The sequence below is a fragment of the Bufo bufo genome, chromosome 4 (assembly GCF_905171765.1).
Source record: "Bufo bufo chromosome 4, aBufBuf1.1, whole genome shotgun sequence".
In the NCBI taxonomy this organism is placed as follows: domain Eukaryota; kingdom Metazoa; phylum Chordata; class Amphibia; order Anura; family Bufonidae; genus Bufo; species Bufo bufo.
In genome coordinates, this window is record NC_053392.1 from 124,878,607 (window position 1) to 125,022,785 (window position 144,179).

The 144,179-nt window shown below is 45.4% G+C and overlaps 1 protein-coding gene across 1 annotated transcript; it reads left to right on the forward strand.

Moving 5' to 3' along the window:
- Nucleotides 1-10,599: 10,599 nt before the first annotated feature.
- Nucleotides 10,600-111,745, forward strand: PER2 (period circadian regulator 2). The gene is given in 24 exon segments (XM_040427839.1): nt 10,600-10,712; nt 31,045-31,379; nt 31,413-31,704; nt 42,092-42,184; nt 42,300-42,454; nt 44,877-44,998; nt 48,651-48,852; nt 58,179-58,230; nt 71,163-71,305; nt 72,117-72,195; nt 72,532-72,638; nt 74,868-75,021; nt 76,738-76,846; nt 80,300-80,428; nt 88,537-88,627; nt 91,176-91,323; nt 96,118-96,212; nt 96,731-97,087; nt 99,488-99,700; nt 99,821-100,650; nt 100,755-100,938; nt 101,061-101,250; nt 102,782-102,932; nt 111,282-111,745. Coding segments are annotated over 23 exon segments (4,284 nt in total). The 5' UTR covers nt 10,600-10,712; nt 31,045-31,090; the 3' UTR covers nt 111,381-111,745.
- Nucleotides 111,746-144,179: the final 32,434 nt, after the last annotated feature.

Here is a 144,179-nt window from a genome sequence, read left to right on the forward strand (position 1 = left end):
AATGACGAATAATGTTCTTTTTGGGTCTAGTGGCCTCAGACGCTATGTCAGATGACCCCCGAGCACTGAATTTAAATATTTTGTGAAGACATTAAAGCATGGTGGTGAAAAAAATCTTGATCTGGGGATGTTTCTCATACCATGATGTTGGGCATATTTATTGCATACAAGGTATCATGAATATATCAAAATACTGGAGATCATATTGCCTAATGCCAAAGAAGAAATGACCCTGGAATGCCGTTTCAACACAATGACCCAAAACACACCAATAAGCAAACATCTTGGTTACAAGCAAGATTAAGGTAATGGGGTGTCCAGCCCAATCCCCGAACCTCAATCCCATAGATAACTTGTGGGAAGACGTAAAAAATGTGGTTTATGAGGCAAAACCTCAAAATACAAAATTATGGAATGTAGTCCAATCATCCTAGACTGGAATATCTGTTCAGAGGGGGCTAGAAGTGGCAGTACAGTGGCTTAGTGGTTAGCCTTGCAATGCTGGGGTCCTGAATTCGAATCTGATCAAGGTTAACATCTGTATGGAGTTTGTATGTTCTCCCCATGTTTGCGTGGGTTTCCACCCACACTCCTAAAATATACAAATAAGCAAATTGGCCCCCTATAAAATTGATCCTCGTGTGCATTGGGGTTGTGTGCTAATCTGGCAGCCACCGACTTCCCAGGGAGTTGCCCCAACCACACAACTATCCCTGTGCAGCACAGATGCCAGGCAGCTCTCAGAAACAATGGTTATGCCACCAAATACCAGTTCAAAATGAAGTGAAATCTCAATTTTTTTTTCCTTTTATACATTCGTTTTTTGAATTTTTACAGATAAATTCTTGCACTGCAATTTTTTAGGAACAGCTTAATATTCCTTTTTCTTTACGTTATGTAAAGGAGTAACACAAACTGGAGAAATGTTGCGATTTGGAATTGAATGTGTTATATTTCCAGTGCATTTACATTTATTGAAAAAAAGTTATTATAAAGATTTTATTTAACGCGCTACTATTTTATTTGAACACTACTGTACCGCCCAACTAAAAAAGCCTACGGGACAACAATTTTATTCTTTACACTAAGCCTCCAACTTATATATGCCCAATACTGCCCAGGCCACTATGTCCCCACATAGTAGTGAAGCCCCAAATACTTACCTAGCCCAGTTCCCATGATGAACAGAGAACATTGTACTCTTCTCAGAAGTGGTGATGCCTGCCGGATCATTCTGCAGCCTTTGCTCTCTCCCACTCAGCTCAGTAGGTGCAATGACATCACTGGATTAGCGTTCTCAGGATGCAGATACTCTTGAAATCAGGACATACCTCGGTTGTCCCAGGACAACCACCGAAATCTGTGACTGTCCCACTGGGTCTGGGATGGTTGGGAGGTATCCATTTGTAGCGAGCGAGCCCAAGTCGCTCGGTGCACCCCAACTCCTCTGCTCTCCTTTCATAAACAGTCCCCCTTCTACTTCATTGACAGGGCCAGGCGAGAGGATGATTCAGAAGTTTCACCATTTCAAATAAGTGGAAGGGGGTATTGCTATAAAAGGAGGGCGGGTGAGCTCGGGCCTGCCCTCAGTGCACTTAAGAACTAATTTGCATAACCTTTTCTCTGTGGCGAGCGAGTTAGGCAAATCATTTGAAAAGACTGCTCTGTTTGATAACACTTTCCCTGGTGACAGATGCCCTTTAACGATAGAGTCAGGAGCTTTCTCAGGTTATCTGATGTCTATAGACTGCACTTGTCATTGCAAGTGGACATCCCCCAGATGTCAACACACGTGGACATCCCCCCGTTACCCTCATACTCCCAGGAGCTTCCAGCTCCGACAGCCAGTCTCTACTAGTCATATGTGCTTCATTATCAAGCCAGGCCTGAAAGAATTTCTAAAGTTACCTTTCTTATGTTCATTCAAAGCTGAATTAATAATATTGAGATCAACCTGTAGTTCCTATGGTAACATTTTCCCTTGCAATGCCAAAAATATGCTCTCCATTATTTTTGACTGTCAAAGTCTGGGAGAAGCTCGTCACACCAGTTACGTGCGTACGCCCCATATGGTCCTTTTCGTACTTCCGGAGTGTTGATGATTGTCTCATTTACATTTTAGAATTGTTTTCTTCCCCGTGTTTTTAGTTATAATACAGCTAAAAAGAAATCTAATGTCTTTATCGCAAGCAGTTTAGTTATTAAAAGGGTTTTCAAGATTTTTGACTGGTTATGGGGGTCAGAATATGGTGATAAAAAGTATAGGGAATGCCATAAAAACAAAACTCTTAACCCCTTTTGCGACCTCTGCCGTATATGTCCGTCTTTAAACAAGGTACCCGCCAGGTTTCTGCTGTTTCAAGCAAAAGAGACCCGTGGCACACTTATGCAATCAGCCATAAGGTGGTCCCCAATGCACAGAACGTCCGACCAATGAGCCCTTAGACCGCACTCTCCTGCCCACCTGTCTAGTGCTTTTAATCACAGTATCTCAAAGCTGGATTCTACACTGCTCTGAGTTTTGTAGGCTAATAGTCCAGGAGAGAAATGTTTGTTAGGGCTCATGCACACAACCGTATTTTGTCAAAAAATATGGATGATGTCCGTGTTAGGGATCGACCGATTATCGGAAGTACCGATATTATCAGCCGATATTAAGGATTTTGCACATTATCGGTATCGGCATCAAACCTTGCCGATAATGCGTATAAAGCGAATACTAGTGAGCGCTTATGGAAGCGCTCACCAGTATGCATCGGGTGTCGAGAGCAGGGAAGAAGAGCAGCAAGCACTTCCGATCCTCACCCTCCCTGGTCTTCTTTGATGGGGCCCGCGCTGCACTGTCCTGACGCGCACTATGACCTGATGCTGCACTCTGCCAGGTGACAGTGCAGCGCGGGCCGGAGAACACAGGGGAGCGCGACACCGGACCCGGAGATGAAGAGGAGCCGCGGCGCAGGAGATGTGAGGAGTTGTTTTATTTTATTAATCTGAGGTCTGTTAGGGGTTAAAGTCTGATCTGAGGTCTGATAGGGGTTAATAAAATCAGTGAGAAGGGGGGGATGGTGTGGAAATTGGCACTAGTATATTATAAATGCAAATTATGAATTGACTACCAACTAAGGGCTTTATTAATTTATAATTTACCGTACATTTATAATATACTAGTGCCAAATGCAAATTTCCACCACCTCAAGATTTTGTACATTATCGGCATCTAACCTTGCCGATATACCTATAATGCATATAAAGCGAATACTAGTGAGCGCTTCCGATACTCACCCTCCCTGGTCTTCTTTTATGGGGCCCGCGCTGCACTGTCCTCATCCCGTACAGAGTCAGGACGTAGTGCGCGCACTATGACCTGACGCTGTTGGGTGACAGTGCAGCGCAGGAGAGGTGTGGAGTTTTTTATTTTATTAGGTCTGATAGGGGTTAATAATGGTCTGATCTGAGGTCTGATAGGGGTTAATAAAGTCAGTGGGGGGGGGGGGGGATGGTGTGGAGATTGGCATTTGGCACTAGTATATTATTTTTATAAATGTAAATTATAAATTGACCACCACCTAAGGGCTTTATTAATTTATAATTTACATTTATAATATACTAGTGCCAAATGCAAATTTCCACCACCTCAGTGACTACCAACTACGGTAATATAATATATATTATGAGATATAAAATATCAGTATAAATTATCAGCTATAGACCTGAAAGTTCACAGATTATCGGTATCTGCTCAAAAAAAAAATCAATATCGCTCGATCCGTAGTCCACGTACATTCCGTATTTTGCAGAACGGAACAGTACTATCCTTATCCGTAATACAGACAATAATAGGACATGTTCTATTTTTTTGTGGAACGGAAATGGAAAACACACGGAGTAACTTCGGTTTTTTTTTGCAGGCCCATTGAAATGAATGGTTTCGCATACGGTCCGCAAAAAATACGGAAAAGAAAATATGTTCGTGTGCATGAGCCCTTAGTGTACGTCCCATCTGTTAGAATCCAAATGGTTGCTGGTAGGTGGGCCCAACATATTTTTGAGCAAAAATGCGTGCAAAGAGTTTCTAATTTTCTTATAGCAAGTACAGCAATAATGCAGTTTACATTTATCAATGCTCTCAATATTTGCGTGTGTGTATAAAGCAGTGTGCTGCTACTTGTAGTCCTTGTTTGCCTGTTGCTGGTTCATCCTTTGTCCTTCCTTGGACCACTTTTGCTAGCTACTAATGATGTATAGCAAAAACAGCGGCGTACTGTGTTAACCTCTATCATGTAGAGAAAGTTAATATAAGCCACTTACTAATGTATTGTTATTATCCATATTTCTTTCTTTGCTGGCTGGATTCATTTTTCCATCACATTATCATTTCCATGGTTACGACCACCCTGCAATCCATAATGTGGTGGTCATGCTTGCACACTACCGGAAAAAGCACCAGCTTACGTGCAGTGCCATGGTCCTGGCCACCAGAGAGGGCAGCACTTTTTCTTATAGTGTGCAAGACCAACCACCACTACTGCTGGATTACAGGGTGGTCATAACCCCTGGATAAGAGCAGTGTATAATGTGATGAAAAAATGTATCCAGCCAGCAAAGGAGGCAGTATGGATAGTAACAATACATTAGTAAGTGCTTTCTATTAACTTCCTCTACATAATAAATGCTATTAGCTGAAGTGAGACAACCCCTTTAAGGGTACTTTCACACTAGCGTTATTCTTTTCCGGCAGAGAGTTCTGTCGGAGAGCAATCCGTTCAGGATGCATCAGGATGTCTTCAGTTCAGTCTTTATGACTGATCAGGACGGAGGTTAGGCTACTTTCACACTTGCGTTCAGAGCGGATCCGTCTGGTATCTGCACAGACGGATCCGCTCCTATAATGCAGACGTTGGGATCCGTTCAGAACGGATCCATCTGCATTATAGTTTAGAAAAAATTCTAAGTGTGAAAGTAGTTCAGACGGATCCGTCCAGACTTTACATTGAAAGTCAATGGGGACGGATCCGTTTGAAAATTGCACCATATGGTGTCAACTTCAAACGGATCCGTCCCCATTGACTTACATTGTAAGTCTGGACGGATCCGTTTGCCTCCGCACGGCCAGGCGGACACCCGAACGCTGCAAGCTGCGTTCAGGTGTCCACTTGCTGAGCGGAGCGGAGGCCAAACGGTGCCAGACTGAGGCATTCTGAGCGGATCCGCGTCCACTCAGAATGCATTAGGGTTGGACGGATGCGTTCAGGACCGCTTGTGAGAGCCTTCAAACGGAACCCTGAACGCAAGTGTGAAAGTAGCCTAATACCACAGCATGCTACGGTTTTATCTCCGGCCAAAAAAACTGAACACTTGCCGGATGCCGGATCCGTCCATGCGCAGACCGGTAAAAATGTGAAAAAAAGATACAAGACGGATCCGTCTGTCCGCATGACAAGCGGAGAGACAGATCTGTTCTTGCAATGCATTTGTGAAACGAATCCGCATCCAGATGCGTCTCACAAATTATTTCAGTCACATGCAAATCGGCGGGCAGTTCCGACGATGGAACTGATCGCCGGATCACACTGCCGCAAGTGTGAAAGTAGCCCAAGTACCAGGCCCACTTTTGCATTTTCATTTTTACCTCCCCACGTTCCAATAGCGATAACTTATTTTTTCGGGGCAAGATGCTTTTTTTTTTTAACGGCACCATTTAATTTACCATTCCGGTTATTGGAAAACAGGAAAAAATATTCTTTGAGGTTAAATTGAAAAAACACAATTTCACCAAGGTTTTTCGGATTTTGACATCACAACGTTCAAGGTACGCTAAAAATGACATGACGTTCTTATTCTGCAGCTTAAGGCCTCATGCCCACAAACGTTGTTTGTTTCAGTGTCTGTTCCTTTTTTTGCGGAGAGGATGCAGACCCATTCATTTAAATGGGTCAGCAAAAAACACGGATTTGCTGCAGTGTACGCGTCCCATGTGGACATACCCAGGATACACTAATGTAAAATAATTGGCAGCAGGGTCAGAGGGGGCGGGAAATCACAAAAAACAGATGCCTTTTCCAGTCTCCCCCTGCTGCTCCAGGACCCAGGCAGTGACAGAACGCTTTTAAACCTTTAGGCTCCCTGCACCGTACACCAGGAGGGTCTTTAAATATGGCACCCACACGCGAGCACATTAGGTGCCATAGCTGGCTTTTTTAAACAGCAGAGGCCCGTGGCTAACGTCTGCGAACGGCAACAATGCAGATCGCAGGCATTTAGAAGCAGTAATCAAGCGTAACCACAGCAATAAAACCAGAAACACAGGTTAAGACCGGCTCCCTCGTGTGGTGATCGGGGAAGCTGGTCTTTCGTTCAAATCTCTCTGAAGAGACCCAGTGTCTTCGAGCTGCAATTCCTTGCAGGATAAACACAAATTGAGCTTATAATGTAATTCTATGGAACCACAGTATAAGGTACAAGAAATCTAACTAGTGAATATTGTAGCCTCTTAGAGGTGCTAAAAAAGAAAAAAAAATGAAAATAAATATTTAATAGATTTTCTAGATTCTAGGATAAAAAAAAATACATAAACCGTAAAAAATAAAATGTTTAAAAATAATCATGGGCATTAAACATCTATACTATTAAAATATTAAAATATTTATCCCATATGGCAAATCGTGCAGTGAAAAAAAAAAAAAAAAAATCTCCCCAATTCCACCCCACTTGGAATGTTTTTCCCGCTTCTGACTACATTGTATGCCATGTTAAATGGTGGAATTAGAAAGGACAACTTGTGTCGCAGAAGACAAGCGCTCATAGGGCTATGTGACCAGAAAAATAAAAAAGTTGTGGCTCAGAGAAGACAGGCAACAAAAATTAAAAACACAAAAAACTCTGGTATCCAAGGGGTTAAGGCTCTGTCACAGAATGGAAACATTATTGTCTTGATCCAAAGACTGACCCCCCCCCCCCCAGATGTACAGCAATAGATAGGGTCGGCAGAGGTTTTAGCTTATTCTATTCTATTCGAGTCGGTTAAAGGAGCGTAAAACCCCCTTTAACCGACTCCAGACCGCCTAACGCAGGATTGCGTTCCGGAGTCGGTCGATTCATTCCTCTTCGACGCGCCGGCGCGTCATCTCGCGAGACCCAAGATTTTCTGTGAACGCGCGCACACAGGAGCGCGCTTTCACAGGGACGGCAGGTAAACGAGCTGATCTACAGCCTGCCAGCGGCGATCATTCGCTGGCCGGCTGTAGATGCGATTTTTTTAACCCCTGAAAAGTATATTAGACGCTGTTTTGTTAACAGCGTCTAATATACCTGCTACCTGGTGGTCCCTTTTGCTTGGATCGACCACCAGAGGACACAGGCAGCTCTGTAAAGTAGCACCAAACACCACTACACTACACCCCCCCGTCACTTATTAACCCCTGATCACCCCATATTAGACTCCCTGATAACCCCCCTGTCATTAATCACCCCCCTGTAAGGCTCCATTCAGACGTCCGTATGGGTTTTGCGGATCCGCAAAACACATACTGACGTCTGAATGGAGCCTTACAGGGGGGTGATCACCCCATATAGACTCCCTGATCACCCACCTGTCATTGATCAGCCCCCTGTAAGGCTCCATTCAGACGTCCATATGTGTTTTGCATATCCGTGGATCCGCAAAACACATAGACGTCTGAATGGAGCCTTACAGGGGGGTGATCAATGACAGGGGGGTGATCAGGGAGTCTATATGGGGTGATCACCCCCCTGTCATTGATCACCCCCCTGTAAGGCTCCATTCAGACGTCCGTATGGGATTTTTTATTTTTTTTTTGTCACAAGTTAGCGGAAATAAATTTTTTTGTTTTTTCTTACAAAGTCTCATAGTCCACTAACTTGTGACAAAAAATAAAATCTCACATGAACTCACCATACCCCTCACGGAATCCAAATGCGTAAAATTTTTTAGACATTTATATTCCAGACTTCTTCTCACGCTTTAGAATGCCAGGGCAGTATAAATACCCCACATGTGACCCCATTTTGGAAAGAAGACACCCCAAGATATTTCGTGAGGGGCATGGCGAGTTCATGTAAAATTTAATTTTTTGTCACAAGTTAGTGGAGTATGAGACTTTGTAAGAAAAAAAAAAAAAAAAAAAAAAAAAAAAACATTTTCCGCTAACTTGTGCCAAAAAAAAAATATTCTAGGAAGTCGCCATGCCCCTCACAGAATACCTTGGGGTGTCTTCTTTCCAATATTTATACTGCCCTGGCACTTTAGGGGACCTAAAGCGTGAGAAGTAGTTTGGAATCCAAATGCGTAAAAAATGCCCTGTGAAATCGTAAAGATTCTCATTGGAATTTGGGCCCCTTTGCGCACCTAGGCTGCAAAAAAGTGTCACACATGTGGTATCGCCGTACTCAGGAGAAGTTGGGGAATGTGTTTTGGGGTGTATTTTTACATATACCCATACTGTGTGTGAGAAATATCTCTGTAAATGACAACTTTTAAATTTTTTTTATACAAAGCTGTCAATTTACAGAGATATTCCTCTCACCCAGCATGGGTATATGTAAAAATACACCCCAAAACACATTCCCCAACTTCTCCTGAGTACGGCGATACCACATGTGTGACACTTCTTTGCAGCCTAGGTGCGTAAAGGGGCCGAAAGTCCAACGAGTACCTTTAGGCTTTACAGGGTTGCTCACAATTTAGCCCCGCCCAAAATGCCAGAACAGTAAAAACACCCCACAAATGACCCCATTTCAGAAAGTAGACACCCCAAGGTATTCGCTGAGGGGTATATTGAGTCCATGAAAGATTGAACTTTTTGTCACAAGTTAGCGGAAAGGGAGACTTTGTGAGAAAAAATAAAATAAAAAATCTATTTCCGCTAACTTGTGGCAAAAAAAAAAAAAAACTTCTAGGAACTCGCCATGCCCCTCACGGAATACCTTGGGGTGTCTTCTTTCCAAAATGGGGTCACTTGTGGGGTATTTATACTGCCCTGGCATTTTAGGGGCCCTAAAGCGTGAGAAGAAGTCTGGAATCCAAATGCCTAAAAATGCCCTCCTAAAAGGTACTCATTGGAATTTGGGCGCCTTTGCGCACCTAGGCTGCAAAAAAGTGTCACACATGTGGTATCGCCGTACTCAGGAGAAGTTGGGCAATGTGTTTTGGGGTGTATTTTTACATATACTCCTGCTGGGTGAGAGAAATATCTCTCTAAAATGACAACTTTGTATAAAAAAAATGGGAAAAGTTGACTTTTAGAGAGATATTTCTCTCACCCAGCATGGGTATATGTAAAAATACACCCCAAAACACATTGCCCTACTTCTCCTGAGTACGGCGATACCACATGTGTGACACTTTTTTGCAGCCAAGGTGCGCAAAGGGGCCCAAGTTCTAAAGAGCACCTTTAGGATTTCACAGGGCATTTTTTAAGCATTTGGATTCCAGACTTCTTCTCACGCTTTAGGGCCCCTAAAATGCCAGGGCAGTATAAATACCCTACAAGTGACCCCATTTTGGAAAGAAGACACCCCAAGGTATTTCGTGATGGGCATAGTGAGTTCATGGAAGTTTTTATTTTTTGTCACAAGTTAGTGGAATATGAGACTTTGTAAGAAAAAAAAAAACATTTTCCGCTAACTTGTGACAAAAAATAAAAACATCTATGAACTCACTATGCCCATCAGCGAATACCTTAGGGTGTCTACTTTCCGAAATGGGGTCATTTGTGGGGGTTTTCTACTGTCTGGCCATTGTAGAACCTCAGGAAACATGACAGGTGCTCAGAAAGTCAGAGCTGCTTCAAAATGCGGAAATTCACATTTTTGTACCATAGTTTGTAAACGCTATAACTTTTGCGCAAACCAATAAATATACACTTATTGCATTTTTTTTTATCAAAGACATGTAGAACAATACATTTAGAGAAAAATTTATATAGAAATGTAGTTTTATTTGAAAAATTTTACAACCGAAAGTGAAAAAATGTCATTTTTTGGCAAAAAAATTTCGGTAAATTTCGATTAATATAAAAAAAAGTAAAAATATCAGCAGCAATGAAATACCACCAAATGAAAGCTCTATTAGTGAGAAGAAAAGGAGGTAAAATTCATTTGGGTGGTAAGTTGTATGACCGAGCAATAAACGGTGAAAGTAGTGTAGTGCAGCTAGGGGAGCTGAGGTGGTTAATGCAGCAGGAACGTTTCAGAACACCAGAAGCTCCGGTAACAATGTGTCCATTCATGAGAGTGGCGGCACCGCCTCACGTTCCCATCATGTGAATACTAGCTTTAGGCTCGGCAAATATCACTCCATTATACAACCCAGCGCTCAGGAGTCTCCCGGTAACGACCACTGCGCCCACCATGGCTTTCCACGTGAATCTTATGCAATGAGCAAGGCCACGCCCTCAACCAATTAGCTAACGTGCCCTAATGATGGACGTCTGCCGGGCCCTATCAGAAGAAGAATCGGGTATGAGAAATCCCCTGGAGACGTCCATCTTCCTGCCAACCAATGACTAGGCAGATGGGGCGGGCCTCTGCGGTAGAAGACCAATGAAAGGGTAACGTGGGCGGAGCTCGGCGCTGCGCTCACGTTGATCTCTGTGTGAAGCGGAGAGTCAATACTGTAAAAGGAGAAGTGGGTCGTAGTGGGCTGTTAGCCGGGTCACAGCGGAAGTACCGGGACGGAGCCGGATAGACCGGAGGTGGGTCAGCATCGGGGACTGACTCACTGCCCCGGGGAATGCATTATTATACCTGATATTACTGCCATTCAGTATCCGACTGATCTATGCTGGTATTTATTACTGCTGGTATTATTATTATTACTGCTAATAGTCATTATTACAGTACCTGTTATTACTGTCATTCATTATCTTACTATTCATTGCTGCCATTTATTATTATAATTATTAACAGCCATCATTATTTAATATTGCCATTCCTTGCTATTATTTATTATTAGTATTAGTATTACTACTACAGTTACCAGTCATCATTATTACTACACTTATTGTTACCATTCATTACTCTTATTATTACAGAGACCATTTATTATTATTAACAGTCATTATTTAATATTGCCATTCCTTGCTATTACTGTTATTATTATTATTATTATTAGTAAGTTTTACTACTACGGTTACCAGTCATCATTATTACTACACTTATTGTTACCATTGATTACTCTTCTTATTACAGAGACCATTATTGCTACCAATCATCACTACACTTATTACAGCTCCATCTTTCTTAGTATTTTTCCAAGTACTGCTCATTACTATTAGTCTGGTCGGTGTCCTGTATTTGAGGAGGTTCTCTGGGAATGCTGACCTTTCAGCACTGGCGAGGCGCCTCACTGAGGATTCTTATACTTGTGTCCATGTTCCAGTCCACAGCTTGTTTACATCCACTGCAGCCAGTGACTGGCCTCAGTGTTCTCGCGCCCTATACCACTGAGGGCAGTGATTGGCTGCAGCGCTGACATGCTGGACACAGCCACATCACCGCTGCAGGAATAAGTGATGGATATATGTTTTATTACTTTATCACATTTAGAACGCAGACAAGGCCTTTAAAGGGGTTGTGTGGCCTAGGAGCCGACCCACCTCATCCCACAGTTGCCATGCAGTGGACCCAGAAGCTTCGGGTCCTCATCGGCCAGGAAGTGGCTCGGGCTAGTAATTGGATGCTTTGGTCACGTGTATCTGAAATATGAGACTGAGCCCCGTCCCATCCCATCATCTGTGTGGGCAGGAGTATCTCTAGTCTTTCCTGTGCCTCAATGTCAGTCTCCTAAGAATAATAATTTTTAGTACTAGAGACTGAAGCATTAGTAACTATTATTGAATTGTCATATGCTTTGTGCTGAGCTCTTGGAAGAATTTCCTTTCTAGTATAAATCTGTCCCCCGCCCTTTTTTACTTGAACTCTCCAAGATAAGGCTACTTTCACACCAGCGTTTTCCCTTTCGGGTATTGATATCCGTCATAGGATGACAATAGCGGAGGAAAACGCTTCCGTTTTGTCCCCATTCATTGTCAATAGGGGCAAAACTGAACTGAAGAGAACGGAGTCACCAGAATGCATTGCGTTCCGTTTCATTGTGTTCCCATGACGCACACAAAGCGCTGTAAGCAGCGTTTTTCCGTCCGCGATGTGGTGCGGAACAAGACGGATCCGTCATGACTCACAATGTAAGTAAATGGTGGCGGATCCATTTTCTCTGGGACAAAAGAAAACGGATCCGTCCCCCATTGACTTCCAATGGGTTTATAGACGGATCCGTCATGGCAATCTTAGAGATAATACAACCGGATCCGTTCAGAACAGATGTAGCCGGTTGTATTATTGTGACGGAAGCTTTTTTTGCTGATCCATAACGGATCCACGAAAAACGCTTGTGTGAAAGTAGCTTAAGAAAACAGTAAGAGTAGAGCTAGGTCACCAAGAGCACAATGTTACATGAAACGACAGAGTCCAGCCTTTTTATGGATGGGCCGTCACTAGCTGGCTGTGGGGTCCGGCACCCCGCGCCCCCGCCGATCAGCTGTTCTGTGTCAATCACAATGTTGATGGTGCAGGGTTGTTCCGGCACTGACTTTTGGCGATGGAGGTGTGTGACGCCCTGGACACCCACCCCAATCAGCTAGTGATAGCCTATCCTGAGGGTAGGCCATCACATTAAAGGGGTTGTCCAGCCTTTTTTAAGGGTTTGTCCAGCATTTTGGACATTTTTAACTTTTACTATCCGCTTGCTCTAGAAAACATATCTGTTCCGCACCGTTATGGCTCCCTGGCTCTGTTCAGTGGTCACGTGCACTTCTGCAGCCAGTGACGTGCTGCTTGGGGTCATTGGCTGCAGCGGCACACGTGGCAACATCCATCCGGAATACTTCTGCACGGACCTGGGGAGAAGAGGTGCATGGTTTATATATTTTTTTTTTTTCAAAAGGTGGAGTATGCTGCTAGCAAACGTTTAAAATGTCCAGAAAGCTGGACACCCCCTTTAAACTTTTTCGAATATAGCAGAATGACGAGGTATGTCCAGTGGCCATGCTTCCTAGAATACTCTTTGATAGAATTAAGGGTTTGTATTGGAGTATAAAAGCATAACTAGTTTAGACCAGAACAGCTCCACTCTTTTCCTCAGGCTGTGTTTGGTACTGCAGCTCCGTTCAGACATCTAGCCTTAGGAAAAGCTATCAGTGTTTGTTCAGTATGTCTGGCCCCCATGGACCACCGCTCATCAGCAGAGTGACTGGTCACTGTAAACGGTAAGGGTGCTGTAGCACTCCATTCTGCTGACTGGTGGGGGTCCTGTAGGTTGGACCGCCACTGGTCAGACATTGATAGTCTATCCTAAAACCCCTTCTCCTGCAGCGTGCTGTTATACAGCAGGATGTCAGGGTCCCAGGCCTGTCTATAGCAAACTCATCCTTCCTAAATGCAATTTATATTAACTTGGAGAAGAGTCCTGGCTCTTCTCCAGTGCCATCGGGCACAGCTTTCTGTGCCAACGAAGCCAAGAACGGTAAATGTCACGGTCATGCACTGCGCATGGAGTGTATACGCAGTAAAGAAAGATGCGCGGTGTCGTCTTCATCAGCTCGGTACAATTGTGTATATGGGATAATACCGTAATATGTGTTTCCCTAATAAGTGCGAGTCTTTTCTCTGACAAAAAGAAACTTGTCTGTGTTCTGGTGATTGAGCATGGACGAGTTCTTAAAGGGGCTGTCCAGTTTCTGATATTGATCATCAGTATCAGGGCTCAGTGCCCGTATTGCGGACCGTAAACGGTCCGCAATTTACGGGCACTGGCCGTGTGCTCTCCGTGATGTGGACCCATTGACTCGAATGGATCTGCAATCCGCAAGATACAACCAAAGATAAGACGTCACCTATCTTTTACAGAGTGGGGGAGCGGATTGGAAGCACTACGAAGCGTTTTCGTGGGCCTTTGGGTCCGTGCCTCCGCAACGCAAGAAGATGGAACGTGTCCTATGTTTGGCTGTAACTTGTGGATCGCGGACCCATTTAAGTCAATGGGTTTGCAAACTGAGTGCACACGGCCAGTGCCCGTGTATTGCGGAGAGCTATTTGTGGTCCACAGCACGGGCATGGGGACCTTATGCTCACGTGCACTAACCCCTCAGATAGGCAGGGCCGGACTCCCAGCACCACCGCCGGACAGCTGTTTGAAGACAATGCAGTGCTTGTATGAGCGCTGTGTTCTCTTCACTGTTTACCTGCGGTCAGCAGTGCAATTACATCTCCTCTGCTTCTATGACTTGAATAGGAAGGAGCAGTTGTAGTTACGCTCTGTCCCCTTCAAGTGAATGGGGCGAAGGATCTGTAACACTGCTCGCAGCTGCAAGCTGGATGGCGAGCAGTGTTGCATTCTCTTCAAACAGGTGATCGCGGGTGTGCCGGGAAGTCGGACCCCCGCGATCTGACATTAAGGATAGGTCATCAGTAAAGAAAACCGGACAACCCCTTTAAACGGACTTCATATGTGTGGTCTTTTCTCACAGACCCATTCACACGAGTGATGAGTCATGTGGGAATATCTGAGCAGAATGACTCGTGCCGGGATTCTCTGCAGAAGATCTCTCGTGTGCATATACCCGTTCAGTTGAGCGTTCCGTCTGGGAGCCGCCTGTTTGAAACTCGGATGGCACCCGTGGCGGTGTACTGTCGCCTGCTTTCCTCTATTCCTTTAATGGCTCCAGCTTGTCCGATACGCAGGCAGTAGGGTGACCACATTTCCTAACTGCCATTCAGGCACACTTACTTTCACAAGTGCATTTCGTCAAACTTATACTTGAGACTGGGCCGGTTCTAGGTGAAATGAGTCCCTGGGGCAAAAAACAATAAGCCCCCCCCCCCCCCCCCCCCCCATGACACTTGATGACTTTTACAGAAGAAACTGTATATTGTGGGGCATGGTGTAGGCTATATGTGTATAACAAACATATTTCATATGAAAACTTGCAACTACTTGGCTTGGCCCTTGGGGATCTCGGACACCACTTCAACACTTTGGCCGGGGGCTCGGCGGAGCTGATGTGTTTTATCCTAATGAGAAAAATTTCATAATAAGGATTTGGAGAAAGGTCAGAGGGATTGCAGAGCAGGGAGAGGCTGGTGCTGCTACTAGGGGCTCATACCATGGGGAGTAATAAAGCCCAGCATAATGCCCTCCCAGTAGAAATAATTCTCCTTATAATGTGCCCCCCATAATGTACCAGTATAAAATGCCCCATATATAGTGCCCCAGTAGATGCCCTCAGTGTCCCCCATAATTTGTAAGTATAAAATACCCCTTCTCAGTGCCCCCGTAGATGACCCCATAGTACTCCTTTACCACCTTCCCCATAGTACCCACCATAATGTGTCCCAGTATAAAATGCCCCTATACAGAGCCCCCATATAAAATAACCGTTCTTTGTGGCCTCAGTAGATGCCCCTATAGTGCCCACCAATAATGTGCCAGTAATAAGTGCCCCCAATGTGCCAGTAATAAGTGCCCCCATAGATGTCCCCCAATAATGTGCCAGTAGCCAGAGCCCACCCTATATCATGTGCCAGTAGCCAGAGCCCACCCTATATCATGTGCCAGTAGCCAGAGCCCACCCTATATCATGTGCCAGTAGCCAGAGCCCACCCTATATCATGTGCCAGTAGCCAGAGCCCACCCTGTATCATGTGCCAGTAGCCAGAGCCCACCCTATATCATGTGCCAGTAGCCAGAGCCCACCCTATATCATGTGCCAGTAGCCAGAGCCCACCCTATATCATGTGCCAGTAGCCAGAGCCCACCCTATATCATGTGCCAGTAGCCAGAGCCCACCCTATATCATGTGCCAGTAGCCAGAGCCCACCCTATATCATGTGCCAGTAGCCAGAGCTCACCCTATATCATGTGCCAGTAGCCAGAGCTCACCCTATATCATGTGCCAGTAGCCAGAGCCCCCTCTATATCATGTGCCAGTAGCCAGAGCCCCCTCTATATCATGTGCCAGTAGCCAGAGCCCCCTCTATATCATGTGCCAGTAGCCAGAGCCCCCTCTATATCATGTGCCAGTAGCCAGAGCCCCCTCTATATCATGTGCCAGTAGCCAGAGCCCCCTCTATATCATGTGCCAGTAGCCAGAGCCCCCTCTATATCATGTGCCAGTAGCCAGAGCCCCCTCTATATCATGTGCCAGTAGCCAGAGCCCCCTCTATATCATGTGCCAGTAGCCAGAGCCCCCTCTATATCATGTGCCAGTAGCCAGAGCCCCCTCTATATCATGTGCCAGTAGCCTGAGCACCCCCCCATCATGTACCAGTAGCCTGAGCACCCCCCCATCATGTACCAGTAGCCTGAGCACCCCCCCCCATCATGTTCCAGTAGCCTGAGCACCCCCCCCCCATCATGTTCCAGTAGCCCCCATCATCATGTGCCAGGCCCAGTAGCCACCAGTACAGTATTGACGACGACAACAACAACAAAAAACACTTATACTTACCTCCTTGGCACTGTGATGCAGCCAGCCTCTTCCGGCCTGTCATCTGTGTCCCGCGCTGTACGGCTTAGGGCTCAGGCGGCGCGATGACATCATCGCGCCGCCTGCAACGGCCTCTGATAGGTTGCAGGCACTAGGCTGGCAGCCTATCAGAGGAAGGGGAAGGGACACACCTCTCCCTCCCCTGCCCTGCTACACAAGTGCACAGCCATCTGTATCGCTGTCCTGAGGACGGCGATACAGATGATTGGAGATGAGCGCTTGCCGCTTCCAGACCGGGACACTGCATTGTCCCAGAATGAGGGTGACCGGGACCCGGGACAGACTCACCAAATGCGGGACTGTCCCGGGCGATCCGGGACACGTGGTCACCCTAGCAGGCAGTAGTACTTGCATCTCCCCTTCTCCCCAGGTAGCTTACAGTTGTATTGTCTTCCCTTAGGCCTCATGCACATGGCCGTTGTGTGGCCGTTCTGTGCATTGGGGACCGCAATTTGCGGTCCCCAATGCACGGGCAACATCTGTGCGGCAGCTGGGACGGATCGAGACCCATTCAACTTGATCTATTTTTTTTGTGGTGTGGAGGAACGGACAGAAACACCACGGAAGCACTCCGTAGTGCTTCGGTGGGGTTCCGTGCCTCCGTTCCACACCACAGCTCCGGATTGAGGACCCATTTAAGAGAATGGGTCCACATCCGTGATGTTAAATTCTGTGTTCCGGCCGAGAGACACGAACGAGTTTTTAAACAGACTGGCCTTGCATGGCGTCCGTGTGCTGTCCGTTTTTCTTGTAGAACCATTTTCTTCAGCTGGATGGTGTAGAAACACGCCCATAGACCTTGTCAGTGTTCAGTCCGGGTGCTCTATATTCTACACTCGCACTCCACCCAAATGTGAACATCGTTCATCTGAATGAGCCCCTGCTTTTTACTACAGAAGATGAGGGTGCAATATAGAGATGATTAAATCAATTAGTCTCATCAACAAGAGTTCTTCACCCTCAAGGGGCTGTACCCACTGCTAAAGAGGCTCCCCATACTTTTTGATTGACAGGGGCAGCGCCTCTTCCTGGAAGTGTAGCGGTGCACCCACAGTCACTGCTTGAGAAGCAGAGACACACTGTGCTTGTGCAGCAACTCGGAGCAGGTGTGCGATTGTAAGGGCTGGCTGAGATATCTGCTAGTCTCTAGCATTATATAAACAAATTAGATATTTTATGGCTGGCATAATTGACTAATCAGCTCTGAATTTACTCTATATTTTTTGGAGTATAAGATGCATTTTCCCCCCAAAATGGGAGAAAAGTGGCAGTGTGTCTTTTAGTCTGAATGCTAATGACCGCTTCCATTATGGAAGCAGCAACGTCCATTATGGATATGCCGCAACGTCCGGAGCAAGCGAGATAAGCATAATAATAATAATAATATTAATATTATAATTATTTTTTAAACATCTGATGGGGGGGCTGGAGGGTGCTTACTGAGGCTGATTGGGGCTGTAGGGGTCTGATCAGAGGCTGATATAGTCTGATGCGGGTTGATCTGAGGCTGAGTGGGGCTGTGGGGGGGGAAGTCTGATCCGAGCCTGATGGGTTTGATTGGGGGTCTGCTCTGTGTCTTATGGGGGCTGATTGGGGCTGTTGTTGAGTCCCGACTCCCATTTGAGGGTGATTGGGGCTCGGGGGTCCAATCTGAGGCTGATGGGTGGTCTGATCTGAGTCTGATGGGGGGCTGATCTAAGGCTAATGGAGGCTAGGGGGTTCTCATCTGAGGCTGATGGCTCATGGGGGTCTGCTCTGAGGTCCTCCAAATCCTAGGTGTGTGTGTTTTAGTCCAGTGCGTCTTGTAGTCTGAAAAAAAAATACGGTAATAATTTTCAATGTAATCCTCCTTGACTTCAGCACACATTCAATTTCACCTCCATGATTGGATGCCCTCAGAATTCTTACTGCTGAAGGAACCCCTTTACTACCTCTTTGACTGCATTATCTGGAAATCATTGCCCACAGAGAGATTTCTTCAGGTTCCGAAAGAGAAAGTAATAAATGGGAGCCAGGTCTAGACTGTAGGGTGGATGGTTAAAGCGGACCTTTCATGGGTCCTGACATTAAAAACTATGTATCAGGATATGTAGGGGATAGTGCGGGGATCTAACTGCACTTACTATTTTTCCTGGGCGCCGCTCCGTTCGCCCGCTGTGGCCCCCCGTTGTATTCTTCCGCCTGGTATGCTAATGAGGAGGAAACTGAGTCTTTCTCCGTGGGCATCTCCTTCTCCCCTGGCTGTAGCGCTCTCCGCTGCGATTGGACAGCGCTACAGCCAGGGGAGAAGGAGACGCCCACGGAGAAAGACTCAGTCTCCTCCTTATTGCTCCGATGCTATTAGCATACCAGGCGGAAGAATACAACGGGGGCCACAGCAGGCGAATAGAGCGGCGCCCAGGAAAAATAGTAAGTGCAGTTAGATCTCTGCACTATCCCCTACGTATCCTGATACTTAGTTTATAATGTCTGGACCCATGAAAGGTCCTCTTTAAAGGGAACCTGTCACCGGGATTTTGTGTATAGAGCTGAGGACATGGGTTGCTAGATGGCCGCTAGCACATCCGCAATATCCAGCCCCCATAGCTCTGTGTGCTTTTATTGTGTAAAAAAAAACTATTTGATACATATGCAAATTAACCTGAGATGAGTCCTGTCCCTGACTCATCTCACATACAGGACTCGTCTCACGGACAGGACTCCTCTCAGGTTAATTTGCATATGTATCAAATCGTTTTTTTTTTTTACACAATAAAAGCACACAGAGCTATGGGGACTGGGTATTGTGGATGTGCTAGCGGCCATCTAGCAACCCATGTCCTCAGCTCTATACACAAAATCCCGGTGACAGGTTCCCTTTAAGCTCCATAAAGCTGCATTCCCTGCAAGACTTGTGAGCTGGCAAATTGTCGTGTAGCAGCAACACACCTGCCGACAACTTCCCATGGCGTTTCTCTTTGATAGCTTCATGTGATGCCTTTATTGTTGAAGCCCTAGATGTCTCCAGTAATTGTTGTCTTGTGTGGCATAAATTCTAGTAATAAAACCCCTCTTGTATCCCCCAAAAATTATTGCCATGATCTTTCCAGCTGACTGCTGCACTGAAAATTTCTTAGAAGTTGGAAACCCATTTTGCTTCCATTTCATGGACTATTGTTTGGTCTCAGGATCATGGTGGTGGACCGATGTTTCATCACATTTTAATAATTTAGCAATAGAAGTCTCCTGGATTTTCTTTAAGCATTTCTAAATTGCTGGCAACAAATTATTTTATTTTTTTTGCTCATGCGTCAACATTCGTGGCACCCACCGGGAACTGACCTTGGACATCATCAAAACATCATGAATGATACTGGAAACTGTGCAAACTGAAATGCCGAATTCACGAGCTATAACACTGACTTTGACCCAATAGCAGGTCGCGATGGGGATGATCCTCCCTAGGATCACGGGTGACGCTATGGAGGCAAGTTCCTGTTATGGCCTACTATTGGCTGACCCCGGATATTTTCATCTGCGTGGCGGCCGTGCCGGTATGAGAAGCGACGTTGGTGCTGGGGAGAAAGGTAAGTACAAACTCTGCGAGGCGCCCGGGCATATGGGGGGGTTGGGATAGGTTAGAACTTGGATAACCCCTTCAAGATTACCTGCACTTAGGGATCGGCTGTCTCTGAAATTTCTGTGAATTTCTGAATGGAACGAAAAAAGCAAAGTGTACATGACATTTGTCTCATACACTATGCAGGTACTGTATTATGATGTGATGTTTCCGCCCATAATCCGCAACATGTGCAGGTCGCCGTAGGGTGCACCCACAAGAGCTTCAAACAAATCTCATCCGCCCTCTTTGTAAAAGATCTGTACAGAAATTGACAGGCTGTGCTGATTTCAAATTTGCACTTGCACGCTTGTAACACGTAGATTTTGCCATGAATACACAGCAAAACCTATGACAGATTTTTCCGCAGCAAATTACTCCCTGTGTAGATGCACCCTATGATTTAAATTTTTTATAATTAGCCCTTTTATAATGTTTTTTTCCCATCATTTGCTGTGCACAATTATCTGCTTAGATCACAAGAAGTATACAGTCAGGTCCATAAATATTGGGACATCGACACAATTCTAACATTTTTGTCTCTATACACCACCACAATGGATTTGAATTGACACGAACAAGATGTGCTTTACCTGCAGACTGTCAGATTTAATTTCAGGGTATTTACATCCAAATCAGGTGAACGGTGTAGGAATTACAACAGTTTGCATATGTGCCTCCCACTTGTTACGGGACCAAAAGTAATGGGACAGAATAATAATCCTAAATCAAACTTTCACTTTTTAATACTTGGTTGCAAATCCTTTCCAGTCAATTACAGCCTGAAGTCTGGAACGCATAGACATCACCAGACGCTGGGTTTCATCCCTGGTGATGCTCTGCCAGGCCTCTACTGCAACTGTCTTCAGTTCCTGCTTGTTCTTGGGGCATTTTCCCTTCAGTTTTGTCTTCAGCAAGTGAAATGCATGCTCAATCGGATTCAGGTCAGGAGATTGACTTGGCCATTGCATAACATTCCACTTCTTTCCCTTAAAAAACTCTTTGGTTGCTTTTGCAGTATGCTTTGGGTCATTGTCCATCTGCACTGTGAAGCACCGTCCAATGAGTTCTGAAGCATTTGGCTGAATAGGAGCAGATAATATTGCCCGAAACACTTCAGAATTCATCCTGCTGCTTTTGTCAGCAGTCACATCATCAATAAATACAAGAGAACCAGTTTCATTGGCAGCCATACATGTCCACGCCATGACACTACCACCACCATGCTTCACTGATGAGGTGGTATGCTTAGGATCATGAGCAGTTCCTTTCCTTCTCCATACTCTTCTCTTCCCATCACTCTGGTACAAGTTGATCTTTGTCTCATCTGTCCATAGGATGTTGTTCCAGAACTGTGAAGGCTTTTTTAGATGTCGTTTGGCAAACTCTAATCTGGCCTTCCTGTTTTTGAGGCTCACCAATGGTTTACATCTTGTGGTGAACCCTCTGTATTCACTCTGGTGAAGTCTTCTCTTGATTGTTGACTTTGACACACATACACCTACCTCCTGGAGAGTGTTCTTGATCTGGCCAACTGTTGTGAAGAGTGTTTTCAGTTGTTTTACGTGGTCTTCCGCATCTTTTGGTGTTGCTGAGCTCACCGGTGCTCACCGTGGCTTGCTTCACTGATAGTGACAGCTCTTTGGATCTCATCTTGAGAGTTGACAACAACAGAGTCCAAATGCAAATAGCACACTTGAAATGAACTCTGGACCTTTTATCTGCTCATTGTAATTGGGATAATGAGGGAATAACACACACCTGGCCATGGAACAGCTGAGAAGCCAATTGTCCCATTACTTTTGGTCCCTTACCAAGTGGGAGGCACATATGCAAACTGTTGTAATTCCTACACCGTTCACCTGATTCGGATGTAAATACCCTCAAATTAAAGCTGACAGTCTGCAGTTAAAACACATCTTGTTTGTTTAATTTCAAATCCACTGTGGTGGTGTAGAGACAAAAATGTTAGAATTGTGTCGATGTCCCAATATTTATGGGCCTGATTGTATATGTAGGTGAATTTTCCTGGGTTGTATGCTGGGGGATGGGCTTCTTGGGAATCATCTGCTATAAGTTGGGGTTGTTGCTCCTGATGTCTTTGTATTTATCCCTCTTGTACTCTTCTCTCCTTTTAATTAGTCTGGGGGGAAAACACAGGAAGATATTGCATTCTTGAATGGGGGTAGGAAGCGGAGTGCTCCTTTACACTTTCTTGACGACCTGACCTATTTTAGTTTGCAGGTAATACACGTGGCTTCAGGTTTCTGAGACTCTGTGTGCTAAGCAGGGCATCAGAGAAGACCTTTCACCACTTGTCTGCGTGTTACAAGCAGGAGTTCTCAGGGTGTTTTGATCCCTGACGTCACTCTGCCCAGGGACCCCCACTCTTCTTCTACGGGTTTGACAGTAGACTGATAGTTTTCTGTCTTTTTGTGGTCCAACTGTCACATCCACAAAGGGCTAAAGAACAGAGCATATCTTGTTTTCTCCCTGAATCTTACCTATTTTACCAGAAACTAGGCATGGTGTAATAAAATGCACAAAAATATCGTAAGATACCCATAAACGGTTAAACTAGGAGGAAAGGCCAGTCTTTCAGCTCCTCAATGCCAACCATTATTGAACCGTCGCTGACATTGGGACCGAGAGTGACTCATAACAATCACTTCTCCCAAATGTCCCTTTCAGCTGAATGCCGAGCACAGTATGCAAGCCGATCCGAGCTCTGGAGGCAGCCCCTCCATATTAGGCGTCTGACGGCAAACTTGTTTTTCTGTTTTAGTCATACAGAAACCTTCAAGGGCAATTTCACAGGTTGCAGGTTTTGTGCGGATTTGAGGTGCGGAATCTGCACAAAATTACAGCACAGTTCTGGTCACACTGTACATTCTGTGGATTTTTTGTTGTTAAAGGAGTTGTCTCACTTCCCCAAGTGGCATTTATCATGTAGAGAAAGTTAATTCAAGGCACTTGCATTTTGCGGACAAGAATAGGCTGTTATATCAATGGCTGTCCGTGCCGTTCCGCAAATTGCGGAACGCACACAGACGCTGCCCGTGTTTTGCGGATCCGCAATTTGCGGACCGCAAAACACACAACGGTCGTGTGCATGAGGCCTAAGTGTGAATGCGGCTTGCCTGTGTAAAGCCTCATGCAGATGTCCGTGGAACACGGTCCGTGAGATACCGGATTGGCATTGCAGGAGCGCACGGCGTCATTGGTTGCTATGACGCCGTACGCTCCTGCAATACCAGTCCGGTATCTCACGGACGGTGTTCCACGGACGTCTTCATGAGGCTTAATAAAGGCTTTATAGTTTTCTTAAAGGGAACCTGTCACCAGTTTTATGGTGTCCTAACTAAGGGCAACATAAATAAGTGACCGATTCTCTTAGCACAATGCTGGGTCACTTTCTTTAATTGACCCAGTCAATCTGCCAACATCTTGTATTGAAAAGCTCCAGCTGATAATGATGAGTCCTGAATATTCATGAGCTCCTGACTCTCCCCGCCTACCTGCTGCTGATTGACAGTTATTTTCCATATGAATCAGCAGCAGGTGTGCAGGGGAGTGGCTATAGCTCTGAATTAAATAAACGCTGGACTCAAATCAGCTCATTAGTATGCGGCATCTTTGTGTGTATATTATGAGGTAGCCATCTGTCACACCAGTAAGTGAATACATCTAAGGCACTTTTTAGTAGTTAATGATTGTATATAATTAGTTTGATTATAATCAAATATCCACATGACAGGTTCCCTTTAAGTGACTGTGAGCCAAAACCTGGAGTGGAGCCTCCACAGAGATAAGGTATAATGGAGAGATTTGGACATGTCCTGGGTTTTTGACCAGCACCTGGTATTGCCTCACAATGACTGATGGAAATCACTGACCGAACACTCTGAAAGCAGCCTAATGCCTTATTCACACAGTCAATTGTTTGATCAGTGATTTTCAGCCAAAACCAGGCTTTAAACAGAGAACAGGTCCAAATCTTTTCATTATACCTTATGTCTGTGGAGGCTCCATTCCTGGTTTTGGCTCACAATCACTGATGGAAATTCAAATAACTGATTAAACACTGACGTGTGAATACATTGTCTGATGGGTCACCCATAAATCACATGTACACTGATCAGGCATGACTTTCCAGCCACGTTTATAATATTGTGCATGTTGTCCATTGTAGGCACTTTCGGTGATGAACAGGGTCTGCATGGACTGGTCTGTGGCTACACAACCCCATACACAGCAAGCTGTGATGTCCTGTGTGCTCTGACACATTTCTAGCATAACTTTAGGAAATTTGTGCTACAGTAGCTCCTCTAAGCACATTAAAGGGGTTTTCCCATTTCCGACAATGATATGCCCCCATTGTCTGGGATATGCCCCCATTGTCTGATAGGTGCAGGTCCCGCACCTACAATGAGAACAGAGCCAGGAAACTAACGGAGGGCGCACTGTGCATGCGCAGCCGTCCTCCATTCATTTCTATGGGGCCGCCAAAAATAGCCGAGCGCTGGCTCGGCTATTGCTGTCTGCCCCATAGAAATTAATGGGAGCATGGGCCGCACATGCGCGGTGCGCTCCCATTCACTTCTATGGGAGCAGCGCTTGGTGGTGGACGGACCCTGGGAAATCTGGGGTTCTCCAGCCACAGCACTCCCTGCTTCGTTCTCGTTGTAGGTGCGGGTCCCGGCAGTGGGACCCGCACCTATCAGACAATGGGGCATATCCTAACGATATGCCCCCATTGTCTGAGATGGGAATACACCTTTAAGGAACCTTGGGTGCTGGTCTTCTGGTTGTCCTTCCTTGGACCACATCTGGTAGGTACTAACCACTACATACTGGGAGCACCCAACAAGACCTGCCATTTAGATGTAAATCGGCACAAGAACTGATCTTTTGCTGCCTGATATTTCCTACCCCATTGACGGGCGCCATTGCCACAATAATCAATGTTAGCCTCTTTCCCTTGCCAGTGGTTTTAATGTTATGGCTGATCAGTGTAAATCTATTTTATGACCAGAAATGTAGTCTCCCGTATGACACGGACATCTAGTGGAACTATTTGACAGCAATTTTATTATCTGAGACGAGCCCTGAAATTCCTGACTGTACACGGGCCCGGTGCTGTAGGGGTTAATGGGAACATTGGTTGCTGAGAATTTGGCTTGCTGCTTCCCTGCGGAGAGATAATTTATGTGATTATAAGGCATCTGGCGTTGGTGTGCTTCAGTCACATGGGTGCATAGCCTAGATACGAGCGGGTTTATATAACATGTTTGTGAGGGAGGTGGCGGGTGAGGTGACTTCTGTGCTTCTCCTTAGCGCTAAGCGATGGCAGGACCGAGATGTAGGTTGTTGCTCCTGCTTACACAACAGCTGTTAGATTCAGGGTCATCTGCAGCCACGAGCTTGGAGACAGGGTGTTCGATGGTTCTCATTTTCTGGAATTCAGCAGTGTAAGAAGCTGGCTTTTATCGCAGACACTGGGGGTATTTGTGGGATTCTGACATTGTGGAAATCCACTTTACTTCTTAGAACCTGGGCTTTGTGCACACAAGCGTATTTTTTTCATCTGTGTGCTATGCACGCTTTTCTGCAGATGGTACCCTGACCCATTCGATTGTTTACAGACCTGCATATCCTTATCGATGCGGCCATTCCGCAAATTATATAGCGGGTCCTACTGTGGTCTGTATTGGGGATGAAAATAGCAATTTCTCTTGATGCGAGTGAGAAAAATGCGGAATGCACATGGAAGGTATATTTTGCGGATCCGTTGTTTGCCAACCAAAATGGACATGAAGGTGTGCATGAAACCTTATTGCCGGATGTACGATATAGAACATTGCAGTGGTCGGGAAAGATTGTTTCAGGCATGTTATAGTATTATTATTAAAGCGCTGTACATATGAAAAGGGGTGGACATATATATTACAGACAGTTACACTAAGCATGAACAAGACGAGTTACAAACTGGTACAGAAGGAGAGAGGGCCCTGCCCGTGAGGGCTTACAATCCACATGTACAAACCGGATTCCAAAAAAGTTGGGACACTATACAAATCGTGAATAATAACTGAATGCAATGATGTGGAGGTGCCAACTTCTAATATTTTATTCAGAATAGAACATAAATCACGGAACAAAAGTTTAAACTGAGAAAATGTACCATTTTAAGGGAAAAATATGTTGAATCAGAATTTCATGGTGTCAACAAATCCCAAAAAAGTTGGGACAAGGCCATTTTCACCACTGTGTGGCATCTCCCCTTCTTCTTACAACACTCAACAGACGTCTGGGGACCGAGGAGACCAGTTTCTCAAGTTTAGAAATAGGAATGCTCTCCCATTCTTGTCTAATACAGGCCTCTAACTAATCAATCGTCTTGGGCCTTCTTTGCTGCACCTTCCTCTTTATGATGCGCCAAATGTTCTCTATAGGTGAAAGATCTGGACTGCAGACTGGCCATTTCAGTACCCGGATCCTTCTCCTACACAGCCATGATGTTGTGATTGATGCAGAATGTGGTCTCGCATTATCTTGTTGAAAAATGCAGGGTCTTCCCTGAAAAAGAGATGACGTCTGGATGGGAGCATATGTTGTTCTAGATAGGGATCGACCGATATAGATTTTTTAGGGCCGATACCGATACCGATAATTTGTGAACTTTCAGGCCGATATTCTGGGAGAAAAAATAAATTCCTACACAAATCTGCTGAAAATTTATGTTTATTGTTAACGTGTATTTATTTTTATTTTTTTGTAAATCTTTCTTTTTCATTTATACTTAATATTTTTTTTTTTTTTTTGTTTTGTTTTTTACTAAGGCTACTTTCACACTAGCGTTCGGGTGTCCGCTCGTGCGCACCGTTTGAAGGGGCTCACGAGCGGCCCCGAACGCATCCGTCTGGCCCCAATGCATTCTCAGTGGAGGCAGATCCGCTCAGAATGCATCCGCCTGCCAGCGTTCAGCCTCCGCTCCGCTCAGTGAGCGGACACCTGAACGCTGCTTGCAGCGTTCGGGTGTCCACCTGGCCGTGCGGAGGCGAGCGGATCCGTCCACACTTACAATGTAAGTCAATGGGGACGGATCCGCTTGAAGATGACACAATATGGCTCAATCTTCAAGCGGATCCGTTCCCCATTGACTTTCAATGTAAAGTCTGAACGGATCCGCTCAGACAACTTTCACACTTAGAAAATTTTCTAAGTTTTAATGCAGACGCATCCGTTCTGAACGGATGCGAACGTCTGCATTATCGGAGCGGATCCGTCTGATGAAACATCAGACGGATCCGCTCCGAACGCTAGTGTGAAAGTAGCCTTACTTTTAGCCCCCTTAGGGACTAGAACCCTTGTCCTATTCACCCTGATAGATCTCTATCAGGGTGAATAGGATCTCACACTGTCCCTGCTGCTCTGTGCTTTGTGCACACAGCAGCATGGAGCTGAACATGGCAGCCAGGGCTTCAGTAGCGTCCTGGCTGCCATGGTAACTGATCACAGCCCCAGGATTACACTGCTGGGGCTCCGATCGGAGGAGCAGGGGAGAGGGGATCCTGTGGCCACTGCCACCAATGATTAATACTGGGGGGGGGGGGCTTGGGTGGGGGGGGGCGCACTGCGCCACCAATGTTTTTACTATTGGGATTGGGGTGGGGGGCGCACTGCGCCACCAATGATTAATACTGGGGGGCTTGGGGGGGGGGCGCACTGCGCCACCAATGAAGTTAAGTCTCTCAATCATTCATATACAGGAGGCGGGAGCTGGCTGCAGAATCACATAGCCGGCTCCCGACCTCTATGAGCGGTAGCTGCGATCCGCGGCACCTAAGGGGTTAACTACCGCGGACCGCAGCTACCGCTGATAGAGGTCGGGAGCCGGCTATGTGATTCTGCAGCCAGCTCCCGCCTCCTGTATATGAATTAATGAAAGACTTATCTTCATTGGTGGAGCGGTGGCCACAGCCCCTCCCCTTCTTTTGTCCTCTCTCCTCTAATTGGCGGCAGCGGCAGCAGCACAGGGGGAGGGAGACACTGCTTCCTTCTCCCCTGTGCTGCTGAGGGAACGCGGAGAGCGCTGAGAGCAGCGCGTTCTGTGTTCCCAATACGTTATCGGTATATCGGCAAAATAGATGCCGATACCAATAACGTTCAAAATCCTGAATATCGGCCGATAATATCGGTAAAACCGATAATCGGTCGATCCCTAGTTCTAGAACCTGAATATATTTTTCTGCATTGATGGTGCCTTTCCAGACATGCAAGCTGCCCATGCCACACGCACTCATGCAACCCCATACCATCAGAGATGCAGGCTTCTGAACTGAGCGTTGATAACAACTTGGGTTGTCCTTGTCCTCTTTGGTCCGGATGACATGGCGTCCCAGATTTCCAAAAAGAACTTCGAATCGTGACTCGTCTGACCACAGAACAGTCTTCCATTTTGCCACACTCCATTTTAAATGATCCCTGGCCCGGTGAAAATACCTGAGCTTGTGGATCTTGCTTAGAAATGGCTTCTTCTTTGCACTGTAGAGTTTCAGCTGGCAACGACGGATGGCACGGTGGATTGTGTTCACTGACAATGGTTTCTGGAAGTATTCCTGAGCCCATTCTGTGATTTCCTTGACAGTAGCATTCCTGTTTGTGGTGCAGTGTCGTTTAAGGGCCCGGAGATCACGGGCATCCAGTATGGTTTTACGGCCTTGACCCTTACGCACAGAGATTGTTCCAGATTCTCTGAATCTTCGGATGATGTTATGCACAGTTGATGATGATAGATGCAAAGTCTTTGCAATTTTTCGCTGGGTAACACCTTTCTGATATTGCTCCACTATCTTTCTGCGCAACATTGTGGGAATTGGTGATCCTCTACCCATCTTGGCTTCTGAGAGACACTGCCACTCTGAGAAGCTCTTTTTATACCCAATCATGTTGCCAATTGACCTAATTAGTGTTAGGCTACTTTCACACTTGCGCTTGATCGGATCCGTTCTGAACGGATCCGATCATATTAATGCAGACGGAGGCTCCGTTCAGTACGGATCCGTCTGCATTAATAACTTAGAAAAATTTCTAAGTGCGAAAGTTGTCTGAGCGGATCCGTTCAGACTTTCAATGTAAAGTCAATGGGGGACGGATCCGCTTGAAGATTGAGCCATATGGTGTCATCTTCAAGCGGATCCGTTCCCATTGACTTACATTGTAAGTCTGGACGGATCCGCACGCCTCCGCACGGCCAGGCGGACACCCGAACGCTGCAAGCAGCGTTCAGCTGTCCGCCTGGCCGTGCGGAGGCGAGCGGAGCGGAGGCTGAACGCCGCCAGACTGATGCAGTCTGAGCGGATCCGCATCCATTCAGACTGCATCAGGGCTGGACGGAAGCGTTCTGCTCCGCTCGTGAGCCCCTTCAAACGGAGCTCACGAGCGGACAGCAGAACGCTAGTGTGAAAGTAGCCTAAATTGGTCTTCCAGCTCTTCGTTATGCTCAAATTTACTTTTTCCAGCCTCTTATTGCTACTTGTCCCAACTTTTTGGGGATTTGTTGACACCGTGAAAATTGGAATCAACGTATTTTTCCTTTAAAATGATACATTTACTCGGATTAAGGCTCCATTCACACGTCCGCAATGTGTTTTGCGGATACACGGAGACACGGATCCGCAAAACACGGAAAGAGGCAATGTGTGTTCCGCATTTTGCGGACCGCACATTGCCGACATAATAGAATATGCCTGTTCTTGTCCGCAATTGCGGACAAGAATAGGACATGTTCTATTTTTTTGCGGAAACGGAAGCACGGATGCGGAAGTGCGGATCCGCAAATGTGGATGCGGACAGCACATTCCGTCCCCATAGAGAATGAATGGGTCCACACCCTTTCCGCAAAATTGCGGAAAGGATGCGGACACATTTTGTGGACGTGTGAATGGAGCCTAAACGTTTGATCTGTCATCTACGTTCTATTACAAATAAAATATTGACATTTGCCATCTCCACATCATTGCATTCAGTTTTTATTCACAATTTGTTTAGTGTCCCAACTTATTTGGAATCCGGTTTGTAGTATGTATATTGGTTTGATAGGTGATGTGGGTTTTAATGTTTTATAGTGCTGCAAGACTATGTTCGCATGTGGTGGTTTTAAGACCCCTTTTTAAATTTCTTCAAAATTTTTTACACTTAAAAATCAGAAAAAATTCAAACACTGGAGTGGTGGACGGACAAGGAAGGACACATCAGAAAAGAGATGGGTGATGAGGTGGAGGAGAGAGATGCATTGTCTTTGCAGATAGCACGCTGACCTATTCATTTTTATGCAGACAAGGTGGAGGGGTTGATCTTGGGCGACGAGGTGGAGGGGGCGTGATGGTTGCGACTAGGTGGAGGGGGCGTGATGGTGGGCTTCTAGGTGGAGGGGGCGTGATGGTGGGCTTCTAGGTGGAGGGGGCGTGATGGTGGGCTTCTAGGTGGAGGGGGCGTGATGGTGGGCTTCTAGGTGGAGGGGGCGTGATGGTGGGCGACTAGGTGGAGGGGGCGTGATGGTGGAGGAGTGAAGGCAGGCGCCGTGGTAGTGATGTAAGAGATTATAGAGTCCTGCAAGATCCAGTCAGCAGCTTTTAGTACAATGGTTTCCAAGAAGATCAGAGGTCATCTGCTGGTTACCAACTGATGAAGTTTTCATAGATCCAAGAAAACATTTCACTATGGTTTAAAGCAATAAATTGATCAATTTTTGTAAGCTAAAGTAGATTAATAATGTTAAAATAATTGTATGACAGTCACTAATCAGCACATTTACTAGGCTTTGTATTGTCTGTGTAGCATGGACCCAATAATCACCTTTTTTTTTATTTTTCTTATTAGGCATTTCCCCATTGTCTAAACCTGATGAGGCCTTTCGTTTAATGCAATGCCCAGCCAGAGCAAAGGTTTTCAACAGCAAGATCTCCCACTCCAAGGTCAACCTGTTCTCCTTGGGGTGGTGACACGTGTACTAGAAAACGTACACCCTCAGCCAGAATTTTTATCTAGCCATCAACATGTGTGTACAGGAATGGATAATACCAGCCTTTCCTATACACAGGGAGACCCCTTTCCACAGGATTACAAGAATAATCGGTTGCCAGTTTCACAAAATGTAATGTCTAGCATGCAAGGGGCTAAAGACTTTGCGAGACCACCTCTAATGGATTCTGTAAATGCATTACCATCGGAGGCTGAAGGTCCATTAAATGAAGGAGGCTTTCAAGTCAAAGAGACTTCAGGTAGAAGTTGTAGCTCATGTCACATTATAGACCCAGTAATACAAGAAGACTATAACACATATGAGACAACTCTGCCAGTTAGCAACTCAAGGTCCCACCAGACGGAAGATCTGCAGATGCATAATTCCATGGAAGTTTTTGTAAATCCTGCCATACCTTACCAAGAGGACATGGAAACGTGCAATGACTCAAGCAATAATGAACTTAGGAATGAACCTATGGATTCGGATGAAAATGGAAAGGAGCATACACTGGACAGGTAGGAGATGGATGTGGAGCTAGCTTAGAAGTGTGTGTGGTCACCCAGTTGGATTTCCTTTGGTCAACGTTTCTATGTGCAAAACTGATGCTTTACAAAAGGATTTATTCTGCTCCTGAAGGTTGCCCATTATGTACCGCAGAGCATACGTTACCCCACAAATGTAAAATCCATTTCTTGATTCCACAAAAACAGTCATTTTTTCCTTAGATGTCTTGACCATTTGAGGTTTGGTATTGTAGCTCAGTCCATATTTAATGAATAAAGCTGAGCTACAAGACCAAAGCTAGCCTGTGGACAGAAGTGGTGCCGTCTTTGGAACAAAAAAGTAGATCCTTTTTTTTCCCTCTGATTCTGGACAAACCCAGATTTTGACCAGATTCAAAAAGGCATGTTGACCTGTTTTGGTTGACTTACTCAACCACTGCCAAATAGGAGAGGATCTTCCGACTTCAATCTCTCCTTGACCCGCCCAGGTATCACCGACCATTATGGCGATATGGTGCCTCCATTCAGAGAGAACATAATTACGAATCACTGCTATACTGGACAGTGCAGGGGAAGCAAATTCTGCATTACTGATATAAATAAGGGGTAAATGTGGATTACTGCTAACGATGCACTACTGACCACAGAAGGGGGACAACTGGGTTGTTACATTTTCGTGTCCTGCTATGATACCATGGGGTATTGAAGCAAGGAAGTTCCCTCTGCTGACCAAAACAGCTCCTGTTTTGGAGGACTTGGTGTAGTTATCTGCTACAGCTTTGACCGTTCTTTAATAAAGACACCACCAAACATGGCAGCTGCAGATAAAGGTGTGCCTGCCCCCCCGGCGATCAGCTGGTGAGTTAAGACAACTTTTAAAAGTTTTCGTGTTTGCATGGCCACATTGGGCCAGATTTACTAATCCTATAGATGGCATAAACTTACACAGGCAGTCTAGACCTGCACCAGATTTATTACAGGGGCTCAAGACTGGATTGTAAATGGGGTGCAGAGGTAGATTCTTCTGTTAAACTCTACATTTAGTGGTTGGCAGAGTTGTGCCGCAATTTTGGGGCAAAATAGTGCATATTAGTCCATGCCCCCTTTCTAGCAAAACCACATCCTTTCCCAATAAGCCATGCCTCTGATGGGCCTGGTGCAGATTATTTCTCTAAACCTAGGTGTGCCAAATGCTAAAGAGAGAGTATAGGCGTGCTCAAACCCTGTCACACCAAGCACGGACCACGCCAAGAACCACAGCGTTACTTGAGTAAAAAGAGAAGAAGGTCCAGCTCGGTTAAAAGGTTACCTTTATTTTTCAGTGCAGATAAAAGCCAGTTACAGTCCAGTCTACATGTTTCGGATCAAAGACAGTAGCGATCCTTCCTCATGACATACACATACTGAGGAGGGGGTTGGATATATAGCGCCTCCACTTGAAAGCAGGTGGACACACTAACTACAAGCCCCTCCTTCAAATGAAATTGACAACATGTGCTAAAAAGCATGGTTGATTAAAACAAAAAAACACGCAGAAGTCATGGATCAAAAATTCAATAGTGTAATATCAGGTCATGTTTCCGATTGAGTCCACTTGGTGTAGTGGACCCCATTTTAAAGATCCAAAAGGACTCTTCTTCTTGTAATTACCACCCCTAGGTGGTGGAGTAACCCTTTCCAGGCCTTGCACTGTTAAACCCTCTGTGTTGCCACCATGCACCACTGAAAAATGCAGGCTAACTGCAGACACATTCCTGGCATGTGAATGAGGAATGTCAGAGATGTGCCTGCACAGTCTACCCTTAAGGCCATTGGTGGTGCAACCAATATACTGGAGGGAAGAGAGAGTACATGAAATACAATACACCACATGAGTGCTGTTACAGTTCATGTATTGTTTGATGAAAAAACTTTGATTCATGGCATAGGAAAAAACTTCCTTGCCAGGTCGCATATAAGAGCAACACGTACAGATTTTATGCCCACATTTGTAGCTTCCGAGAAACCGCAACCACACTGGAGAAGCTCGTGCCCCCTCAGAATACAAAGAGGGGCAGAGTCTGTTGCCCAGTGTGGGCGCTCTACGGGCTGAGCACAAGATGCCACCCTTCAAGACACTGCGCCATTGGTCATCTGTTGACAGTACAGGTAAGTGTTTTCTTACTATATTACAGATCTGAGAGTATTGTGCACTATAAGTAGTGACAAAAACAGGCAGGCGGGAATGCCGTGACTGATCTGAGTTCTCAGAGCGACGTGTGCGATTGTGGTGGGTGAATAATAATGATTGTCTGGGTCTAGACAGGGCTTCCTTCTGGGCGCATACTACACTGTGCTGGGAATATTGTCTCATGGAGAGGCGAAAGGCAGCAGATCGCATCTCCATGCGGCATGTTGCATCCTGAGTGCAGTTTCGTCTGATGCGAATAAACTCACCCTTAGGGATATTTTTGGCAACATGGGGAGGATGACAAGATGCCGCATGGAGAGTTGTATTACCCGCGGTTTGTTTGCGAAAAGTGCTGGTGTTAATTGAACCAGTGCACTCGTCGCCCTCCAGAGACAAGTCCAAAAAAGAAATATAAGTAGCATGAGAGTGCAGAGTGAATTTCAAATTGCACACATTGCAATTCAAAAACTCCTCAAAGAGTGGTATGGTCGCCACATCGCCCGACCATATGAACAGCAGGTCGTCGATGTAACGACGATACCACTCCAGTGAGGATGCCCAGGTATTGGTCGGGGAGAATAAAAATGCATGTTCCCACCAGGCCATGTACACATTGGCCAGGGAGGGGGAGAATTTGGCTCCCATGGAAACTCCCGACAATTGCAGGAAAAACCTGTCATTGAACATGAAAAAGTTGTGTTTTAATAGGAAAAGAACCACATCGCACACGTAGCCCTGGAAGGGGGTTGAAAAATCTGAATATACAGCAAGAAACCAGCGTAATGCCTGTACGGCCAAGTCATGTGGAATGACGGTGTAGAGGGAAGTCACGTCTGCAGTGATCCATGCAAAACGTGGCTCCCACTTCTGGCTATGAGAAGCCTCTAGAACACTCCTAGTGTCTTGTAGGAAACCAGGTATTTCCTGCACCAGTGGCTGCAGCAGAGAGTCAACCCAACTGAGAGATGTTCCGAGAGAGAACGAGCCAATGCCCGACACAATAGGTCGCATGGAAGGAGGAAAACCTCCCTTGTGTATCCTGGGAAGGGAGTGGAAAATGGGGATCACTGGAAATTGAACAAAAATAAAATCGCTTTGACGTTGATCCAAATAACCATTTTCCAATACCTTCTCCAAGAGGCATTGTATTTGTTGCTGAAAGAGGGGAGTGGGATCCCCTGGAAGCTCCTCATAAACAGAGGTGTCTTCTAACATTAATACATTTTGTAATTTATATATGGCTTTATCCAGGATAACCACTGCCGATTTAATAGAAATGTCGGGCATTGACTCGAGTTCGGACAGGGCTTGTCGCTCTTTATATGACAGGTTGTTAAAGAAAGTTGCCCTAGGCGATTGCATATCCCCTTGTAAAGCAAATAAATCCTGTATAACTAATTCCTGATAATGATCCAGAGCAGGAGTGCGTGAATGAATGGGATAAAACCCAGGGTTAGGAGTAGTGAACTTGTGTGCAAAATCACTGCCCGGATTAAAATCAGGAATAGTGCGGGATTGCTGTAAAAAAGATAAATTAGACAATTCTTGAAAAGAAAAAGAGGACACAGGTGAATGACATGACTCATCAAAACAGACTACATCAGCATTACACATAGGCAAGGTTGGCTCGTTGGAGAGGGCTGGGGTGGAATCCTGACAGTCCGCAAAATGTTTTGTCACAGTCAAGCCCCGTGCAAATCTATTTAGATCTATAATAGTGCGGTAAATGTCCGCCTGACAAGACTGGGAGAATGAAAGGCCCCTGGATAGGACATCTAGTTGTGACTGTGAAAAAACCTTTGCGGAAAGATTAAAGACCTGGATATTCATCTCATTCTCCTGTTGCGTGAGGGATATCGACCTCCCTTTGGAATGTTTACGTCCTGCACGCTGTTTTTTGCTTTCTTGATAGGAAAAATATTACCAGCAGCACCGGACGTATCATCTGATTCAAAATCTGGGGCTCCAGATGGTATGGGCTCCGAAACTGAGTCGGAAGATTCCGGGTCGGTGGAGCTGAAAACCACGCTCCTAGATTGATTTCTCCCTCTTTGGGAGCGGTGATGTTTTTTCATAATGGAGCGTGGAGTGCGAAATTTTTGGTCAGACCATATATAGACTGACTGCGTTTTATAGTCCTGGAGATCCCGGTTAAATTTTGCTTGTTTCACGGAGATGAGACTGTCCTCGAGTTTGCTTCGATTTTGTTGCAATTTAGAGTCCAAGTCCGTGAACATAGATGGAGAGAGGAACGATAATTTCCTGTGTGGCTTTAAAGGGAACCTGTCACCGGGATTTTGGGTATAGAGCTGAGGACATGGGTTGCTAGATGGACACTAGCACATCCGCAATACCCAGTTAATTTGCATATGTATCAAATCGGGTTTTTTTTACACAATAAAAGCACACAGAGCTATGGGGACTCGGTATTGCGGATGTGCTAGCAGCCATCTAGCAACCCATGTCCTCAGCTCTATACCCAAAATCATGGTGACAGGTTCCCTTTAATTTCCTCACGGAGTGTTGTGAGTGTATCCTCTTCATGTGAGGTGATCAGGCTCATCAATTTTAGGGAACAGTCGGATAGAATATCCTGCCATTTGGTGACGAAGGCATCCGAGTACACTGTGGTGGGTTTTTTCCTTAGGTGTGCCAAATTACTCCACAGAATCTAGGGTCCCTCACATTAGTAAATATGGGATCAATCTTTCATGTCCCTCTTCCTGGGGAGGACTAGGAGGCAGGACACAATTGGGACCAGCTAACTCCGGTTCAGTCCATACCAGGTTTATTGGGTGCAGGTTTTGGCTTCTAAGCAGCTGCACATCTCACTCCTGAAGTCCTTCAATGGTTCACCAGTGCCCAGGTATGTTTTCATCAGGTAGTATGATGAGCACTCTGATTCTCCAGCCCTGATTATAGTCTGTCCCTGACATTGGAGTTGTTTTTCTGCTGACGTTCGGATGCCGCTTTACTATTGTGCTTGCTTTGATGAAGGGCTCATGCACACGAACCTATTTTCTTTCCGTGTCCGTTCCGTTTTTTTGCGGACCGTATACGGAACCATTAATTTCAATGGGTCCGCAAACAAAACGGAAGGTACTCCGTGTGCATTCCATTTCCATATTTCCGTTCCTCAAAAAAATATAATATGTCCTATTATTGTCCGCATTACGGACAAGGATAGTACTGTTCTATTAGGGGCCAGCTGTTCCGTAAAATATGGAATGCACACAGACGTCATATGGTCGTGTGCAAGAGGCCGAAGCCTGATGCTCTTGCACAGAAACTTTAACATTTCTGACACCATGCTAACAGGAGAATGTGGCATTATTCACACTAAAATACTCCAGCTCCAGGGATCACAGGTTAATGCAGTGTTATAAGATTTTGCCAGGTTCTATAAATAAGACATAAATGACAGTAATACAAGTTTACATCTATTTGTGATGGCCTTGACTCCATGTCCATTATGAAAGCAGATCTCCCCCCTCCCTTTCTCCCCCCTTTATTCTGTCTAAATATCATGGCATCCACAGTCACGGTAGTTTTGTGACTTTCTCCTTACTGAAATGTTTGCTGACTTTGGTGACTCCCAGCTCTGGAACATATATATGCCTGTCCAGAAAATACCCTATTCCAGGATAGGTCGTCACTTTCTGATCAGTGGGTGGTCCGACACACCTCGCCCCCCATTAATCAGCTGATCTGCAGTAGTTCTGCCGCTGAAAATGCACAGTTCTGTCGACTATACAATACACAGAAATGTGTAGTTCGGGCACTTGAGCTGCTGCTGAACAGTGTTGGATCTCCGCCAGTCAGATAGTGATGGCCTATCCTGAGTCGACCCCTTTAGGCTAGGCCTACACGGTGACTCGTCACATGACAGCAAGTCTCAGCAGAGTTGCGCTACAAAATATTGTTCAACTTCAAGCTATTTAAGAGCTGTTATTTGGCTAAAAGAGCACAGCTAAGCCACAGAAAAGTCCCTCGTAAGTCGCAGTTGCACGTGACTTGCATTGTGGTCTACGAGAGCAAAGTCTTGTGCGACTTGCAACCTATGACCAAGAATCAGAAGTGTTGGAATTTCTGCACTTGAAAAAGTTGTAAAATAGAGCTTTTGTGATTTTTGGGCTTTCACTATAGTTTTGAAAGTCGCAAAATTTGTAATTGTCACAATCTTAACTCTGTTAATCAAGGCTTTGGAGTTGTAGAAATGTACAGTCCTAGTCCAGCTTAAATATATGATCTCTTATTAATATAGTGTTATTAATTTATTAACTTTCATAAACTTAGGAAACTTAATAAATGTTAATCATAAATATATTTTACGTTCTATCAAGCTTAAGGCCCTTATTTATCAAAAGCATTAAAGGGCAGGGTGTTTTAGTGGCAATAGAAATTAAATTCTCTCCTGTCCCTTATACTAGTAATAAGCAGGGTGTTCTAGTGGTGACAGAAAATCATTTCTCGCCTCTCGTGTTCTTCCCTGTCTTGTATACTAGTAGTAAGCAGGGTATACTAGTGGTGATAGATAATCAGTTCTCACCTCTTCTGTGTTTTCTACTGTCCTTATAGTATACACAGTAATAAGCAGGATGTTCGAGTGGTGATAGATAATCAGTTCTCATCTCTCTTGTGTTCTCTACTGCCCTTATAGTATATACAGTAATAAGCAGGGTGTTCTAGTGGTGATAAATAATCAGTTCTCACTTCTCTTCTCCCCTGTGCTTTATACGTACTGGTAATGCGCAGATTGTATTAATCGTGATAGAAAATCAGTTCTCACCTCTCCTGTTTTTATACTATAAACAGTGATAAGCAGGGTGTACTAGTGGTGATAGATAATCAGTTCTCACCTCTCCTGTGTTCTCCCCTGTCCTTATAGTATACACAGCGATAAGCAGGATGTTCTAGTGGTGATAAAATAATCAGCTCTTGCCTCTCTTGATTTCTCCCCTATACTAGTAATAAGCAGAGTGTATTAATGTTGATAGAGAATCAGTCCTTAACTCTCCTGTGTCCTCTCCCATCCTTATAATATAAACAGTAATAAGCAGGGTGTACTAGTGGTGATAATCAGTTCTCACCTCTCCTGCTCCTTATACTAAGTATCTTCATGCTGCTCCATGACCCTTGGTAAAATGCCTGAACCTGTGCTGCGCATGCTCAGTAGTGAAGACCAGAGGAGGAAGTTCATTACTGGGCATGCCTACAGTCATCTCAGACAGAACAGGAAGACAACATTGAAGGTATTGTCCAGGAATAAGTAACTTTTCACAGTAGCTCGCAGCCTGCCTCTGAAAAAACACTTACCTTACCCCCGCTGCTTTGGTCCTGCGTGGCGGCTCTCTTGTGTCCATCTTCCAGTCCGCAACTTCTTTAATTTGTCCCTGGCACAAAAATTATTATCTGCTCTGCTGCAGCCAATAACTGGCTTCACGGGTGATGTGTCCCTTGTAGACCCATCACTGCTGAATCCAGTCATTGGGTGCAGCAGAGCAGATGATCATTTCTACACTGGAGAGAAAGTAAACTAGATGGACACACGGGAGCCCACGGGCGTAAACTAGATGGACACACGGGAGCCCACGGGCGTAAACTAGATGGACACACGGGAGCCCACGGGCGTAAACTAGATGGACACACGGGAGCCCACGGGCGTAAACTAGATGGACACACGGGAGCCCACGGGCGTAAACTAGATGGACACACGGGAGCCCACGGGCGTAAACTAGATGGACACACGGGAGCCCACGGGCGTAAACTAGATGGACACACGGGAGCCCACGGGCGTAAACTAGATGGACACACGGGAGCCCACGGGCGTAAACTAGATGGACACACGGGAGCCCACGGGCGTAAACTAGATGGACACACTGGAGCCCACGGGCGTAAACTAGATGGACACACTGGAGCCCACGGGCGTAAACTAGATGGACACACTGGAGCCCACGGGCGTAAACTAGATGGACACACGGGAGCCACTGCACAGGACGGGAGCTGCAGTTAGAACATGGGTATGAATCTTCCCATAGTGGAGGCAGTAATACAATGTATGTTGGGAGCAGACGGCTCCATCCACAGTGTAGTGGCAGCATCACCTCCCATTCACTAAAACTTCTTCTCTCAAACTGAGAAGTGCTCTGCCCACATGCTACACATATTTGTAATGACCCCGAAGGCTATTATGCAGATAGATGAAAATGGGAGCACATTGTGGTTATGTTGTAGATGTAGCTCCACATCTTTAATTCTTTGCTGCTATTTGTGAATGATGGCGTTTTCCTCTCTGCTGTCGCCCCCTCCCCCCCCTCAAGATTGGAATGGTGAAAAAATATGTTTTACTAAGTTATTGAGCAAATTAGATAAAAAAAAACAAAAAAATCTAAACATCCTTACTTTGTCACTTCTTGAAACCAGAATTCTGGAGTGCAGGGCATGATAAATTCCCCCTTTTAACCCTGGTCCATAAGATGCAAGTTTATAAGGTGGTCCTCACACCATAGGTCCTTTAAAGGGATTTTCTGGGAATATTAACCATCACTGCTAGGCTCATTTTGTCCATCTTCTGGTGGCCAGCTTGTTTCTTCCTGTCAGTGCATGGACATGGCCACGTGCACGACTACATCCAGTGACTGGCTTCAGCTGTGATGTGCCCTTAAAGGGGTTGTGCAAGAATGGGTGTGACACACACACACACACACACACACACACTTGGCCGGACCTGTAAAGGAAAGACTCCTTACCTGCTTCCCAGCGCTAGCTCCGCTGGCCTTTCTTGTTGTAAACATCCGGTTTAACATTGCCTGCAGCCAATCACTGGCTGTTGACCTTCTCCCCTTACTGCAAAGAAAAAAAGGGGTCAGTCAGCACATCCCAGTGCGCAGGTGCACATTGCTATGGCTGAAAACATAACCTAGAACACAACATACAATGCAACAGCACTCTGCAAACCAAATAAAGTACAAAAATGCATTATATTGCTTATGCTATGCTTATAAATTAGAAAAGCTTGGGAAATCATTTTGTACAAAATTATGAGCCCGTCTGCCGCACGTCAAGGCGATCTCTGTAAGACGGAACCTAACACTAAGTTCAACCTGTTAAGTGCCATGACAGCGACCATGAAGTTCAGGGGGTGTAGGTTCCGCATGCATGCTGGGCCCACTATGGCTTTTATCATTTTCGGTGCCAAAATCGCTTACATTGAATCCAGGGACTACAAGTACCAACATGCATGCAGAGCAAACTAAGCTTTATGCTCATGCTAATTTAAAATCAGACCAGTAGGTAAACGGGCTAATCAGGAGTGCACGACCAAATAGGAGAGTCAGCCACACCTCCAGCACATGCGCGTTGGTACTTGTAGTCCCTGGATTCAATGGAGGCGATTTTGGCACCGAAAATGCTAAAAGCCATAGTGGGCCCAGCATGCAGGCGGACCTACACCCCCTGAACTTCATGGTCGCTGTCATGGCACTTAACAGGTTGAACTTAGTGTTAGGTTTCGTCTTACAGAGATCGCCTTGACGTGCGCCAGACGGGCTAAAATAATTTTGTACAAAATGATTTGCCAAGCATGTCTAATTTATAAGCATAGCATTAGCAATATAATTCATGTTTGTACTTTATTTGGTTTACAGAGTGCTGTTGCATTGTATGTTGTGACCTTCTCCCCTTACGTCATGACAAATGGTCACATGATGCAAGGGGATCTGGTCACCCCTGTGGCCAGTGATTGGCTGCAGGAAATGTCAGACCAGGCCTGGAGGAGAAGGAGCGGGAAGCCAGCGCAGGTAAGCTTCCCTTTACAGATCCAGGCAACTTCACCGCTGATGCTAGCCCTTGGCTGCAGCAGCATATATGGCCATGTCCGTGATCCTGAATACCCCTTAATACCACAGGAATTAAGTGCTGCTGCATGTACAGCAGAACTTGCTCTTTTGACGTCATATTCAAGTTTTATCATTTTTGCAGTGTAAGCTCTGGAAGTAAATGATGGATGCATTCACAGTTCATTACTTCTGTCATGTTTTATATAAGAGAGCATTTTAAAGTCTTTTATTTTTTTTCTCAAAGTAAAATTTTTCTCCTCTTGCACAAATGACATTGACAAGCAAATATATTGTATCAGATTCCTTTGCCAATTTTCATGACTGTAACAGACCTATAATGAGGCATTTCAAGTTCTGTTTCTGTATTAATATTTCTATTGTTTTTTTTTAGCTGTTCTAGCTGCCGGCCGCCTCCTTGTAGCACCGATGCCTTTCCTTTGATGATGGCTGACTCTGAACACAACCCCTCTACTAGTGGCTATAGGTAAGCCCCCATTAGTCATGATTCTTTCTATAAACCCTAAAGAGGTTGTCCAACCGTTAATATTGATGACCTATCATCAGGATGATTATGTCCTCGACATTTATTGTGTTTGTAGCAGCGAGCAGCCAGCAAAAGCCAAAACTCAGAAGGAACTGATGAAGATACTCAAAGACCTGCGCTCTTATCTCCCACCGGAAAAGCGACTGAGGGGCAAGTCGAGCACTACTTCTTCATTGCGTCATGCACTGCACTGCATCCAACAAGTGAAAGGTAATGCAGCTGAGTATGAACCTCCACATATGTATGGCCCAGTGCATGCACTGCATGGTGCTATTCTTTTTGAAATAGCGCTAAGCCTAATATTTTAGGGTCTCTTATGCTTTCCTATCTGAAGGCAGCAAACAGAGGCATGACTACATGGGCCCCAGTGCAAAAGTTTAGCTTTGGGAACCCTTGTTACCAATGACAAAGTCAAAATGTCCTGTATATAAGTGTGTATACATCAGACAAGTAAGGAATCGTACAAAGTGGTGTAATAGACATAATACTGCAGCCATTTACCAAGTTATCTACTTGTACCAGGACCAAATATTACCACGGTGCAATGATTAAATATTACTGTGCAAAGCACAGTGTACAAAGGCCTGTACTCTCAGTGATACCACTATACAAGTCCTAAATAATACTGCCTCACCATGAATACTACCACAGCATTGTGACTGAATACTACAAATAATAATGCCCCATTTGTCTCCCCTACAAAGTAATAATGCCCCATTTCAGCTTTAAAACACCAATAATTATTCACATTGTGTCCTCCACACAATACAATTGCCCAACTTCGTGCCCCCTAACAGTTTACAGAGCCCCCAGAACATATATATTATACCTAAGCCTAAATCTACTAATCTACAGGAGGCCTAAAGATGCAAATTAGGCATCCAGTGGTCTGGCACAGGTGGCACATTGTAGTGCTGTCATTTGTGGTACTGGCATCCTTTAGGCCACGGGCCTAAAGTGGCCTGTGACCTGTCAGAGATAAAACTGAGAGATCTACAGGCCCATCTGCAGCCTGTATGCCTTTCTCCAATAAACTTATCATTTCACCCTAATATTGTAATTAGGGCGGCAGCTATCAACCATTTTTGTAATCGAGTATTCTCCTGATTAATCCAACGATTAATCAAGTACTCTAATAACAAAAAAACTAATTAAAATAACGTTTTTACTTTAAAAAAACCCCATCAGCCCTCGTGCCATCAGCTCCCCCCCCCCATCAGCTGTCCCCCAGTGCCACCATCTCTCCCTCCTAGCCATCACCCCAGCGCCAGTGAAATAAAATACTTACCTTTCCCGTAGGGGCGCCGCTCCACAGCTCCTCCATCTTCTCCACACGCTGCACTGTTGTCCTGACGTCACACGCCGTCAGGTCATAGTTCACGCTTATGTGCACTGGATATGTGTCCGGATATAGTGCACGCGGGCGGGCTGGCAGGTGACCACGGAGCGTGAGGAATAGCAAGCGCCTCACTCCGGCTCTGTGGTCACATGACACAAACGAATCCTTGATGCAAAAAATTTGCATTGAGGATTTTTTTATGTTGAGTTACTCGATTCAGTCGAGTAATCGTTTCATCCCTAATTGTAATCACTTACATATATCATCACTGCATTCAAACATAGTTTCATTTAAAGGGAACCTGTCACCTGGATTTTGTGTATAGAGCTGAGGACATGGGCTGCTAGATGGCCGCTAGCACATCCGCAATACCCAGTCCCCATAGCTCTGTGTGCTTTTATTGTGTCAAAAAAACTATTTTATAGATATGCAAATTACGCAAAGATGAGTTCTGTCTCCTTCATGCTTGAGAGATGAGTCCAGCGTTCTCTGACTCTGAGCCCAGCCACGCCCACTGTGAAGGAGCCCAGCACCGCCCCGCATCCTCCGAATCTCCTCCTTGCTCCCCGACATCACAAAACTAGAGCGCCGTAAACTCGCCATGCGCGAGCTAGCGCATTCGTAGTTTGTTCCCTGAGGCTGATGCCAGCACACTACGCATGCGCTAGCTCACACATTGCGAGATTACGGCGCTCTAGCTTTGTGACGTCGGGGAGCAAGGAGGAGATTCGGAGGATGCGGGGCGGTGCTGGGCTCCTTCACAGTGGGCGTGGCTGGGCTCCGGAAACGTTAGTAACAGCTTCTTGGGCTTCTTACTTGCCTCATTTACATATATATAAAATCGTTTTTTTGACACAATAAAAGCACAGAGAGCTATGAGGACTGGGTATTGCGGATGTGCTAGCGGCCATCTAGCAGCCCATGACCTCAGCTGTTTACCCAAAATCCAGGTGACAGGTTCCCTTTAATTTCAACAACTCCTTGGTGCGTTGTGTTTTTTTTTTTTTTTTTTTTTTCCCAGTGAGTGTAGCTCCAAATCCATTAAAATGAGGCTCCACTTTGCAATACACACAATTAGACCAAAATTGTGTATCTCCACAGTCTACAAGATCAGTATCTAAGTATTGTCTTAGTTTGACCTTAGGATCTTGTCTTCACTGTAATGCAGTTTATTAAATGTAGCTCTATTATATACTATGTATATATTTTACATTTTTTTTATCCTATGGATTAGAGCGTCCGCACGTACAATTCCTTTTAGTATTAAGCTGATGTGCATGGTGTGTTCTGCAGCAAATGAAGAATACTATCAGCTGCTGATGGTTAATAATGAGCACTCGTCCGGCCAGGATCTGTCGTGCTACACAGTGCAGGAGATCGCTAACATCACCTCAGAGTTCACAAAGAATAATATGGTGAGTAGGGCTTCTGTAAACTATTATTTTTGTAATCGAGTATTCTATCGATTTTATTTTTTTTAATTAATCGAGTAATCTAATAAGAAAAAATGAATTAATAGACTGTTTTCCTTAAAAAACTCATAAGACCCTGCCATTAGTCCCCAACACCCTTAGGTCCATACTTTGCGATCAGCCCAAGTGCATCAGCTCCGTTCCCCCCCAGTGCCATCAGCTCCGTTCCCCCCCAGTGCCATCAGCTCCGTTCCCCCCCAGTGCCATCAGCTCCGTTCCCCCCCAGTGCCATCAGCTCCGTTCCCCCCCAGTGCCATCAGCTCCGTTCCCCCCCAGTGCCATCAGCTCCGTTCCCCCCCAGTGCCATCAGCTCCGTTCCCCCCCAGTGCCATCAGCTCCGTTCCCCCCCAGTGCCATCAGCTCCGTTCCCCCCCAGTGCCATCAGCTCCGTTCCCCCCCAGTGCCATCAGCTCCGTTCCCCCCCAGTGCCATCAGCTCCGTTCCCCCCCAGTGCCATCAGCTCCGTTCCCCCCCAGTGCCATCAGCTCCGTTCCCCCCCCAGTGCCATCAGCTCCGTTCCCCCCCAGTGCCATCAGCTCCGTTCCCCCCCCAGTGCCATCAGCTCCGTTCCCCCACCAGTGCCATCAGCTCCGTTCCCCCCCCAGTGCCATCAGCTCCGTTCCCCCCCCAGTGCCATCAGCTCCGTTCCCCCCCCAGTGCCATCAGCTCCGTTCCCCCCCCCAGTGCCATCAGCTCCGTTCCCCCCCCCAGTGCCATCAGCTCCGTTCCCCCCCCCAGTGCCATCAGCTCCGTTCCCCCCCCCAGTGCCATCAGCTCCGTTCCCCCCCCCAGTGCCATCAGCTCCGTTCCCCCCCCCAGTGCCATCAGCTCCGTTCCCCCCCCCAGTGCCATCAGCTCCGTTCCCCCCCCCCGTGCCATCAGCTCCGTTCCCCCCCCCAGTGCCATCAGCTCCGTTCCCCCCCCCAGTGCCATCAGCTCCGTTCCCCCCCCAGTGCCATCAGCTCCGTTTCCCCCCCCCCCAGTGCCATCAGCTCCGTTCCCCCCCCCCCCCAGATGACAGAAACCCTTTGATCGAGTAATCGTTTCAGCCCTAATGGTGAGAAAAGCATTAGAAAGTTCAAGGCTTGATAAACTTGTAGTGCTGCTGATTTAACCACTTGTATACAGTGTACAGGTGAAACTCGAAAAATTAGAATTTCGTGCAAAAGTTCATTTATTTCAGTAATGAAACTTAAAATTTGAATTCTGTGAAAAGGTTTAATATTCTCGGCTCAAAGTGTCACACTCTAGTCAGCTAATTAATCCATACCCCCTGAGCAAAGGGTACCTGAGATTGTGACTTTGGGGTTTCATAAGCTGTAAGCCATAATCATCCAAATTATAACAAAGGCTTGAAATATCTCGCTTTGCATGTAATGAGTCTATCTCATATATTTGTTTCACCTTTTAAGTTGCATTACTGAAATAAATGAACTTTGCCTGATATTCAAATTTTTCAAGTTTCACCTGTATGTGGTCTTGATCTCTAGCTACCATATGTGTTTGCCCCCTATAAACACCATTTAAAGGGGTTGTCCAGCCTTGGCCTATTCTCAACACAAGCCATCAATAGCTGATAGTTGTGGGTCAGACAACCCCCCCACCCGATCATCTGTTTGGGTGTACCTCCGTCGCCAGAAGTGGCAGGTGTTGTTCTGGTTCCGGTGACAGAAGCTACACCCGAACAGTGCGGGGTGTCTGACCTCTGCCAGTCAGCTAGTGATGTCCTAGGTTGAGAATTGAGGCTGGACAAACAGTTTTATAGACAATCAAAATAGAGTAACTAAATGTGTAAGCCTATGATAATCCCTTTTTGTTAGACAGGTCTTCTGATGGTAAGCTTCTTCTTTTACTACCCGCGATCATCTGTAACCTTGGGCAAAGGTGGTGGTGGGGGGGTCGCAGGGTCTGCAGGAAACTCCTTTTCCATTACATTGTAATTGAAGTGATACCCCTTTCCTATTGAAATCAGTGGGCTGTCCATCTAATAATGCATGAATGTGTTACTTCTTCCAGACCTACTCTGTACAACTGCTGTCCATTCTGGCTAATAATTGGGCCCTAATGGAGGGCAATCTACTCCCTGCAGTGACGTCCTGTTCATCGATCACATAGTGTAGGCACAGCTTGGCTCATTAAAGTGAACAGGGCTAAGCCGCGATCCCTATACAATGTACGGCACTGTGCTTGGTGAGCATGGAGAAGGTGCCTTCTCAAACAGCTGATTGACAGGGGTCCCGGTGTCAGACCCCCACTGATGAGACATTGATGTCCTGTCCAGAGGATAGGTTATCAGTAAAAAGATCTTGGAAAAACCTTTTAACTCAGAATTCCCTAATAAATACAGTATTTAGTGATGGATTTTATATACCAGACAATTCAGTATGCGAGTTGTAACCTACCGTATATGAGTATGACTGCATGGGGCGTGATTTACCTGTAGAAAATGTGTTGTGGATTTGCTGCCGAAAGAAATCTGCAGCAGAAATCCACAACATAAATCAGCATGCTGCGGGTTTAAAACCTGCACCACAGGTCAATGCATGCTGCACATTTTATTTTTTTTATTTTTTTCAGTGAGTGAATGAGGTTCTTAAAATCGAGTCCACAGAACACACATTTGTCTCATGCAAATCCTCAGTGGATACGCAGTGTATATGTTCAGTGTTGTGTGTGTGTGTGTGTGTGTATATATATATTTAATTCTAAAAAATAAAATCGGACATGGTATAGTAGATGACAATCTCTTTCTAACAAAGCTAGAACCAGCCCTGTACCTCACATGGATCCAGAGATCTCCCCATTCATTGCTTTAATAACTCTGCTAGATTTATTTCAAGCTGGCAGCTTCGGAGGTGTGTCCTTTCTGCTGCAGCTCTCTCTCCATAACTGTCACTGGAACAAGAGTAGATATAGCTATTGGCATTTGAAGGGTGGAACTGAGCATGTGTGACCACCTCAGCGATATTAGTAAAGTGGACGAAAAATAAAGAAAGGAATAAACAGCAGGTGCTGCTATTTAAATACATCTTATTAAATAACTTGGTGGCTGTACAAAATGTTTAATTAGTTGCAATTACAAAAGTATTCAGATCCACTAAACTAATCCCCATTTTTGCGTGGGGCAACCCCTTTATGGCGAGCTTGTGCTTTATATATGAATGACCGAAGCTGGCGCTTGGGTATGCTCACACATGCCTCGTTTTTGTTTGGCTGCTGCAGTCAATTACTTTGTGCCTTTGTAGAGAACAGGATTTTAAAAATCGCATTGACCAACGTGGCTAAAAAGCACGCTCTGCCTGTCTTGGTGTTATGTTGTAGATTTGCCCATTGATTTCATGGGGAAAGCTGCAGTGTAAAAAATTAAAAAAATTAAAAAAAGGGCAGCCGATATAAATGTCGCATCTAAATTTGTGTAAATGTCTTTTTTGTTTATAGATCTGGAAATTAATGAGTTAAAGGGGACATAGCATTTGAGTAGAGAAGACTGGAATGTGGAGAAAGTGATGAGTGTCTGCAGTCTTCAAGGATGTTTTGGCTGAGACGGCTGCTGCCGGACGACGGCTCCTAATGTTCTGCATTTCTTTACACACAGGATGTATTTGCTGTGGCAGTTTCCTTAGTAACTGGGCGGATACTGTACATTTCGGAGCAAGCGGCAATCGTGTTGCGCTGCAGTGCAGACCTGTTCTCCCAGGTTCGCTTTGTGGAGCTCCTTGCGCCACAGGATGTTAGTGTGTTCTACAGCTCAACTACTCCCTACAGGCTGCCATCATGGAGCATGTGCAATGGAACTGGTAAGAAAAAACGGAACGTTGGATGCGTTCTCAAGTTAAAGAAAAATATCTCACTTGCAGTTCAGTTCTGTATGGAGTGGCACTACAGACGTGTTTGGTTCTTTAGCCTCTTTCTATGATCCCTATATACGTTTTTGCCTGTATTACTAAAACCAGTTGGTTACTACAGAGACAGATATTCCTCCCTCAAAATACTTGTACCTCACAAATGATGCCTCCTTCCATAATTATTGCCACACTGTGCCCTCCAAAATATTGCACTCAGTAAATAGTCCCCTGACATTAAGTGCTGTAAACGGTGTCCCCCGAAAATAATTGTGAACTGATACTGTGCCAGGGTGCCCAGAAAAGTTCCATAAAAAGTAGTAATTTTCTCCCTTAGTAGTAATAATGTCCCCTGTTGTGCCCCAGAAATAATAATTAATGCCCACTAGTAGTTATAATTCCCCTTATAGCCCCCCAGTATTAGTAGGGCCCCTCATAATGCCCCCATAAGTAACACCCGCCTATAGTGCCCCCAGTATTATTAATGGCCGGGTTTGTTCTGCTTTGGATGAACCTGATTAGTTTAGATCAATTTCTGAGATTCCGATCGCATACATGTAGTAGTTTGTATGAGCTCCGTTGAGAGTATACTTAAGATGGCTGCCATTTTAGTCTGTATTTCATAACGAATCCAAACCTGGATTTGTCGCGTGCACAGATTCATTAACGAATTCCTGCATGCGCCGCTACTTACATTGAAGGGGTGTGCGTGGGACTAGTAAAGTCTTGTGAAAATGGCAGCCATCTTAGCGTGGTCTCGGTGGATCCCATACACTATAATGTACACATTGTACAGCAATCGGGAACTCTGTTATCGGGTTAGTCCAAAACAGGACGAACCCAATTCGCTCATCACTACCTTCTAAAATGGAGCAGTAGTAATAAAGTCCATCATAGTTCCCCAATAGTAGTAGTAGTAGTAGGGCCCACCCTAATGCCCCCAGTAATATTAAAAGCACCACGGCGAGATGGAATTAAGTGCCGGACTTGTGGAAACAGCCGAGCAGGCCGATGTAGCAGAAAAAGCTATGTTGCTTCGTTACATTCAGTGACATTGCAGCCCCTTGGTGCAAGAACCTATGATATTTACTAAAGTTTTTCAGTTTTTTACTTGATATTCTACATCATAGTCCATTTCTCACATGGCCTTTGAAACTAGCAGCAAACTGTGTGTACCTATGGGTGACTATGTACCAGTGCTTCTTGTAGACTGTGCTGTAACACATCGAGAGCTGCTAGGGATGCACATCAGATAACTGTTAGCTGAATGCTGATTTGGCCTACATCTATTCCTTCTGACCTCCCCTCCCCCCAAACACGTGCTTGCCCTGCTGTATGCGTTCAGAATGGGAAGAGGGGACTATGCCACTGCCAGACACCTTTGGCAGCTTACCAATTCTGTGAACAAAAAGCATCCCTATGAACTCAAACAGCCCATTGCTTCTCTCCGTCGCCATAAGTTTAGAGAGTAGGTCACAAAGTGCGGAGGTCCATAGTGCGTAAAAGTCACCACCCTCTGCTGGCTCAGTAACTGCAGAGCTTCGGACCTTAACACTAGCACAACAACTCTACAGGGATGCTCCAGAAGGCCACCTGAGCCCTCCTCACTGCCACTGGCTAGGTACATAGTATTGGGGGCACTGCTGAAGGTAGGGCTGACTTGGTGCTGTGGACCACATCTCACCTCCTAAGCCTCCTGCTCCATGTCTTAATTAGAGACCGAGGAAAAAGAGGACAGAACGTGGCAACTATCGATGACCACTACAGAGGGACAGCTTCTGGGGAGTTTTTTTGTGCTACATTCTGCTATTTGGTTCTTTAGGATGGGATTCTGTGGTGCGCTATGGTATTGCTGACCCTGCCAACTTGTATTGGCCCCATCTGCTTGTGTTGGCCTGCCTTCTATCAATTTGGACCAACCTACAACATTGGGGATGCCTTTAGGTTATTCCAGGGCCACTTTAAGTTCCCAATCCGCCTCTGTGACATGGGTTTCCCTTGCCAAGCAGCTGCATGCAAGCCTGACATCACTAAGCCCAATGCCAAGAGTGTTGTAAAGCATACCGACACTGTCCTCTGGAACAGTGGAAATGTCTTCTGTGGAGTGATGAATCGCACTTCTCTATTTGGCAGGCTGATGGATGAGTCTGTGTTAAGTAAATGTCAGGAGAACGTTACCTGACTGCATTGTGCCAACTGTAAAGTTTGGTGGATAATACTATAGGCCTGTTTTTCAGGGTTCGACCCCTTAGTTCCAGTGAAGGGAAATCTTAACACTTCAGCATACCAAGACATTTTAGACAATTGTACACTTCCATCTTCATGGGAAGTAGTTTGGGGAAGGTCCTTTTCTGTTCCAGCATGACTGTGTCCGAGTGCACAAAGCAAGGATGATAAACGCATGGTTGGGTGAGTGTGGTGTGGGAGAACTTGACTGGCCACGCAGAACCCTGATCTCAACCCTATCAAAGATCTTTGCATGAATTAGAACGGAGGCTGTGAACCAGGCCCTCTTGTTCAACATCAGTTCTGACCACACAAATGCTCTTGCATGGTAAAATCCCCACACACACTCAACATTCTAGTAGAAATCCTTCTCAGAAGAGTGGAAACTGTTTTAGCTGTAAAGAGGTGACCAATGTCTGTTGACATTTTAATGTCTGTGGATTTAGAATGTTATAAAAGATCCTGCAGATGTAATCATGCCTTCAGAAGGATAATGCTCGCCCCCACACACAGCAAGGGGGCCTGTTCCCTAACCATATTTATCATGAATGGAGTATTTATGGGACGATCTGTGGATAAATGTGCTGCAGAATACCGTGCACAACCTGTATGCCTCCATGACCAACCGTATCTCATCTTGTATCCAGGCTAGAGGCGCCCAACAGGATACTAGAGCCTCTTCTCAATTGTACAGTTTCAGCCAATCAATGTATCCTTTAACTCTAATATATAACTTACATATATTAAAACAACATTGACATATAGAAAGTTTCATTCAATTCCAGCAACTCCTTGATTTTTTCTTTTCTTGTGTGTGTGTGTGTGTGTGTGTGTGTGTGTACTGCTCAAAAAAATAAAGGAACACTAAAATACCACATCCTAGATCTCAAAGAATGAAATATTCCAGTTGCAAATCTTTATTCATCACATAGTAGAATGCATTAAGAACAATAAAACATAAAAATGATCAATGTAAATCAAAATTAATATCCTGTGGAGGTCTGGATTTGGAATAATACTCAAAATCAAAGTGGAAAATCAAATTTCAGGCTGATCCATCTTCAGTGGAAATGCCTCAAGACACGGAAATGAGGCCCAGTAGTGTGTGTGGCCTCCTCGTGCCTGTATGACCTCCCTACAATGCCTAGGCGTGCTCCTGATGAGGCGGCAAATGTTCTCCTGGGGGATTTTCTCCCAGACCTGGATTAAAGCATCAGTCAACTTTTGGACAGTCTGTGGTGCAACGTGGCGTTGTGGATGTCCCAAATGTGCTCGATTGGATTCAGGTCTGGGGAACGGACAAGCCAATCCATAGCTTCAATGCCTTCATCATGCAGGCACTGCTGACACACTTCAGTCACATGAGGCCTAGCATTGTCATGCATCAGAAGGAACCCAGGGCCCACTGCACCTGCATATGGTCTCACAATGGGTCTGAGGATCTCATGGCAGTCTGGCTTGCACATGCCACACACCATTACTGACCCACTGCCAAACCGGTTATGCTGGAGGATGTTGCAGGCAGCAGAATGTTCTCCACAGCATCTCCAGACTCTGTCACGTCTGTCACATGTGCTCAGTGAGAACTTGCTCTCATTCGTGAAGAGCACAGGGCGCCAATGTCGAATCTGCCAATCTTTGTGTTCTCTGGCAAATGCCAATTGCCTTGGACAGTGTTGGGCTGTAAGTACAACACCGACTTGTGGACGTCGGGCCCTCATACCACCCTCATGGAGTCTGTTTCGGACAGTTTGAGCATGCACATAGATATTAGTGGCCTGTTGGTGGTCATTTTGCAGGGCTCTGGCACTGCTCCTCCTTGCACAAAGGAGAAGGTAGAGGTCCTGCTGCTGGGTCGTTGCCCTCCTATGGCGCCTTCCACTTCTCTTGGAGTACTGGCCTGTCTCCTGGTATCTGATCCATGCTCTGGACACTGTGCTGACAGACACAGTTAAGCTGTTTGCCACAGCTCACATTGAGGTGTCATCCTGGATGAGCTGCACTACCTTAGCAACTTCTGTGGGTTGTAGGCACCGCCTCATGCTACCTCTAGGGGTAAGAGCAGTGACAAAATCCAAAAGTGACCAAAACGGATGAGAACAGAGAAATGGTCTGTGGGGGTTGTCTTTCTAATTGCCTATCATTTCTACCTGTTGTCTGTTCAATTTGCACAACAGCAGGAGAAATTGATTCACAATCATTGTTGCGTCATAACTGGACAGGTTGATTTCAGAGAAGTGTTATAAGATCTGGGATAGGCTGTCTGCACACATATACCTCTGCAGTCATGGGTTAAAGGGGGCAAATTATCAGAGTAGCTAAAAGGGAGAATTATTGGCTTTTGGGCCAAGGGTGGAAGTATTTCTGAAACTGCGCAGATTGTGAACTGTTCTCGTGCTGCTTTTGTGAAAGTCTCTATGGCGAGTGGACAAATGGCACCATTGTGAATAAGCCACGTAGAAACTGTGGAGCACCAGGTGCCATTGATCTGAGAGGTGAATGCCAGTTATGAAGGTGCACAAGGGTGGACCTACGTGCTGCGTAGAGCAGCTCACCACTAAAATGAACCAGAGGCTACAAACATGTGTCTAAAACAGTTTATTGAACCCTACTGAGCATGGGGCTCCAAAGCAGACAGATTGTCACGGCACCTCTGCTAACTAAGTTGCATTAGCAGAAAAGGCTTTTATTTTTGCGACCGTATGAGAATTGAACCTCCACTGGTTGGCAAAAAGTGACCTTCTCAGATGAGTCACATATTCTGTTTCATCAAACGGATGGACGTTGGTGTGTCAGGCGAGAAACATCAGAGAACAGACACCTTGCAGCCATTGCTGGAAGAACACAAGCTGGTGGCAGCGTTATGGTCTAGGCTAGGGGATGTTTTTGGAGCATTCTCTGGGCCCAGTGACCCACATGGATGGCACTCTCAAATGATTTGAGTATGAATTCATCCTTGCAGATCACGTTCGAATGGAATCTTCCAGAAACACGTCTAGAAATGTCCACGTATGACCAAGTCTTCCAAGTACTATCCTGGACCTCTAATTCCCCAGAGTTAAATCCAATTGAGCATCTGTGGGACAACCTCGATAGTTTTGTTTGCTTTATGGATCCTTCTCCATACAACCTCTAGTAGATGTGGGATGCACTGCAGTCATCATGACTCCTGATTAAAAGTGTACAAGCTTTGGAATTTCTCACCTATCTTGTTTCTTGTTGGAATATTAGTGTCGGCCTCTCTTACAAAATTCCTTAAATATGATAAAAAAAGTAGAAAAAGAATAACAGAGGCTTGGAAATAAAATGGTCTTTGGGTGTAGCCACAGTTGCCGGGGCAATTTCTTCTCCTTTTAGCTCCCACTAAAGATACTTCTGTGAAGGTAAAGCTTTTAATGAGGTGCACAAGCAGGATTTTATGTGTATGTTATATAACTCAAAGAAATAATGTGGGGGATTCAGTCAGCACAACCCTGTATGCAGGTGCACATCATCGCTATGGCGAAATACACATACAAACGCAAAAACGCAAATGCAATAGCACTCTGCAACCAGCACTCTGCCCTGCCTTTATGCTGGATGTTGAATGAGGCATTGGTGTACATTTTGGCCAAAGCGTAACAAGCCACTCACCACGTCAAGGTCACCTCCATGAGTGGTCCCTAACACTAGTTCCTACCTGTTTATGGGCCATGATAGCCACACAAAGTCCAGGGAGCACAGGCACAGCATGCACGCCAGGCACACTCTGCTTTTAACCCCGTCCGGAGGCTGGTTTTAAAGTCAGTATAAAACTGAGTCTACTTTTACAGTGCCTACCAGTAGCCATTTGGCTCCAGGAGAAGTATATAGTGGGCTCAGAATGCATGTTGGTACTTGCATCCCTGGATCTGATGAAAGCTGTCACGGCACCGGACGGGGTTAAAAGCAGAGTGTGCCTGGCGTGCATGCTGTACCTGGGCTCCCTGGACTTTGTGTGGCTATCATGGCCCATAAACAGGTAGGAACTAGTGTTAGGGACCACTCATGGAGGGGACCTTGACGTGGTGAGTGGCTTGTTACGCTTTGGCCAAAATGTACACCAATGCCTCATTCAACATCCAGCATAGAGGCAGGGCAGAGTGCTGGTTGCAGAGTGCTATTGCATTTGTGTTTTTGCATTTGTATGTTATATAACTCGATGTGTATTTTTTATAATTCGATAAAGATTGGAAGCATAAAATAAAAAACTTTGTAACCACCACTTACAAAAGCTAGAGAAATATAGGGAGATAGGCCAGTAAGTCCAACTAGAAAAACCCGGAAGGTAGAAGAGGCAAGAAGGAAAGGAGTAGAAAAGAGTGGAGTCGATTCTAAGGATCCATTCAATGTTGTGGAACGGATCCGGACCCATTCATTTTTAATGGGGCCAGAAAAGATGTGAACAGCACACGCTGTCCGCATCCACACTTCTGTTCCGCAAAAAAATAGAATATGTCCTATTCTTGTCTGCAGACACGGACAAGAAAAGGCATTTCTATTTGAAGTGCTGGCGATGTGCGATCCGCAAAATGCGGAATGCACATGGCTCGTTGCCCATGTTTTGCGGACCGCAAAACACTTAGACGCTGGAATGGACCCAAATGGAGTAATATTAGTATGTTACAAGAACATTGTATAGTAAGTGACACTAGTGGAAGAAAACACGTTCTGTACTCCAACTGGGTGAAATTTTCTTATTTATTTTCTCCTTTTTATACACGTTTAAATTTGTCGCACGCAGTGTCCTCTCCTCTACTAGTTTGTGATTAAAGGGGTTTTCCGAGATATATTTTTATTGATGACCTATCCTCAGAAATGTTATCGCTGCAGCCAGCCAGCAACAGATATGACCTGTTCCCCTTGTGTGAAATGACCATTTGTCTTCTCCCTGGGCAGAGACACGTCAGCAGAAGTGACAGATCCTCTCTGAACTCTAAGTTTGCTGTTGGTGCGCATGTGAGCCTGGTTAGAGCATTCAGAGGGTTTGTACCAGGAAATGTTTCTAAGCACCTGATCGGCGGGGGTCTCAAGTTCCTCGAATGAATAGAGCGGCATTCAAGCATCCCTGCTGCTGCTCCATTTTTTCTTTATGGGACTGCTGGAGATCACGGTGTAGAGCGAGCGCTCAGTTACCTCCAACAGTTCCATAGATAATAAATGGAGCAACAACGAGCATGTTTGCTTGATTTACGGTACATTCACTCTAGCGTTAGTGTGATCCGGCAGGCAGTTCTGTCGTCGGATCTGCCTGCCGGATCCGCCGATCAGTGTGACAACTGACAGCATTTGTAGACGGATGCGGATCCGTCTACAAATGCATTGCAAGAACGGATCCGTCTCTCCGCTTGTCATGAGGATGGACAAATCCGTCTTGCAGTCTTTTTCACGGATCCGTCCTTCAGTTGTTTAGCAATGCTGGATCCGGCACTAATGCAAGTCAATAGGAATTAATGCCGGATCCGTCATTCCGGCAACTGATCAGGCATTTTGGACGGACATAATACCGCAGCATGCTGCGGTATTATGTCCGGCCAATAGGCCTGACAGTGACTTAACGGAAGGCATACCGATGCAAACTGAACGGATTTCTATCCATTCAGAATGCATTGGGATATGCCTGATCAGTTCTTTTCCGGCATAGAGCCCTTTTGACGGAACTCTATGACCGAAAAGAATAACGCTAGTGTGAAATTACCCTTATTGGAGGTGCTCAGGACCTCCATATTTGTGATTGGTGGGAGCCCCATCAGTCTGACCCCCATCGATAAATACCACATTTAGTGGAAAATTGTTCTAGCAGTGGCCGGGTTAAGTAATACTTTGCTCACTGGTCAAAACTCTTCAGTCTGCTATACAGGTCATCCATAGTGAGTAGATTCCAGGAGGCGGGTTATAAGATATTATCCAGATGGTACTATGTTCCAACCAGATTGCAGAAAATGTTCCCATCCGCGTCTCCTATTTGCTGGCGCTGTGACTCCGGTATGGGCTCCATGATGCACATATTCTGGGATTGCCCAAAAATTAGTCCTTTTTGGCAGTTGGTCCATAAGACCTTATCCTCAATTTTCCGATTTACGATACCACACACCCCTGGTTTCTTCTTATTGTTTCTCTCGGATCTGCCAATGAGTGTGCTCCGGAAGTCATGTTTGTGCTCCCTGGTGATAGCGGCTAGATCATGTATCCCTGCGAGATGGAAGCTCTCTGCGCCTCCGACTATCAGTTGTTGGATCCAAAAGGTGGAGGAGATCCGGAGAATGGAGGAACTCCCCTCGCAGCTGAGAGCCAAGCATAAAGCCTTCCTTGATTCATGGGCCCCCTGGTTTTCTTTTCAGGAGTCTCAGGAGTTTCAGGACCTTTTGGCCTAAGCTGCGGATCTTACTCTGTACTCTGTGGGTTTATCTACTATTCAGTACCCACCCCCCCCTTTAGTGTCTATTGTTTGTATGTATTGTTTCCCTCCTTCTGTTGTTTATTGTCTAAGATTGCTCTTTCTAGTCTGTGTGCATTTATGCGCTTTACTCTTCCTGGTAACTTTGTTTTTATGCCAGGATTATGTTATTATTTTTTTTTAGCCTGATGTGGTTATGGATCAGTCGAAAGGGTTCCTGCTCAGGCGAGGTTCCTATCATTATACCACAAGTGCCACTAGATATTGCTATGTTAGTTGACGTATAAGGTGATATCGTTGACGTGCTATATCTCTGATACAATGGTTGTACTGTATGACTTTGCTAATGCACAATTGGACTTCCGTATTCATTTAAATAAGGAATAAAAAAAAATAAAAAAAGTAATACTTTGCTGTTTGACTAGTTGATTGCATTGTGGTAGAACAAACATGCTTGAGTGTAAAGCTCATCTGAGGATGAGTGCATATCTTGTCTGTACATACTGTCATGTCTTGGCAAACCTGATTATTAGGCCTTTAAGGTGTTGACCTCATTTCTTAGTACTAACTTTTCTTTTTCACATAGTTAGGCTTGGCAAAGAAACTTGCCGCCCTAAAATATGTTCTATTCTTTCCTCAGATTCCGGGTATTTGGATGGTTTGGAAGAAAAGTCATTTTACTGCCGTATCGGGTAAGCCGAAGTTAAAGTGAATCTCTGATTCGGAGCTACTTTCAAGGGCTTGTGGAAGAATGCGGGTGGGGATTTGGCAAACATCCCCACTTGGCCAGACCTGTAAAGGGAAGCTTACTTAGGCTACTTTCACACTAGCGTTCGGGGCTCCGCTTGTGAGCTCCATTTTAAGGCTCTCACAAGCGGCCCCGAACGCATCCGTACTGCCCTAATGCATTCTCAGTGGATGCGGATCCGCTCAGAATGCATCAGTCTGGCAGCGTTCAGCCTCCGCTCCGCTCAGCAAGCGGACACCTGAACGCTGCTTGCAGCGTTCGCGTGTCCGCCTGGCAGTGCGGAGGCAAGCGGATCCGTCCAGACTTACAATGTAAGTCAATGGGGACGGATCCGTTTGAAGATGACACAATATGGCAAAATTTTCAAACGGATCCGTCCCCATTGACTTTCAGTGTAAAGTCTGGACGGATCCATCTGAACTACTTTCACACTTAGAATTTTTTCTAAACTATAATGCAGACGGATCCGTTCTGAACGGATCCCATCGTTTGCATTATAGGAGCGGATCCGTCTGTGCAGACACCAGACAGATCCGCTCTGAACGCAAGTGTGAAAGTAGCCTAACCTGCTTCTCGGCTGTGGCTCCCCGTTCCTTTATCATGACGTTAGAGGAGCCGGTCACCGCCATGACAACTCTGATTGGAGACTCTCGCTATTGTGAGGATAGGCTGTCAATTTTGTCGCCACAGAGAACCCTCTTAAATGCTAGGTGACTGCTGAAGAGTATACGATCAGGCCCAGACTTTCTGTCTAGAGAATTTAGCGTTGCCTGCTTTTCCTATAGGTGTTTGCTCCTGTCTCAGTAGGTTTGGGCATTGCAGGGATGTGTTTTACTAGCTTGCATCTGTCGCACTGACTGCCTGTAAAGAAATTCTGCTCATTACGGCTCCTGCTAAAAAGGAGTTGTGAGAAAAAGATTTGTAATCTGCAGGCACCACTTCTTATTCTGGTAGGATTGCTTGTGAGGTTCATGCTGTGTATGACAGCGATTTTTCCATGCTGTTCTACCTTTAATCCAGTGTTCCTCAACTCCAGTCCTCAGGGCCCACCTGCCGGTCATGATCTGAGGCTATCCCACAGAATGAATACCTGTGGTGAGTCCTGATGCACTGACACTAATTATATCACCTGCTCAATACTAAGGAAATCCTGAAAACATGACCAGTAGGTGGGCCCCGAGGACTGGAGTTGAGGGACACTGCCTTAATCCACTTGTAATTCCCTCCCTATGGATTTACTGTAGCGTTCCGCTCTGGCGGCCGGATATGTGTCTCATCATAGAATTATAATTTCTTCAAAATTGACTTGGACAGAGCCTATTATAAAACCACATCCCCGCTGTGGGGTGTACTTTGGGAAGTCCGTTTTTTTTTGTATTGTATGCGTGCCCAATATCATCAGGGTATTTCACAGCTAGTCAAATGGGTAAGAAGCTACAGATGACAATCTATTGTGCATGGCCTGTAGTAGGGGACTAAAGGAAAGGACATGACTGCAGGATAGGTCTATATAGGGGCTGAAGGCACAGATTTTAATTAAGTAATTACTGCTGAGGACAGTGATTGGCTGCAGCAGTCACGTTCTCTTAACTGCAGAAGATGGAAGCGAGATGGACTTTCTTGGAAAGCCCTTTTTAATGTAAAGTAGAGCATTGCTTGTCATTTCTAGGTCAAATGCTTACGAAATACATGTATTGTAGTTCTGGGAACATTTCCAGGAACAACTTCTTGGAAAAAAAAAAAAAAGTGTCAGAACTGCATGCATCTTAAAGCTGTTTTTTCTGCGGCTTTTGCAGCATCGGTCACTCAGTTTATAGCCTAAAGGGATGCATTGTAAGACGCTCCTTAAACAGTCAGCTGGCCATAAAGTTATATATAATTTTACATTTTTTTCCCCTGCCTCATCAGTGCAGTCTAATGACTTAATTTGCTTAACTGAGTTCCCAGAAGAAGGCTTTGTGAATTCAGTCAACACCATAATTATGGACTCCTTGACTACCACTCCTAGGTCTTTTTACTGCACCTGTTGAAGTGCTTTGTTCTGCACATAGACGGCAGAGCCCCTATTCGAGGCGGCAGAAACTGCATTTCTTACTGTTCGAGACCGCTCGATCTTTGTATACAGTAGTCTTTTATGGCAGTTTTTGGTGTAAATATCTCCAGCCCACCTTTACCACGGCTGATGGGATCACCTAGTTGGCATATGATCTGGAAATGTATTAGTGCCACACTTCTGTTAGGGTACTTTCACACTAGCGTTATTCTTTTCCGGTATTGAAATCCGGTAAAGGGTCTCAATACCGGAAAAAAAAACGCATCAGTTTTGTCCTAATGCATTCTGAATAGAACGCAATCCGTTCAGTATGCATCAGGATGTCTTCCGCTCCGTCCCTTGTACGGTATTTGACTTGCTGCGGTATTTTTTTCCAGCCAGGATCCCAGAACAATATTGCACTTGCTGGATCCGGCATTAATTTCCATAGAGATGTATTAATGCCGGATCCAGTACCAAGTGTTCCGGAAACTGTCACATCGCCGGATTCGGTTTTCCTGTCTGCGCATGCGCTGGCATATAGAGGAGCTACTTTCTCTTTTGATCTTTGAAAAAATTTAAATACCGGATCCGTTATTCTAGATGATACCGGATGAGACGTCTAACAGATCCAGAAAAAAAAGCTATCCGTTTGTATACGGCCTGCCAGATTCTAATAACGTTAGTGTGAAAGTACCCTTAGAAAACGTGGCTTATTAAGCTCACAAGAAGCCAAAGTGGGTCATGCTGACGCCTGGCGTGCTGCAGATTTTATCGATGGGCCTTTAGAATTCTGTCTAATAAACCATCGGTTTGATCCATGGCCGTATTTGGGTACTGCCAGACTTTCAAGTTTTTTTATGCAGTTTTTGAAGCCAAAACCAGGAGTGGATTGAAAAAAGTGGAGAAGTTATGTCTGCCCTTAATACTTTCTCTCCTGTTATGATCCACACTTGATTTATTTATTTTTTCTTCAAAAACTGCATGAAAAAGCCTGAACGTGTAGCAGCGGCTTTATTCTGTTCCAGACCTCAACCAGGTGGTCTCTGCATCAGGTGTAAAGATGGAGTGGACAAACAGCTCAACATTAAGGCGTCTTCCTGTACAGTACGTTGTCTGGGTAAATGACTGGTCCCAGAGCATCCTGCTATACAGCCTATTGTTTCACGTTACGACAGCATGTCCTTCACATGCTGAATTCAGCCGAGTGTGCATGTGCTGTGATTGGGGAAAGGGGAGTAAGATGCCTGCCAGGAACCTGTGGTGGCAATATAAAATGAAAATCCTCCAATACGTTGCCTGGATAATTTGCCGCAGCAGGTCCCAATGGTGATGTGGGCTTGATTCACACTTAGTTCAATGCGTCTTATAGGACCGTGAGCACAAGGCTGCTGTGTTTTATATTTTTTTATGTGCCTGTACCACCACTGACGTTTGTGAGCATAATAAAAAACCTGTTTACATACACTTTGGCGACCGTGCTTCACTATCAGAGCAAATTTTCTGTAGAATTGCCTATCGGTGAAAAAAGAACAAGAGGAGCTCGTAATGATGGTATTCGTCTGATGTGCTTGTATATCCACGTGCGCTTGTCAGTGCATGGGATTAATGATAACAATACTTCACTATCGATATGATTTTTGACATTCCACAGGTTCGAGTGGAGGAGGAGGTCATCTGTGGAGACTAATATTTTACCTATATGTGTAGAAGTGGATGGTTTTGATTTGTAGTGGCTATCTTGTAAATTGCTAACAATCGTGAGGTCCTATAAGACGCATTGAACCTGTGGTGGCAGCTCATTATCCTTCAGAAGAAAGGAAGGGACATGTCAAAATAATTTTTTCCTTCAACATTGGCAGAATGAAGGTCAACCCATCATCCAATGCAAATTGGATGGTCTTCCAGTCCTGCTGAATTGATGGGTTTGGCTGACCATCGTCTAATACGTGTGGCCTTCTTTAGTCTCAATACAGTCCTTCAACTAACAAAAGTAATAGCGGACACCTAATTTAGGGTTTCTCTTTACGATGAAAATATATATATATTGTAGTTTAAAAAAAATTGAAACGGCAAGAAAAAAAAAACTGTGTTTAGCTAGTTTTATGCCTGACTCAGACGTAGCGGATGACAATTTTGTCCACTTTGTCCATAGCTGGATATACAGTGGCGGAAATAATTATTTGACCCCTCACTGATTTTGTAAGTTTGTCCAATGACAAAGAAATGAAAAGTCTCAGAACAGTATCATTTCAATGGTAGGTTTATTGTAACAGTGGCAGATAGCACATCAAAAGGAAAATCGAAAAAATAACTTTAAATAAAAGATAGCAACTGATTTGCATTTCATTGAGTGAAATAAGTATTTGAACCCTCTAACAAAAAAAGACTTAATACTTGGTGGAAAAACCCTTGTTTGCAAGCACAGAGGTCAAACGTTTCTTGTAATTGATGACCAAGTTTGCGCACATTTTAGGAGGAATGTTGGTCCACTCCTCTTTGCAGATCATCTCTAAATCCCTAAGGTTTCGAGGCTGTCTCTGTGCAACTCTGAGCTTGAGCTCCCTCCATAGGTTTTCGATTGGATTAAGGTCCAGAGACTGACTAGGCCACTCCATGACCTTAATGTGCTTCTTCTTGAGCCACTCCTTTGTTGCCTTTGCTGTATGTTTTGGGTCATTGTCGTGCTGGAACACCCATCCACGACCCATTTTCAGTTTCCTGGCAGAGGGAAGGAGGTTGTCGCTCAGGATTTCACGATACATGGCTCCGTCCATTTTCCCGTTTATGCGAATAAGTTGTCCTGTGCCCTTAGCAGAAAAACACCCCCAAAGCAAAATGTTTCCACCCCCATGCTTGACGGTGGGGACGGTGTTTTGGGGGTCATAGGCAGCATTTTTCTTCCTCCAAACACAGCGAGTTGAGTTAATGCCAAAGAGCTCTATTTTGGTCTCATCAGACCACCTTCTCCCAGTCACTCTCTGAATCATTCAGGTGTTCATTGGCAAACTTCAGACGGGCCTGCACATGTGCCTTCCTGAGCAGGGGGACCTTGCGAGCCCTGCAGGATTTTAATCCATTGCGGTGTAATGTGTTTCCAATGGTTTTCTTGGTGACTGTGGTCCCTGCTAATTTGAGGTCATTAACTAACTCCTCCCGTGTAGTTCTAGGATGCTTTTTCACCTTTCTCAGAACCATTGACACCCCACGAGGTGAGATCTTGCGTGGAGCCCCAGAGCGAGGTCGATTGATGGTCATTTTGTGCTCCTTCCATTTTCGAACAATCGCACCAACAGTTGTCACCTTCTCTCCCAGCTTCTTGCTAATGGTTTTGTAGCCCATTCCAGCCTTGTGCAGGTCTACAATTTTGTCTCTGACATCCTTGGACAGCTCTTTGGTCTTTCCCATGTTGGAGAGTTTGGAGTCTGCTTGATTGATTGATTCTGTGGACAGGTGTCTTTTATACAGGTGACTAGTTAAGACAGGTGTCCTTAATGAGGGTGACTAATTGAGTAGAAGTGTCTAACCACTCTGTGGGAGCCAGAACTCTTAATGGTTGGTAGGGGTTCAAATACTTATTTCACTCAATGAAATGCAAATCAGTTGCTATCTTTTATTTAAAGTTATTTTTTCGATTTTCCTTTTGATGTGCTATCTGCCACTGTTACAATAAACCTACCATTGAAATGATACTGTTCTGAGACTTTTCATTTCTTTGTCATTGGACAAACTTACAAAATCAGTGAGGGGTCAAATAATTATTTCCGCCACTGTAGATGGAGAGATGGAGAGTCTATTGTAGGGCGCCATAACTATGTCCTAAAACACCACGGCACTCAAATTGTAGTTGAAATGTAAAGTAGAGTTTTATTGTTCCATCCAGTTACATAAATTAGACATTGCCAAATTTCGGGTCTCTCCCAGGACCTTGTTCACGGCCAATGAGTCAGGAGATGTGGGCGCAGTGTTGATGGATGGGGGCTGCGTCCAAGTGTCCTGACTCAACTATGATCCGAGTGCTGTGGTCTTTTAGGACATTATAAGCGGGAAATTTCTCTACCATTGAGCACCAGAGCGACATTGATATGTCATGGTGCCATCCATTTCCTTTTCTTCATTGGATGTCAGAACTTGTTCTAGAAAAAACCATGGGATCAGTTCTGGCCTTGATTTCTCTCCGATGTTTCTGCACCACCCTGGAATTAAACTACAACAGATGGCTGGATATACGGCCTGAAAAATGGAAATTCTAGAATAATAAATGCTGTATTTGTAAAATTTATATAGAAAATGATGCACTATTTGTTATGAAAGACACAAAAATCATGTTAACCATTATAAAAGCTGTGCCCGTTGTATCTGCTCAAGCAGAAGTTGCTAAAAATTGTGCAGTCGTGGTGACCCAGAATGCCTGCAGTACTCAAGGGTTAATCCTTTTGTGCGCTGTTTATATGGACTGCGGAGTAATCATCAAGAATGGTCCAGAACTGTCATGAATGAGTTTCTGACTCATGAATGACTCGGCCGCCTGTGAGAACAATGGATGCTCGCAGGCAGCCGATCGATGTGCTGTAGACAGGGCGCCTGCCATCAGACGAGCTCCTCATTGAGAATCCAGGAGTTGTCGCTGAGGTTTTAATACATGCAGACGAAGCGCTTTGATTCTGTCTGTTTTACATAATAAATGACTGCGCAGAAAATGTTCTAGCACTTAGTCATCTTTGGGTGCAAAATGAAGGAATAAGGTTACCAGGGCGTGATCCAACAGAAGCTCGGAAACCATACATTGTCCCCTGTGCAGCAGGTCCCGATATAAGAAGAAATGGGAAAGCGCTTCCCTGCCTCCATACCTGCAAGGAATGATTGCTATAGTAGCATTAAAGATTTATTTATTTTAATTTTGACCAATAAAAAAAACGCTACACCTGTGGCCAACCTAAAGCTGGTGTCCTGTTCCTAGCACATATTATTAGGCCGGGTCCACTGGGCAATTATATCAAATGACATATAAAAATATTGTGCCCTCTGTATAATGGCAGCTTATTGTGTCATAATCTTTTCATTTAGCCATTAAAAGGTATCAACCACTGAGTAATCTCTTCTAATAGCAGCTAAAAGAAAGAATAGAGCGGACACATGCAGATTCATTAGCAGCCACTGATGGCGGGGGGTTGTTTGTTACATAATTGGCACAACGTTTTTTCCTTGTGTTTGCTTTTTAATAGTCCTTTGATGACGATATTCTGCCCTATTTTCATGATAGTTGTGATTTAGCCTGTAAATGCGGGACTTAGGCTACTTTCACACCAGCGTTTTTGCTGGATCCGTCATGGATCAGTAAAAAAAACGCTTCAATCCTGATAATACAACCGTCTGCATCTGTTATGAACGGATCCGTTTGTATTATCTCTAAAATGACCAAGACGGATCCATCTCTAAAACCATTGTAAGTCAATGGGGGACGGATCAGTTTTCTTTTGTCAGAGAAAATGGATCCGCCACCATTTACTTACATTGTGAGTCATGACGGATCTGTCTTGTTCCGTACCATATCGTGGACAGAAATTCTGTCCGCGATCGTGAAGCCGCTAAACTGAACGGAATGCAATCTAGTGCACTCCGTTTCGTTCAGTTTTGTCCCCATTGACAATGAATAGGGACAAAACTGAAGCGTTTTGCTCCGCTATTGTCATCCTATGACGGATCTCAATAGCGGAAAGGGAAAGCGCAGATGTGAAAGTAGCCTTAGGTTAAAACTCCGGCAGTTTAGCCGACGCAGGTTGGGTGCCTGGTTATCAGACCACCAGTAACCCTGAGAAGACAGAAGCGGTGTACAATCACTTCTGTCTCTCTCCGGCAGAATACAGGCAGGAGCACGACAACGGTGATGGACCATGTGATTGGACCATGTGATGTGACGTCACCACAGGTCCTTTAGCCGGCATCTCATGATTAAAGAAGTAAGGAGATCGGCAACTACGTGATCAATAGGAGAAGGTGAGTTAATTATTATTTTTTTTTTAACCCTCAATTGACCTTCTACTAAGCATTCTGTATTAAAGAATGCTATTATTTTCCCTTATAACCATGTTATAAGAGAAAATAATTACATCTACACAACACCTAACCCAAACCTGAACTTCAGTGAAGAGGTTCGGGTCTGGGTACCACAGTCAGTTTTTTATCACGCGCGTGCAAAATGCATTGCACCCGCGCGATAAAAACTGAACAACGGAACACAATCGCAGTCAAAACTGACTGCAATTGGGTACCTACTCGCGCGGGTTTGCCGCAATACACCCGGGACGCATCCTGAACAAATCCGTCACGCCCGTGTGAACCCAGCCTAAGAAAAATAATAGCGGACACCTAATTTAGGGTTCCTCTTTACGATGAAAATATATAAATATCGCAGTTTAAAAAAAAATTAAACGGCAAGAAAAAACCCACTGTGTTTGGCTAGTTTTATGCCTGACTCAGACGTAGCGGATGACAATTTTGTCTACTTTGTCCATAGCTCGATATAGATGGAGAGATGGAGAGTCCATTGTAGGGCACCATAACTATGTCCTAAAACACCACGGCACTCAAATTGTAGTTGAAATGTAAAGTAGAGTTTTATTGTTCCATCCAGTTACATAAATTAGACATTGCCAAATTTCGGGTCTCTCCCAGGACCTTGTTCACGGCCAATGAGTCAGGAGATGTGGGCGCAGTGTTGATGGATGGGGGCTGCGTCCAAGTGTCCTGACTCAACTATGATCCGAGTGCTGTGGTCTTTTAGGACATTATAAGCGGGAAATTTCTCTACCATTGAGCACCAGAGCGACATTGATATGTCATGGTGCCATCCATTTCCTTTTCTTCATTGGATGGCAGAACTTGTTCTAGAGAAAACCATGGGATCAGTTCTGGCCTTGATTTCTCTCCGATGTTTCTGCACCACCCTGGAATTAAACTACAACAGATGGCTGGATATACGGCCTGAAAAATGGAAATTCTAGAATAATAAATGCCGTATTTGTAAAATTTTGATAGAAAATGAAGCACTATTTGTTATGAAAGACACAAAAATTATGTTAACCATTATAAAAGCTGTGCCCGTTGTATCTGCTCAAGCAGAAGTTGCAAAAAATTGTGCAGTCCTGGTGACCCACAATGCCGGCAGTACTTAAGGGTTAATCCTTTTGTGCGCTGTTTATATGGACTGCGGGGTAATCATCAAGAATGGTCCAGAACTGTCATGAATGAGTTTCTGACTCATGAATGACTCGGCCGCCTGTGAGAACAATGGATGCTCGCAGGCAGCCGATCGATGTGCTGTAGACAGGGCGCCTGCCATCAGACGAGCTCCTCATTGATAATCCAGGAGTTGTCGCTGAGGTTTTAATACATGCAGATGAAGCGCTTTGATTCTGTCTGTTTTACATAATAAATATCAAATTTATCAAGAGGCCTGTGCCTAAGGCGCTTGACTATTTTTGGACATGCTGTTGAAGTGAACAGAGGGAGCCGCACATGCACGACCACCCCTCTATACCTGGCCGAGTGTGGCGGGGAGCAGGTCCTAGAGGTGTCAGACACGTATGTCATATCCTGTAGATATGCCATACCCCAAATGGCAATACCCTTTTAAAGGGGTTGTGCCATTAACATTGTCTACATTTTTCCAACCAGTACTTTTGTAATTGCACAAAATAATTTTTTTTGTATAGCCACTAAATTTAAATAAAATGTATCTGTATAGCGTCTACTACTGGGTGTTCTTTTCCTTATTATTTTTGTCCCCCTCACTGAGGTGGTCGCACATGCTCAGTTTATATATCTTCTGTCAGAAGCTGTGACAGTTGCAGGGAAAGAAATACAGCAGAAAAGACACTCCCCCTGAGCTGTGATAGGGAGAGCTGAGACACGCCCCCTGAGCTGTGATAGAGAGAGCTGAGACACGCCCCCTGAGCTGTGATAGAGAGAGCTGAGACACGCCCCCTGAGCTGTGATAGGGAGAGCTGAGACACGTCCCCTTATCTGCAGCAGAAAAGACACTCCCCTGAGCTGTGATAGGGAGAGCTGAGACACGCCCCCTGAGCTGTCAGCTTGATATAAATCTAGTAGAGCAATGAATGGGGAGATCTCTGGATCCATGTGAGGTACAGGGCTGGTTCTAGCTTTATTAGAAACAGGTTGTCTGTAGGTACTATATGATGTCTGATTTTCATGTTTTACATTACTCATGGGATAACCCCTTTAATGACTGTTTTATACTGACTTGTGAAGGTCAGTCTGACCATTGTCTTTATTTCTCGGGTATACCTCACCATGTAAATTGCTTTATGTTGGGCCAGAACATTGTTGTTTTTTCATTTTCTTCATTCTGCGTACAGATTTGTAGCTCTTTTTATTACCATCATCGGTCTTTCACATGTATTTATCGAATGTACACTTCACTTGGGCCTCATTTGGACCAGTGATGTGTCCAGTCTGCACAGGTTTATGTGCAGAAACCATGTTGCAAATGTGAACAAAGTCTTACAGCTATAGCGAACTTATCATAGTTAATATGGTTGAAAAAAGACATAAGTCCATCAACTTCAACCAAGGGAGCTCCAGCAGAGCTCCGTCTTACAATGCAGGTGTCAGCAACCTCTGGCACTAAAGCCGTTGTGAAACCATAACTCCCAGCATGCTCTATTCACTTCTATGAGAGTTCCGAGAACAGCTAAGCAATACTGCATGTTGGGAGTCGTAGTTTTACCACCACTGGTGTGCTAGAGGCTGATGATCCCTGGTATAATAATGAGTCAAGCACTGGAGTGACAAACTCTTAACCAGGAAAGATCTTCATGTGAATGATGTGCCCTTCAGTAAAATCATATGATGCAGCCGGGTTCCCCATGACGGCAATGATAACTGGCTATATAAAATATTCAGAGCCATCCATAAGTGCCTGCTCTTGAATGAGAGCTGGGCTGCACTATGTCGGCGGGGCCACTACACAGTAGATGGAGCCTTCTTTCCTCCCAGCGCAGGCGCGCCCCGCTCCTCCTCTTCCAGCCCTGCGATGCTCCGCTGGGCTTTCTCACTGTAAACATCTGGTTTGAAGGCATCTGCAGCCAATCACTGGCCCCAGCGGCGACCCACTCATGACAAATGGTCACTTGACACAAGGGGTTCCAGTCTCCGCCATGTCCAGTGATTGGCTGCAGGTCGTGTCAAACTGGATGTTTACAGCAAGGGAGTCCAGCGGAGCAGCCCAGGCTGGGGGAGAAGGAGGTAAGTAAGCTCCCCTTTACAGATGGCTCGGCTATTTCCGTCTGCCCCGTAGATATGGATGGGAGCAGGGGCTGCGCGTGCATGGTGCGCTCCCATTCACATCTATGGGAGCAGCGCTTGGTGGTCCTCCAGCCACAGCTCTCCCCGCTCCGTTCTCGTTGTATGTGCGGGTCCTAGCGATATGCCCCCATTGTCTGAGATGGGAATACCCCTTTAAACCCCTGAAGCAGACCCGCTGTGTCCTGATGGGTTTCTCAGCAGGGTGACATGAAAGCTATTCCTCATGGGACTTCTGGGAAATCTATAAGGCTAGCATAGTTAAACCCCTGAAGACCATGATGAAACACCCTATTCTGGGTGATTGCACTTGGAACATCTCTTATCCATGAGGTGCAAAGAAAAGGAGTCCATAGCAGAACTGGTTGCTTTGGCCAACATTCACATTCAGGCTATGTTGACATCTGTGCTGGAGGGTCCCCCAGGATACAGCGCCATTCTTCATGTCACTGTGATTTACATCGCCGCCATTGGTGTCCATCGCGTGACTTGTGGTTCTGTCCATTTTCATTTATTTTTTTTCTCCTATGACAGACTAGAAAACCAGAAATTATTACACAAATGAATTCAGCCTAACGTGTATTGCTTCCTCACAGTTTTCAAAATGTCTGCTAACGTTCAGTGAATGGAAACATTGCCCTTGGTGACATAGTCCTGGTGACGTAGCTTGTGACCGTGTATGAACAGAGGCTTCTGTTTCTGCTGGGTTGAAAGGGGTTGGCCAGGATTTTACTACTGATGGCTTATCCTCAGGATAGGCCATCAAGATTTCATGGCGGGCGTCCAACACCTCGCACCCCTACCAATCAGCTATTGCAGAGTAGCTTTGGTAGTAGACGTTCGAGCTGGAATTAAACAGTTCTGTCCATTGAAGTGATTGCAAGCAGTGCTGCAGTAACCCGGTTCATCCACTACACGATGGATGGCGCTGTGTAGTTCTGGTGCTGACTTTCGATGCCAGAGCCAGCCTGAAATAACTGATTGACGGGGTGTCAGATCCCACCAGTCACATATTGTCGGCCTATACTGAGGGTATGTCCTTATGCCCCCCTGGATTAGTTATTTAAATTTATTTAACTAAATTTCTTGATAAAATATAAAACAAGCAATAAATGATGTACATCAATCATAAACTATCACCGAAGATATTGGCAGATGTTAAGACTTTTTAGTGAAATAAACTAAAATAAATAATGCAGGGGGCACGTTCTGCACTATTTAGAGCTTGATGTGTGATATGGCTATGCTAATTATGACATGTAGTATGAGACGAGAATAAAATATTTTTCTGTTATGGAACTGAGCTGTAATGACAGACACATCCCACAGATGAGAGTGGCGCTGTTCCTCAAATAAAACTTTTTTTTTTTTTCTTTTGTAATTTTTTAATTATATTTGGAAATATTTTATGATTGTTTTTTGCTTTTGCCGTGTTATTGTAAGGCAGTTGTTTTATCTTTTGACTATAGACTGCTTTTGTTCACGTATATTTTCTACACCTTTTCGTGTCTCTTCAGTTGTGGGCGTGAGTCTCGAAAATAAATTTCTTACCAGCCATTCCGCTTCACACCGTATCTGATCCGTGTTCAGACTGAGGAGAGCACCGTGGAGCAGCTGTGCTGCGTACTGTTTGCGGAGCGAGTGCACTCCGGTTATGAAGGTATGTATAGCGGCCAGTTACTGGTCTGTGTTGGGGCTCCTTAGGAGCACGGTGACTCTCACATTAGTAGTTTTGCGGTAGAACCTGCCATATGTTCTATGATTTATTTTCTGGAAACAGTCCTGGTAATGGCACTTCGCCTCTGCCGTCCCTTGTCATTAGTGCAGGAGTAGTTCCCATTTATCATTGTCAGGTGTCTTTATTTTCCATCTGGTTGCTCCTCTCTGCTAAGGCTACTTTCACACTTGCGGCAGGACGGATCCGACAGGCTGTTCACCCTGTCGGATCCGTCCTTCCGCTATTTTGCCGTGCTGCCGGACCGCCGCTCCGTCCCCATTGACTATAATGGGGACGGGGGCAGAGCTCCGGCGCAGTACAGCAGTTCGCGGTGAGAGGCCGCCGGACTAAAAAGTCGGACATGCAGGACATTTAGTCCGGCGGCCTTTCGCCGTGCACTACCGTGCTGCGCCAGAGCTCCGCCCCCGTCCCCATTATAGTCAATGGGGACGGAGCGGCGGCACGGCGAAATAGCGGAAGGACGGATCCGACGGGGTGAACAGCCTGTCGGATCCGTCCTGCTGCAAGTGTGAAAGTACCCTAATACTGGAGCAGCAGGGCCTCCGCGTCACAATGTTTCCAATTTGATCCTGGAGATATTTTGGCAGATATCCCCCAGCAAAAAACATCACATGGCGGTATTATTCCCCCATGAGGGGGCACCTCTCTGATATTTTTAGTAAGTTGCACTGGTTATGTGTTATATTAAAACTGCGTTGTGCAAAATGAGTAAATTGTGTTGTGTTTTTTTTAGCTCCTCGGATTCCGGCAGATAAACGCATCTTCACCACCACTCACACCCCAAGCTGTTTGTTCCAGGATGTCGATGAAAGGTGAGCGGACTGCAGAAACCTATGTCCCGACTTGGAATGCGTTCATCCCTTTAAGGGAACATTCACACGACCGCATGTATTTTCCAGTCCGTAAAGCGCAGATCTGAAAAATACGGATACTGCATCTTCTGCGTGCTTTCCACATCCGCATGTCTGTTCCGCAGGAGATAGACCATGCCCTTTTCTTGGCCGCAAATCCGGACCACGGACCCATTGAAATCAATAGGTGCTCAAAAAATGTGAATGGCACACAGATAGTATCCGCATTTTGCAGACCACAAAATACAGTCATGTGAATGTACCCTTACCCTCATCTTTGTGCTTTGCTCCCCACAGAGCCGTGCCCTTGTTGGGCTACCTGCCTCAAGACCTCATTGGCACTCCCATTATTCTGCATTTGCATCCAAGTGATCGCCACCTCATGCTAGCTGTGCACAAAAAGAGTATGTATATATTACCGTATATCCATTCCAGGTTATGCACTGCTGCAGAAGAGTCATTAAATGTCTTACCTGGCATTCGTATAGCACAGAGCTTTGCCCACCCCATCAATGCCTGTCTCCAAGCACACATATACTAGCGTCAGTCCATAGAAGCAGTCAGGAAGTCGTACAGGTGTGCCTGAACATCTTAAAGGGGTTGTCTAACTTCAGCAAATATCGTGTAGAGCACTTACTAATGTATTGTGATTCTCCTTATTGCTTCATTTGATGGCTTGATTCATTTTTTTCCCCTCATATTATACACTGCTGGTATCCAGGGGTTATGATAACCCTGCAATCTATCAGCGGTGGACCTGCTTGCCTACTGTAGGAAAAAAACGCCAGCCTCTCTGGTGGCCAGGACCATGGGAGTGCACATACAGTAAGCCGGAGCTTTTTCTCATAGTGTGCAAGCACGTCACAATACATTAGTACGTGCCTTGTATTAACTTTCTCTACATGAAAAATGCCATTTGAAGTAAGACATCCCTTTTAACACAAATTCTTTGGTCACGTGGTTGTAATATCGCATTGCGGTTGTGAACGTGGTTATGTTACTACATGCAACCGAGACATGACAGTTGCTAAAAATCCAAACCTGATGGATTTTTGATTGCAAATCACCGGAGACTTTTTAATGTATGTTGTGAGTGTTCACCAAGTAACCAGGCTTATACCGTGACACAGCGGTATTTCTTCCAATTTGACACAGCCTTTTAAGGGTTTTTCTAGGTCATCTCTACTGATGACCTTTTTTTATGGATAGGTCAGTCTGAGTCCCGGCATGCCCTATGATTGCTTGAAGAGGCTGCGGTGTTCTGGTGAGCGCTGCGGCCTCTTCCTAGCCCAGGGGCGTCATGTTTATCGGTTACATGACCCATGTTCAGCTTAGTCTACTTTCACACTCGCGTTTGGTGCGGACCCGTCATAGATCTGCACAGACGGATCCGTTCAGATAATACAACCGCATGCATCTGTTTGTATTATCTTTAACATGGCCAAGATGGATCTGTCTTGAACACCATTGAAAGTCAATGGAGGACGGATCCGTTTTCTATTGTGCCAGATTGTGTCATAGAAACGGATCCATCCCCATTGACTTACGGATCCGTTTGGCTCCGTTTCGTCAGACGGACACCAAAACGCTGCAAGCAGCGTTTTGGTGTCCGCCTCCAAAGCGGAATGGAGACGGAACGGAGGCAAACTGATGCATTCTGAGCGGATCCTTATCGATTCAGAATGCATTAGGGCAAAACTGATCCATTTTGGACCGCTTGTGAGAGCCCCGAACGGATCTCACAAACGGAAAACCAAAACGCCAGTGTGAAAGTAGCCTTAATCCCATTCAAGTCAATGAGCATGAGCTGCAATACCAAAAACGGCCACTATACAATATACAGTGCTGTGCCAGAGCACAGGGGCGGACTGGGAACAAAAAGTGGCCCTGAAAAAAAACCTGGTAAAAGTGGCCCCATGTTGCTGGTAGATCCAAATTGACTGAAGACGGGGCAACATAGATAGGTAGGGTCAACATATGTAGGCAGGGACAGCAATACCATAGTGCAGGGCAATATACCTCCAGAGATGAACCAAATATTAGAGTGCAGCCCAAAATACTGCTACCTATGCAACAGTATTCAACTGTATCGCTGTCCTGAAGATGTCAATACAGTTGAATTCAGGGGGGCACTTGCGGCTGCTGGTCAGGTGCGTAAGAGAGAATCATTTCATTATGAACCCAGCTGTCGGCTATGAGGAGGGCTTAGGTGGCCCTCCTAGGCATTGGCCCACTGGGAAATTCCCTTGTACGGTCTATTGCCAATCCGCCGCTGCCGGAGCACCACAGCCTCTTCAAACAGCTGCTCGGCGCCCGGAGTTGGACCCTCGAGTTGATGACCTTTCCTAAGGATAGGTCATCAGTATTGTACTCCCGGACAGACCCTTCTGCAGGCATCTAGGTTCACTTAGCAGAAGATCTACAATATTGTCATGATCACTAGAAGTGATTAAAGGGGTTTTCCCATCACAATAATTTCTAACTTTGGAATACCCACCCAGTGTGTTGTCCAGAGGTGACCAGGGTTACCAGTATAGCCGAGTGGACTGTCCTACGCTGTTTGTGTAACTATTACATCTAACAGGAAGGGAAAGGAGTAAAACTCACTTCCACATGATTGTGTTCTTCTCTAGTTCTGCAGTATGGAGGACAGCCGTTTGACTTTTCTCCAATACGATTTTGTGCGAGAAATGGAGAGTACATCACCGTAGACTCCAGCTGGTCCAGCTTCGTCAACCCCTGGAGTCGAAAAGTGTCTTTCATCATTGGAAGACACAAAGTGCGGATGTGAGTGTGGCATGTGTATAATATGTGCTTAGAATGTGTGTATCTACAGGTTCTTCTCAAAAAATTTGCATATTGTGATAAAGTTCATTATTTTCTGTAATGTACTGATAAACATTAGACTTTCATATATTTTAGATTCATTACACACAACTGAAGTAGTTCAAGCCTTTTCTTGTTTTAATATTGATGATTTTGGCATACAGCTCATGAAAACCCAAAATTCCTATCTCAAAAAATTAGCATATCATGAAAAGGTTCTCTAAACGAGCTATTAACCTAATCATCTGAATCAACTAATTAACTCTAAACACCTGCAAACGATTCCTGAGGCTTTTAAAAACTCCCAGCCTGGTTCATTACTCAAAACCGCAAACATGGGTAAGACTGCCGACCTGACTGCTGTCCAGAAGGCCATCATTGACACCCTGAAGCAAGAGGGTAAGACACAGAAAGAAATTTCTGAACGAATAGGCTGTTCCCAGAGTGCTGTATCAAGGCACCTCAGTGGGAAGTCTATGGGAAGGAAAAAGTGTGGCATAAAACGCTGCACAACGAGAAGAGGTGACCGGACCCTGAGGAAGATTGTGGAGAAGGACCGATTCCAGACCTTGGGGGACCTGCGGAAGCAGTGGACTGAGTCTGGAGTAGAAACATCCAGAGCCACCGTGTACAGGCGTGTGCAGGAAATGGGCTACAGGTGCCGCATTCCCCAGGTCAAGCCACTTTTGAACCAGAAACAGCGGCAGAAGCGCCTGACCTGGGCTACAGAGAAGCAGCACTGGACTGTTGCTCAGTGGTCCAAAGTACTTTTTTCGGATGAAAGCAAATTTTGCATGTCATCCGGAAATCAAGGTGCCAGAGTCTGGAGGAAGACTGGGGAGAGGGAAATGCCAAAATGCCTGAAGTCCAGGGTCAAGTACCCACAGTCAGTGATGGTCTGGGGTGCCATGTCAGCTGCTGGTGTTGGTCCACTGTGTTTTATCAAGGGCAGGGTCAATGCAGCTAGCTATCAGGAGATTTTGGAGCACTTCATGCTTCCATCTGCTGAAAAGCTTTATGGAGATGAAGATTTCATTTTTCAGCACGACCTGGCACCTGCTCACAGTGCCAAAACCACTGGTAAATGGTTTACTGACCATGGTATTACTGTGCTCAATTGGCCTGCCAACTCTCCTGACCTGAACCCCATAGAGAATCTGTGGGATATTGGGAAGAGAAAGTTGAGAGACGCAAGACCCAACACTCTGGATGAGCTTAAGGCCGCTATCGAAGCATCCTGGGCCTCCATAACACCTCAGCAGTGCCACAGGCTGATTGCCTCCATGCCACGCCGCATTGAAGCAGTCATTTCTGCAAAAGGATTCCTGACCAAGTATTGAGTGCATAACTGAACTTAATTATTTGAAGGTTGACTTTTTTTGTATTAAAAACACTTTTCTTTTATTGGTCGGATGAAATATGCTAATTTTTTTATATAGGAATTTGGGGTTTTCATGAGCTGTATGCCAAAATCATCAATATTAAAACAAGAAAAGGCTTGAACTACTTCAGTTGTGTGTAATGAATCTAAATTATATGAAAGTCTAATGTTTATCAGTACATTACAGAAAATAATGGACTTTATCACAATATGCTATTTTTTTTTAGAAGAACCTGTAGATTGGATCTTCAGACTTGCTGATTAGTACACTTTTCCCCTCCCCCCCCTCACAATAGGGGTCCTGTTAATGAAGACATTTTTACGGCACCCAAGCGCTCGGGGGATCGCTCACTTCAGCCTGATGTTCAGGAACTCACAGAACAAATTCATCAGCTTCTCATGCAGGTGATTTTTTTAATTTATTTTTTACTGTAAAAATCAAGCATCTGATCCTAGTTAGTGACTAGCAGATTTACAGAGAGCCCAATTTTTCCGTAGATTTTTTCTTTCCCCCTCGGGGGAAAGGAAAATGGCAGCCATTGGGTCACTTATCCACATTATGACCTATACAAATGTTAAGGCCCATTTACACTGACCAATGCACAGGCAGTTATGAATGAACTACAAGTTCCCGATAACTGCCTGGTTGTGAGCGGAGGTGAGAGCTGCATTTATGTGGGGATGAGTGATTTCTACCGCAACCTATCATTCCCATATAGATTCATTGTTTACCAGCAACAAATCCTTGTGTGGCCGGCAAACAGTGATTTTAGGTGCTGCATAAAAGAGCAACTGTTTTATACGAGGCAGTTATCAGGAACGAGTGTTTTTATGAATGCTCCTCCTGATAATTGCCCGTATCCTTGGCTTGTGTTTAAAGAGGACCTCTCACTGCTCCTGACATGCCTGTTTTAATAGCTTCATGCATTCACTGTGTAATAACAGTTCTGGAGCACCTATTCTTATGTCTGTATGTTGTGCCATTCCTTTATTATTTCTACTAGAAGTTATGAATTAACTGCCAGCAGTCTGCAGTAAGGGTACAGAGGGGAGGTAACCAGTTGGGGGGTGTGTACCTGCACAGACTGAAAATGGCAGCACTGATTGGGTAGAGTGAGACTGTACAGGTACACCCCCCCCCCCCCCCCACTGGTTAACACCCCTTTATACCATTTCTGCAGACTGCTAGCAATTCAGTTATAACTTTTAGTAGAAATAGTAAAGGAATGGCACAACATAGAGCCATAAGAATAGATGCTCCAGAATTTGTATTTACATGGGGAATGATGAAGCTATTAAAACTGGAATGTCAGGAGAGGCGGCAGGTCCTCTTTAAGGGTCTTTAGAAGCAGAGTACAGCTCACATCTGGTTTACTGCGGTCCAGGCTGGGCAGGCAGGAACTGAGCTGCCACCACCACGAGTGAGCACCAATCCTGGCTGTTTAACCCCTACATTCCTTACGATCACAGCATCTAAGGGGTTTACAGGAGGAGGGAGCTCCCTCATCCGGTATCCGCCATGCGATTGCAAGGCCTCCAGGCTTGCCATGTATGGAAGCCTGCCAGGAGCAGAATTGTTCAGGCCGAATGTCAGTGTAAGACCAAGTTCACACTTCAGTTATCTGATCAGTTATTTCTACCAGTTATTGTCAGCCAAAAACCAGGTGCGGGTCAAAACCACAGAACAGGTGCAGATCTTTCCATTATACCTTCTCTCTGAGTAAGCTTCACTACTGGTTTTGGCTCACAATAACTGATGTAAATGACTGACCAAATAACTGAAGTGTGAACTCGGCTTAAGGCCTCATGCACACGACCGTTGTTTTGGTCCGCATCAGAGCCGCAGTTTTTGCGGCTTGGATGCGGACCCATTCACTTCAATGGGGCCGCAAAAGATGCGGACAGCACTCCATTGCTCCATTCCGTGGTCCGCCCCAAAAAATATAACCTGTCCTATTCTTGTCCGTTTTGCGGACAAGAATAGGCAGTTATATCAATGGCAAATTGCGGAACGCACATGGACGCCTTCCGTGTTTTGCGGATCGCAACACACACAACGGTCGTGTGCATGAGGCCTAAGGGTCCGCAAATTGCACATCCACAAAACACGGATGCTACTGTGTGCATTTCACAACTTGCAGAATGGAACGGGCGGCCCATTATAGAAATGCCTATTTTGCGATTGCGGACAAGAATAGTACATGCTCTATATTTTTTGCGGAGTCACGGAACAGAGCAATTGAAATAATTGGCAGAACGGATGCTGACTAGTTCATATGGTCGTTTGAATGAGCCTTAAATCTATACAATACACTGCAATGGGTAAATATTGCATTGAATTGTACCAGCAATCGGATTGTATGTTTAAGTCCCCAAAAAAAAGAAATAAAAAACTATTTGAAGTAAAAAAAAAAAAATCGCCCTTTTTCCCATAGAAGAAAAATCAGCCGGCACTCCGTGTATATGGTGAGCGGTGCGCGCGTCCAGGGTCGGCGTCCCATCAATCCAAGAACAAAGAAGACCGGCACGTGCTATATTAGATACAAACTTTATCCTTTTAATTTGCACATGGAGGTCCTCCATGTGCGAATTAAAAGGATAAAGTTTGCATCTAATATAGCGAGTGCCGGTCTTCTTTGTCCTTTTTCCCATAGTCATTTATTTATGATTGGTTAAAAAAATGTATATACGGGCACTGAATATAGCGTTCTGGTAAGCTAGATGAATGGCTGCCGGATGGGCTGGGGTGGGGTCTAGATTACTTTCCTCTGTGCCTTTGCTTGTGGAGAATGCATCAAAATCCCTCGCAAAAATCGACGTCACCATTATCTGTGTTCATGTCCATCAGATCCGTTTTATGCCTCATGTACATAACCATATTTTTGGTCTACATACGATCCGCATTTTTTTTGCAGATCGCACACAAACCCATTCATTTCTATTTGTCCACAAAAAAAACGGTCAGCACATTATAGAACCTGTCCATTTTGGGGACAAGAATAGGATTTTTTACGATGGGTCCTGCAAAAATTGTGGGATGCACATGGACCACATCCGTATTTTGCGGACGGCAAAACGTATACGGTCGCATGCAGGAGGCTTTATAGGTGTTTTCTCACTTGTATGATTTAGTAGTAGTTTCCGGTCAGTTAATGTGAACACATGTACAGAGGCTTAAAGGGGGTTTTCCCACGTTATTTTTTTTATGTACAGAAACAGCCTGTTCCCTGATAAAATTATAAAACCGCGTACAGTGACTGCTCTTTCCTCTTGCCAGACTCCAGGCAATCCCTAGGTGGTCATGTGCTGTACACTGCTGAGGCCACTGTATAGGACGTCACTGCTGCAGCCACAACAATACGCTACTGGCTGCAGCCCAGGGAGGGGACCGAGCAGCGGCACTGGATCAGGGGGGGGCCTAGACTGAAGCCCTGTACAGACCTAGTCCTGCTCTCAGTGGATACATTGATATGTCGTCTAGCCAGTTCGGCCCCTCACACGTCTGACTGTTTGCTACAATGCATCAGTCTGAAATTCAGCTCACAGGGTTTCAGCATGTACATAAGCCTTTATCCTTCTAATAGTAATAAGGAATACATACTTTTATTATTATAGGTCGGGTATCCGGCATGCATTTCAGTAGTGAACAACTCTAGGGCTGTAGGAATGCAAAATGTTCATGACTGCCCTTGTCCCCTTAATGCACATGCTGCTGTTTTATGTCAGTCTGTAGTTCACTGGCCAACGCAGGCCGATTGTTCGTCATTTCTGGAAATGTAAACCGTTTGAGGGAAATCTTCAGGTTGCTTCCTACCTGAATGTAAGACTGCCTAATGCGTGTTCTTTGTCTCCACTCAGCCTGTCCATAATAGCGGCTCCAGTGGATATGGGAGTTTGGGCAGCAATGGATCCCATGAAAACCCAATGAGTGGCGCCTCATCCAGCGACAGTAATGGGAACCTCAATGAGGACATTAAAGAGAAATGTGTAAGTGGAATGAGTGGTGGGATTGAAGTTGTCTGTTTTAATCCCCCCTTTACTTGTCTTCATGCATGAGCATTGTCGCCCCCCTCGTCTGGTCCATAATCCCTTTTCTCGCTCATATTCATTGGGGGACACAGGAACCGTGTGTATAGCTATGTCCTCTAGGAGGCGCTGCCACTAGTAAAAGCTGTTAGCTCCTCCCCTGGCAGCTATACCCCCTCCAGCCTGGAGAGAGAGCTTCAGTTTTTTCTAGTGTCAATAGGAGGCAAGACCTCCCTGCTCTGCAGGGATCTCCTGAAGATTTTTTATTTTAGTTTATTTATTTTTTCTCATCTTTTAGGTGGGAGACAGTGGTCGCCTCGCCTTCCTGTTCTCCCGGGGAGAGCACGCCAGCGTTGATCCGCCACGCTTCCTCCTCCCCCCACAAGAAGACAAGGTGGACCAGGGCAGCCTCGCTCCCCTGCTCCCGCCAGCCAAAGGGTCACCTAGGTCCGCCAAAGAGAAGACCCTCCCGACATACCAGACTCCTGCCACTCCGGTGCCAGCTGCTGAGGAGGTGACCCTGCTGGAGAAGGTGACCTTATAGGCCCACTTGGGGAGGGTGAAGAGAAGAGTTGGAAGATGAGATGAGTACACGGGACTAGGTGAGTATGTTAACCCTCTCCTCCCCCCTCCCTCCCTCTTGGTGTTAAAAGAGGAAGCTCCACTCAACAGTCATGTGGATAAGCCTAATTCGGTATTAGTCTGTGGGACATGCTATCAGAAGATCGGAGGTTCTGGTCCCCTAAGGGTGGCTAGAAGTTTTTCTAGGGTTAACAGAGTAATGCGCTTTGAATATAGTTCAAGTCCCAGGAGACAATTGTTTTATCACAGGGCTTTATTTATTGTAGCCCAAGACCCACTCTCACTCCCCCTCTACAGCGGAGTTGCTGTCAGCTACGGGCAGTTAAGGGGTTAATAACCAGACAGAACGGGAGGCCGCGCGCGCCGCTGCGGACCGGGACCATGCACCGGTCGGACAGGCAGGGAAGGAGCGGAGGAAGCTCCACTATATGTAATGCGCAGGTGAGGGAGTGAGCTGCCCTCTCGAGCACCGTTGTCCCCGGCCAGTCCCGCAGCTACCTCTGCCGCTCCAGAAGGGTTAACGCCCGGACGATTGGCCGGGCACTGCAAGAGATCCGGCCCCCGTTCTTCCCAGCTTGTGGGGTGAACACCCCCGGCCGGTGAGTACAAGCGGCCGCTTCTGTCTGACTATTCAGGTCCCTCTGCGCCCCGGCCGACCGACAGGCTCCCGGTCGGCCGTGCGCATAAACTTAGGCCCAGCTTTACTGCTTACTAGGCCGCAGCTATATCCACAGGTATGGGGGTGGGGTGCAATCCGGCGCAAATTTTTCCCGCCTCACTCACTCCCCCCAGAAGCCGCTGGGCCCCGCCCCCGGTCCTATAAAAGGCAGCTTAACCCTTTCTGGCCAGCCACCTCTCTAGGTCGGCAACCGACATTCTGGGGGTTCTATCTCCAGTGCAATGTGCCTTAGTTGAAGCAGTTAACCCCTTCCTGTCTCTCTGCCCATTTTTCAATAAAAATAAAAAATAAATGCGCGTTATACGGGCTCCCCTCCTCAGCCCTCATGACCGCAGGACCACCCTGTCTATGTGGTACCAGGCTGGGCCCGTGTCCTACACCGGACTAGGGAGGACCTCTCATAGTTCCCAATCCGCCTTCAGGATCGTTGTTGATTATCCTCCACCTGCGCAGATTCAGGGAGAACAGCTGAAGTATTCCAATCCTCCCTCCGGGTCGTGTGGTTGATAGTTCTCTAGCGCACTTCACAAGGACCTCTAGTACCCAATCCGTCGTCCGGGGCCGTTTGGTTGACAATTATCCACCTGCGCGATCCAGTGCAGAACCTCTGGAAGTTCCCAATCCATCCTCTGGGGTCGTTTGTTTGACATAGCTCCATCTACGCAATCCGGTGGATGGACCTCTAGTACCCAATCCGTCCTCCGGGGCCGTTTGGTTGACAATTATCCACCTGCGCGATCCAGTGCAGAACCTCTGGAAGTTCCCAATCCATCCTCTGGGGTCGTTTGTTTGACATAGCTCCGTCTACGCAATCCGGTGGATGGACCTCTAGTTCCCACTCCACCCTCTGGGTAGTTTGATTGATAATTCTCCACCTGCGCGATTCAGTGGAGAACCTCTGGAAGTTCCCAATCCACCCTCCGGAGTCGTTTGGTTGACATAGCTCCATCTACGCAATCCAGTGGATGGACCTCTAGTTCCCACGCCACCCTCTGGGTAGTTTGGTTGATATATCCCCACCGGCGTAGCCTGCAACTGCCATGGGCAAGTTTCATAGAGGTAGAACTGCGCACAAGCGGGCCAGAGCAGAACATATTTCTCCTCGGTCACTCCGCACCCCCACCTTTCCTTCCTAGGGTCTCGCTCAGACGCACCCTCCCATCCCTGGAGAGGTTCGGTCCGAGGGGGGAATCGGGGATTCGGGCTCTGACTCGAATCCGTTGCAATTTTCCATGATGGCGTCCATGGTAGCCAGCAGTTCTTGTCGTCTGCATTACCCCCTTTCCTCAGGCGGAGTATTGCTCCACTACTGCATCCTTCCATAGGTGAACTATCTGCTAGAGCGCTGTTTCCATAGGGGACGGAATCGCATTCCCACTGGGTACAGTACGTACCGTATGCATTAGCCTCTTCCATAGGTGGCTTATGGCATTATCACCGGTTACAGTGTTTACCGTAGGCATTACCCCTTCCTTAGGCGGAGTAATTGCACCCTCACGGTGTACTGGATTCGCCATATGCATTACTCCCTTCCATAGATGGCGTATCTCTCTACCATTGCATTCAGTTCCTGCTGTATGCATTGCCACTTCCGCTAGCAGTACTTGTTGTATGAATTACTGCTTCCATAGACTGAGTAATTACACTACTACGGGATACAGTCCTTGCCTTAAATATTGTCCCTTGTGTAGGTGGACTAAGTACAGTTACACTGGTTTTCAGTGCTGGACGTATGCATTCCCCCTTTGGTAGGTGACGGTATTGCATCTCCACTGGGTTCTGTACCTGCCGTATTCATTAGCCTTCTCCATCACCGTGTTTCCTGTTGCATTCCCACTTTCACAAGTTATCCGCTACAGGGGAATACCTAAGCATCTTGGGTTGCTGCAGTTCACCTAGGCCACGGCTCTAGATGCCTTAGCTTCTTTCACACTGGGGCGTGGCGTCGATATCACGGGTGCCGGTGCTCTGCATCTAGTGGCGTATCGGTGCCGCCAGTGGATACGGTAGCTGTTTCCACATTGTATCCTTCTTATCGTTCGGTGCTGGTTTAGAGCATGGTTGTGACATCCTCTGTCCTCCCAGAGGGGTTGCCTGCAACACTTATGTGTCCTAGACACCACCCATCTCCATGGGCCCCCTCATTTCCAGTCGGTCATGATATTGTTCTCATCAATACGCCAGTGCGCATATGATGGGGAGTACGTTCCAGCGAGTTGAGTGTTCACTGACTCTGTATTTCCACTCAGCCGGGGGTTTTACCCTGACGCTAGCTTGCTGTTGCTCCTGTTCAGAGCCCTTCCAAGGTACAGTGTTGAGGCTAGCTCTACTTAAATGGGGCAGTATGGTGCCATGGCTTAGCGATACTGTTGTGGCTCACAGCCACTAAATCCTTGGTTGCATCTGAATTTGCATGGGGTATTCTTTTTGTGGACTTCTATTTCCAGAGTGCCGGACCCGGCTGGTGGGCGGTGGCGCACTCCACATCTCTCCTTGTACAGGTGAATTGTTCCCATTGGTGGGTGTGCTACCTGTATCTACATTCCCTCTCAAGACATGACTAATGTCTCTGGTCACGTCAGCCCTCTGGTGATCTTCCTTTCCAATGGCCATTCCGGGGGTAGACTACGAGACTCCCCACGCCACACACAGCAGGGGTGCTGTCACGTCTTGTCACGCTGATAGACGTTCCATTCATGGAACGGAACACCCTTCTATTCTTCCTCCTCGAACAGAACGGACCGGCCTCCCCCTTCTGTATTCCCGGACTGCGGAAGGTGTTTGAGACGGCCTGTCTGTGTTGGAGTCGCCCGGGTGGACTTGAGGGCCTCGAGACTCACTCAGAAGCTTCCACCTTTCTCTCCCGAGCAGGAGATCCGGAAGCTTGCGGCGTGGACGCCCTGATATCCCCTTGGCAGGGGTTCTCCCACCTTTACGTTTTCCCCCCTTCCCCCTCCTACCCAAAGTTCTACGGAAATTCAGGATGGAGGGTATTCCGACTATCCAAGTCGCCCCCGGGGATTGGCCGTCGCACGTGGTACGTGGACCTCGTGCCCCTTCTGGGAGACGTCCTTAGTCTGCCACTCAGAGATGACCTTCTTTCAGTCCGGTCGTCCTTCAGTTCGGCGGATGTCATCAGCATGCCTACCTCGTTCGGAATCTCTCACGGGACCTGGAGGTCCTTCCAGGTTTTCTGTGAAAGCTGAAATTTTCCGCCACTTCGTTTTTTCTCTCTCCACGGTCCTGTTCCTCTCTACAATCAGGGTTGGACCTTGGTCTGGCCCTTAGCTCTTTCAAGGGTCAGGTTTCGGCGCTTCTATCCTTTCCATCGCCCTCTGGCCCCCTGGGGCTTGTAAGGTCTTTTCTTCAGGGAGGGGCACATACGGTTCTTCCGTATCGTCCTCCTTACCGCCTTGGGATCTGAATTTAGTCCTCTCTGCTGCTCCAGGCTCCCCCTTGGAGCCCTTGTGGGAGATTTCTCTCCGACTCCTGTCCTGGAAAGTAGTTTTTCTGGTCGCCATCACTTCCATCAGGCGGGTGTCTGAGTTGGCGGCGCTCTCTTGCAGAGAACTCTTCCTGGTTATTTATAGGGACAAGGTGGTTCCCTGGCCTGTCCATTCTTTCCTTCTTTTTTTCCGAAGGTGGTTTCTGACTTCCATATTAATGAGGAAATTGCCTTCCCTCACTGTGTCCTTCTCCTTCACACCCTACAGGAGAGGAGTTACACCATTTGGATGTTGTCAGAGCTCTGAAGATCTATTTAGCAGCCTCCGGTCCCTTCCGCCGTACGGGCCCCTTTTTGTCATTCTGAAGGTTCCTTGAAGGGATTGGCGGCTTCCATGGTTGCGGTCGCCGCTAGATCCGGTCTGCAATTGCTGAAGCATACCGCGCCCAAAGCAGAGTTCCGCCCTTAGGTGTCACGGCTCACTCCACAGAGCGGTGGGCGCTTCTTGGGCTCGGAGGAATCGCACTTCGGCTGCACAGTTGTGTACGGCGCTACTGGTCCTCCTTACACACATTCACGAACATTTACCAGATGCATACTTTTGCATCGGCGGACGCGGCCTTAGGCCACATGGTCTTGCAGGCGGCAGTTTCTTAGATGACTGCAGGGACGCGTGCTTCCATGGGTCTGTGGTTTTTCCCTCCCTGTGGACTGCTTTTGAATGTCCCACGGTTCCTGTGTCCCCCAATGAATATGAGCGAGAAAAGGAGATTTTGTATAACTTACCAGTAAAATCTCTTTCTCGCTCTTCATTGGGGGACACAGCACCCACCCAGTATTGTTGTCCTTCCACAGTTGTAGCTGTTGCTGGTTAGAACCCCGTTGGGTCCTTTTGGCATGATTGGTTTTCCATGTTTTTTCTTGGTTGGCTTGCTTCTCCTACTGCTTGTACACAAACGGAAGCTCTCTCTCCAGGCTGGAGGGGGTATAGCTGCCAAGGGAGGAGCTAACAGCTTTTACTAGTGTCAACGCCTCCTAGAGGACATAGCTATACCACAGTTCCTTTGTCCCCCAATAAAGAGCGAGAAATAGATTATACTGGCAAGTTATACAAAATCTCCTTTACTCACCACAGATCACTATAATGAACCTGCCTAGAGGACTTCCCCAGTCTTGCTGCTGCATGCCCCCTCTTTATGCTCCCCCCTTACATGCTGTGTGTGAGCAGCCCACGGAGTGTTAGCATGAATGTGCGTCAAGCCTGAAGCCTGCAAAGGCTGTGTGCGTCACCACCAGTGGGGCGTGCTATTTTGAAGTGATGAGTGGGTGTTCGGAGCGCAGTAGTTTGTTTGATACGTGTGTGATGTGTGACTGCAGCATGCAGTGTGTGTGTGTCCGGTGTGTACAGACAGGCTGACTCATTACTGCTGTAGTAATGCGTATGATATTGTGCAGCCATCATGGAGAATTCTTCTGTATAAGGGTCCATTCACACGTCCACATGAATGGGTCCGCTTCCGTTCTGCAATTTTGCGGAACAGGTGCGGACCCATTCATTTCAAAGATGCGGACAGCACACGGACAACACTTCCGTTCCATGGCCCTGCAAAAAAGATAGAGCATGTCTTATTCTTGTCCGCAGCCACGGACAAGAATAGGCATTTCTATCATAGTGCCGGCCATGTGCGGTCCGCAAAATGTTGAACGCACATGGCCGGTGTCCTTGTTTTGCGGATGTGTGAATGGACCCTAAAGTGCAGTGTTAGATGCACTGCTGCCTGTATATTATTAGTAAGAACAGTCTTCTGCTTGCACAAACTCCTCGTAGAGTAATCGCTTCTGACGTATCTGTTTTAATAACTTTTTGTATTCCCCATGTAATAACAGTTCAGGAGAATATATTCTTATGTCTCTATGTTGTGCCATTCCTTTATTTCTACTAGAAGTTATGAATGAATTACTAGCAGTTTGCAATGAAGGTCCAGATGGGTGTTACCAGTTGGGGTGTATCCATGCACATGTCTGACACTATCCAATCGGTGCTGACAGTGGTGACTGGTGACCCATCTGGACCTCCATTGCAACCTACTAGTAATTCATTCATAATTGCTAGCATGAATAATATAATAGTGGCACGTCATAGAGTCATAAGAAAAGAGGCTCCAGAATTATTACATGAAGAATACAAGGCGTTACTAAAACACAAGGTTAAAGAGGACCTTTCATCTGTTTTACTTATAGGAGCTAAATACCTTTACCTGTACTTGCGCCGTACCCCCCGCTGATGCTGCCACCTGTTTTTTTTTTTCAAACATCGCTCCTACGCCCCGCTGCGCCCTCCTGAAGTTTTCGCGCTCAGTATGTAAATACTGAGCATCGGAACAGGGAGGAGGAGATGCCAGGGTTTCCCAATGGACGTCTCCTTCTCCCTGGCTGTGGCGCGATCCAATCACATCAGAGAGCACTACAGCCAGGGAGGTTTTTCCTGGGTGGCAGCATTAGCGGGGGGGTACCCCGCAAGTACAGGTATTTAGCTCTTATAGGTAAAACAGATGAAAGCTCCTCTTTGATGGACTTTTCCAAAACTTTTGGATTGTTGACTAGGGTTGAGCGAACTTCCTTTTTCAAGTTCGGCGAACTACGTTCGGGTTATCTAAGAATTCTGTTATGGATTCCGCTACCATGGACCATAAAACTTATAGGTCATCCGTGTATGATCGGTAAAGGTCCTCACTGATCAGCTGGTTAAGGAGACTGGCACTCGCAGTAGCTTTCTCTCTGCCAACCAAGCATTGCGCCGTACATTATGTACCGGCTGTACTTGGTATTTACTTCCATGGGGCTGAGCTGCGCGTAGGCCATGTGACCAATGAATGTGAGGTCACATGGCCTAAGAAAAGCTGCAAGAAGGTTGTGATGCTACTGTGAGCGCTGCTACCTTCTTGAAAATCTGATCAGCAGGGGTCCACAACCACCAATCTGGTACTGATGACCTATTCCGAGGATATTGTAATCAGAAGAAAAGTCCCTTTAAATAGAAACTAGCTCAGGAGGTCATGTAAGAAAAGTAGCGCAAGCAAGAACCACGCTGTTTTAAATAGATATGTGGGAATTGATCATCCAATTTGCTACCTCCTAGAATATAGCAGAGGAATCAATTTGCCAGCAGATAGTGAATCAATGAGTGTGTTGGCGAAACTTTGAATATGACGTTATCAGTTTGCTGCCGTAGGGAACAGCACGGTTTTCTCTATTCGCCTATTTTTACACGTCTCCTAGTGTAAGTTGACTACTTTGATCTATTACTGATGCAATGGCTGCATATTGTAGTGATTATATAAAATCCTTTCTATATTCTTGCAGGGTACAGATCCAGGTCGTGGATCAAAAGATCTGGGCTCCAGCAGTATGAAGGTTAAAGGTCGCCAGAGCGGTGAGGGCAGCCCTGCAGCAGGTATGAAATGACATGGCATGTGACCTAGAGGTTTTCCACCTACTATTACCACATGGAGAATGAGGTTACTTGACCACTTCCAAACTGCTTTTTCAATTCAATGCAAGTAGAGCAGAGAGGAGGATGAGACAGTGCTTTAGGTCAGTGTTGTGAAGTAACTTGTCCTACTGTGTGATTAGGACAGGTTTCTGGTGTACTAATAGGACAGCGGCCATTTTGTTTCTCCTAATCATTACTCCCCAGACAAAACGAGCCATTATAACTAATGAAAGGTATTTGGGAATATATTTATCATAAAGTAATATTTAAGTATTTTCATTTTCTTAATTCCCGGAGAACCGATTTAACCGCCTAATTATTTTTTGCCCGAGTCCAGCTCGGGCAGTGGGAAAAGTAGCTAACTGGAGCGGGAGGGCTGCTTTAGATGCTACATCTCCTGAAAGATGCAACTCCTAGAAAGATGCAACTGATCTTTTTTGAAAGCTGACTTTCCAGGCTTTCATACAATACCAAAATGACAGCTAAAGTCCAAGTAACAGAGGAGAAATTACTGTTAGAAATCGGGTCGGGAATACTCGCGTGTGAAACCTGATGTTACTTTCACTTTCAGCTGCATTCACAGCATCCCGGTTTTCTATCAGTGATATCTTCCCCTGTCCTGTACATATTGCTGTCATCCTGGTATTGTCTGAAAGCTTGGGATGTCATGAGCTTGGGATTTCAAACAAGACCAGTTGCATGTTTCTAGCTGCTACCATTCAGGTAGTTCCTTAGTCCACTGCTGGAGCTGGGCTTCGGCAAAACAGTTAGGTGGTAAATCTTCACACAAATAGTGGTCGTACAGGAGGGGCAGTCAGAGCCTCCCTGATATACTGCTCAAATAATACAATAGGAAAACTAAAGGGGCAGTAAACTGAGTAAAACTTCGCTTTTAATAAATTAAGGAGATAAAATAGCCCCTACTAGACTAACAACAAATAAGACGTGCCCATAAGAGGCACAATACACAGACATATAAATCACTCGGGAAAAAAAAAAAAGGGGGGACAAGGTGGAAGGTCAATATGGGCGATAGGGGTGACGGTGTATATTGCCCTCTGGCCCTAGTACCTCCCTACTTGTCCTGTAAACCCTATAAGGTATCCAAAGGACGGGGTCCAAAAAACCCCGCAAGGGGTGGCCCAGACAGGAACACTGATCCTGATAAATAACCCTAGTTAGGCCCTAGTCATAGACAAAAGGGGAACAGGGTGCTGCTTTGGAATACAGTGATGATATATGTAATGAACACAGAAAAAGAAGGGGGGGGGTATATCACCACCCAGACGTCCAGAAGGAGTCAGGGCGGGGGCATACTTAAGTGTCCCGACGCGTTTCTTCAATTGGAGCCCAGGATTCTTCAGGGGACACGGGGCTATGTGTTCGCTTTGATCAGTCTGTGACTAAGCTTGGTATTGGCTGCGGTCGAGGGTGGCTGTAAGCACACTGTGTAGCAAGACCCAGTGTGGTGGTGTCTGCTAGGATGATGACCTTCCACCTTGTCCCCCCTTTTTTTTTTTTTCCCGAGTGATTTATATGTCTGTGTATTGTGCCTCTTATGGGCACGTCTTATTTGTTGTTAGTCTAGTAGGGGCTATTTTATCTCCTTAATTTATTAAAAGCGAAGTTTTACTCAGTTTACTGCCCCTTTAGTTTTCCTGTGGTAAATCTTCAATTGCCAACAGCCATATGTTCTGTTAGAAGCTGTGGTGGTTATAGGGAGAGAGCTGCAGCAGAAAGGACACATCCGCAGAGCTGCCAGGCTGAAGATAATGTAGCAGAACAATTGGAGCAGTGAATGTGGAGATCTCTGGACCTATGAGGTACAGGGCTGGTTCTAGCATAGTTAGAAAGAGATTGCCATGTACTATATGATGACTGATTTTCATTTTTTTACATCAATCTTGGCATAACCCCTTTAAGTCGTAATCCTAAAGCCGGAGCGAAGCTAATTAACATAGTTAACCATGCCCTCTTTTCAAAACTGGAATCAGTGGTGTAAAAATGCAAAACAAAGTTGACATTTGTAGCACAAAAAGGCCGACAAAGTTGCAAAAGCCTTGTTTTATGACTTAATAGCCAGAATTCTAGAGTGCAGAGTGTGATGAATTCTCCCCATATATCTAACAGTGGTTGGTAACAACTGGGACCAGCATGACGTTTCCATTTGGTTCAGAGTATGCATGTCTTCAGGTCTAGGTTACATTGTCGGAGCTGGGGGCAATTTCATAGTGACATACTGTATCAAAGGCTTTAATCAGTGGGGGTCGTAGTACTGAGATCCCCACCAATTATCTAACCAAAGTCATTCAGCTATCTAGATTTATAATCTGTGAACCATGAAATAACATCGGCTCGGCTACATGAAGTGACACGGCTCATACGTGTACCGTTAGAACATGGTACCTCGGATGGACGGGCTACTTCCTGCTAGAACATGTTGTAACACTTTCAGCCGTAAAGATCATGATTTAGTCTGTTTTACACATGTTACTTTCTTTCCTCTCAGGTGCCAGCCATAGTGGGAATGGCTGCAGCAAAGACATTAATAGTGAAGGTTCAGGAGTTGCTGCCTGCCCCCCACAGAGTCAGCCGGTGCCAGCAAAGCAGCCCCCCTACTCTTACCAACAAATAAACTGCCTGGACAGCGTTATCAGGTGAGAGCATGTTTTATGGAATCAATGAATATAGATTAAAGGGGTTGTCTCACTTCAGCAAATGGCATTTATCATGTAGAGAAAGTTAATACAAGGCACTTACTAATGTATTGTGATTGTCCATATTGCTTCCTTTGTTGGCTTGATTTATTTTCCCCATCACATTATACTCTGCTTGTTTCCATGGTTACGACCACCGTGCAATCCAGCAGCAGTGGCCATGCTTGCACACTGTAGGGAAAACACCAGCTTACGTGCGCTCCCATGGTCCCGGCCACCAGAGAGGTCTGCACTTATTCCTATAGTGTGCAAGCACGACCACCACTGATGGATCACAGGATGCTCGTAACCATGGGAACGAGCAGCGTTCAATGTAATGGAAAAATGAATCTAGCCAGCAAAGGAGGCAATACGGATAATAACAGTACATTAGTAAGTGCCTTGTATTAACTTTCTCTACATGACAAATGCCACTTACTGAAGTTAGACAACCCCTTTAATATTTAAAGTACAGTTAAAATGAGTCAGCATGTGTAGGCCATCAATGTCAGATAGCTGGCACCCCCGCCGATCAACTGCTTGACTGGACTGCAGTGCACTGTGGGGTCTTCCTTGTTTATATGGGGACCTGCGCGATATCTGTTTAGCAGCACATGAGCTCCATGGCCTCTTCAAACAGCCCAGGTCAAAAATTACTGACGACTTGTCTTGAGGCTAGGCCACCAGTATCCTGAACCTGGAAAATCCCTTTAATGACCAGAATTACAGCCCTTTATGGATTTATTGATTTGTATACAGTACAGACCAAAAGTTTGGACACACCTTCTCATTCAAAGAGTTTTTTCTTTATTTTCATGAAAATTGTAGATTCACACTGAAGGCATCAAAACTATGAATTCACACATGTGGAATTATATACATAACAAACAAGTGTGAAACAACTGAAAATATGTCATATTCTAGGTTCTTCAAAGTAGCCACCTTTTGCTTTGATTACTGCTTTGCACACTCTTGGCATTCTCTTGATGAGCTTCAAGAGGTAGTCCCCTGAAATGGTTTTCACTTCACAGGTGTGCCCTGTCAGGTTTAATAAGTGGGATTTCTTGCCTTATAAATGGGGTTGGGACCATCAGTGGCGTTGAGGAGAAGTCAGGTGGATACACAGCTGATAGTCCTACTGAATAGACTGTTAGCTGCTTTTTTCTTGCCATAATACCAATTCTAACAGTCTATTCAGTAGGACTATCAGCTGTGTATCCACCTGACTTCTCCTCAACGCAACTGATGGTCCCAACCCCATTTATAAGGCAAGAAATCCCACTTATTAAACGTGACAGGGCACACCTGTGAAGTGAAAACCATTTCAGGGGACTACCTCTTGAAGCTCATCAAGAGAATACCAAGAGTGTGCAAAGCAGTAATCAAAGCAAAAGGTGGCTACTTTGAAGAACCTAGAATATGACATATTTTCAGTTGTTTCACACTTGTTTGTTATGTATATAATTCCACATGTGTTAATTCATAGTTTTGATGCCTTCATAGTCATGAAAATAAAGAAAACTCTTTGAATGAGAAGGTGTGTCCAAACTTTTGGTCTGTACTGTATATGGAGTACTGAATGTGATTCTCCCCACCCCTATTTCAGTTGTAAACTGCAAGTAAGCTCATTCTTTTTAAAGGGAACCTGTCCCCTCTACTATGCTGCCCTCGCTGTCACTTATGGGCTAGAATTCAGTGCTTTTACAGTTCTGACAGTGCGAATCTCGCAGTGCTGGGAGATGAGTCTGATGAGACTTGCTACTCCGCCTTTCCCTGCCTCATGCCCATGACTGGCAGGTTTCTTTCCTGTTACGCATAGGATAGAAACCTGCCAGTCGTGGGGAGGATGGGGCCACAAGTCTCATCTGATTCATCTCCCTCGCACCACTGCAAGATGAACCCTGTCAGTAAAAGCATTGAATTCTAGCCCAGAACTGACAGCCCATGGAAATCAGGTGGTCTGTTACCATACGTTGCTGTCCTCAAGGCAAGGCAGCAGAATATATGCAAGGCAGGATAGTAGAGGTGACCGTTTCCTGTAGGAATTTTCCTGAGAAAATGATCACTTTAGATCACAGTTTGATGATCCCAGAATTTACTCAATTACTAAATAGGACCAGGGAGACAGATGTGATGTCTTTCCTGCACCTTGCTTAACTGACCCAGTCAATGCTGGTGATATTCATGATATATTGGGGCGATTTGGCCCTAAAAATGTAAATTCTGTGACTTCTATATGATCCAGTTTGAGGGTTTTTTATTTTTTCAAATGAGTAGTGCAGAGATGTCATTGAGGCAGGTATTTGGTATATCTAGTCATATATGGAATGAATACAAAGCATGGCAAGTTAGATAAGCAACTTCATTGGTGGCGGTTCGTCCAATGCCAACTAATCCAGAGAATGGGCATCCTGTTACCCCATCCTGCTGGGGTGGCAGGTCAGTCATGCACCCCATTCACTCTCTATGGCACTGCTGGGGATAGCGGAGTTCAGCTACCTCCAGCAGTAGAGAATGAATAGGACAGCAGGTCGTATGCTCCACCTGCCTCTCAATCAGGACAGGGGAACCGGCCCCCCATTCTTAGCATAGATGAGGGTCCTAGTGGTCAGACCCCTATTGACCAGTCAGCTATCCTCTTTTCTGTGGATAGCTGTCTGGCAATGGCTTATCTCCTTCCTGAACAAATTATTGCGTATGTTGAAATACATTGCGCCTAATCATTCTTTTACCCCATGGCAGATCATGGTGGTCAGTCAGGAGGACCACATACACATTAGATGGTTGGTCAGTCACTCTTCTCAGAGTTCAGTGATGAACAGCTCATCTAATAGTATTTATATCAACTTCTGGCTTAATGCAAAATAAGGGTAAAGCGTTTCTAAATCGTCTCAAGGTAATCGGAAAATGACTTATTGTTTATTGAATGTCTTTATCCTAAATATATTATTATATATATTATTATTATTATTATAGTTTTCACAATGGGCCACTACTGTCACTACTTTTTTTTTGTACTGATTTTTGTTCCAGCTTGTGCTGGGTACGCTGGGGGTGGTTTGAGCAGTCATCTCATCATCCGAGGACAGGATTACAATGTTAGGCCAGGTACACACTTGCACCTAGATTTCAGTATTCAATTCTGGAATAGGAACAGAATAGCGGAATCGGCGGATCTGGCATATGCCGTACACTGCCAGTGCCTACCAGATCCTATTCAATATAATGGGGTCTGTCTGGTTCCAATGTGAGTACCGGCCCTTTGCCAGACTAAATACTTCTCTGTATGGCATTTTGTCCTTTATTTTTGCTGGGATCTATGATGCAGATGTACCCCTGCCGCAGATGTACATGTAGCCTTAGGTGACATTTCTACTACTGACCATAGGTGATGGGGGCAGCTCCTCTCCTCTCTCCCAGCACAGCAACCCCTCTAACCACAGTGACCTCCCATGGAACTCAGTGGATCATTTTTTATGGCCAGGTGCCTGTTCAGCAAATTATATATCTTTATAGACGTTTGCCACCAAACAGGATAGGGCATGGTATGGATTAACTGCTGGTAAGGTGCCTTACAGCTACGCATGGGATTGCAAAGCAGCAGGTCTCTATGCTGTTCTTGCGTTACTTAGGGGTACTCCGGTTACATTGTTATCCACAGGATAGGGGATAACTATTAGATCGGTGGGATCGTAGAACACCGATAGCTGGGACCCCCACTGATCACAAGTACGCTTGCCCTGTACCCTCTGTAGCCCCCTGAAATGAATGGAGTGGCTGGTTAGGCTGCTCCATTCATTTCTATGGGAGATTGCCTAGTACAGCGCTCGGCTATCTCTGGAATTATCATATAAATGTATGGCCAACTGGCAACTCGTTCATTTCAGGGGGTACGGGGCCCCAGTTCTGGTGATCGGTGGGGTGCCCAGCAGTAGGACCCCTCATATCCAATAGTTCTCCCCTATCCTATGTAACTAATGTAACTGGAATACCTCTTTAAACCAGGTGCACTGCCGTGTAGGGTTGATCCTGCTGATTAAAATGATGTCTTGGGAAAATTTGTCGTAGTGTTCCAGAGAAAAAAAAATTTCTATCCAAATGAGGGCCTCGCCAGCACTGGAAAGCTGAGTGGGAAAGGGTCTGCCGTCAGTGCACTGAAGCTCTCTCAAAAAATAAGTCTCTTTTCTCACAGCCAATTTCACAAGGTAGGTTTCAGTCTTGGGCCTCTTTCACACGAGCGAATTTTCCGCGCAGGTGCGATGCGTGAAGTGAACGCATAGCACCCGCACTGAATCCTGACCTATTCATTTCAAGAGGTCTGTGTTTTTTTCACACCTCAGTTGTGCTTTGCTTGAAAAACGCAGCCTGTTCTATATTCTGCATTTTTCACGCAGCCCTGGCCCCATAGAAGTGAATGGGGCTTCAGTGAAAAACGCATTGCATTCATAGGCAAGGTTTTTTATCACCGTGAAGAACACATTGCATCCGCGCGGAAAAAACAACGCAATCGCAGACAAAACTGACTGAACTTGCTTGCAAAATGGTGCGAGTTTTACTGAACGCACCTTGAGCCAATCCGTCACGCTCGTGTGAAAGAGGCCTTACCAGGCAGTATACATGGGTTAATATGGTTGATCCTGCTGACCTCTGCTCTTAAAACCAGTTCCATGTCACTTAGTCTCATATCGATCACTTTTATACACAAGTAATGTATCTGGAGAACCTCCATAATGTATATTTCCCTATTATATTTAGATACCTTGAGAGCTGTAGTGTTTTGGTGTCTGATAAACCCGAAGTTGTGTCATTTGAGAACCTTGCATCCGATGACCCGATCCCAATGCAAGAAGGTGCGTTTGGCCAATAGAAGCTCTTATCTCTCATTTTTCCCAGTAAATACCAGTTTATGCCTTGATTGCATCAAATTCCAGGCTAGTTGCAGAAGTGCCTAAGGCTACATGCACACGAACGTTGTTTGTTTCCGTGTCCATTCCGTTTGTTTTGTTTTTTGCGGATAGGATGTGGACACATTCATTTCAATGGGTCCGCAAAAAATGCGGACAGCACACAGTGTGCTGTCTGCATCAGTATGTCCGTTCCGTAGCCCCGCAAAAAAAAAAATAGAACATGTCCTATTCTTGTCCGTTTTAGGCATTGTTACAATGGATCCGCCAAAAAAAAAAAACGGATGGCATATGGATGTCATCCATTATTTTTTTGCGGCCCGCAAAACACATACGGTCGTGTGCATGTAGCCTAAACCTGAGAATAGGGGTAGTGGTGGGGGAGCTTTAGTTACCTTTGCTATGCACTCTTTGTTTGTGTTTCAAAAATCCTATTCATTTTATCTGTATGTTTCATCATCCAGATGACCGGCGTCTGTCAGTCATGACACACAAGTTGCCACCCTTTCCCCAGAACCACTTTCAGAACCCTCTGACTGTTCCAAGTTCTACAATTAATCCCATTTCCGGGGTGCCAAGCGCTAGTCCTGGCCTACAGCCAATAGGACACTCTGCTACCATTCCTGGAACTGCTTCCACATCCCGGTCTGTGCCAGGTTCTCTGCCGCATCCATCCCTTGCGTCCCTGCCTGTTCCCAGAACCAGGATCACACAGCTTTCTATGGCTGCCAAGGCTGAGAGTGTGGTTTCCCTTACCAGCCACTGCAGCTACAGCAGCACAATCGTACATGTGGGAGACAAAAAACTGCAACCAGAAGCAGGTATATATTACCAGGATTTGTTACTTCATGCATGTTGCCAAATATGTGATCATTACCAAAGATGTTCTATCCTTGTAAAGCTCTGTGACAGGGACTTGCCAGAAAACCTATACTTTATGGCAGGGGCAAACTGGGAACTTAAAAAACCTAAACAAATTGAAAGAAGGCGGGGGGGGGTACAAGTAGGCAAAGACAACAGAAGTAGGTAGAGCCTGCAAAATACCGCCCCAGCAGAACCAAAGAGTCCTAAAGTGCTGCCAGTATTCAACTACGTCGCAGTCTGCGATACAGCTGAGTTTAGGTGGGACGGGCAAGTGTGCAAGTACCTGATGTTCCTAGCATTAATTACTACTGAGTGCATAAGATCATTATGTATCCAGCTGGAGGCCATGAAGAGGACTCAGGCAGCCCCTTGGGTATCGGCCCGCTGAGTCTATGGCCAGTCCGCCCCTGCCGCTGTTAAAAATGGGGATTGTCTTTAGCACATACAGTTTTGGAACAGTCCTCTAAGTCTAGCAACATGCATGGGCTCTGTTCAAGACCGCTATGCCAGATCTGTTTTCAAATAGATATCGGCAAGGCCTGCCAGCTTTCAGTTATTTTTGATAAGAATAAGCTCAGTGGAAACCCATAAAAAAAAAACTGAACACAAGTGTGAATGGAGTCTAATGTGTTCATTAGTCTAATAGAAGATTAACTTTGCAGTAGAAATGCTACACAATGGGGGTCATTTACTAAGCTGAAATATATTTCAGGCGCAGATGGCGGCGCAACGGCTAGGAAGCAGTCTTACATTTAGAACTGGTGCTGGATGCGCTGAAGTTATGAAGAGGCCAGCGCCTCTTCATAACTTTTGGCGGATCCACCGCCAGCACAAGACCTTTATTAAAACCGGCGTCTAAAACGGCAGTCTTAATAAATGTGCCCCAATGTTTGTTTTTTTGCTTAATGTTTGAACATATCCCTTGTCTGAATTTTTAGTTTTCTTTTTAGTTATAACGAATTTGGACTTCTTCTTTTTAAAGCCTCATGCACACGCCCGTATGTATTTGCGGTCTTCAAATTGAGGATCTGCAAAATACGGATAACGACTTTGTTGCATCCGCATTTTGTGCAGACCCATTGACTTCAGTGGGTCCCTGGTCCGCATTTTGCGGCTAGGCATAGGATATGTTCTATCTTTTTGTGCAGAACGGACATGCGGATGCAGAAAGAACACGAATTATCCGTGTGCTTTCCACATCCGTATGTCCATTCCACAAAAAACGCACCACAAACCCATTGAAGTCACCCGGTCCGCAAAAAATAAAAATTCAGTCAACACACACACCGCATCTGTATTCTGCAGATCCATGATTTGCAGACTGCTAAACGAATACGGTTGTGTGCGTGGAGCCTAATTCATTGCTTGTTTGAGATCAGCAGTGGCCCATCTGGTGGGGGTTGTGCAGTAATGAAAGAAACCCAATTACAGGTCCTGCATTCATTAATTTGGTTTAATTTTACCTCCAATTATGAATAATGAATCATCGGCTGCTCTGCTTACTGTAAGCTTCATGTTTTCAAAGTAGTCCATTTAGCAGTGACCTGAGCTCCAGCAGCAGACACCTGACCATCCAAAGCCTTGAGGCGCCATCCTTTTCCATCAGGAAGCCTCACTGTGCTACTCCAGTAGTAATCTGCAGACGTTTGGAGCAGAGAGTCCTGATGGATACATACGTGTAGGAGACTGCATGGGGCTGTCTTCTGATGGAGGGTGCAACATGAGTGACTTAGGTTTTATTTAGAATGTATTGGGGTTTTCCTGCAAAGAACATTTATATCTACAGGATACTGATCGCTGACATCTGACCACTGGGATAGAGCTTGGCTTTCTTTCCAGTAGTCCTATAGACCTGAATGGAGTGGTGGTCACACATGTGCTATGCTGCTTCATTCACATGGGGACTTGGAGTCCGCCATTCTTGTGATAGCTGGGGGACATCCAGCCGTCAGACACATCCTCTAACATGTTGTAAACCCCTTTAAGTCACACTTTGATCTATAGGAATAAAAATGCCACTGTAACAAAGGATATTGGTACCTGAGATATTCCAATGTGTTGCTTGTGCACCATTATTGATCACCTGAAGAGGACCTGGACAAGCAGAAGTGTGCTGGGTGCATATGTTAACATTATTTATTGGGAAAGTAAGCCAAGGAAAATGGTGTTTACATTTACCATATTCTCAGTATTCTACTACTGGGGGTCGGGAGGGTTTGAAGACAGTGATGTTGGACACCACAGGCTAAGCGGAAATGAGACGAAATTTATATAAAATTGTCAGACTTCAGCAGCTTTTAATCCAGACTGAATCTGTTACATACCCTGGCTTATTGTCTGCTCTTCTATCTGGATAGAATTGGAGGACGGGCAGTCACATTCGGATGTCCCACCAATTCCACTAGGCAGCACAGAAAAGGAGCCTTATAAACCGCTTGGGTTAACCAAAGAAGTTCTTGTCGCGCATACCCAGAAGGAGGAGAATGATTTTCTCAGTGGTTTCATGGATGTGAAGAGGTTAAGTGCCTTCCAGACTAGGTGCAACACCTACATGCATGAGAAACCAGGAGGTGAGTCTTTTGGGCGAGATAAAGGTTCCTGGATACATGTTTGGTAACTTGATTTTTGCGAGAATGTTTTGCCATGTGAAATTGAAGGATATTTCCTAAAAGGCTTTCTTTCCTTTAAAGCCCTGCGACCTTCTGCTCCACAAGTTACAGATGCTGCGGGAAAGAGAACTGGGAAGACTCGAAAGCCTAAAGTGAAACGTGTGCGGCCAGAATCATGGGATAGTAGCAGTTCTGGTGTACCCCAGGCCCATCGCTGCCCTCTGCCAGGACTAAATACTACAGCGTGGTCTCAGTCTGACACCTCCCATGCTAGCTGTCCTCCCCTACCCTATCCAGTATTGCCAGCTTATCCTTTGCCAGTTTTTCCTTCTCCTCAAATCCCAGTGCCAAATGATAATGGTGTCCCAATGCCTAATGGAACTCCATCCAATATGCAGCCTTTCCATGCCCCTTTGCTTTCACCCATGGTGGCCTTTGTGCTGCCTAATTATATGTACCCACCTAACCTGCCATCCAGTGTTTATCCTGGGGCAGCACCCTCACATCCATTTCCAGTTCCTCAACCGTTTTACACTCCGCAGGCAACATTTCCATCAGCAACTCCCACTTTCCCCGTTCCCCAACCTGTATTCACTCCTGCCCAGCATAACTTCCCTGTTCCTCAACCCTGCTGTGTTCCTGAGACCGTGCAGAGCCCTAGCCCCATACAGCCCTTCTCATATCAAGCCCCTCGTAGTGAACCAAAGATGAAGGAAGGAGTTTCTCGCTCATCCACGCTACGGGATCCTCAGTCCCCCCCTCTATTCCAGTCTCGCTGCAGCTCGCCCCTTCAGCTTAATTTGTTGCAATTGGAAGAGTCCCAAAAGGCTGATCGGTCAGAGGGAGGCACTGGTGTCGGAGGTGCTGTGAACAGTATTTTCATACCTCAGCCCTGTGAAGACCCTGATATGGTAGTTATAATATTGCAGTGTATTACTGTATACATATCCATATTTGGCTTTGCATTTCTAGTTCTTGGAATTATAACCTGCATTTTCTTTTTCCAATGCTTCAGCCGATTCCCCAGGCAGATTTCCCCTCCGATGAGCACACTAATGATGCTGTGTCTACTGGCAGTGACTTGATGGATATCCTTCTCCAAGAAAACGCTTGCTCTGGAACATGCTCGGGTTCATCTGCAGTTTCAGAATCGCTGACCTCAGGATCCAATGGAAATGGCACATCTGGGAGTCAAACAGGTAGGTTGGTTACAGTAGCCTGGAAATCGTTTGCCTTAGGGACGCCATTTTCAAGCACTAATGCAGTATTTATTTTTAGTTTGTTCATTATGATGATCTAATTAGCCTTTTTTTATTTGCAGGGAGCAGCAAGACCAGTCACAGCAGCAAGTATTTTGGAAGTGTTGACTCCTTGGAGAACAATCAAAAAGCAAAGGGGTCAACATCTGAAAGTGGTGCATCTGCTATGAAGTATGTCCTGCAAGATCCCATGTGGCTTCTCATGGCCAATACAGATGAAGACATTATGATGACATACCAAATCCCTTTGCGGTAAGATTGGGTAAATTTCCAGAAATGTATAAGAATAGAGTTATACAAGTTCCAGTGTGCAGCCAGCTCCTCTAACCAGGACCACCATCCCTTCATTCTCTCCCCTTTTAGTCTCTGTAGCAGTGTGGGGTCATACAGTATGGTAAGTAGGTATTGGGTTGGAGTTGGTCAGCAGACTACGCCTTATAGCATTTTAGAATAATATGCTGACCACAGATGTGCAATAATGGTCATTGAAGGTTCATTCATTTAACCCTTATTAGTATTGTGTGCACTAATAACGTCATGTAATATACAGTGTCTGTTTCCTTGGCCTTAAAGTATCAGGTGAAGGTCTGGCAGTTCCCTATGAGAAACTTCTTAGGGTTTTTTTCTATTAAGAAATGCAAAGTATGAACTTCCTAGACCTCCGCGAAGAATCAATACAAAGGTCCCATATGAATCATAGTGACGGTACAATGAAGTTGCAGACTGTGAAAACATGATCTGGCTGTGAAAAGTGAGGGCATTTAGGGCGTTGCTACTATTTTCATGGAACAAGAATCAATTTGAGACTGATATACCTTAAAGTGGATCTGTTAGAAGTATTGTCCCCTCAAAACTGCTGACAACACTATATAGGTGAAAAGGGGAGCAGTAGGATCATACCTTAGGTGATGGTTTTGCAGGTTGCCTGACAGAGAAATCAAGTTTTAATCCCCGTGGCTCCATGATCACAGGTGGCCAGGAGGTGGTCCTATCATGTGCAGTTCCCTGGCTCTCTGTCCTGAACGCTTCCTAGCCCATTCCTTTTACATGGAGTGACAACTCTAGCAGTCTCCAGATTGGACAGCTCTCCCCATCACCTGTATAGTGCCTTCATCAATTTTGATGCCTTAAAGGGGTTCTCTGTGAATGATTTAAAATGGCTGCCAGCAACTTGTCCTAGAGTGTGAGCTGGACTGGTTGCTTCCACTTGCAGAACTGGTAAGAGTTCGGGGCCTTACTTACTGCTCTACAATAGATGTTAATGATGAGGTCCTGCCTATGATATGCATTTATGGCTGAGCAGCCTGCCATGAAAGCTCGCCAATATGTAGTATAGGCAAGTGCCCACAGGTGGAGGCAACCAGTCCTACTCCCATTCTAGGACAGGTTGTTGGCAGCCATTTTAAATAATTCCCGGATGACCCCTTTAAATGGTACTGAACATGAGTGATAAGTTACCTATATCATTCACAGGATGATCTGTTAGGCCTAGTTCACATGTCATTGTTTTGGTCAGAGACCGTGGAACAAAACCATGAGTGGAGTCTACACAGATATAAGGTATAATGGAAAGATTTGCACTGGTTCTTTGTTTGACAGACATCTGGGTTTGGCTCACAATCACTGATGGAAAACGTTGACCAAACACTGACTTGTGAACTAGACCATAATTGCTAGAACTAGGTTGTTAGAAAAGTGACATATATCCCGTTGGAATACTTGAGGGTACACTTCTATATGTGTCCAGGTGTTTCTATTAATACAGATGGTTTCTCGATAATAGAGACATCGATGCAGTTCTGAAAGAGGATCGTGACAGACTGAAATCTATGCAGAAGCTTCAGCCTCGTTTTACAAATGACCAAAAGAAGGAGCTGGGAGAGATTCATCCATGGATACAAAAAGGAGGCCTTCCATGGGCAATAGAGACCACAGTGAGTTACACAGTTGGTAAATGGGTTATCCAGTTCAGATATCCTGTTAGAAAATTCTTAGGGAAATGGTGGTGGTGGGGCTGGTCTAGTGTGGAGCATTTCTTGCGGTGGAGGACCTGTCCTGTATTACACAGACAGAACATTGATATGAGCGAGAACTGTGTAATGCTTAAAGCGGTTGTGTCGCTTCAGCAAGTGGCATTTATCATGTAGAATAAGTTAAAGGGATTATGCCATGAGTAATGTAAAAAATGAAAATCAGACATCATATAGTAAATGGCAACCTCTTTCTAACAAAGCCAGAACCAGCCCTGGACCTCACATGGATCTAGAGATCTCCCCATTCATTGCTCTGCTAGATTTATATCAAGTTGAAGGGGAGTCTCCGTTCTCCCCATCACAGCTCAGGAGGCAGTTGAAGGATGAAACTGAGCATGTGCGGCCTTCTCAGTAAGCAGGTCAAAGAGATAAGGAAAGTGAGACAACCCCTTTAATTTCTCCTGTTCTGGTGCTGCAGGGAAACTGACCACCAGACTTCCTCCACAAATAACAGCTGGTTGCTGCAGGTGGACACCTAGTGATCAGCTTGTTGTTCAGAATGGCTTCTAAAATACAGGAATTGTCCAGATTGTAGAAACCCTTTAAGCCGTGCACACACTGACCCATATTTTTTTCTGCTTTGATGATTTCTCGGGCGGGGGGAAATATGAAGTTGTAGTCCGCAAGATTCTACTCCTGCAAGTACCGTGGAGGTGGAGCTTCACAATGAAGTGCTGTCTGCACAGCCCCTCCCCTCTGCTCCGAGTGACAGCTGTAGTGGTCTCTTGGACGCTACAGCTGTCACTCAGAGCAGAGGGATAACCAGATCTGGCTGGCTGTTCCAGCACCAGATCCACCATTGCCAGGGAGTCCGACTGTTTTGGCAGAACAAAAACAGTTGCAGGTATCCTTTTAAGAAACCAGTGCCCGGAACTGAACCAAACATTCTAGCTACGGGTGTACTAATCCTATGCAAAGCATCAAAATTCTGTTTTTTTTTGTTTTGTTTTTTGTTTTATAATATACAGTCCTGATGAAAAGTTTAAGACCACTTAAAAAATGGCAAAAAATCATATTTAGCATGGCTGGATCTTAACAAGGTTCCAAGTAGAGCTTCAACATGCAACAAGAAGAAATGGGAGTGAGACAAAACATTTTTTGAGCATTCAATTTAATGAAAACAACGAATAAACTGAAACAGGCTGTTTTTCAGCTGATCAAAAGTTTAGGACCACACCTCCAAAAAAAAACTATCCCTCCCCCCCCCCCCCCCCCCAAAACATAAATCCAACTTCCAAACATGAACTCAGTAATGAGTAGCTCCGCCGTTATTGTTTATCACTTCAAAAATTCATTTCGGCATGCTTGATGCAAGCGTTTTTATGAGGTAAGTGGGAACATTTCTCCAAGTGGTGAAGACGGCCGCACGAAGGCCATCTACTGTCTGGAACTGTTGTCCATTTTTGTAAACTTCCCTTGCCATCCATCCCCAAAGGTTCTCAATTGGATTTAGATCAGGGGAACACGCAGGATGGGCCAAAAGAGTGATGTTATTCTCCTGGAAGAAGTCCCTTGTCCTGCGGGCATTGTGTACTGTAGCGTTGTCCTGTTGAAAAACCCAGTCGTTTCCACACAGACGAGGGCCCTCAGTCATGAGGAATGCTCTCTGCAACATCTGGACATAGCCAGCAGCCGTTTGACGCCCCTGCACTTCCTGAAGCTCCATTGTTCCACTGAAGTAAAAAGCACCCCAGACCACTATGGCGCCCCCTCCACTGTGGCGCGTAGAAAACGTCTCAGGTGGGATCTGCTTGTCATGCCAGTAATGTTGGAAACCATCAGGACCATCAAGGTTAAATTTTTTCTCATCAGAGAATAAAACTTTCTTCCACCTTTGAATGTCCCATGTTTGGTGCTCTCTTGCAAAGTCCAAACGAGCAGTTCTGTGGCGTTCAAGGAGACGAGGTCTTTGAAGACGTTTTTTGTTTTTGAAGCCCTTCAGTCTCAGATGCCGTCTGATGGTTATGGGGCTGCAGTCAGCACCAGTAAGGGCCTTAATTTGGATCGAGGATCGTCCAGTGTCTTGACGGACAGCCAATTGGATCCTCCGGCTCAGTGCTGATGAAATTTTTTTGGGTCTTCCACTTGACTTTTTTGTTCCATAACCCTCAGGATCATTTAAGAAATTCCAAGTTACTGTTTTACTGCGTCCCACCTCAGCAGTGATGGCGCGCTGTAAGAGACCCTGCTTATGCAGTTCAACAACCCGACCACATTCAAAAAGGGAGAGTTTTTTTTGCCTTTGCCATCACAACGTGTGACTACCTGACAGAAAATGACAATGAATCCACATCTTTGCACAGATTTGGCCTTTTAAAGGCATGTGGTCCTAAAATTTGGATCAGCTGCAAATCAGCCTGTTTCAGTTTAATAGTTATTTTCAATTAATTGAATGCTCAAAAAATGTTTTGTCTCACTCCCATTTCTTCTTGTTGCATGTTGAAGCTCTACTTGGAACCTTGTTAAGATCCAACAATGTAAAATATGATTTTTTTGCCATTTTTCAAGTGGTCTTAAACTTTTGATCAGAACTGTATGACAGCTGACTGACATTGTGCTGCTATTTAGTCTATGATCTACAAGTACAGACTGATCCTTCTCTGCAAGTGACTATCCCAGTGTTACTCCCCCTCATACATACATTAGTACCCAGATGCATAACTTCATACTTGCATGTATGCCATGCCATATACTCTTAGATATAATCCCTTACATAACTTTATGACAATAGATGTTAAAGGGAATCTGTCACCTATTTTGACCATATAAAACTGTTAACATAGCAATGTGCAATAAAGTACCTTCATTCCAGCATGTGTCCTCTTTCTTTTATTCAACTTTTCATTCATATGAAAAAGTGATTTTTCTGATATGCTAATTAAGTCTCAAGGTGCCCAGAGGGGCGTTATTACTCTGCTCTAGTGCCCAGTAACGCCCCCCTGCAGTGCCCAGCCCGCCTTTCTTCCAAGCCCAGCACGCCTCCTAAGAAATAAATGTACTCCTACATCATTGCCGAACGGCGCCGCCCCCTCCACTACGTCATGTAATTTATTCACCCCACCATCCTTGCGTCCTCCTCTCTTGGCCTCTGAAATCCCGCGCAGGCGCAGTATCGCTGAGTGCCTGCGCCTGTACGATACTCAGCTCTCTGATTACGTCACTGGGCTCGGTGCATGCCCTGTGACACTATTGAGGCTGTTGCCCTCAGGAGCCGGAGTATCGTACAGGCGCAGGCACTCAGCGATACTGCGCCTGCGCGGGATTTCGGAGGCCAAGAGAGGAGGAAGCAAGGATGGTGCAGTGAATAAATTAAATGACGTAGTGGAGGGGGCGGTGCCGTTCGGCAAGGATGTAGGAGTACATTTATTTCTTAGGAGGCGTGCTGGGCTTGGAAGAAAGGCGGGCTGGGCACTGCAGGGGGGCGTTACTGGGCACTAGAGGAGAGGAAAAACGCCCCTCTGGGCACCTTGAGGCTTAATTAGCATATCAGAAAAATCGCTTTTTCATCTGAATGAAAAGCTTAGTAAAAGAAAGAGGACACATGCAGGAATGAAGGTACTTTATTGCACATTGCTATGTTAACAGTTTTATATGCTCAAAACAGGTGACCGATTCCCTTTAAGCTTAAAGGTCTATAATAACTTGGAAAGAACATGGATACCGTTTTAAATAGTCACATCATTTGCTTTCAGTAAGACCACCGGTGCTAAACCAGTTATTAGAGAATATTCTTAACTAGCACAGCAACAACAGGACTCAGCACTCTGAGGGCTCCTGGGTGTAACTCATCTACTTCTGGAGCTTTTTCATGTCTTCTTATTCAGCCAATTAAGGAGATGTTCGCTTACAAGCAGATTCAATACAGAGAACTGAAATATATGGTCCATGCATCTGAATGGAGTTGTTTCTGCAGTATATGCATGTATTTCAGGTGAATAGGGCAGTCACAGAAATTTCTGAATCAAATCTACTACATGTAAATAGTCTTAAAAAGGTTGGGCAGTTTATATTACTAGCTGCACATGTGCTGGAAACATGTCCGCTTATGGGGGATTCCGTCTTAGAATGAGGACGAGTTGCATTATACTAATTTTGAGCTAAAAATTATTTTTTTTCAATTGGTCTTTATTAAAAATGTTGAGCCATTCTGTCACAAAGGATTAAGGCACCTTGTAGACGAGCGTTTGTCACACTGCAAGTCCGCAGCACAGCTCCCAGCCTAACCGCCCAGCACTGACGGGGTCACATAGCATTATATTGATTAATGATGCTATGTAACCCTTATGCTCCATTCACACGTCCGCAACGTGTTTTGCGGATACACGGACCCGCGGATCCGCAAAACACGGAAATCGGCAATGTGCGTTCCGCATTTTGAGGACCGCACATTACCGGCACTAATAGAATTTGCCTGTTCTTGTCCGCAATTGCGGACAAGAATAGGACATGTTCTATTTTTTTGCGGAACGGAAGTGCGGATTCCCATAGGAATGAATAGGTTCGCAATTCCGTTCCGCAAAATTCAGAACGAAATTGCGGACGTATTAGATGACCATGACATACTGCTGCCAGTGTTATCCAATACATTCCAGAACTGTAAGGGTTACATAGCCTCATAAATCAATATAATGCTAGGTGACCCTGTCAGTGCTGGGAGGTCAGGCTGGGAGCTGCGCTGTGGACTCGCAGCGTGACAAACACTCGTCTGCAAGGGGCCTAACTGTTTTCTAGCTGTGTGAATGGTACTTTCACTTTGTGCCGGTCATCGAATAACCCTTATCTCTAATTTATGAGGGGGTCATAAAAACTTATTTAAGCCACATTCTTATCCATAAGATAAGAAATGATCTATGAGTATTTATAATGTCAGAGATCACAGATAAGGAGCCGTTAGCTCCCTGCCCGACAAGCAGAGAGAAAATACAGATCCTGCTAGTAGATAAACTCAAAACTGTGCAGGGAAAGTGGCTCATCATTTTTCAGTAAAAACCAATAGAAAAAATGATTTTTAGCTCATAATTAGTACAATGCAGTACACAATTGCCCCCGAAGGTGCACAGTCCTTAAATTTAAAAAAAAATGGAGGGGGGGGTGGGGGACTGTCGGTTATTCCCTTAGCTGCTCTTTAAAGGGCACATGTCAGCTGGATCAACCCTATTAAACCAGGCATAGTGTCCGAAATAACAGCTAGGCTGGTATAGATCCCTCTACACAAAGGGGCATCCATATATGTAAGGTCTCTGCAGAGACTGTGCTGATGCCTGGAAATTATTTCAATGATTGAGCAGTGACACTCTTTTACAAATATTAAGATGTGAACCTTGGCAGGTGCCTGACTACAGCAGGACTATCACAAAGTTCTGCCAGATAATTCACTAATCTGATTGCCCTCAGCAGATGCTATAATTGGCTCCAGGATAAGTCTGCCCTGGAAATAGCTGAATCTGTCTGGAACTGTAGAGTTTTAGGACACGCTTTGCCTGACCTGAGAACACTACTGCCCACATTTAGATCAGAGAGGGTTTAAAGGTCTTGAATGTATGGGCTATAAACGTGGTTGCAGCAGGTGGCGGATGTTTTTGTCGGTAGCGTCCTGTAACTAGTACACAAAGGGATTAGACCAGGCACGTGCATTGCCTACTGCAAATATATTTGAATCAGGCTAAACTGTATGAAGCTTGCTTAAATAGTAATTCCATAATACCCTAACACACAAGTGATCGGGTAATAATCTGCAGGGTATACTGATACTGGAAAATTCCCCCTTGTGGTGGTAAACAGGAGCCTGTAATCTGCAGGTGACAAGTTATGATTGGATCACTCACAATTCCAGCAATTGCATTAAAAGAGTTCTGACTACTCAAATATTACAGCAGGTAATAGTCCAAGATTATGGTGACAGATTAAGGGGTTATTCGGTTATTTCTTTTTTTTTTTTTTTTTTTTTTTGTTTGTTATCTTGTCTCGTCCACATTGGCAAGCCTTACAAGAGATGCATTATGATAATTTTTTTTACTTTACCAGTCGAGTGCTGCGCTCCCCGGTCTAATTCTAGAACGGGCACTTCTGGGATCCCGTGCCCTGCATAAGGCATGTGACCCTTGCCTGGTTTCAACCCACAGTGTCCGTGGGTTGCGCCTGCGCAGTCAGCCAGCCTCTGTTACAGACGGCTCACAGCATCTGAGACTGCCTGACTTCGCAGACGCAATCCCTGTACATTGTGGGTTGAAACTAAACTAGGATCACATGCTGTATGTACGGCACGTGATCCCTGCAGTGCCTGCGTCGTGATTAGACTGGGGAGTGCAGTGCTTGCCCTGTAAAAAAAAATAAAAAAAAAATATTCACCATAATGCAATTATTGTAAGACTTGCCACTGTGAACAAGATGAGATAAAACAAAAAATATCAGATAACCCCTTTAAGCCTGATGTGGAGGTGCCTACTGCAGTCTTGCCTATGGGATCCTCGCTGCAGGGAATAACCCCTTTAAAGGGGTATTACGGTAAGTATAAGTTATCTCCTATCCACAGTATATAGGGGATAACCAGCATATCGATGGGGGTCCTACCTCTGGGACCCCCACCGATCATGAGATTGGGGGTGCCGCCCCTGTGGATCGGGGATAACTTGTATCTACCGGAATACCCCTTTAAGCCTGGAGTGGCGGTGCCCACCGCAGTCTTGCCTATGTGATCCTTTCCGCAGGGACTTTTTTTCCCTTGCGATAAAAATTCAAGGTTCAGGGCTTCATTTCCTGGACCTAATAGTACCAGCAGGCAGCAGGAGTGATCTGGAAACTGTCCATGCCAACCAATTAGGTAACAGTGGAGTAGGCGGCTCCAGTCCTGGCAATAGCTGCATTTTAAATGGGTTAGGCTGTGTTACAATAAGGAAGATAAGCCTTCTACTGGCTTAGTGGTATACAGCATGAGACTGCTGAGGCTTGTGATTGGCTGCAGCATTCACGTGTAGTATACAGGCAAGTCACCAGGTGTGGAAGAGAGGAGCACTGGGGCAGAGAGATCTAGGTACGGTAAGTATAAAAACCTCAGACAACCCATTGAAGTGATGGCCTATGACTTCAGAGGTAAAACAATTGCATCCCTGGTGGAGTCAGGTCCATAAATATTGGGACATCGACACAATTCTAACATTTTTGGCTCTATACACCACCACAATGGATTTGAAATGAAACGAACAAGATGTGCTTTAACTGCAGACTGTCAGCTTTAATTTGAGGGTATTTACATCCAAATCAGATGAACGGTGTAGGAATTACAACAGTTTGCATATGTGCCTCCCACTTGTTAAGGGACCAAAAGTAATGGGACAGAATAATAATCATAAATCAAACTTTCACTTTTTAATACTTGGTTGCAAATCCTTTGCAGTCAATTACAGCCTGAAGTCTGGAACGCATAGACATCACCAGACGCTGGGTTTCATGCTTGGTGATGCTCTGCCAGGCCTCTACTGCAACTGTCTTCAGTTCCTGCTTGTTCTTGGGGCATTTTCCCTTCAGTTTTGTCTTCAGCAAGTGAAATGCATGCTCAATCGGATTCAGGTCAGGTGATTGACTTGACCATTGCATAGCATTCCACTTCTTTCCCTTAAACTCTTTGGTTGCTTTTGCAGTATGCTTTGGGTCATTGTCCATCTGCACTGTGAAGTGCCGTCCAATGAGTTCTGAAGCATTTGGCTGAATATGAGCAGATAATATTGCCCGAAACACTTCAGAATTCATCCTGCTGCTTTTGTCAGCAGTCTATCAGCTGATGTGCGGGTCTTAGAACAACCAGACGCGTTTCGGGGTCTTTTCCTGGCCCCTTCTTCAACAGTCTGCAGTTAAAGCACATCTTGTTCGTTTCATTTCAAATCCATTGTGGTGGTGTATAGAGCCAAAAATGTTAGAATTGCGTCGATGTCCCAATATTTATGGACCTGACTGTACGTGGAGTTTGATAACTTCAGATTCTTGCCCATGTCCACTTTCAAGAAACATTTGGAATATATATATCTGAACTGACGCCAGCGAAAATTGGTTGCTTCTAACTTTTTGAAAAGTGTAGAGAAGTGGAATCTGATCAGTTCCTGTGGGCATCTCCTCCGCTTTGTCTGTGCACCAGTTTTGATAAATCTCCCTGATGATGCCTTTTTTATTTCATGTTGGGGTCTTGTGAGTGTAAAATCTGCCTCATTGCTGATGTTCTGTATTGTCCGAGTCTCATTGCTTGACATTTTCTTGCAGGGCTGCGTTTTGTGTAAGGACAGAAGCTCGGCTTGTGAAGACTATACAGACACCCTCCATGAACTGGAGCTTAGCGGAATCATGGAGTCATGTGACTAAAAAGACAATAAAGATACAGGGTTCCCTGGCGGTGACCTCCTGCCGTCCAATGAACTACTGTATACTCAAAGCGACTACAAACCTGTGAGGAACACTAGTTGTGTGGTCACTACATCTCATCGCGTCTGGATAGCGGCATTTGGTCGCTTACATTTTTTTCAGCTAGAAGGACTCTCATACAATGTGACTCTTTGTTGGCTGGTGCCATGTTTACTCTGACTGGTGGGCATTGGCACACCAATGTACTGTACTATGTTATTTATTTATAGCTGGCCTGTCCAGGATTTTATGAAAATGTCCGCAGATGTAACACTGGATTACTGCTCTCCCTTAGGCCTCATGCACCTAACCGTATTTTCACTCCACATCCGATCCACAATTTTTTCAGATCAAATGTGGACCCATTCATTTCTATGGTTCCACAAATGTGGACAGCACATGGATGTCATCCATGTGCTGGCCACATCCGTGCGGCTGTGCCGCAAATTATAGAATATGTCCTATTCTAGTCTGTTTTGCAGGCAAGAATAGGTATTTCTACAATTGGGCCATTGATAAGTGCAGGATGCACACGAACCACATCCGTATTTTGCAGATCCACACTTTACGGACCATAAAACGGATACGGTCGTGTGCAGGAGGCCTTACTAGTAACAGGCCACTGAAGTCCGTGTAGGGCCACAGGTAGAAGCGGCACACTGCATTTTACATGGAGGAAGCTCATCTTTCAGTTTCCTCTACTTTATACAAAAAGCTATTTTCAGGCATTTGATAATTCTAACATTTGTATGTTTTATAATCCTCGGAGCGCTGGATCTTTACAACATGTGATAGCAGGTAGTAGTTTTACTACTGGCACAGATTTTTAACCCTTTCAATGTGATCTGCTCAAATTGGACACTGGATGACCTGCTACATAACCCTAATGGCTGTTCTATATCAAAATGTCTGCACCCACTAACATCATTGTGGCTTTGCCCTGCTACCTGGACTCTACCAGTGATCTTGAGTTTGTTGCGTTCTGTACCCGATCCCATACTTGAGCCTTTGTCATGACCCTCTTGATAAGCAATGTATTACCGATGAGGGATGGTTACGTGGTGACATGGGCATGAGGGGAAGCTTAGTCGGTGCACAATAGCTTCTCCATCATCTCATGTCCGCAGTAACCTCCCCTCCAGACCCAAAGACTTTGTGTGGAGATGTGTGTGCAAGGTGGTGTATGAAAGCACAGACCGCCATTCCTGTCTGTCCGTCTGTCTGTATACTGTAACACTACTACCATATGTAAGCCCCACAGAGCAGAATGAATATTGAGCACCGCAGTGTGTCACCATCAGTAAGGCGGTATCCATCCAGATACTGCATCCTCTTACATATGGCCGAATCATCAGCCTACCGCATACCCGTACCCTGGAGCTTACTGTGGACCTACCTGCACATCTGTCACCTCCAAAGACGTGGTGACCAAATCTTACACTGTTCTCCTGTGTTTTTCAGTATGTGCCCCTGACCTAATCCTGTCTTGTGTGTTCCAACTTTGGTAGACAAAATGGCAGTAAAAAACTTTTTATTTTTTACAAAATGTGTTCTGAATGATTTATTATTTGTATATTTTGATATGTGACTGTAAAAAAACAAACAAAAAAAAAAAACCTAGAAAGTAAGCAGATCATAGGTCGTCCTGCTGCTGGGACACAATTTTGATTGGACCTGCTAATGTGTATGGTGGTATCTCTGTCAACAGCAGATGTCGAGTGACATAAGCGTCAGGCATGTTGGAATTGAATGTGCCTGATCATTTTGCTCTTAAGGGAGAAAAGCCCCCGTCAGATGAGTCTGACAGCAGCTAATTCCGCACTCCTCATTGAGAACACATGCATGCTTGGACTGTCTATTGGCCGAATACACAGCTTTTATGTAAGATACAATATATACTGTATGCAAGCTTGGAGCCAGCTGTCAGCATTCTGTTTGTCCACTAGAGGGCAGTCTATGGATACAGTTGGAGGCATGCAATGGTACTAGGCAGAAGAACATATAGCTTTACAGAGGTTAAAGACCACATACATACACATGACGTCTAGTAAGGGGGAAAAAAAATAAAAATCTCCTATCGAAAGTCTGCCCGCTATACAGACATGAAGGGGGATCTGGGCTGAGGCCACACCTGTGTAGTGCTACAAGACTGACCCCGCTGCAGCCCACAGGAGAGCGGCAAGTTGCATGCAACTTAATTGGGGTAATTTACTAACATTCCTAAGCCAGTTTTATGTGTAAAAAAACTCTTTTTCCGACTTCTTAAGCACCTGTGCGACAATATTTTGTAGCACGGGTGTTTATACGCCGTTCTCTCGAGCCAAAACATTGGCCTGGCAAATTTACTAACATTTATGCCTTGAAACAAATGTAAATGTTGGCAAAAAACTACTTCTCTCAGGGAGTAGAGTCATTTTTTACTCCAGGCGCCCAGACTGCCATAGATGCGCTTAACTTATGACGAGGCATACACCTTGTCCTAAATCATGCGGATCCTCTGCCAACGCAGGAGCGAATGAAATACTGGAGTGAAAAGCTGGTCTTTGTAAATGACTCCTCATGTGTTCCCTTAGGTAATAGTTGTAGTGCAATCATTAAAATTGGAAAAATTGTGCTACAAGAAATCTGTGTGTAGCCTCGGCATGAGAGTCACAGTCACAGCCCTAGTCTCCCACATGAGAAAGGAGGGAGACAACATGGTCTCTTGTCCTGAGGTTGAGGGGGTAAGAAGTTAGGAACACGTTCTACGTTGGTGCAACCTATTTTGTCTATTTGCTCATTTTCTGCTATGTATGTAGCCAACCTATTCTGCAGCGCAGTACAGAGATTGCCATCACTTACAGTACAGACCAAAAGTTTGGACACACCTTCTCATTCAAAGAGTTTTCTTTATTTTCATGACTATGAAGGCATCAAAACTATGAATTAACACATGTGGAATTATATACATAACAAACAAGTGTGAAACAACTGAAAATATGTCATATTCTAGGTTCTTCAAAGTAGCCACCTTTTGCTTTGATTACTACTTTGCACACTCTTGGCATTCTCTTGATGAGCTTCAAGAGGTAGTCCCCTGAAATGGTCTTCCAACAGTCTTGTAGGAGTTCCCAGAGATGCTTAGCACTTGTTGGCCCTTTTGCCTTCACTCTGCGGTCCAGCTCACCCCAAACTATCTCGATTGGGTTCAGGTCCGGTGACTGTGGAGGCCAGGTCATCTGGCGCAGCACCCCATCACTCTCCTTCATGGTCAAATAGCCCTTACTTTCAAAGTTTTCCCAATTTTTCGGCTGACTGACTGACCTTCATTTCTTAAAGTAATGATGGCCACTCGTTTTTCTTTACTTAGCTGCGTTTCTCTTGCCATAATACAAATTCTAACAGTCTATTCAGTAGGACTATCAGCTGTGTATCCATCTGACTTCTCCTCAATGCAACTGATGGTCCCAACCCCATTAATAAGGTAAGAAATCCCACTTCTTAAACCTGACAGGGCACACCTGTGAAGTGAAAACCATTTCAGCGGACTACCTCTTGAAGCTCATCAAGAGAATGCCAAGAGTGTGCAAAGCAGTAATCAAAGCAAAAGGTGACTACTTTGAAGAACCTAGAATATGACATATTTTCAGTTGTTTCACACTTGTTTGTTATGTATATAATTCCACATGTGTTAATTCATAGTTTTGATGCCTTCAGTGTGAATCTACAATTTTAATAGTCATGAAAATAAAGGAAACTCTTTGAATGAGAAGGTGTGTCCAAACTTTTGGTCTGTACTGTACATCAGTGTATGTCCCCAATGAGGCTCACTATCTAATTTCCTTATATCCAACACACACATAAAGGACAAATTTTATAGGAAGTCAGGAGTGGCCCACATTTACTAATGTCAGTGCACCTAGAACCTGTTGTAAATTGTGCCAAAACGTGGTGCATTTTTTGCACATCTAGCCTTACAAAAATACACTGAGCTTAGCTCATCAAGAGTAGTGGCCTAAGGGGGCCTTCACACGCTGCAGATTTTATTGCAGTCCCATTCATGTTAATGGAACAGCGGCACAAAAATGTATGTGCGACAAAATATTGTTTGGCTTAAAGTCTCGCAGAAGCATGTTCAGTGAATGCGCTGGACGGAGTGTTTGTGCCATACATGCTCTGGCAAGACTTAAGGCCCAGCTGCCAATATGTTTTCACTGCCTGGCCTGTCAGTCAAAACCATGGGGGGATGGCATAGAAGACAGGGTAGAGCCTATAGGTGCAACGAAGTGCAATGGCAATGCCCTCATTGCACCAAGGGGCTTACATTACATAAACTGCTATTTTGTCAAAGTTTGGGCCGCCTATGAAGATTGGACCAATAGTATTACATACAGCTGGATTATTGCTGATATATGTGGCGACAGATTAACTTTAAAGGGAGGAGAAGAATGAATAACACTTTCTCAGTCAGTCCCATTGAATCCGAAACTGCGCAATGTGATTGTATAGTGAACCCATATCCCTGTCATTAGATAAAACCCCAGAATATATAATTATCCCATATAGGTATATGCTGGATATCTAACTGCTGTGTGCTTGTTTTATCCATCTCCAGGGATGAACACTATGAATAGACGGATTGCAGGCATATGTTCCATAGTAGTTTGGATGACTGCTGAATCTTCCTGCATCAAGTTGTTACCAACACTACATCATTATTAACAGGGAATTGTCACCAGCAAGTTCACTGTACAATGGGGTCATGCCCAGTCTTTGTTTCCCTCCCTAATTTATGACATGGCATGCACCTTTGTCGTAAATTAGTCCCACATCTGACAGTTCTTGCACCAGGTACCAAAACTACTTCCGACCCTGACTGGAGTCATTTTTCTCCAACATTTACACCTGTTTTTGTTTTCTTTTTTAGGGGAATGGGGGGGGGGGGGGTCACTGGCTCTAATTTTTTTTATTTGTTGTCCCCTAGACATTCTGGCCTTGAAAAACCATAAGTGTCCATGGGTGTTTTGTTTTTTATGGCGTTTTAAAATTGTGAGATGTTTTTTTTAAACTGTGAGGGACTTTTTATGAAAACCTGGCGTGCTCATATTCCAGTCTTGATCTCTGCTCTGGCGTGAGATGTGCCTAATTTATAAACTGGCAGATACCGCTTAACAAATCAGGCAGATCTCTGCCCTGCCATGCACCAGAAACTGGCTGCCGTATACTTCAACCGTAGCTTACGCCGCTTTCTGGCGAAAGTTATAGTATATCCGGCAGGAAGTGGGAGGCCCCGCCACCTTTTTCAGAAGTTCGATAAAGTGCCAAGAAGCTTAAAAATATGTAAATTATGGTGCACATGACATGCACCATAATTTACAACTTACTTACGCCCCTCAATGTCCCTCATCATTTGTTTTTAAAAAAAACACACACAAAAAAGCAACAGAAACAACAAAAATTACAGCACAAGGTGAGGTTTTTTATTTTATTTTATTTAATTTTTTTTAAAAAAAATTTGCTGCTCATATTTTATCAATGTATTGGTGCACTTTTTTGGTGAATTTCACTCATCCCCTGTGTCACAGTATGTCACAGGGTGAAAAGTAAATAGCCCGCATACAAAAAAAAAATACTAACCAGTTATGACTTAAAGGCGTTTTCTACTTTTATTGATTTGTTTTTTTTAAGCAAAGGAAACTTGATAATAGAAAATTATACTTACTATCCTGAACCACCTCTGTTCCGTCACTGCCGCTCTTCCCCACTGCCCTCTGTTTGCCTAGGTGCAGCAGTGACGTGCCGTATACATCACATGACTGCTGCAGCCAATCCCTGGCCTCAGTGGTCTTTTGCTGTATGCCACAGAGGCCAATGATGGGTTGCAGTGGTCACATGTATTATACAGGCACATCATTGCTGCAACCTAAGCATTACGTAGTTGCAGTGGCAGCGGAAAAGAGGTGCAGCGCTAAAATGGATGCGATTTGGGATGTGCGTATAACATTTGTTTACTATTCTGATGGATTGTCTACATTTAAAAGAAATGAATTGAAAAACCCCTTTTAAATGTCTTAGAGGTTGCCTTACCACAGACGTCCCTTTTAGTTAGCCTCGATACTTGAAACTATTATTCTGAATAAATAAGGGCTTAAGCACACGACCGTATGTTCCGTCCGCATCTGATTTGCAAAAAATGCAATTTCAATGATCGACCATGTCTTATTCTTGTCCGTTTTGAGGACCGGGATAAGACTTTTCTATTGAAGTTAAAAAGAAAATGGTTGCATGCATGCAACTGGGATCTGTGTTTTGCAGATCCGCGATTTGTAGACAACAAAATACATACGGTCGTGTGCATGAGCGTCGCAGTGGTTGCGACTGCCACCAAGCCAGGGGGGCCCACAGGACAAAACTTGCCAGTGGTGCACTGGCAATACAGTTAGATGCTGCGGCGGTGCACGGGAGTAATGTCTCCGTGTAGCCTGGTGCCTGTAGCCTATCAGAGGCTGGCACAGGCGGCTCATTGACGTAATCATAATCGTGCCGCCTGAGCTGAGCAGCGTACGGCTCAGGAAACAGGCTGGAAGAGGCCTCCACTGCATCGCTGATGGCGGAGTTAAGTATTTCAGTTTATTGTTTTTTACTTTGCAACATGCTGTTGAGCCACTATTGGGGGGGGGGGGGGGCACTATGGGAGCATCTGTTGGGGGCACAAAATAGGGGCATTTGTACTGGCACACATACGGGGGCATGTTCTTGTACTGGCATATATTTATGGGGTTGCATTTTGTGTTCTGGCACACATTTTAAGGGGTCATTTTATGCACTGCATCCGTTATAAGAGGGCATTTTTTTGCATTGGCATGCAATATAAGGGGGGTATTTTTTGTGCTGGTGCACTTTAGGGGGCATGTTTCTACTGGCCGACATAATGAGAATTATTACTACTGGGGAAAATGTTTATTAGTATGGGCACAATAGGGGCATTATTACTATTGGGACACTGTTAACATTAAGTGCACTGAAATTTTTATTGGTGGGACTCTGGGGAGCACAATCACTCGGGGGTGTGGGCATCCTGGCACAGTATCAGCTTAGCACAATTATTTTTGAGGAAAAATTATGTGTACACTATTAGTGTCAGGTACACTATTTGCTGGGTGCAGTTCTTTTTTAGGGCACTGTGTACCAATATTTATTAAAGGGGCGCTATTTGTGTGGTACTAGTATTTTCAGGGGGACTGTTTTTGCAGGATAGTATTGGGGAGCCCAGCTGGCACAGTATTGAGGGTGGCAGGATGGGGGGTTCAGAAGGTGGGAGTATGATGAAAAAGTAAGATGTCCATTTCTCAAACTCTGCAGAGAGAAGAGATGGCTGAAAGAAATCATCATGGCGGTCTGGTTTAAATGGAGAAGATGAGGAAAGAGAACTACATCAGAGGAGAAGTTACTGGATGTAAGAGATATGTGGTGCTGTATTCTCCTGTATGTTTTATAGCACTGTAATTAATGTTTAAAAAGTATGCCTTTAAGGCCAGACACACAGGAGTGAGTTGAATATAATAAACTTGCAGCGTGTGTCAGTGCGAGGTCCTGCCCTGACCTCTGCTCCTCTGACAGGTTGCTTAGCATTATACTAATTTATAATGCCGTGTAACCTTAGTGCTCTTTCACACGAGCGTGTCCCTTGTGGGAATCATGCTCCGTGTGAGAGGGATCGTGCGTTCTGGACTTAAGAAGCGCACAGCATTATCATGATTGATAATGCTGTGTGCCTCTGCCTGACCTTTCTGTAACTGAATCATATTGACATAAAGCTGTCAGTATGATTTCATTACAGAAGGGTCCCGCAGATTCCCGCAAGGGGCACACTCGTGTGAAAGAGCCCTTAGAGTCCTGAAATCTATTGTATTATACTGACAGCATTGTCAGTGTATGCCGCTCTGTTCATTTCATGGGGGCTGCAGGGGGGTACATGGCCCCCGTTCTCGTGATCGTTGGGGATCCCAGCAGTAAGATCTCCACCAATCTAATGGTACAAAGGAGCCAGAACAGGGGAGATGGAGGAGAAAATGGGTTAGTGTGTAGTAGTTTTTCAATCAAAAGAGTGCTGTAAATTGGTATGAAATGTTGATTTGACCACTGTAAGGGTTCGTCCACTTGGGCGTAAAATTCAGTGGAGAAAATCTGCTGCAAGAACCACATGAATGACGTGTTTTTCACCTTCTCCACTGCAACGGGTGAAATCTGTGGCAGAGATCCGCAGCATAAACTGACGTGCTGCAGATTTCAAATGACTGCAAATCCACTGAATGTCTGCCACAGGTGAAACCTTAAAATAAAAAGCCATCGTGATCCAACCCCTTTAAATAGAGATGTGTGGATCTTTTTGAGTGTGATTTATGTTGTGTTTTGAGGTTGCAAAAAAAATGATGTTGTGACACAAAAATATCTCACTGTGCCATGAACTAATCTTTCTTATATATAATGCACATAAAAGCTCCCTAGAGCCAGGTGCCAGTGTTTTTCCACTAGGGGGCAGACTATGTATACAGTTTAAAGCATTCACTGATACTTAGGATATGCAGGAGGAGAAGGTGTTCTTCTCTAGTCAGTAACAAAGGAAGCCTGAAATTTTAAAGAAAAGCCCTTAAATTCTTAGTAGAAAAAAAAAAATCACCAGTCAATAAAATTCTTTGAGCTGCCTACGTGTGCAATGTGCTGGCTCACAGGGGAGACACGAGGTGTAGAGGATGAGTGGTGGCTGCGGCAATAAGGGTGGTTGTAGTCCTCACAGTGACTAACCCTGCTCCAGTGCTCCCCCAGGCATGGCCTGCATTGAGTGACTTTTTCAAAAGCGTTGGACTGGCCATAAACCCTACAGGGAAATTCCCGGTGGGCAGATTACCAGGGGGCTGCCCAAGCCCTTCTCATGACCACTGGCCAGATACATAACGATCTTATGCTTTCAGCACTAATTAATGCTAGGAGCACCAGGTACATATTCCCCTGGCCAGCAGTCACTCTCCTGAATTCAACTGTATTGCTGTCCTTAGAAGGGTGATACAGTTGAATACTGTGAGGGTGGCAGTATTTTGTGTTGCACTATGGTACCGTATTTAGGCTGCTTGAACAGTATGTTGTTCTGCACTACTGTATTGCAGGCCCCAACTACTTCTGTTGTTCCTGCCTACTTGTGTTGCTCTGCCTTCTGTCAATTTGGACCTGCCTACAAAATTGAGCCACTTTTAGGTTTTTCCAGGGACACTTTAGGTTTCCAGACAGTCCTTCCCTGACTTTCAGGGTCTCCTGCCTGGTGGTGGATAGGGTGCCCATGATGCTAAATGAGCTGTGGGGAGCAAGGCAGGAGAACAGGAGGTGGATGATGATCAGATTGGTATAGAGACCAATAACTAGGACTGCTTAGTTATAGTAAAATAAATTCTGTCCTGAATAGATGATGGGAGTCACAGTACAAATACATGCAGCAGGCACAGTTCTAAAGTATTTCACAGGGTAGGCTTTTTCCAAAGGTTGTGCATAGGAGGTGGCTATGATGGTGGTCCTCCATGAGTCTCTCTCTCTTTATAGATGCTAGCAATCTTCCGGAAAAAACAAAGACTTGCAATTTGTCACGGGGTTCCGAAGGTGCACTCGGTCCCCCATCGCCCGCAGACCTGTTGCTTAGCTTTGGGAATGAGGATCTGTGTTTGACCTCATTCCCAGGGCGGCTTTACTAGCTGGGTGGCTCCCTGCTCCTAAGTCTGCCTTGAGCGTCGAGCTGATCACTCGGTGCTCGACTGGTTGGTCTGTCGGTCATGTGACGCTGGCCACGTCACATGACCCTCACTCCCCACTATAAATACAGGCAGCCTGCTGGCTACAGCTTGCCTGTTAATTTCTAGGTTCCTGGCTATTTGTTGGACTGCTGAATACTTACCTGATCCTGTTCCTTGACCATCCTTTTGTCTGCTCCTCCTGTACTGCGCATCCGTCCTGGTATTGTGACCTCGGCTCCCACCTGACTACTCTCTTAGGACTCCTCTTGTACTTCTCTGCTCTCCTGGTATTTGACCCCGGCTGACCATTCTTTGCTTAATCCTTTGTACTTTGTAGCTTTCCTGGTATTGACTCGGTCCGTTCACGTCCTGTTGTTTGTCTGTCTGTCATCCCTGCACTTATTCCAAGTTAGGGATTGCCGTCCAGTTGTCCCCTGTCATTAGGACTCGCGAGGCAAGTAGGCAGGGCCAGGGGTAAGGGTGGAGCGCAGTGGTCACTTCCTTCCCCCCTGTGTGTGTGTGTGTACGCGACCGTTACACAATTACTCTCAATATTTCTCTGCAATGCAGATCTGTGGCATGCAGTCCTAGGGCCAATCCATTTCAGTAGTGTGACTGGGGCCAAAAGCAATAAAACCCAAACCACCGCTAACAAAGTTCAAAGCTGTAATTGTGCGTTACCTTTACTGACTCAGTCCAAGCACAGCCCTCATGGTACTCCACTTTCTGCAGAAATTCTTTCCCTCAGGTTAATCATTCGCAATATTGCATTAACTGGCAGCTTTCACTCGCAGGAATGGTGTTTTTCTGGATCAGGATTCTGTCTTGGCCTACTTGGCAGCAGCACACACTATACACATGCTCTCTTGCTTGATCACCAGCAGACACCACTAACCAGGGGAAAATGGGACCATTACCCAGCAACTAACACTAAGAACTGCCAGTTACCTGTTTGTTACCATTACATAGCCTTTTTGGATTATATAGTGAAGTGGTCCCCAACCTTTTTTGTGCCAGGGACCGGTTTCACTAAAAACATTTCTCCCACTGACCGGTGGTGGTGGGTTGCATTGGGGTGTTTGCAGATAAATCACGTACAATAAAACACAACTAGAGAAGCTACAATTTCTGGGGAAATTGTGTGAAGTGTTCTTGCCTCCACCAGTAGTCTACAACTGGAGTGGGCAGAGTAACTGGGTGGAGTGTTTGGAGTGAGTAATGATAGTAAACATTACACTAACCAATTGATCAAATTTAAGAAGTGCACATGGCAAGCTAGATAGAGTGAGAAATGCATTTCAACTTTTATTTATTCATGTAGCACATTTAATTGCAATGTTGTTGCCCAAAGTGCTTCACAGTTACATTAACACATACATTTATAAAAACATTAGCAGACGATTTTGTGTAGGTGGGCTTGAAAATGAGGGAGTGGTGGCAGTGTAGAAATCCTGTCCTGATTTTTCAGCTCACTCCATTTCCACTATGCTGCTGTGGGGCTCCGGATCCCGAATGTCACAAACCTCCATTTCCACTATGCTTCTGTGGGGTTCTGGATCCCGAAAGCGTGAGTATAAAAGGGTCCAGTTTAGTCCAGCGTATCTTTGCAGCTTTAGATCTCTTTCCATTGGATGGCATGATGATATTCACACTGCTGTAATTTCTTTTCGTAAATGTAGCTAGTTGAAACACCTCAAATGCTCTCTACTGTATAAAACTTATTTCCAAGCTTTTAAAGGGGTTGACCACCCTAAGTATCAAAAATCCAAAGTGCCCCAGACAATAGCCCAAACTATGAAGTATTTATTTTATGCTATATGTCATTTTTCTAATCTGTTCACCATGACATGTTCCCCTGAGGAGCTTCCTCAGACAGGCTGTGTGGGCGGAGCAGCTGTAAAAGTGAAAGTAAATATCCCAGCATGCATTGCAGCAAAGTCACATGACATCCCCGCCCCCATCTCTGTTCCTATAGAGACAAGAGCCCCTCAGACTTCTGTGCAGACACAGCAATAGGAAGCCCACCCCAGTCCCAGCAGTAAAGAGAGGTCACTTCACTGGCGGTTGCCATCTTCAAACGGTTATAAATCCTACAGCGAAGAGCTTTATATTGTGAGAATCACAAGACCCAGACCTACATGTTGAGGCATAGTATGTCTCTGAAAATGAAGGCACAGTCACAGTTTAGAAATTGCCCTTCACATTTGAGGTGGATAGAGGGGAGTTTCAATGAATGTCAATGTGCATCACGCCAGACCTGCAGGGTATTGCGATTGTGAGGTCACGGTTAATGGCAAGCGAGGGTTACTCACAGTTCTGTAGGAGAACCCTGGGCAGGCGTACAGCTGTGAAGGAGAGACTGGCACAGGAGTCCTCTGGGGCACACTCTGTATTTAGGGACCAGGCCTGGTGGTGGATGAGGTGCCCTGGATGTTGCAGGTGTTTTATGTGACGCCAGTGCCTATAACGGTGGTACACCGGTTTATAGCAGTAATAAGTGAGGTACACAGATGGTATGGTGAACCAAACTTTGCTTTACTTGAAAACAGTTCAACTTTGTACAGTTGGATGTCAATACAGTTCCATATATCAGGTTCACTTCACAAGCAGGCTTCCACAATTATGGCAGGTATACTGTTCCTTGCAAGATACTCAGAGGGTAATCAACAACACACTCAGAATCAGGTTGTACCTTCTCCTCAGAAATAGTGTACACTGTTCCTTAGAACTCCTGTCTGGTTTTTATCCCAAGGCCCGGATGCCTAAATGCTGGCTATATTCCAAGGCCCATATTGCCCTCTTCTTCATATATAATGCCCTCAGTATTGCTCTCTTCTTCATAGATAATGCCCCCAGTAGTGCCCTCTTCTTCATATATAATGCCCCCAGTTGTGACCTCTTTAAACAAAGTCCTCCCTAGTTGTGGCCTCATTACATATAGCGCCCACCAGTAGTGCCTCTTTACATATAGTGCCGCCCCCCAGTAGTGCCTCTTTACATATAGTGCTGCCCCCCCAGTAGTGCCTCTTTACATATAGTGCTGCCCCCCCAGTAGTGCCTCTTTACATATAGTGCCGGCGCCGCCCTTCAGTAGTGCCTCTTTACCTATAGCACTGCCCCCCCCAGTAGTGTCTCTTTATACGTCCAACCTCTCTTCCTTGGTGCCCCTAGTATTCTTCACAACTGAAAAAAACAAAAAAGAACAAAATACTCACCTCCGTCCGGCTGTCTGTGATGCAGGCCTCTTCCAGCCTGCTGCCCTGGCTTCCCGCGCTACATTACAGGCAGTTGCGAATGTTATTGAGATCTCCGGGTCTCTGGCGGTGCTTGTGACCTGGCGCAGGAGGTCGTGATCATCATCGCTATTATCCTGCACCTTAGCACTGCCTCATAGGCCACAGGTCTAGCGTTTTTTTTAGCCTATGAGGTTAAACGGCAGGGCACAGGAGCCAATAGTTTGTGTCCCCGCTGTTCAACACCGACGCTCCCCGCTGACCTGTACCATCTGTGGCCCAGTGGTTGGGGACTGATGATATAATGCATAGATCATAGTCAGCATCACAGTGAACACTTTAACCACTTTAGTAATGAACATAGCATTAACCCTTTCATCGTGTTACCAGTGATTCACTGCACTTCTTTAAAAAATATCTACACAGCTCTTGGCTATGCATGCTCCTAAAAAAAAGATAGGGAATACCATCATTAGAGCCAGAGGTGCAGCCTGATAGGCATACACTGAGGGCATGCCTTGGCCCCTTCACTGGGCCCCCAGCTGCCATGCGAAGACATTAGCACACAGCGATTTCATTTAGGGGTGTGCCCATGCTTGACAGAGGGAACCCCCTGCCTCTGAAACCGCTTAGATGCTGTGGTCGCTATTGACTGCAAAATCTAAGTGGTTATATGGCTGAGATGAGCACTTCTGCCAATTCACGCCGTTGGAGCAGGAACCCAGCTGTCATGCGAAAGCAGAGTTCCTGCTCATCACTGCTTCGGAGACCTGTGCAGCTCTTACACTAGGAGGCTACGGTCCAGCCTAAGGCCCCTTAGTAATTGCTGTATAAAGATGTATTGGCAGTCACTAAGGAGTTAGGGCTCATGCACACGACCGTATCTATTTTGCGGTCCATAAAACACTGATCCGCAAAAAATACAGATGATGTCCATGTGCATTCTGTATTTTGCGGAATGGAACAGCTGGCCCCGTAATGCGGACAATAATAGGACATGTTCAATTTTTTGCAGAATGGACTTACGGAAATGGAATGCACACGGAGTAACTTCCGTGTTTTTTTGCGGACCCATTGAAATGAACGGTTCCGCCAAAAAAATGGAACGGACACAAAGAAAATACGGTCGTGTACATGAGCCCTTAAAGGGATGGCCCAGGACCAGATGTTTTTTCCTATAAACAACTTTTAATATGTAATTTATATCTCCTACAAGAGCATTGTAAAGTACATTACAGAAGCTGAACATGTGCTGGGGGGGGGGGGGCACTTTGCCTTGGACAGACTATTCAGGTTCAGGACTAGGCTAGAAAACTGAAGCTTTGCCACGGATGAAAAGGAAAGCTTAGCTACAGCTCTGCATGATATGGAAAGCAGCCTGGTATAGTGCCAGGTCTACTGGCAGGAGTAGCCACATCCCAGGTGACTTGACTTTTTGTAGGGCATGGGATTAGCAGAAGAATATAAATTCAATTGGAGATTAGAATTGCACATAAAAAAAAAAAACATGTTTATCGAATTCCCCTAGTTTTCAATTAATACTGTAATTCCTTCTTTCACCCTTCTTTGCATTATAATTCAGCAGACTCCACATGACCTGCCCCTCCATTGACTTGTAGCAGCTGTCTCCCTTCCTCCTTAGTCATCACTGAACTACATTTACCAGCATGCCTGCCTAGCTATGCACTATTGCATTATTATTTTGTATGTGGGTTGATTTTATATTTACATGTACACAGCCGCAGCATGTACAGCATATTTATAATCTGGTAACTTGGCGCTAATCGCTGGAATAAAGAAAATGTGCAAAATAATACCTCTCTAGAGATTGGACTTTGCGCAGAGCTGAGCTTAGCTGTTAAAGGCAATCTGTCACCAGTGACCTCTCTATCTAAATGTTTGAATAGACATATAGCTGCGGTTCACCTCATTAAAAAGCTGTTTTTATTTTGTTGATCCGAGGCTCCATTCCTGAGGTGTCATACTTTTTCCTTAATGTGCAAATTAGGCCTTTGGTGCAGTGAGGGCGTCGCCATTGCTCTTGTTACACAGAAGCTCCTCTCATTTCTGTGTCCAGCCCCTCTCCCTGTGCTTTGCCACTGCCTGGACCTGCCAATCAAAGCGGCGTGGGAGGGCTGCCCATAGAAATGAGTGGAGCTTCCGTGTAACGAGAGCAATGGTGACATCCTCATTGAACCTAATTTGCACATTACGAAAAAGTACACTGCTCAAAAAAATAAAGGGAACACTTAAACAACACAATGTAACTCCAAGTCAATCACACTTCTGTGAAATCAAACTGTCCACTTAGAAAGCAACACTGAGTGACAATCAATTTCACATGCTGTTGTGCAAATGGGATAGACAACAGGTGGAAATTATAGGCAATTAGCAAGATACCCCCAATAAAGGAGTGGTTCTGCAGGTGGTGACCACAGACACTTCTCAGTTCCTATGCTTCCTGGCTGATGTTTTGGTCAATTTTGAATGCTGGCGGTGCTTTCACTCTAGTGGTAGCATGAGACGGAGTCTACAACCCACACAAGTGGCTCAGGTAGTGCAGCTTATCCAGGGTGGCACATCAATGCGAGTTGTGGCAAGAAGGTTTGCTGTGTCTGTCAGCGTAGTGTCCGTAGTGTTCCAAAATACATAGTAAAAAGCATGACATGGTATGAAAATAGTTAAATAGTAGTGGTCGTGAAAATAATAAAAGGCTGGACTCACAGTTCCGAACCACCTTTGTTCTAGCGTCATCCCCCTGATCCTCCCGGACGGGTTTTGTTTACGTGACTGCAGTGGTGACATGTACTGATAAGCTCAGTGATTGCCATCAGTGGTCCCTTGCGGTATCCAGGATGTCGTAGTTGCAATGGTGAGTGGGGTTGAAGCATTGGCACTAGACTGGAGAGGGTTGGGAATGGTATAACTTTTCCTTCCAATGACTTTTACCATTCATATATTTAAACTCTGACAACCTCTTCAAAGGCATCATTTTAACTAAACATTTCTCACCACAAACAATGGACCTCCATCTGGACACAGTCCTGGAGCAGACAATCGTGTGAATTAATATATGGACTCCCTTCAGATGTTGGCTGATACTAAAAACCCCTCATGAACAGTGGGACCCTTGACCTGGCTGCCCTTAGATCTTGCAGTGGCCGCCCATATTGTACATACGCCCTTGATCCAGACAGCATCTTGTGTCAACTTAGAAACAAAGCCCATGATAGAATGTCACCGGATGGCAGGATATGTATGGGGGATGGGCTTGTATACCAGTAGATCGACATAATAAAAACATTTCCTAAAGAAATAATAAAATAAGTCCTGCATACACCATGCGTCTTGTATGGAGGGGTTCTCTTTTGGCACAATTAGTGCACTAAGCCCATATATCTGCGTTACAGATCAGCTGTGGTCGTTGGGGCTGTGACTTCCAGGGGGAATAATGCTGCGACCATCATGTCAGATGTCTCTACAGCAAATGTGTCTTCTTGTTTGGGACAGAGGGAGCGTGAAATGCAGACTAATAGCACGACACATATTATGTCTTCTCTGACCGCGGGGAAGATTTAATCCATGAACTACCAAGGGAATTGTCACATTCCGCTGCAAGCCAAAACGATACGGATGCATGACGTGAACTGATGAATCAATCATACACTGTCCGTAAACAGGGATTAGATATGCACTGTCCATATAAAAGTATAAAAGACTGTACAAAAAGCTGGGCAAACAACGAAGGAAGGAAGTTAACTCTTCAGGTGGACAAGAGCTAAACAACGCTGGATTGTTTTTTTGCGCAAAACAAGAAAAACAAATAGACAAGATATAAATTAATATGCAGATAAACTTAGATGTGCCCTCTTAAAGGAGCATTAACATGTGCCGACTGAGGAGCAGGAGCATTATCGGGAAGGAACCATTCTTTCCTGAAAACTGTCTGCCCATCAGTGGAGGTCACTTCCACTGTATAGGGACGAGCGATGGCTACTACAATCGCTCGTCCTCGTGCAGATTCATTGTTTCTGGGCAGAAAATCACAGTTTACACAATACTACCTGCTGTCCAGAAACAGTGTTCTAAAGGCTTTGGTACAACATTGGGGGCATTTTTTTATTATTGCATTGTACTAATTTTAAGCTAAAAATCATTTTTTTTAAAATTTATTAAAAAATGTTGAACCCTTGTCCCTGGGCAGCCCTGAGTTTCTCCAGTAGCAGGCTCTGAATTTTCACTTTCTTCTGTCAGACAGTTCAGCTGATGGCTCCTTAGCTCAGCTCTCTGACCTCCTAAACCCTCATTATAGCTCAATTCTTATCTTACTGATCAGAATGTAGCTTAAATAAGTGTTTATGACCTCTTAGTAATTTAGAGACCAGGTTTATTAGATGACGGGCACAAAGTGAAAGTGCCATTCACACAGCTAGACTGGCTCAGTATTCCTGATAATAGTTCAGTGTACATGAACCATTAAGCCACCTGCACACAAGTTACGCACAAATTTCCCTGCGGATTTATGTGCGTTTCTGCAACATATCCACGGATTAGATGTGATTTTGCCACAGATAACTTTGCATAGGGGAAATAGGCAAATGTCCACAAATGCACAAACGTCAAAGTGCCCCCTGCTCCAGGGCACTACATATGCAGCAATATGTATATTTTCGCACTGTTTCTGCCTTTTCCATCTATTTGTTGGTGAGCCAGATCGATGTGGTCTGGTTGCACAGAACAGCAGTAGTTGTATATTAAGTGTCGCTATTGTTCCCTGTTGGCAGCCACATGTATATGCTGATTACTGCTGCTGTTGTCCAAGGAAACCTGCCGGCATTCATGTGCTCTTGTTGCGAAAAACAGCGGTAGCTACATTTTAATTACTGCTATTGTCCCCTGGTGGTGACCACATCTATGTGCCAATTCCTGCTGCTATTGTCCGGTGGCACCTGCCTGGTTCATCTATTCACTAATAAACTGCATAAATGTAATCTTGTTTAAAAGGTTAGCGGTAGCTTGAAGTTAGAAGCTTCCATTGTTATCTGGTATCAGCCACATTCATGCACTTATGTCCCGATCCCTGCATGGACTGATACCATGAGTGGGTTAATAGGCAATTTCACAAGAGCCCATGTTTTCCATATTACCTGTGCTCTGGGTGGCTGCAGGGTGGCATTTCTAGATACCTCGGTGTAGTGATTGAGAGCAGAGTTTTAGGCTAGGGCTATTTGGTGATCTTGGCTACGACACCCTTTGTGTAACCAAATATCTCTGTGTAGTACTGCAGCCTCCAAAGTGAGTGGAGTCACGACTCCCAAATTACTGTCACCATAACCCCACAATAAAAAAAATAATCCAACTCTGCTGCATTTTTTGGTGATTCTGGGGCTGCGGTCACAGCAACTTGGGATTCATGCTGTGAGTGTATTTGCAGGGAGAATTTTTGCAGGGAAATCTGCACCTATTAGTGCTGCGTTCTCTTTTTCAGATTCTAAACTGATCGTTTAAAATAAGAAAAGCAGTGAAGTGGCTAAACTGTTTTCTTTAACACTGCGGATCCGCATCTTGTTCCACAGCAGAATCCGCAATATAAGGCCTCATGCACACGACCGTTCTGTTTTTTGCGGTCCGAAAACCGCGGATCCGCAAAAAAACGGAAGCCGCCCGTGTGCCTTCCGCAATTTACGGAACGGGCGGCCCATTGTAGAAATGCCTATTCTTGTCCGCAAAACAGACAAGAATAGGACATGTTATATTTTTTTTGCGGGGCTACGGAACAGAGCAACGGATGCGGACAGCACACGGAGTGCTGTCCGCATCTTTTGCGGCCCCATCAAAGTGAATGGGTCCGCATCCGAGCCACAAAAACTGCGGCTCGGATGCAGACCAAAACAACGGTCATGTGCATGAGACCTAAGGATTTGATTGCAGATTTTGTACTCTGCAATTTCCGCAAATCTGTACTCTTTATCTGTTAGCATTCATAAGATAACCAGACTTGTATCTGTATGCAAATTAACATTTGGAGCATTGGAGTATTAAAATACTATTACGGTACCTGCAGACGTTGCAGATTATGCACAGTTGCAGATTATGCACAGTTTTTCCTGCTGAAAAACCAAAGCATAATACAGTACCAAAGTGGATGAGAAATGACAAATCTCATGTACACTTTGCTTTTTTTTCATGTGGAATTTTACCTGCTGTGCAGATTTTTTTTTAATCAGCAGCTTGTCAATTGTTTGTGCAGATTTCACTGTTTGCAATGCAAAGGGAGAGATTAGGGCAAAACTGCATTAAAATCCTCAACAAAATCCGAAAGTAACATGTGGAATTTGGTGTGGAAACACATAGAAATCTGCATGAAAATCAGTGCAGAACTTTTCAAACCCGCATCCATGTGCAGCTATCCTTATGTTTCGTGGTGGTCAGGGGCGGATTAAGTGCATGATAGGCCCGGGGCTGTCTACCCAACTTGGGCCCCTCCCTCCATTTTAGTTTAGTTTATTTTGTATGAAGAGGCTGCGGTGCTTCGTGAGCTTCATAGGTCATATGACAGGACCAGACTAAAAAAAACTGAAAAAACTGAAAAATTTGGTCACCAAATTTAAAATACATATAATTATAATAAAAAACACTTGGAGGAAAATATAGCACCACATACCTCTTACATCCAGTGACCTTCATGACATCATGTATACCTTCTCTTTCCTCTTCTCCTCCGTTTGACCCAGACCGCCATGACAAATTCTTTCAGCCACATCTGGTCTCTACAGAGTTTGTAACACAGACATGTTAGATTTCGCAATTTTTCTATCAACCTCCCCATCCAGGTGTCCCCATAGTGTCATCCTGCTGCCACTTTCAATACTGTGCCTGTTGTTCTCCCCAATGTCCCAGGTACTATACTGTTGAAAAAATTGTGACCCTAATAGCAGGGGCGGACACAGGCAGCAGAGGGCCCCTGTGCAAAGAATGTGCCTGGACCCCCCCAACCACACATATAAAAACAAACATAGGCCATAGGTAAAGATTAATACAATGAGGTGTGGCAGCAGAAGGGACCCAAATTTGTCATCTTCCCCCAATCCTACAGGGAGAGGAAGGGGTGATCAGGGGTATCAAAGATAGGGGAAACCCTTCAGATACTGTGGTGCGCATTAATGTCCCCTTAATGCTCCTACATAGTAATTTTTGCCCCTTTGTGCCAGCACACAGTAGTAATATCCACATTGTTCCCCCTTTACAGTAATTGTGATCGATTATGTTCCCCCTTACAGTAGTTATGTCCAGATATGTGCCCCCCTCACAGTAGTTATGGCCAGATATGTGCCCCATCACAGTAGTTATGGCCAGATATGTGCCCCATCACAGTAGTTATGTCCAGATATGTGCCCCCTCACAGTAGTTATGTCCAGATATGTGCCCCTCACAGTAGTTATGCCCAGATATGTGCCCCTCACAGTAGTTATGTCCAGATATGTGCCCCTTCACAGTAGTTATGTCCAGATATGTGCCCCTTCACAGTAGTTATGTCCAGATATGTGCCCCCTCACAGTAGTTATGTCCAGATATGTGCCCCCTCACAGTAGTTATGTCCAGATATGTGCCCCCTCACAGTAGTTATGTCCAGATATGTATCCCCTCACATTAGCTATGGCCAGATATGCGCCCCTCACAGTAGTTATTGCCAGACATATGCTCCTCACACAGACCCAGTGAAATGAACGGGTCAGGATTAAGTCTGGATGATATGCATTTACACTGGCGCTGAATGCGCTGAAGTTATGGAGAGGCCGGCGCCTCTTCATAACATCAGCAGAACCACTTCCAGTTTAGTCTTAATAAATGACCCCCTGCATGTCTGGGCAACACTTTTAAGCCATTTACATGACACGGACCATATGTATTTTATGATCTGCAAATTGCGGATGACGCCCATGTGCCATCTGCATTTTTTTGCAGACCCATTAACTAGCCTGCATGTTGCGGACCAGTATAGGACATGTCACATTTTCTATCCTTTGCGCAACAGAAATACGGATGCGGAAATGACTTCCATGTGCTTTCTGCATCTGTATGTCCGTTCTGCACAAGATGGAAAATGTGACATGTCCTATATTTCTCTACAAAATGCGGACTGCAGGCCCATTTAAGTTAATGGGTTTGCAATAATATACAGATCGCACATGGACTGCATCCATATCTTGCCGATCCGCGGACCGCAAAATACATTGTTAATGTAGCCTCACAGTATGTGGGTAAGGGACAGTCACAGGAGGGCCAGAGGGGGATGGGTGGGGTAAAAAAGAACAACATACCAAGTCAAGTTCAGTGTCTGGCAGAGACAGTGGTCACTGGGGCAGCCTCCGGTCCTCACTCACTTCCTCCTAAGTTGCTGCAGGCCTCACACATTAAAGGGACACTGACAGGCCCAATAAGCATAATTAGCTATATATATGCATGCACAGGTCTTCTAATGTGTATTAAAAACATATAAGTATAACCCCTGTCCACCTTTATAAATACAGCAAACTGATGTTTTATAACCTGATGTAATCGCTCTTCTTTCTGCCCAAGGGGCGGCGTTTCAGCTTCACTTCTGCTCAGCCAGCCACACCCCAACCGCCATTTTGAAGCGCCGCCCAGCTCATCAATATTCATTTCGCTGGGCGGCTTCTGCTGTCCCCGACGTTCCGAGTTCCTGCGCATGCCCAATAGAAAGCTATGGGCATCGGATTCACTTTCAGCTTCTGCGTGAGGGTGCCGGGCGCACAGTAATCTCCCCCACACAGTAGTTTCCCCGACACTGCCGCACACAGTAGATTCCCCCACACAGTAGTTTCCCCCACATTGCCCCATATAGTAATTTGCCCCACATAGTAATCCCTCCCATAATAATTTGCCCCCACACAGTAATCCCTCCCATAATAATTTGCCCCCCCCCACATAGTAATTTGCCCCCATACTGCAATTTCCCCCCGATGTACTGTCTCTTCACATGTCCTCCTGTGTGCCCCCCCATGTCCCCCCAAAGTTGACACATCAAATCAAAAATAAAAATAAATAAATAAATAAAAGCTAAATAATCACCTATGTCCAGTCGTGCGATGGCAGGCGCGCACACTTCAATGTGCTGCGTCCTGGCACAGGCGCACGCGATTATGTTATCATTCACGCCTGCGCCGGAATTTCACTACTGCATAGGCCTCAGGCCTACTAGGCCTAAAGCCTATGGCGGTGATCAGCGGCGGGGCAGGGAACTATGCTCTCACGTGCCCCGCTGCTGTATGTGGGTGTTTTTGGTGTTGGGCCCGGGGCTGCCGACCCAAACGTCCCTATTGTAATCCCACACTGGTGGTGGTGGACGTTTTTGCAAAAGTGACCACAGGAAGTGCAGGTGTGCTGTCCTAGCTAATGGTTTAATTGCATTCTGTGATATATTTGTTAACCACTATGCTTAGTGTATTTTGCTGCCATCTAGTGGCTATTGTTATATTTGGTTTATGAAGTTATCTATGATGTAATTCATTATGTCATTCATCTTGTAACTCCTCTTCTGTGAACTCACATCCTGTGTCCTGCAGTCTTTTCCTATTTGTCAGACATGCATCACAGAGATGGGGAGAGGGTTTTCCTTTGACCTCAATCATCATTTATCAAGGTACATTCAGTAAATTACCTAGAGGCATATCCATTGCATCTCCCTCACTGGAATTCTACATGCACTTGGTGTTGCTATGATAATGATTTTAGTGAGTTCACTATCTTCCATTCCTTGTACAAGACATTGCTACGCACACTCAGAGACTTCTCTCATGTAGATCGGTGGCAGAATAGCAGCCACATTTGTTGTCTCTTTTTAAATTATTTTCCCGGAAAAGACCATCAACTTTCATCATGCTGTATCCATAATAAAGTGATCGCTTTATTATCAGTTCCTGAGAAGTCAAAGCAAAAGTGACAACCAATATGGCTACACTTACAGTTGACTATCGCAACTCAACAGAAAAAATCTCTATATATATGTGTGTGTGTGGGGGGAGATATGTGCATTCCACTGCTCAGACCAACATATGACATTGCTGCAATGAGCATTTTTTCGGGGAAAATAACTAAAAGCGTGATCACGTTTACCCTGCTTAGCCCTGTCAATCAAAGTGCACAGGGCATGGCAGTTGCAGAGAGAGCAGAGCCTTTAGGTGTAACAGCAATGCCCATGTTGCTCCTAGAGGCTCATTTGCACATATAAAAACTTTTCTCAATTTTCTCAGAAATGCGGGCACAAATGAGGATGGGACCAAGATGCATCTTTTCTGCTGATTAGTACACGTCTCAGGTCAGCCTGTTTTCCTGCTATAAATCTGCTGACAGAAGCCCTTTAATAAAAAAATTAAATTTATTAGTATTACGCAACAAAATGCTGAATATTCATGAAGATGATGTCAACCACTCTACTCTAGCATCTAGTAAGCACAGAATAAAGGAATAGGGAAACATAAGGACATTACGCCATCCTTCCTCCATACAGAAAACAGGTGGAGGCATTGTTGATGCTGCTGCAGCCAGAATGTAGCCCGGCTAATTACCATACCCCTGACTCTATATGTACAGCAATGACCTAGTAACAGCCACAATATAACATAGCCATGAAATATATAGGAATGAGCTTTTGTATCCCTATTGTGGATCTGCCATGCAAGCTCCTGCATAATTAATCTGCCTTTGATCAAACAACTTTTTCTTTTTAGAATTCTGTGCATCCCCTTCCTCAGCATCTGGTGTCAGGCTGGGCAGCTGTCGCTCGCTCCTGGGAGAGGAGGAAGAACCAAGTCCTAGTTCTCTTGTGCTGGGCAGAGAGTTTTGTGAGGCTTTTTTTGGTATGTTATTGTTCTGCGGAGAAGGCAGGTGCTGGGGGCAGAGGGCGAGCGTGTGTGGTTGGGTATGCGCCGTCTGCTTGGTGGGATAACAAGCCTATTAACACAAGTGACAAATATAGGCTTTAAAGGAGTATTCCAGTTGTTAAAAGTTATCTATAACTATTAGATTGGTGAGGGTCCTAGCATTGAGACCCCCAGCGATCATGAGAAATGAATGGAGCGACAGGTCGAGCATGTACACTGCCACGCCATGCATCTCTGAGACAGCAGAATACAGCAATAGGACCCCCACCAAATAGTCCTGTGGATAGGGCACAACTTTTAACAAGTTAACCTCTTAAATTTGTTCCTTTCCCAGTGTTACAAGAAATATTTCCTCTCCAATGTGAGCATCTATATTTTTGACGCATTATTTACTTGTAGAAGTTTCTCTTGTCCTCACCATGCACACTATATGGAGAAAAGTATTGGGACACACTTAATTATTGAATTCAGGTTTTTCATTCAGTCCCATTGCCACAGGTATAAACATTCCAGCCCCTAGTCATGCAGTCTGCCTTTACACACTATATATACATTACCACATGTTCACATAAAATCATAAAATCCAGCCACCAGCCATGCAGTCTGCCTTTACACACTATACAGTATATACATTACCACATGTGCACAGGTGTATAAACTCCGGCCGCTAGCCATGTAGTCTGCCTTTTACACACTACATACACACTATGTATACATTACCACATGTGCACAGGTGTATAAACTTCAGCCCCTAGCCATGCAGTCTGCCTTTACACACTACATACACACTTTATATACAGTACGTTACTGCATGTGCACAGGTGTATAAAATCCAGCTTCTAGCCATACAGTGTGCCTTTACACACTGGGTCATTTATAAAGAGATATATGCCACTCTTTGGCGTATTTCGGGCACAGATTGTCACAAAGGTGTTTTGCAACAAAATATGCACCTTTTCCCCCCATGTACGCTACTTACCCTTTTTTCGCCAGAAGAGGGTAGGCTGTCAGGTCTGTCTCATTTATCATTTTCTATACCTGATTTTGGCATTAAAAATTAATTAAATCTACACCAGCAAGGGAGCTGATGCAGATTTAAGCAAGTCGCGTGGCCGCTGGTAATGCGCCTAAGTTATATAGCGCCTCTACATAACTTAGGCGCATCAAGAGGCAGTGGACATGGACTAAGACCGGCATCTAAATCGCTGGTCTTAGTAAATGTCCTCCTATATAAACACTTGATATGCATTACCACAGGTGGTCTGCCTTTACACACATTTGTGAAAGAATGGCTTGTTATAAAGAGCTCACTGAATTCCAGTGTGGTCCAGTATCAGGATGCCATCATTGTAACAAGTCAGTCTGTAAAGTTACAGAGCGCTGAGGAGCATAGTGCATAAAAGTCGCCAACGCTCTGCTGACTCTAACTGCAGAGCTCTACACCTCCTCTGGCATTACCATTAGCACTAAGACTGTGTTCTGCGAGCTTCATGACATGGTTTTCCCTGTAATCCCTCCAAGATGCTATGAGACGCCTGCAAATAGAAGGGTGGCTTCATCCTATATTCCCTTCCTAGTACCAAGGTCTAATCATGCTTTATGCTTCATCACCTTGATGTCTGAACAGGTAGCTACACATTCCACTTGGCTGGGCAATGCACAAGACCTAAGGACATACAAAAATTAGGAGGAGGAGCCAGTGCTCTCCCATCTCTCCAGGAGGACTAATCCCTCCAAACACATATTAGCAGCGGGTTACCCTTAACGTTGTTAGATCTACTTGTGACTTACCACTTGGTTCCCCCTGTGTAGCAATTATACAATACAATATAATACCTAGGCTATCTAGCTAACACAAGGCAAAATAAGAACCATTAGCATATAATGTCCTCAGAGGCAGTCCATATGAGCAATGACGATGTTAAACCTGCTTGTGACGTATCCTGACATCCTCAGAGGCAGTCCATAAAAGCTAGAAAAGTAAGGTTGCTCACTATCTGGCTAACAATATAAAGTGCAAAGTCCATTTAAAAGTGCATAGAAACACATTCGGCACCTGTAAAGAAATGCACACAATAGGCACGATTCTTTAAACGTTGCTGAAACTAGAAAAGATTAGGGCAAATATATAAGGCACATATATAATGCAATCAATGTAATAAAATCATGGTAGAGTCCTTTTCGTTAGTGCTTGTAGATAAAGTGCACTAAATTAGAAAAAAAGTGCAACAAAGTCCTTGGTACTCTACGAGAAACAGTAACATCACTATTTGTAATCCAAATGAGAAGTCATTTGTAATCAACATAAGGCAACAATGTCATTTGTAATCCACATGGAGTAAGATGTAAAATAGCAGCACAGGTCATGAGAACCCTTTTAGCAAAAGGGGGCTCCCAATTAACCTGAGAAGGCGGAAAAAAGGGAGTGGGCACTGTTGAGCACAACTTGAAGGTAGATCAAGATGGGGGGAGTCCTAACTAAACGTGACAATACGAGGGAGGACAATAAGAAAGACAACAAAAACATAAAACAATGCCAACAGGCCCTCACCCTTCAGGAGTAGTCCACGAAGTGGTTCCCAGATGTCCTTATTTCTTCCTTAGAGGAAGGACTTCAGATCCTCCTCGCTGCTGCTGCTGCTGCTGCTGAAATGGATGAGGTTTATCATGCCTTTGATAATGCATCCTGGTGTGAGATGGGGAATCAGCTCTCCTTGTCTGAAGACTGTTTGTGTAGATTAAATTAAATGATCTGCACTGACATTCTGCTGTTTGGCCACAAGATGCCGCTGTTTCCTAAACACAGCTACCGACTGCATATTTCCATATTCATGAGAGGTGGAGTTACAAACAGAGCCTGGAGTGGAAAAGAAAGAGAGAGCAGCCATCTTAGAGGGAGGTGAGACTGAGGAACTGTATGAGTAGAAGATCCGACGGCATCCAGGTGTGAGAGCATCCCTCAGTGACCAGAGCGACAGCTAAGTGAAGCTGATTGTGTCCAAGATTCTGATCCTGTCCAGAAGAACGAGGATTGCTTTCAGGAACGCTAATGAGAGCTGAGGAGCAAAGCTACATACACTGCTGGATCACATGCTTGTTGGACAGGCTTTTGCTCGGTTCAGTCACCAGCGGATGCAGAGCAGACCTGGGTCTGTGAGATTGTGCACGCACCTCATCACAGTGAGACCAGGCCTGTAGTTAGTTAGTTAGTTAGGGTCTCTGTTTGTGTCAGGCCACATGTGTTGCTATTGTTCATTGCAAGGACTCCATAACTTAAAGTCTTTTGTCAAGGACAAATCTAGATTCCCCTCCGAATGAGGGAAAAAATAGAAAAGGAGCACACAATAGGGTAATATTGTTTAAACAAACAAATTAATACAGTGGGAATTATCCACACTCACCTTGTAGGATTGTGCTTAAATAGGCACAACTCTACTGTAGACTTGATAGAAATAAGGTCTTTTAACCAGGACTGCAGCCGCAGATTGTTTGTTCTTTTCGGTAGGGTGTCCAATCCCCCAAAAAGGAATTTTCAGTAAAGAAAGAAAAGGTTTCTGCCTCGGCGCAAAATCACTGGAGAAGACGATCTTAGTGCAAGAATTCTTCTTGGTTTAATAGAAAGCAAGAAGAATTCTTGCACTAAGATCGTCTTCTCCAGTGATTTTGTGCCGAGGCAGAAACCTTTTCTATCCATAACTTAAAGTGACATTTCACACTGGAGAGCTGATAAACTTCCCCATAAACTCAAGCCAGTCTGACGTTTTGCTCAGGAGGAATACTCTGGCACGTGCTACAAGACCAGTTATGGGAGGGAGAATTCTGTAGAGCACTGTAAGATTGTAAGCTGTTGTGCACCACACACCCATACAGTTATTCTTGTTTTTTAGGGTAATAACAGGTAAGGTGTGGCAGTTTAGTTGTGCCCGCCAGTAGGTAAATTACCAAGCTTTCCTCCTGCATCCATCGGAGGGCGCCGTGCTGTGCAGCACAAGGGTCTGGGTGTATGTAAATTTATTGTGTGTTTCCAGCATTTGTGGTTGTGTTCATTACCACGTTTAAGTAAAACTCTGTTTTGGAAAAAGCTGGTGGTGGAGTTGTTTTCCTCATTCATAACTTCGCTGTATCCTGGGGAGCCCACATCTTAGCGTAGTCAGCAGGATACAGCAACCATTATGGACGGGAGCGCGGCAGGAGACCTTCCCCGGCGCCAATGGCACCGGTCCAGGACCCAGCTCAGGGTGCGCCAGTGCAAGGCCAACTTTCCCCAACACCGCTGATACAGCTTGCCCCCGCCAAGCCCGCCCCAGTAGGGTACATCCCCGTGGGGGCGCTGTTGTGTTATCTGCCAAAATTTGAGTGTAAAAACATGACATTGCAGGACTGGACTGAAAGGGTGTGAAGTGCGGTTAGAATGTGTAACCTGAACCCCAAGTTGCGGGCAGAGGTTGCGTTGAGGGCTCTAGAGGAGATGTTAGACAGACAGTAATGGTAAGGCCCGAATCCAAGAGAGAAACCCTATAGAAAATATTCTCCCTGCTGGAGAGAGCCCAGGGGGGGGGGGGCGTGCTAAAGTAGTGCAGTTGCGGAGCCACTTCTTCAACAGACCACAGCGAGAGGGTGAGACCCTGATGCAGTACTCCAATGCCCTGCAGGAGACGCTAAATGAAATACAGTGGCAAGACCCAGAGGCCATGGAAGCCTTCTGGGAAGTGGACCGGCTACTACGAGACCAGTTCATAGTGGGGCTCTCCAACAAGTTCTTACAGGACAAATTGCAAGAGATGACCCGGAAAACAGCCTACATGACATTCTGCAGCGTCTACCTAGCCGCCGTGGAGAGAGAGTTAGAGCACATGCCTGTGGCAGCGAGAGTAGTGAGTAGCACCCATGCTACAGGGGACCGGTCGGGGTCTGAAGACTCAGAGTCCTTAAAGGATGTGGTCCAGGCCCTGCGGACAGAATTGAGAGAACTTCGGCTGGAAGTGTCCCAGATGAAGGCAGGATCATCCAGGCCTCCGTAAATGACCCCAACACCCCACCCCACCCAGGATAACGCAGGTGCAGGGGCTCATCAAAAGAGGGCCCCTCTGCTGTGCTTGTGGACGGTAAGGCCATATGGCCAGAGAGTGCCCAGAACAGATAAAGTCCGAGCCGACATTAAACTTCTGATCGCTGCAGTAGCTGGGCATCCTGTGGCGGTACACCAGAAGCTAAGCCCTATGCGTGAGGAACACGACCTGTGTGCCAGCAGCCCCATTATGGAAGCTGAGTTGGAAGGCCAGAAGGCACGCTGCCTAGTTGATACAGGGTCAGAGTGCACCCTTATGCCTTTGGAGTTCTTCGAAAGGCACTTTGAACATATGATGGAGCCGGAAGACAGGAGCGTCATCAGGCTGACAGCTGCCAATAACAGAGAGATGGACGTCCGAGGGATAGTCTGGATGCGGGTCCGACTGTTTGGGCAAGATGTTGTCAAGAAGGGGGTCGTGCTGGTGGACCATTCGTCCCGGAGAGGGATGGACTTGACGTTAGGTATGAATGTGCTGAGAGACCTAGACCATCAACTCTATGCCAAAGAAAGGGCCAAAGTATTGTCAACAGGCCACCACACACCGGCCAACCCAGAAGGTTCTACAGCATATTAGGAGGAGCTGTAGTCTGCGAAAAAGCAACATGTCTGGTTGGCCCATTGGACAAGTCAAGGTGCCGCGGAGGACCCCGGTGAAGATCCCACCTCAACAAGAACAAATATTGATGCTGCCGGTGGGGGCTGGACAACAGCTGAATGGACTGGAGGTCCTGATCGAGCCCGCTTACTAAGAGGAAACACAGACTCGCCCACTGGTAGCCCGGGCCCTCGCTATTGTGAAGGATGGATGTGTGCCTGTACGCTGCCTCAATGTTGAAGACTGCGAGTTAACTGTTCCTGGGAATACCTTGCTGGTCAATGTTTGTGTCTGAAGGGGATATCCCTTGACGAAAGAGCTTCACGCTATAGCCAGATAGGAGATCATCCTGGATCTATGCTGTAGAGGTCCATCAAAGGAAGACCCCGACAGCGGAGTGGAACGGTCGAGTGATCATGGCCCGGATGGGGGTGGACTGCAAGACCCTGACTCCAGGACAACAGAAGTTGCTAGAAGACACCCTTTGGGAATTTCAGGAGGCATTCTCGAGACATGTTGAGGACTTCGGGTGTGCTTCTGCCATCGAACACAAAATCCCCACCGGCGATGCTGCACCGATCAGGGAACGTTACAGGCAAATCCCACCTAAAATGTACCAGGTGGTGAAGGATATGGTAGCCAGCATGTTGGAAAACTGGGTGATCCAGGAGAGTCAAAGTCCTTGGGCTGCTCCAGTAGTCTTGGTGCAGAAGAAAGATGGGAGTCTCCGGTTCTGCGTGGATTATCGGAAGCTGAATGCCCAGACAGTCTGGGATGCCTATCCCCTTCCACGGATTGAGGAATCATTGTCTGCCCTGAGTCATGCGAAGTTCTTCTCGACTCTTTACCTGGCCAGTGGGTATTGGCAGATACCGGTGGCCAAGAAGGACAAAGCGAAGATGGCCTTCATCCTACCTATGGGACTCTACAAGTTCAACTGGATGCCGTTTGGCCTGTCTAATGCCCTGGGAACATTCCAGCGATTGATGGAGCACTGTCTGAGGGATCTCAACTTCGAGTCGGCATTGATAAATCTGAATGACATAGTAATGTTTGGGGCCTCCTTTTAGGATCACCTCTAGAAGCTGCGACAGGTCCTAGGACGGCTGCGAGACCATGGGGTCAAGATCAAGCCCAAGAAGTGCCAACTGTTTAGACAGTAGATAGAGTATTTGGGATAATCAATGGGAGAACCCGAGCATGAAACCAGGCACCCCCTGCTCTGAAGAGGGGAGGGTGTCTGGTTCATAGTAAAAGGTCAGAAATTGATGTAAACACCACTGAAATGGTTCGGGAACAGCATAGGGAGGATGTCTGGATGCATCTTGGACTCCCAGGTCGCTGCTGGGAACAATGTTGTCCGAGTAGTATGCCACTTTTACAGACTGACAATAATACGCACCAAACCAAAGATAAAATCGATTTTAGGAATAATTGATAGGAAACATTCTTTCCTGTATATTTACTTGTATATAGTGCTGCCAAAAATTACAAGTAAGAAGCACTCCGATACAACCTGTATATCACATAAAGGAGGGCCTCATTCACATTGTGGTACAATTGTTCAGGTAGTGGGACTCCTACACTCAAAAAGCCTATGCACTAAGGGAAAGGGCTGCCAAAATTTACAAGGAACCGGCACTCCAATACACCCTTTATTATACATAAAGGAGGGCATCATACACACCCTTGAAAAATTGATTGATGGCCTGCTGGAGACCCTCAAAAACATTAGGGGTGAGGGCCTGCTGCTGATCTGACCATCTAAAAAAAATTGTGGGCGAGGGCCTGCTGCCGAGCTGACCATCTAAAAATTGTGGGCGAGGGCCTGCTGCCGAGCTGACCATCTAAAAAAATTTTTAGGCGTGGGCCTGCTGCCGAGCTGACCATCTAAAGCATTTTGTGGGCGAGGGCCTGCTGCTGAGCTGACCCTCTAAAAAATTTTGTGGGCGAGGGCCTGCTGCCGACCTGACCATCTAAAAATTTTGTGGGCGAGGGCCTGCTGCCGAGTTGACCATCTAAAAAAATTTGTGGGCGAGGGCCTGCTGCTGAGCTGACCATCTAAAAATTTAAGGGTGAGGTTCTGCTGCTGAGCTGACCCTCTAAAACATTATGGTTGAGGGCCTGATGGTGACCCTCAAAAACATTATGGGTGAGAGTCTGCTGGTGACCCTCTAAAACATTATGGATGAGGGCCTGCTGCTGAGCTGACTCCCTAAAACATTAAGAGCGAGGGCAGCCTAATAAGCATGTTGATATGATGGAGGAGGAGGAGGACAAGAAAAGGGAGATTGAACCATATACCCTTTTTAGTGGTGGAAGGGGTGCATGGGAATACAGTGTATTCAATACACCATAAAAGCCACATTTAGAGTGCTTTTATGTTCATCCTCTTTCCTGTGGTGGAGTAGAGAAGTCAGGGGCAATCCAGGCCTTGTTAATTTTTATAAGATTCAACCGGTCAGCATTTTCAGTTGACAGGCAGATGCGCTTATCAGTTATTATGCCCCCAGCAGCAATAAATACACGCCCTGACAAAACGCTGGTGGCGGGGCAGACCAGCACCTCCAAGGTGTAGAGAGCCAGTTCATGCCACGTGTCCAGCTTGGACACCCAAAAGTTGTAAGGCACACAGGGATCACTGAGGACGCTGACACGGTCTGCTATGTTCTCCTTCACCATCTTCCAAAATGTTCCCTCCTTGTGACACTAGGCCGTGCATCGGGTTGAGGGTGCTGGCGGGGTGTCATAAAACTGACCCAGGCCTTGGAGAGTGTTGCCCTGCCTCTGTTGGAACTGCTGTGTGTTCCTCTCATCTCCCCTCCTCGGTTGGCCAAGGAAATACGTACTCTGCAGCCAGCGTTGTCGGCTGGAAATCTTTGGAGCAATTTCTCCACAAGGACCTTCTGGTATTGCACCATTTTGCTCGTCCTCTCCACCACAGGAATGAGAGATGAGAAGTTCTCTTTGTAGCGGGGGTCAAGAAGGGTGAACAACCAGTAATCAGTGTTGGCCAAAATGCGTACAACGCAAGGGTCACGGGAAAGGCAGCATAACATAAAGTCAGCCATGTGTGCCAGAGTTCCAACAGACTTTGCTGTCCTCATCAGGAGAATGACTCTCAATCTCCTCATCCCCTTCCTCCTCTTCTACCCATCCACGCTGAACAGATGGAATAAAACTTCCATGGGTACTACCC